Source organism: Coregonus lavaretus (assembly GCF_964263955.1).
Source record: "Coregonus lavaretus genome assembly, chromosome: 10".
Classification (NCBI taxonomy): Eukaryota; Metazoa; Chordata; class Actinopteri; order Salmoniformes; family Salmonidae; genus Coregonus; species Coregonus lavaretus.
Genome location: NC_139997.1, coordinates 56,807,016 through 56,927,326, shown reverse-complemented (window position 1 = coordinate 56,927,326; position 120,311 = coordinate 56,807,016). Strand labels below are relative to the sequence as shown.

General features: G+C 42.3%; 2 protein-coding genes and 1 long non-coding RNA gene across 4 annotated transcripts; 1 reads left to right on the top strand and 2 right to left on the bottom strand.

Annotated features, from left to right (window-relative positions):
* Nucleotides 1–20,724: 20,724 nt before the first annotated feature.
* LOC311136561 (eukaryotic translation initiation factor 4E-binding protein 3-like) lies at nucleotides 20,725–26,375 on the bottom strand. The gene is made up of 3 exons (XM_084170744.1): nucleotides 26,033–26,375; nucleotides 22,421–22,582; nucleotides 20,725–21,505 (listed from the first exon to the last, which is right to left on the bottom strand). The coding sequence occupies exons 1-3, from the start codon at nucleotides 26,163–26,165 to the stop codon at nucleotides 21,474–21,476; spliced, it is 327 nt and encodes a 108-aa protein (XP_084026870.1). The 5' UTR covers nucleotides 26,166–26,375; the 3' UTR covers nucleotides 20,725–21,473.
* Nucleotides 26,376–27,238: 863 nt separating this feature from the next.
* LOC311136526 (ankyrin repeat and KH domain-containing protein 1-like) lies at nucleotides 27,239–110,935 on the bottom strand. 2 transcript variants are annotated; one of them, XM_084170689.1, is made up of 34 exons: nucleotides 110,504–110,935; nucleotides 70,172–70,325; nucleotides 67,471–67,627; nucleotides 66,859–67,006; nucleotides 64,644–64,791; nucleotides 64,290–64,523; nucleotides 64,044–64,138; nucleotides 63,693–63,930; nucleotides 62,875–63,066; nucleotides 62,600–62,709; nucleotides 62,236–62,323; nucleotides 61,922–62,049; nucleotides 61,544–61,687; nucleotides 61,287–61,389; nucleotides 60,212–61,102; nucleotides 59,417–59,544; nucleotides 59,189–59,300; nucleotides 58,880–59,025; nucleotides 58,347–58,489; nucleotides 54,141–54,354; nucleotides 53,818–53,993; nucleotides 53,554–53,716; nucleotides 53,202–53,297; nucleotides 52,956–53,072; nucleotides 33,897–34,062; nucleotides 32,502–33,018; nucleotides 32,111–32,263; nucleotides 31,739–31,888; nucleotides 30,006–31,615; nucleotides 29,064–29,237; nucleotides 28,565–28,819; nucleotides 28,186–28,391; nucleotides 27,910–28,074; nucleotides 27,239–27,812 (listed from the first exon to the last, which is right to left on the bottom strand). In XM_084170689.1, the coding sequence occupies exons 1-34, from the start codon at nucleotides 110,768–110,770 to the stop codon at nucleotides 27,753–27,755; spliced, it is 7,848 nt and encodes a 2,615-aa protein (XP_084026815.1). In that variant the 5' UTR covers nucleotides 110,771–110,935; the 3' UTR covers nucleotides 27,239–27,752. The 2 variants fall into 2 exon arrangements, with proteins under 2 accessions (XP_084026815.1, XP_084026814.1); XM_084170688.1 differs by having other exon boundaries at nucleotides 59,417–59,547; nucleotides 66,859–67,021; nucleotides 110,504–110,851.
* Nucleotides 37,313–47,409, top strand: LOC311136528. The gene is made up of 2 exons (XR_014613872.1): nucleotides 37,313–46,012; nucleotides 46,105–47,409. It is a non-coding gene; the product is annotated as an uncharacterized lncRNA (long non-coding RNA).
* Nucleotides 110,936–120,311: the final 9,376 nt, after the last annotated feature.

Below are 120,311 nucleotides of genomic sequence, written 5' to 3'. Positions count from 1 at the left end.
CCATCTAAATGTTAGCTGTTAAAATCAGATCCAACAATAATATCAAGGGGCTAGAAATCCAGGACTTAAAAACAAAAAGGTGTCATTGTATGCTGATGATTTATGTTTTATTTTAAATCCACAATTTGGATCCCTCCACAGCCTCATAGAGGATCTAGAAAAATTTTCGAACCTCTCTGCATTACAACCAAATATTACGTATTGGATCACTACAAAAATACAACTTCTACATTACCATGTAGTTTACCAATAAAGTGGTCTGACGGTGAGGTGGACATATTCTGTATTCATATCCCGAAAGAAAATCACTACAATACATTTTTATAGAAAGTTAGCAAAAATTGATAAGATCTTGCTACCATGGAAAGGAATATACTTGTCTATTTGTGGAAAAATCAGCCTGATTAACTCTTTAGTTATATCCCAGTTTATCTACAGTGGCTTGCGAAAGTATTCACCCCCCTTGGCATTTTTCCTATTTTGTTGCCTTAAAACCTGGAATTAAAATTGATTTTTTGTTTGTATCATTTGTATCATCATCAGTTTGTATCATTTGATTTACACAACATTCCTACCACTTTGAAGATACAAAATATTTTTCATTGTGAAACAAACAAGAAATAAGACAAAAAACTTGAGCGTGCATAACTATTCACCCTCCCAAAGTCAATATTTTGTAGAGCCACCTTTTGCAGCAATTACAGCTGCAAGTCTCTTGGGGTATGTCTCTATAAGCTTGGCACATCTAGCCACTGGGATTTTGCCCATTCTTCAAGGCAAAACTGCTCCAGCTCCTTCAAGTTGGATGGGTTCCGCTGGTGTACATCAAATCTTTAAGTCATACCACAGATTCTCAATTGGATTGAGGTCTGGGCTTTGATTAGGCCATTCCAAGACATTTAAATGTTTCCCCTTAAACCACTCAAGTGTTGCTTTAGCAGTATGCTTAGGGTCATTGTCCTGCTGGAAGGTGAACCTCCGTCCCAGTCTCAAATCTCTGGAAGACTGAAACAGGTTTCCCTCAAGAATTTCCCTGTATTTAGCGCCATCCATCATCCCTTCAATTCTGACCAGTTTCCCAGTCCCTGCCGATGAAAAACATCCCCACAGCATGATGCTGCCACCACCATGCTTCACTGTGGGGATGGTGTTCTCGGGGTGATGAGAGGTGTTGGGTTTGCGCCAGACATAGAGTTTTCCTTGATGGCCAAAAAGCTACATTTTTGTCTCATCTGACCAGAGTACCTTCTTGCATATGTTTGGGGAGTCTCCCACATGGCTTTTGGCGAACACCAAATGTGTTTGCTTATTTTTTTCTTTTTAGCAATGGCTTTTTTCTGGCCACTCTTCCGTAAAGCCCAGCTCTGTGGAGTGTACGGCTTAAAGTGCTCCTATGGACAGATACTCCAATCTCCGCTGTGGAGCTTTGCAGCTCCTTCAGGGTTATCTTTGGTCTCTTTGTTGCCTCTCTGATTAATGCCCTCCTTGCCTAGTCCATGAGTTTTGGTGGGCGGCCCTCTCATGGCAGGTTTGTTGTGGTGCCATATTCTTTCAATTTTTTTATAATGGATTTAATGGTGCTCCGTGGGATGTTCAAAGTTTTGGATATTTTTTTTATAACCCAACCCTGATCTGTACTTCTCCACAACTTTGTCCCTGACCTGTTTGGAGAGCTCCTTGGTCTTCATGGTGCCGCTTGCTTGGTGGTGCCCCTTGCTTAGTGGTCTTGCAGACTCTGGGGCCTTTCAGAACAGGTGTATATATATACACTGAGATCATGTGACAGATCATGTGACACTTAGAATGCACACAGGTGGACTTTCTTTATCTAATTATGTGACTTCTGAAGGTAATTGGTTGCACCAGATCTTATTTAGGGGCTTCATAGCAAAAGGGGTGAATACATATGCACGCACCACTTTTCCGTTATTTATTTTTTAGAATCTTTTGAAATAAGTTATTTTCTTCATTTCCCTTCACCAATTTGGACTATTTTGTGTATGTCCATTGCATGAAATCCAAATAAAAATCTATTTTAAATTACAGGTTGTAATGCAACAAAATAGGAAAAATGCCAAGGGGGATGAATACTTTGCAAGGCACTGTAGGTTCAGAACTTTTGTGAAACAGCACAGTTGAAAAATATATGGAAAATAGAAATCAAAACGGGATGGTCTTCAGAGATAGATGGGAAGGGTTGAGGGTAGCTGAAGGTTGGGACTGAAAACAAACAAAAGATAAGTAATGTAAAATATACTGTGTCCGTAAAATGTATATAGTATGTATAAGCTGGAAGTAGAAGCATAAGTGTTGTTGTCCATTAGTTTACTCCAATTAGGGGAGGGGTGGTAGGGTTAGGGGAAAATAATAATACAAATATATATACAGTGGGCTCCAAAATTACTGGCACCCCTGACTGGCAATGCACAAACAATACTTTAAAAAATATAAACAATATAATTATAGAGAAACTCAAAATATTAACATGTGAAAAATACTGTACTATATTAATGTTCCAATGGAACCTACCAAAATAATTTATTGATTGATTTTTAATTAAATGTCCTCCAAATCAAGGTTTCACAATTAATGGCACCCTTAAAGATTATTGTAAATAACATCTACCAAAATTAAACCAGGAATTAAATTCCCCTTATTTAAGTTTATCTAAGTCTTAAGGAACTATATTGAGCCATTACATCATGTCCTGTTTCTCTAGGGTATACAAATGAGGTAACACGCATGCAAAATCCCTTTGTCATCCAACACCATGAAGAAAACAAAAGAACTGGCAGTTCAAAAGAATGGTCGTAGACCTTCATAAATCTGGTAATGGCTACAAGAAGATCCACAAACAATTGAATATACCACTGAGCACTGTCAGGGAAATTATTTAAAAAATTACAAAGATATGGAACAGTTGAAAACCTCACGGGTAGAGGACGCAAATGCATTTTGCCCCCCAGGATAGGGAGGAGGATGGTGAGAGAAGCAACAAAATCCCCAAGAATCACTGTGAAATAATTGCAGGCCTTGGTGGCGTCTTGGGGTCACCAGGTTTCAGAAAACACCATCAGACGCCACCTCCACAACCACAGACTCTTTGGAAGGGTTGCCAGAAGAAAGCCCTTTCTGACACCAAGACACAGATGCAAGCGCTTGGAGTTTGCCAAACGTCATTTAAATTATGACTGGAAGAAGGTGCTCTGGTCAGATGAGACCAAAATGGAACGTTGGTCAGATACAGCATCGGCATGTTTGGCGTCGAAACAGAGATGCATACAAGGAGAGGCACCTCATACCCACGGTGAAATATGGTGGTGGGTCAGTGATGTTTTGGGGCTGTTTTAATTCCAGAGGTCCAGGGGCACTGGTTAAGATTGATGGCATAATGAATTCCACCAAGTCTCATGCAATTTTGGCTGACAATCTGGTTGCCTCTGCCAGAAGGCTGGGACTTGGCCATAGGTGGGCTTTCCAACAAGACAATGACCCAAAACATACCTCAAGATCCACACAGAAATGGTTGTGTGACAACAAAATCAATGTTCTGCCATGGCCATCTCAGTCGCCGGACCTCAATCCAATCGGAAATCTGTGGGCTTAGTTGAAGAGGGCAGTTGATAAGCGCAAACCCAACAATGTGAAGGATCTTGAAAGGATCTGAATAGAAAAAGGGTCCAAAATCCCTCCAAATGTGTTCCTTAACCTTATCAAACATTACAGGAAAAGACTCCATGCTGTTATCCTTGCCAGAGGTGGTTGCACAAAGTACTAAATGAGGAGTGCCAATAATTATGAAACCTTGATTTTGGTGACATTTATTTTGTATTAAATAATTGTATGAATTTTGGTTGGTTCCATTGAAACATTAATAAATAACAGTATTTCTCACATGTTGGATTTTTAAGTTTCTCTATAATTATATTGTTTCTATTTTTAAAGTATTGTTTGTGCATTGCCAGTCAGGGGAGCCAGTAATTCTGGAACCCACAGCCCTCTGTAGCTCAGTTGGTAGAGCATTGGGCTTGCAACACCAGGGTTGTGGGTTCATTTCCCACAGGGGGCCAGTATGGACTCACTAACTGTAAGTCGCTCTGGATAAGAGCATCTGCTAAATGACTAAAATGTAAATGAAAAAATTAGTAAAGCTCGCCGGCTCTGGAGCAGTGGAAACGCGTTCTCAGGAGTGATGAATCACGCTTCCCCATCTGGTAGTCCGACGGTCGAATCTGGGTTTGGCGGATGCCAGGGGTACGTACCTGCCCCAATGCATAGTGCCAACGGTAAAGTTTGGTGGAGGAGGAATAATGGTCTGGGGATGTTTTTCATGGTTCGGGCTAGGCCCCTTAGTTCCACTGAAGGGAAATCTTAACACTACAGCATACAATGACATTCTAGACGATTCTGTGCTTCCAACTTTGTGGCAACAGTTTGGGGAAGGCCCTTTCCTGTTTCAGCATGACAATGCCCCTGTGCACAAAGCGAGGTCCATACAGAAATGGTTTGTCGAGATCGGTGTGGAAGAACTTGACTGGCCTGCACAGAGCCCTGGCCTCAACCCCATCGAACACCTTTGGGATGAATTGGAACGCAGACTGCGAGCCAGGCCTAATCGCCCAACATCAGTGCCCGACCTCACTATTGCTCATGTGGCTGAATGGAAGCAAGTCCTCGTAGCAATGTTCCAACATCTAGTGGAAAGCCTTCCCAGAAGAGTGGAGGCTGTTATAGCAGCAAAGGGGGGATCAACTCCATTTTAATGCCCATGACTTTGGAATGAGATGTTCGACGAGCAGATGTCCACATACTTTTGGTTATGTAGTTTACTTTCCCCAAAACCTTCTCAATTAAATGTTAACTGCAAAGTAGGCTCACCTGGCAGAAGTATATCATTTGTGTCTATTATTTGTTATTTGCAAACTTCGCCATGAAATGAGCAGCAGCAGTACAGAACCATCGCTAGACAGTCACATTATATGGCACATTCCTCACTTGCTAGATGTGCAATTAAAGGGCCAGATGCGCAATTATTAAAAAGATTTTACTGTAATTCCCCTTTAGTTGCGCAGACCAGCAGACTTGAGGCGTGAGCTAAACGTTGCAAATGCTTGCATTTCAGAAAGACCAGAAAACGTGAGACGTTAGTCCACACGTTTGAAATGGAGAAACTCTAAAACTCTCAACCTCTACAAGAGGGGAAGAAGACAATGCACATTTCAGTCTGCAGCTGGCATGTATAGTCGTCTAGAGAACTTTCACTAAAGACACGAAGTGGGAAGGACAATCCCTCTCCGACAACCGCTGGTACATCTGAAGTATCCATTCTAACCACCACTACAACCAGAAACTCTACCAAGGACATTGAAATCTCTGGCGGGCAAACCAGAGTCCTACATCATCAACTCAACTATCGAGGACAGCAACACGTAAATACATGTTGCATTTCTAATCCGAATGATTGATTATTAGGGTGCATAAGTATTATGATTACTGTGAGCGTCGTTTCCAAAGTAACTACGATAGTTTGAATCTGTCTCTCCATTCCATTCTGACCCCTCCACTATCCAAGCATTCATGCTAATGTTAGTCCAATCCACTAGGGACGTGTTTTCATTGTATTACGTTAGTAATCAATAACCTATGTGTTTGTATTGTGTTATTTAGTTAGTTAGTAAGTCAATAATTAAGCCAAAATGTGTATTGCTGATTCATCAATAAGGTTAGGGTTCTTTCAGGTTCAAGGATTATGCGACGTTCAGAATGAGACTGATAAGAGGTAATTATTGAATAAGTGACTTATCGATATATAACATATATATAATCTAAGAGTTTAATTCGGGAGATTGTAACTCGTTAAACAACTTATTCCGTGGTGCCCCAAATTCCTAATGAGTTGATTGTTACATGATTAATTTTAATCGAGTGACAATTAAACATAGGTGATTCGATGAATAACAGTCATCCATTAAAAAGTAAGTCACATCACGACATAAGGAATTTGAAATTATTTATACTTGTACTTTTACTTTTGATACTTAAGTATATTTTAGCAATTACATTTACATTTAATACTTAAGTATATTTAAAACCAAATACTTTTAGACTTTTACTCAAGTAGGATTTTACTGGGTGACTTTCACTTTTACTTGAGTCATTTTCTATTAAGGCATCTTTACTTTTACTCAAGTATGACAATTGGGTACTTTTTCCACCACTGTACACAACATGTTGTATGCCAAAGCAGTGAAAAGAGTGGTAGAGGAAGATGGGTACAGGGTGAGGGATACTGAGAGGATTCCTGTGAGTAGGCAGAAACCAAGAGAGAGTGATGGGAAGAATATGTGCTTCAGTAAGGTGGGCTTTTTAGTATTCATAGCCATGGTTGTCAATTGTACTGCAGAAATGGATCGTAAGACACAGAAAATAGAGGTGCTGGTGGCAGCGGCTGAGAAGTACATGGGATTGTGAGGATTTACTGCAGAACAGTTGAAGGGGGTGTTGAGTGGCAGCTGGGTTCTCAGTACATTGCGCAGACAGGAATAAAGAACTCTCCGGGAAGAAGAAAGGCGTGGTGTATGTTTCATTATTAACTACTCATGGTGTGATTGTGAAAACGTACAGAAACAAGTCCTTTTGTTCACCTGACCTAGAATACCTCACAATCAAATGCCAACCGTATTACCTCCCAAGAAAATTCTCTTCAGTTATAGTCACAGGCGTGTATACAGTGAGGGAAGAAAGCATTTGATCCCCTGTTGATTTTGTACGTTTGCCCACTGACAAAGACATGATCAGTCTATAATTTTAATGGTAGGTTTATTTGAACAGTGAGAGACAGAATAACAACAACAAAATCCAGAAAAACGCATGTCAAAAATGTTATAAATTGATTTGCATTTTAATGAGGGAAATAAGTATTTGACCCCTCTGCAAAACATGACTTAGTACTTGGTGGCAAAACCCTTGTTGGCAATCACAGAGGTCAGACTTGTAGTTGGCCACCAGGTTTGCACACATCTCAGGAGGGATTTTGTCCCACTCCTCTTTGCAGATCTTCTCCAAGTCATTAAGGTTTCAAGGCTGACGTTTGGCAACTCGAACCTTCAGCTCCCTCCACAGATTTTCTATGGGATTAAGGTCTGGAGACTGGCTAGGCCACTACAGGACCTTAATGTGCTTCTTCTTGAGCCACTCCTTTGTTGCCTTGGCTGTGTGTTTTGGGTCATTGTCATGCTGGAATACCCATCCACGACCCATTTTCAATGCCCTGGCTGAGGGAAGGAGGTTCTCACCCAAGATTTGACAGTACATGGCCCTGTCCATCGTCCCTTTGATGCAGTGAAGTTGTCCTGTCCCCTTAGCAGAAAAACACCCCCAAAGCATAATGTTTCCACCTCCATGTTTGACGGTGGGGATGGTGTTCTTGGGGTCATAGGCAGCATTCCTCCTCCTCCAAACACGGCGAGTTGAGTTGATGCCAAAGAGCTCCATTTTGGTCTCATCTGACCACAACACTTTCACCCAGTTCTCCTCTGAATCATTCAGATGTTCATTGGCAAACTTCAGACGGGCCTGTATATGTGCTTTCTTGAGCAGGGGGACCTTGCGGGCGCTGCAGGATTTCAGTCCTTCATGGCGCAGTGTGTTATCAATTGTTTTCTTGGTGACTATAGTCCCAGCTGACTTGAGATCATTGACAAGATCCTCCCGTGTAGTTCTGGGCTGATTCCTCACCGTTCTCATGATCATTGCAACTCTACGAGGTGAGATCTTGCATGGAGCCCCAGGCCGAGGGAAATTGACAGGTCTTTTGTGTTTCTTCCATTTGCGAATAATCGCACCAACTGTTGTCACCTTCTCACCAAGCTGCTTGGCGATGGTCTTGTAGCCCATTCCAGCCTTGTGTAGGTCTACAATCTTGTCCCTGACATCCTTGGAGAGCTCTTTGGTCTTGGCCATGGTGGAGAGTTTGGAATCTGATTGATTGATTGCTTCTGTGGACAGGTGTCTTTTATACAGGTAACAACTCCCTTTAAGAGTGTACTCCTAATCTCAGCTCGTTACCTGTATAAAAGACACCTGGGAGCCAGAAATCTTTCTGATTGAGAGGGGGTCAAATACTTATTTCCCTCATTAAAATGCAAATCAATTTATAACATTTTTGACAAGCGTTTTTCTGGATTTTTTTATTGTTATTCTGTCTCTCACTGTTCAAATAAACCTACCATAAAAATTATAGACAGATCATTTCTTTGTCAGTGGGCAAACGTACAAAATCAGCAGGGGATCAAATACTTTTTTCCCTCTGTATTCCCCCTCAAGCCGATACCACGACAGCCCTCAAGGAACTACACTGGACTTTGCGCAAACTGGAAACCACATATCCTGAGGCCGCATTTATTGTAGCTGGGGATTTGAACAAAGCAAATTTGAGGAAAACGCTACCGAAGTTCTATCAACACATTTACTGTAGTACTCGCGCTGCTAAAACGTTGGTCTGTAGTAGAATTAGATAGGGTTAAATAGTGGAATGGGATGGGATTTTTTAGAGGGCTAATAGTTGGCAGGGCAATTTTCTCTTTCCTTTTTCTCAATTTGTATTACCGTATCAAGAATTTAATGTAGGTAGGCAGTGAATGGCCTCACACACCAGTACAATAAATAGGTGGTGGTGTATGCAACTGAAAGTTGATCCTTCAACCAAATCCTAAAGAAGAAGAAGCTGGCGAGTTCAAATACTAAACATAACGTGCTAAATTCAGCAAATCAGCAAGTGGTGAGGAGGAGCCTACTATTCAGTGGAGTGGGTGTGTGGTCCAAGTCTGGGTTTAAGGGTCTCTTTTCCAAGCTTAAAAGGATAAATATTCAACATTGGCCATGCTGTCAATCCAGCATGACTTCTGCTGCGTTCAAAACAACTGGAAACTCAAAACTGGGAAATCTCAGACTTCAGTGAGTTCAAGACAACTGGGAACTCTGAAAGAAACGAGCGCCGACAGGGAAAATACGTTTTGAACGGTTATCCAACTCGGAATTTCAAGTCGGGAACACGGGCCTCTTTCTAGAACTCCGACCTGAAGATCACTGACATCATTATTCAACCTTGTTTTTTTCCCAGTTGTCTTGAAAGCACCATAAATCCAGAGAATGCCAGACTTTGATGACAAAGTTTGGTTTAAAATATTTGCCCACGAAGCACTGCCGCGCCACCTTCCTGTTCAAGTGAGCACAGCACAACAAGGGGAGTCCCAAAATGTATTGTATGCTGCTGCTTAAGTGATGCAATATGCCAGGGAGATATGTATACTGTAGCTAAGAAAGTAATACTAAGTGTATGTTGTATAGTAAGCTGTTAGTAGCCCATGTGCCTCACCCTAATAATTTGGTCCCTTTCCCCCTCATAACTTAGCCTACTGTTCAATGTTGGTGGTGCACATGTAGCCTATAGCCTGTTTTAGAGAAATGTCATCATCGAATATTGTAAGAACTTTCATTGTCTGCTTATATGCCCCCTTTATTTATCCTACAGTTCTGACTTGGTTTACAGCGAGAATATTGTAAGAACGGCACATGTTCTGAATTCTGTCGCTGTACATTTCAAAAGTGCTGAACAAATAGTTATATTGACTACTTCCGTTCTAGCTCACTCATTAATGTCTTAAACGAAATGACGGATTGCCTCTTATCCGCTCATCGTCCCCTTATGCCATAGTTTGTACATCTCAATTGTCAGTAGAAACCACATTTGTTTAAGCAAGTCAGCCATATCAGCAGTTTTTATTTAAAGGCAGTAAATGAGGCTGAATGAACTGTTTCGCTGCCAGAAAAGGCGCCGCTGGTGTAGCAGTGGTAAGGATTCTCCATGGTGCTGAAAAGAAAGCTCTGCTGTTGGGACAGCTTTATGTAGACCCTAATAGTTTGTGGGTACTGTTTGTCACCATTATAGGGCAATGAATGTATTGTTTAGGGTTGTGTTGTGTAGTGGCTTTGCTGGCATGCATCTAAAACATGGTTTTTTGCCCCACCAAGATTGACATGCTTAAAATCGCCACTGCATTATACGAACATTATACAAAACAATATAGAAAGATCCCCAAAAATAGAATAAATAAATCCAGAGAGACACATAAAGTATATTATGCATTAGACAAGTTGCATTGACAAATACTGTAGACACTTCATTGATAATTTGGTATTTACATATTTTTAAATCAATTAGAAAAATATTGAAAATATTTTTTTGACTCATGAACTTCTTTTTATGGATGAAACATTTTCCCAATAAAATGAACAAATTCACAATGTATTGGCAGTCACTGTGGGTGCATGTATAATAACAAAATAATATAAAATGTAGTAATGCTTATAAGTTTACCCATTTTATCACTAATATATTTTCATACCTGTCCAAAATATTTCACTAAGCAAACAATCACAAAATAAATGCTCTAGTCTCATTTTCCAATTCACAAAAGCTACAGTGGTGTGAAAAAGTGTTTGCCCCCTTCCTGATTTGTTATTTGTTTGCATGTTTGTCACACTTAAATGTTTCAGATCAAACACATTTAAATATTAGTCAAAGATATCACAAGGAAACACAAAATGCAGTTTTGAAATGAAGGTTGTTATTATTAAGGGAAAACTAAATCCAAACCTACATGGCCCTGTGTGAAAAAGTGTTTGCCCCCCCTTTATAAGACAACTCAACTGTGGTTTATCACACCTGAGTTCAATTCCTCTAGCCACACCCAGGCCTGATTACTGCCACACCTGTTCTCAATCAAGGAATCACTTAAATAGGACGTGCCTGACAAAGTGAAGTAGACCAACAGATCCTCAAAAGCTAGACATCATGCAGAGATCCAAAGAAATTCAGGAACAAATGAGAAAGAAAGTAATTGAGATCCATCAGTCTGGAAAAGGTTATAAAGCCATTTCTAAAGCTTTGGGACTCCAGCGAACCACAGTGAGAGCCATTATCCACAAATGGCGAAAACATGGAACAGTGGTGAATCTTCCCAGGAGTGGCCGGCCGACCAAAATTACCCCAAGAGCGCAGCGACGACTCATCCAAGAGGTCACAAAATACCACACAACAACATCCAAAGAGCTGCAGGCCTCACTTGCCTCAGTTAAGGTCAGTGTTCATGACTCCACCATAAGAAAGAGACTGGGCAAAAATGGCCTGCATGGCAGAGTTCCAAAACAAACAACTGCTGAGCAAAAATAACATTAAGGCTCGTCTCATTTTTGCCAGAAAACATCTTGATGATCCCCAAGACCTTTGGGAAAATACTCTGTGGACTGACGAGACAAAACTTTTTGGAAGGTGTGTGTGTCCCATTACATCTGGCGTAAAAGTAACACCGCATTTCAGAAAAGGAACATCATACCAACAGTAAAATATGGTGGTGGTAGTGTGATGGTCTGGGCCTGTTTTGCTGCTTCAGGACCTGGAAGACTTGCTGTGATAAATGGAACCATGAATTCTGCTGTCTACCAAAAAACCCTGAAGGAGAATGTCCGGCCATCTGTTCGTGACCTCAAGCTGAAGCGAACTTGGGTTCTGCAGCAGGACAATGATCCAAAACACACCAGCAAGTCCACCTCTGAATGGCTGAAGAAAAACAAAATGAAGACTTTGGAGTGGCCTAGTCAAAGTCCTGACCTGAATCCTATTGAGATGCTGTGGCATGACCTTAAAGGCAGTTCATGCTCGAAAACCCTCCAATGTGGCTGAATTACAACAATTCTGCAAAGATGAGTGGGCCAAAATTCCTCCACAGTGCTGTAAAAGACTCATTGCAAGTTATCGCAAATGCTTGATTGCAGTTGTTGCTGCTAAGGGTGGCCCAACCAGTTATTAGGTTGTAGGGGGCAATCACTTTTTCACACAGGGCCATGTGGGTTTGGATTTTGTTTTCCCTTAATAATAACAACCTTCATTTCAAAACTGCATTTTGTGTTTACTTGTGTTATCTTTGACTAATATTTAAATTTGTTTGATCTGAAACATTTAAGTGTGACAAACATGCAAACAAATACGAAATCAGGAAGGGGGCAAACACATTTTCACACATTAATTTTTTATTAGAAATAAGACTATTACAAGGATAACATCTGTGAAGGATCTTTTAAGAGACTTAATTTACTTTAGTTATAAAATATTTATGTGGATTAGTCCACGCATGCTGCCATTTCACATCAAATGAAGATTGAAAAATTGCAGCAGGGTTAAAATTCCTGTTAATAATTTATCTGACACAGTTGTTGTTACATTTCCAATCTAATACACTGCTCCAAAAAATAAAGTGAACACTTAAACAACACAATGTAACTCCAAGTCAATCACACTTCTGTGAAATCAAACTGTCCACTTAGGAAGCAACACTGATTGACAATACATTTCACATGCTGTTGTGCAAATGGAATAGACAACAGGTGGAAATTATAGGCAATTAGCAAGACACCCCCAATAAAGGAGTGGTTTTGCAGTTGGTGACCACAGACCACTTCTCAGTTCCTATGCTTCCTGGCTGATGTTTTGGTCACTTTTGAATGCTGGCGGTGCTTTCACTCTAGTGGTAGCATGAGATGGAGTCTACAACCCACACAAGTGGCTCAGGTAGTGCAGCTCATCCAGTATGGCACATCAATGCGAGCTGTGGCAAGAAGGTTTGCTGTGTCTGTCAACGTAGTGTCCAGAGCATGGAGGCGCTACCAGGAGACAGGCCAGTACATTAGGAGACGTGGAGGAGGCCGTAGGAGGGCAACAACCCAGCAGCAGGACTGCTACCGCCGCCTTTGTGCAAGGAGGAGCAGGAGGAGCACTGCCAGAGCAAAAAATGACCTCCAGCAGGCCACAAATGTGCGTGTGTCTGCTAAAACGGTCAGAAACAGACTCCATGAGGGTGGTATGAGGCCCGACGTCCACAGGTGGGGGTTGTGTTTACAGCCCAACACCGTGCAGGATGTTTGGCATTTGCCAGAGAACACCAAGATTGGCAAATTCGCCACTGGCGCCCTGTGCTCTTCACAGATGAAAGCAGGTTCACACTGAGCACATGTGACAGACGTGACAGAGTCTGGAGACGCTGTGGATAACGTTCTGCTGCCTGCAACATCCTCCAGCATGACCGGTTTGGCGGTGGGTCAGTCATGGTGTGGGGTGGCATTTCTTTGGGGGGCCACACAGCCCTCCATGTGCTCGCCAGAGGTAGCCTGACTGCCATTAGGTACCGAGATGAGATCCTCAGACCCCTTGTGAGACCATATGCTGGTGCGGTTGGCCCTGGGTTCCTCCTAATGCAAGACAATGCTAGACCTCATGTGGCTGGAGTGTGTCAGCAGTTCCTGCAAGAGGAAGGCATTGATGCTATGGACTGGCCCGCCCGTTCCCCAGACCTGAATCCAATTGAGCACATCTGGGACATCATGTCTCGCTCCATCCACCAACGCCACGTTGCACCACAGACTGTCCAGGAGTTGGCGGATGCTTTAGTCCAGGTCTGGGAGGAGATCCCTCAGGAGACCATCCGCCACCTCATCAGGAGCATGCCCAGGCGTTGTAGGGAGGTCATACAGGCACGTGGAGGCCACACACACTACTGAGCCTCATTTTGACTTGTTTTAAGGACATTACATCAAAGTTGGATCAGCCTGTAGTGTGGTTTTCCACTTTAATTTTGAGGGTGACTCCAAATCCAGACCTCCATGGGTTGATAAATTTGATTTCCATTGATAATTTTTGTGTGATTTTGTTGTCAGCACATTCAACTATGTAAAGAAAAAAAGTATTTAATAAGATTATTTCATTCATTCAGATCTAGGATGTGTTATTTTAGTGTTCCCTTTATTTTTTTGAGCAGTGTATATTGATGCCATTAATTTCTACACTATTCACCACTATTACAACCCTAACTAGCTGGGATAGCAAGCTAGCAGTAGCCCTACAGGACGCTGCGCAGCTATAGGGCTAGCTAGCAGGTGCATTTCACACATTTGTAGCAAAACTAACCTAGCTAAAATCATTGCACTAGTTAGCTAGCTAGCTACCGTCGTTAGCTAGCTAATTACTCCATCTAAACGTGAATTGATTCTGAAGTGGCGATTTTAGCATGTCAATCTTGGTGGGGCAAACAAAAAAATATATGTTTTTGATGCATGCCAGCAAAGCCACTACACAACACTAAATAATACATGAATTGCACTATAACGGTGACAAACAGTACCCACAAACTTTTAGGGCCTACATAAAGCTGTCCCAACAGCAGAGTCCCAAAACCTTACCACTGCTACACCTAGCTATCAGCAGAGCCTTGTCTGGCAGCGAAACAGTTCATTCAGCCTCATTTACTGCCTTTAAAAAAAACATAGCTGATATGGCTGACTTGCTTAAACAAATGTGGTTTCTACTGACAATTGAGATGTACAAACTATGGCATAAGGGGACGACGAGCGGATAAGAGGCAATCCGTAATTTCGATTAAGACATTAATGAGAGAGCTAGGATGGACGTAGTCAATATAACTATTTGTTCAGCATAGGATAAGTAAAGGGAGCATATAAGCAGACAATGAAAGCTCTTTCACTATTCGATGATTACATTCCACTAAAACAGGTTATAGGCTACATGTGCACCACCATGTCAGAACAGTAGGCGAAATTAAGAGTGGAAAATACACATGGGCTACTAACAACTTACTACACAACATACACTTAGTATTACTTTCTTAGCTACAGTATACATATCTCCCTGGCATATTACATCATTTATGCAGCAGCATACAATACATTTTTGGACTCAACTTGTTGTGCTGTGCTCATTTGAACAGGAAGGTGGAACGGCGGTCCTTCGTGGGCAAACTTTGTCATCAAATCTAGGAGACAGAACGTGTCTCCTTCCTGAGTGGTATGACAGCTGCCTGGTCCCATGGTGTTTATACTTGCGCACTATTGTTTGTACAGATGAACATGGTACCTTCAGGTGTTTGGAAATTGCTCCAAAGGACCAGACTTGTGGAGGTCTACCATTTTTTTTCTGAGGTCTTGGCTGATTTCTTTTGATTTTCCCATGATGTCAAGCAAAGAGGCACTGAGTTTGAAGGTAAACCTTGAAATACATCCACAGGTACACCTCCAATTGACTCAACTGATGTCAATTAGCCTATCAGAAGCTTCTAAAGCCATTACATCATTTTCTGGAATTTTCCAAGCTGTTTAAAGGCACAGTCAATTTAGTGTATGTAAACTTCGGAGCCACTGGAATTGTGATACAGTGAATTATAAGTGAAATAATCTGTCTGTAAACAATTGTTGGAAAAATTACTTGTGTTATGCACAAAGTAGATGTCCTAACCGACTTGCCAAAACTATAGTTTGCTAACAAGAAATTTGTGGAGTGGTTGAAAAACAAGTTTTAATGACTCCAACCTAAGTGTATGTAAACTTCTGACTTCAACTGTATATATTTATTTTTTAGCTAAAAATGTGGGGCTCATAACAGGTGGGGCTCTGCCTGTTAAATACTAAAGAATATTGGACAGAAATGAACTATGCAAGGCTAGGGAAAAGGTCAAGCTAGAAACCACTCAATTTAGGAACAGATTACCAATTCATTGGCAGAAAGGTTAATGTAGTAGTTTTGAAGGGACATCCTGTTGTTTCAATGTTGTCAGTCACTTAAAACATGAAGTTGTTAAGAGTTGCGTTACATTTCACATCAGCCATGTGCATTGCAGACGTGGACATTTCAGAGGAAAATAACAAAGGGGGGTAAGCAATGCCCTGTAGTTACATTTGGTATTTTGGCATGCTTAATTTCTCAGAACTGGACAGGAGTGAGTTTGTTTGTATGGCAGCAATCCTCTCACTCCTCCTCCTGTAATGAATAGGCCAAAACTGCTTCCCCACTGGGGTGAGTCAAGGGGAAGACTGAGTGACAGGGTTTTACACTCATGGTCAGCAGAAACCCAGTGAACCTACCGGTAGCGTATTGGATGTTGTTTCTTAGGGCTCTATTTTAACAAACCTAGCGCAATGGTCAATCTAAGTGCTGGCGGTAGCGCTCTAGGTAAGGGAAAGGTGGACACCTAGTCAGTTGTACAACTGAATGCATTCAACTTAAATGTGTCTTCCGCATTTAAGGTATGGGGGTCTTTTTTACGGTCTTTTATGTATTGCCTTGGAATCAACTCCAATTCCATTGTTAGTCCATTATAGTTTGTTAAACAGCTTACATAATTATATTTTTTTTATGTCGACCTATCCCATCTTTACTAAATATGTTAACTTGAACCTGTTTGCAGTCCACATTGTTCTAATTAATTGCCTTTAGAGTGACCACATGTCCTGGATTGTGCGGGACAGTTACGCATTTTTCCCCTTTGTCCCGCAACAAAACAATCATGTCCAGCATTTTATCAACAAATTCAAGCACCACTAATTTAGAAAAAAGGTTGTGAAAATATATATATCATAATGATGTGGTAGCCTAAGCTTACTGGTGACGTTAAACACTTTTCGAATCTTTGTTGAGATCTGGTATTCTGCGCTGCGCAAATTGAGACGTAGGCCAATGTCATAGGCCTATTGTCAACCAATCATATTTCTCAAATTCTTTCGGCCTAAATTCCAACTAAACTTGAAGAGGACAGTAGGCTTAACTACTTACAAAAAGTGTGCTTCTGGTGAAGAGCTACAAAAGTAAGTAAATAGCCATATAAGACTGAAAGATAAAGGTAATTTTGTCAAACTTGTGGGGCTCTCCATGCTCATTAGTTGCTGCTACTTCACTCAATCCCGTTTTAAAAGACTCCCTAACTGTTTTACATTCCCTGAGACCAACCAGAAATGTTTACTTGGCCAAATATTCCCCTATTTTGCCACACATGTGGTCTCTCGTTTCTGCATCACCACATTTTGCATGAGGCAAAAAGAGTGAGCTAGGTGCGCTTCAATTGCTTGTTCGGAGCAGCAGACAGCAGTGGTCCGGAGCATCGCCCCCCTTGTTTAGTAAGCTAAAGTTAGATCAAATCTGAGTCAATAATTAATGAGTATTCTACTAGTGGGGTTCGGTGCCGTTTAAGATGAGGGAAGAAATATTTTTTTATGAGCATGGCCTCATTTCTATTTCAGCATATTGGATGACTGTCATTCATACTCCATTCACCTAGCTCAATGTAACATCGATAGGTTTAGGCTACTACATGATAGTCAAATTTTCCCTATACCCATCATGAAGTTACTACAACCTAGCCTATGAATGAAAGTTTGCAAGTACGCTAGGTGCACAGGTGAGAGAAATTTGAGTAATCAAGGTGACATACATTGGCACATTCAATACCGCCTTACACACTCTTGCCTGCATCTGGCTGATCTAGGGAGTAATCATTAGTCCAACAGTTGCAAACAAGAGTTTCTATAGGACAAATTCAGGTATGTTTATCCACGTTTCGTTCCGTTTGCTTCTGTTTAAAAAACATTTTAACAATCTGCGGAATGAATACACCCCTTATCACACACAAACACAGTTCACTTTCATAGCAGCCACATAGTACATACAATACAGCACAATCCCTTTGATTGTTGTATAATTTCTTATCGCATCTACGCGCTCTCCTCCTCTCACCTTCATATTATAACCGCTACATCGTTGTCACCATATTATAATGTCATAGTCAACATTGCTACTAGAACTAACGCGTTAGTAAACCTGCTACAATTATGCAGTAGCAGTTACACTGGCGGGTCCCGGTGGCAATAAATTAATAAAACCAAAAGCTTACCTTGACTTTGAAGAGTTCCAGTGTTGGATAGCCATAGCCAGCTAGCTAACATAGCATCCCTCTCTGTTTGAGATGTGTTTGAGTAGGCTAAACTAGCTAGCTGCATTTGCTAGCTAAGTAAGTGAAAGTGAAAAAAATATATGTATATAGCTAGCTCTCTAAGAAATTAATTTGTTTGAAACTGTTCAACTATTGTCTTTCTCTCTCTTTGAGTAAACTACTCAACACATGTTATGCACTGCAGTTCTAGCTAGCTGTAGGTTATGCTTTCAGTACTAGATTCATTCTCTGATCCTTTGATTGGGTGGACAACATGTCAGTTCATGCTGCAAGAGCTCTGATAGGTTGGAGGATTTCCTCCGGAAGTTGTCATAATTACTGTGTAAGTCTATGGAAGGGGGTGAGAACCACGAGCCTCCTAAGTTTGATATTGAAGTCAATGTACCCAGAGGAGGGGGGGGGGGTGCTGGCTTTGTGAGCGGCGGTGTGGGGGAACGGATGATCTCCGCATGTGTAGTTCCCACCGTGAAGCATGGAGGAGGTGGTGTGATAGTACTTGCTGGTGACACTGTCTGTGATTTATTTAGAATTCAAGGCACACTTAACCAGCATGGCTACCACAGCATTCTGCAGCGATACACCATCCCATCTGGTTTGGGCTTAGTGGGACTATTATTTGTTTTTCAACAGGACAATGACCCAACAAACCTCCAGGCTGTGTAAGGGCTATTTGACCAAGGAGAGGGATGGAGTGCTGCATCAGATGACCTTGCCTTCACAATCCCCCGACCTCAACCCAATTGAGATGGTTTGGGATGTGTTGGACTGCAGAGTGAAGGAAAAGCAGCCAACGTGTGCTCAGCATATGTGGGAACTCATTTGAGACTGTTGGAAAAGCATTCCTCATGAAGCTGGTTGAGAGAATGCCAAGAGTGTGCAAAGCTGTCATCAAGGCAAAGGGTGGCTACTTTGAAGAATCCCAAATAAAATATATTTTGATTTGTTTAACACTTTTTTTGTTACATGATTCCATGTGTTATTTCATAGTTTTGATATCTTCACTATTATTCTACAATGTAGAAAATAGTAAAAAATAAAGAAAAACCCTTGAATGAGTAGGTGTCCAAACTTTTGACTGGTACTGTATACAAATATAGTGAGGGAAAAAAGTATTTGATCCCCTGCTGATTTTGTACGTTTGCCCACTGACAAAGAAAATATCTGTCTATAATTTTAATGGTAGGTTTATTTGAACAGTGAGAGACAGAATAACAACAACAAAATCCAGAAAAACGCATGTCAAAAATGTTATAAATTGATTTGCATTTTAATGAGGGAAATAAGTATTTGACCCACTCTCAATCAGATTGATTTCTGGCTCCCAAGTATCTTTTATACAGGTAATGAGCTGAGATTAGGAGCACACTCTTAAAGGGAGTGCTCCTTATCTCAGTTTGTTACCTGTATAAAAGACACCTGTCCACAGAAGCAATCAATCAATCAGATTCCAAACTCTCCACCATGGCCAAGACCAAAGAGCTCTCCAAGGATATCAGGGTCAAGATTGTAGACCTACACAAGGCTGGAATGGGCTACAAGACCATCGCCAAGCAGCTTGGTGAGAAGGTTTCAACAGTTGGTGCGATTATTCGCAAATGGAAGAAACACAAAATAACTGTCAATCTCCTTCGGCCTGGGGCTCCATGCAAGATCTCACCTCGTGGAGTTGCAATGATCATGAGAACGGTGAGGAATCAGCCCAGAACTACACGGGAGGATCTTGTCAATGATCTCAAGGCAGCTGGGACCATAGTCACCAAGAAAACAATTGGTAACACACTACGCCGTGAAGGACTGAAATCCTGCAGCGCCCGCAAGGTCCCCCTGTTCAAGAAAGCACATATACAGGCCCGTCTGAAGTTTGCCAATGAACATCTGAATGATTCAGAGGAGAACTAGTTGAAAGTGTTGTGGTCAGATGAGACCAAAATCGAGCTCTTTGGCATTAACTCAACTCACCGTGTTTGGAGGAGGAGGAATGCTGCCTATGACCCCAAGAACACCATCCCCACCGTCAAACATGGAGGTGGAAACATTATGCTTTGGGGGTGTTTTTCTGCAAAGGGGACAGGACAACTTCACCGCATCAAAGTGACGATGGACGGGGCCACGTACAGTCAAATCTTGGGCGAGAACCTCCTTCCCTCAGCCAGGGCATTGAAAATGGGTTGTGGATGGGTATTCCAGCATGACTATGACCCAAAACACACGGCCAAGGCAACAAAGGAGTGGCTCAAAAAGAAGCACATTAAGGTCCTGGAGTGGCCTAGCCAGTCTCCAGACCTTAATCCCATAGAAAATCTGTGGCGGGAGCTGAAGGTTCGGGTTGCCAAACGTCAGCCTCGAAACCTTAATGACTTGGAGAAGATCTGCAAAGAGGAGTGGGACAAAATCCCTCCTGAGATGTGTGCAAACCTGGTGGCCAACTACAAGAAACATCTGACCTCTGTGATTGCCAACAAGGGTTTTGCCACCAAGTACTAAGTCATGTTTTGCAGAGGGGTCAAATACTTATTTCCCTCAATAAAATGCAAATCAATTTATAACATTTTTGACATAAGTTTTTCTGGATTTTGTTGTTGTTATTCTGTCTCTCACTGTTCAAATAAACCTACCATTAAAATGATAGACTGATCATGTCTTTGTCAGTGGGCAAACGTACAAAATCAGCAGGGGACCAAATACTTTTTTCCCTCACTGTATATATTTGTTTTATTGTTGGACAGCAAAAATCAGCTGCATGTGATTTAAATTTGAAAATATGGTCCAAAGTATTCCCACCCATAATATAGAGATATGTGTTCGTATACAAATGTAAGCAAGGTTTGAAATAATTACGTTTTGGTGAAATATTAGATCGTTTTGGGCTTCTTGCGGTCAATTTGCAGTCTTCAAATAATTTGTAATTATGTTCCTGCTGTCTGACCATCCGCTCAAGACCAAAATCGGCCCGCAGCGGAATCTAGTTGATGATCCCTGTTCTAGACTAATACTCTATACATTGGCAATGAGTTAATTCAAACCACACCACATAAACACCACCCTTCTCGGCCTATTGCCATGTATTTTCAAACAATTCAATTATTTATTTTTAAATACACAAAGCACCCTTTATAACTTTTTTCCTTTCATTCAGTTTTCTTTCATTTATTTTCTCTGCAGCTGAACAGCACACACTGTCAAAGAGCCCAGAGATTAACTGAAATAATCTCTGGATCACCTCATAATCGGCTGCCAACCCACATATCACATATAAAAATGCAACATGAAAATATTTGTTCCCACGAAAAAAATCTAATTATACATTAATTAATCCTGTAAAAACATAAAGTACCAAGTGTACAGAATAAAAAGTATATCAAGATAAAAGCAGCAGAACAATCTGTGTTACCCTCCTTGGCACAGCTAGCAGACTGACTGCAGCCACCCTTACAAAATGTACCCAGAGTTCTTCCTCTAGCCTCAGAGATCAACTCTGAGCATTTAACGGTTCTTGAGTCATCCACCAGGATTAAACAGAAGGGAATATAAAGTGAGCGTTCTGTCCGCTGACCAGTAGAAAGACCACCCAGTGGTCTGAACGGAATACAATTTCTCCAACAGAGCTGGTTTGGATGAGTAGGTTCAGATGTCAATTACAAACTGGGCATCATCAGCTGTAGGGACAGAAGAGAGAACACAAGTCAGCTTTGTGGACATATCCTTTCCTGAATTTCCAAGAAGCTATGCACACTGATAGAGCCCTTTCTGGCACGTGCAACCTAAATGGGGTGGTCACAAGATATGCAGCACAAGGCTTGGCCAGCAGCTTGACAGATTTTTGTTTGCTTTTCTCATGGAGCGGTTCACCTTGAAACTTGGCCTAGTGCTGGTACAAAAAAGTCAAAACACACATAAACTGACTGGTTTGCACACTAGGTGAGAGTCTGGCCATTTGCCACCTCATACACACTGCACTGATGACAATAGGCCTATGTACCTTCCTTATCTGAAATAAAGTACTTATTAACATCCGCCTGAACCAAGCCACCTGTCCCCTCATATTTATTTGTGAAATTTAAGGAGACAGAAAAATTAGGCAAGTTAGGGAGGAGAGACATCAGAACATCATCTGAATACACGATAGAGTAAATCTAGTGACAGGGACTGAATGACAAGAAGATACTGTATTTTTATCTTAGGATATAAACAAATGCACCGTGAAACAAATGTATAGTTCTCCTAGACACATTTCAGACATAAGCAACTGCTTTCTGTTTCCCTTCACTGTGAACTATTACGACGGAATGAGTGCAATTACTTAATTAACTGTCCTTGCACCGCTTCTAAGAACAAAACAAGTTAAAACCTGTTCCAAGTTTTTCTTAGAGGAGCCCTGAAAAGGTGTTATTTTGAGTTGCTCAGTAGGTGCGCACCTGCACACAAAAGCACATACGGTATCTGTTACAAAGCCATGTGGGAGATGAGTCCACACGGCTTTGGGAGAGCAGGTGACCAAAAGGCCTGGCTGGGGCAAGAGGCTAGTGGGTCTCATAGGATATTCAGTACTCACTGTTAGTATAAGGGCTTACCTGAGACGTCTTTGTTCTCCTCCATCTCCTTCAGCTTGCCCAGAGGGTGCAGGGCCGGCACCGTGACCCCTGGGATATGGGGGAGGCAGCATGGGGGGGTGCGCGCGATCGGTGAATTCCGACACTCCAGCAGGACCTTTCTGTCATAGATGATCCTGGTTCCTGTAATGATAACAAAGGGCTTAAAGTGTCTCTCAGAGAGAAAACACAGACAGTAGTACCAGTCATGAGGTGCAGCAGTGTGTCTAGATCATGAGGTATTCTTGTGCACAATAGTTATCCAATGGACTATTAGTGCAGGCTACATAGAAAAATAGGAGGTCTTTACTTTCAATCCTGTACTTTTCCCATTTTGCACTCACTGTATCTGGTCATAAAAGGCAGGGAAAACATGTTATGCAACTCAACTCCTGAGACTGCAGTGTGTCCTGAACAGAAGGGGTAGACTAGGGAGGGGGGGTCCAAAGGCTGGAGTTCTGCACCTACACTACAAAGATCCCCTCAGTGATTCCAAGTATAAGCGCTCACAATTATCTGATCCTGATCATGCACTACTAGGCAACTATCAGAGAACCTGCTGATCCGACATATTTCATATACTGTACTGATAACAGAAGCATAATACAAATCACACCTATGTACCTGTTGTCATACAGTTATTCATTACTCTCTGGATCTCAATCCCCTCAGTTTTCCCTGAAAGGCTGCTGATTTATCCTCCTCACACACATAGCTTCCAATTGGCTCATTCATCCCTCTTCCTCTCCCCTGTAACTAATCCCCAGGTCGTAGCTGTAAATGAGAATGTGTTCTCAGTCAACTCACCTGGTAAAATAAGGGTTAAACGTACACTCCCACAGATCTTGACAGATAATTTAATCTGTAATTGATTGATCCAAACAATAAACGGATGCAGCTAAAATTATGGAAACAGGTCAAAGTGCATTTAATGCAATAGGAATGTAAGTACTGTACATAAGTTCGTAAAAACAAAATGGCACAAAAGCGGCACAGAGCTCCTGATGTCTATCTTTAGGTACTGGTGCTTTATTCTCCAAACTAGTAGCTACAGTACAATCCAAGGCATAGTGTGTTTTTCAATATCAGAGGCATCATGCCCTCAGATTTGTCCTGTTTAAAAAAAATAAAAATAAAAAATGTTGGTTTCCCTGTAATACTACTAGCCACCGAGCAACTTTATGAAGTTGGCTTTTGCTAGCACAGATTGGTTACCAATCTCCCAACCTCATACAGTGAGGGAAAAAAGTATTTGATCCCCTGCTGATTTTGTACGTTTGCCCACTGACAAAGACATGATCAGTCTATAATTTTAATGGTAGGTTTATTTGAACAGTGAGAGACAGAATAACAACAAAAAAATCCAGAAAAACGCATGTCAAAAATGTTATAAATTGATTTGCATTTTAATGAGGGAAATAAGTATTTGACCCCTCTGCAAAACATGACTTAGTACTTGGTGGCAAAACCCTTGTTGGCAATCACAGAGGTCAGACGTTTCTTCTAGTTGGCCACCAGGTTTGCACAAATCTCAGGAGGGATTTTGTCCCACTCCTCTTTGCAGATCTTCTCCAAGTCATTAAGGTTTCGAGCCTGATGTTTGGCAACTCGAACCTTCAGCTCCCTCCACTGAATTTCTATGGGATTAAGGTCTGGAGACTGGCTAGGCCACTCCAGGACCTAAATGTGCTTCTTCTTGAGCCACTCCTTTGTTGCCTTGGCCGTGTGTTTTGGGTCATTGTCATGCTGGAATACCCATCCACGACCCATTTTCAATGCCCTGGCTGAGGGGAAGGAGGTTCTCACCCAAGATTTGACGGTACATGGTCCCGTCCATCGTCCCTTTGATGCGGTGAAGTTGTCCTGTCCCCTTAGCAGAAAAACACCCCCAAAGCATAATGTTTCCACCTCCATGTTTGACGGTGGGGATGGTGTTCTTGGGGTCATAGGCAGCATTCCTCCTCCTCCAAACACGGCGAGTTGAGTTGATGCCAAATTTTGGTCTCATCTGACCACAACACTTTCACCCAGTTCTCTGAATCATTCAAACGGCCCTGTATATGTGCTTTCTTGAGCAGGGGGACCTTGCGGGCGCTGCAGGATTTCAGTCCTTCACGGCGTAGTGTGTTACCAATTGTTTTCTTGGTGACTATGGTCCCAGCTGCCTTGAGATCTTTGACAAGATCCTCCCGTGTAGTTCTGGGCTGATTCCTCACCGTTCTCATGATCATTGCAACTCCACGAGGTGAGATCTTGCATGGAGCCCCAGGCCGAGGGAGATTGACAGTTATTTTGTGTTTCTTCCATTTGCGAATAATCGCACCAACTGATCATTTTTTTGTCAGTGGGCAAACGTACAAAATCAGCAGGGGATCAAATACTTTTTTCCCCTCACTGTAACTATACTGAACAAAAATATAAAATGCAACATTTTCAAAGATTTTACTGAGTTACAGTTCATTTAAGGAAGTCAGTCAATTGAAATAAATTCATTAGGCCCTAATCTATGGATTTCACATGACTGGGCAGGGGTGCAGCCATGGGTGGGCCTTGGAGGGCATAGGCCCATCCACTGGGGAGCCAGGCCCAGCCAATCAGAATGAGTTTTCCTCCACAAAATGGCTTCATTACAGACAGAAATACTCCTCAGAATTCCCCCCACCCCCTCTCAAACAATCCTGCAGGTGAAGAAGCCAGATGTGGAGGTCCTGGGCTGGCGTGATTACACGTGGTCTGTGGTTGTGAGGCCAGTAAAACAACATTGGAGGCAGCTTATGGTAGAGAAATGAAGATTAAATTCTCTGGCAACAGCTCTGGTGGACATTCCTGCAGTCAGCATGCCAATTGCACCCTCCCTCAAAATTTGAGACATCTGTGGCATTGTGTTGTGTGACAAAACTGCACATTTTAATGTGGCCTTTTATTGTCCCCAGCACAAGGTGCACCTGTGTAATGACCATGCTGTTTTATCAGCTTCTTGATATGCCACACCTGTCAGGTGGATAGATTATCTTAGCTAAGGATAAATGCTCACTAACAGGGATGTTAACTAATTTGTGCACAAAATGAGAGAAATAACCTTGTGCATATGGAACATTTCTGGGATTTTTTATTTCAGCTCATGAAACATGGGACCAACACTTTTCATGTTGCGTTTATATTTTTGTTCAGTGTAGCTATCAAGTTAGAGTAGCTAGCTTGTCTAACCATCTTAGCTGGCATGCCTGCTGGCAAGGTTGGTAGACTTTAGAAAAGCAGGCAATAACTAAATGTACTGAATAAGACTCACATTCCTTTCAATCTTCTACCCAGATTTTAGCAGAGAAGCATTATTATTTTTTTTTTTAATAGAACCACCAATCAGGAGGATACAGACAGCTCAAGAGGTATGCTTAGATATGCAGAAAGACATTGACATAGAATTAAGCATATGCTTATGACTCTAGATAAAGTCGTTTCAGGTGTTTGAAAAATGAAAAAGCCCCCCTCCCAGCCATCCTCACCTACTTTGTGCCCCCTCAGATTGTGGTGCATGACGCCCCTGTTCAAAATGCCAAGTAGTTGGCAGAATTCCGTTATTTTTGCATAACTTACCTCCAGGCGTCGTGGAGAACAGGGTGCCTCCGGGCGTCTGACTGTAGGGCAGCTGAGACCAGTCTTTCGACTGCTCAACGCGACTGGGAATAGGGCAGTTAAGGCCTACGCTGTTGTTACAGTTAGAAGACATTGCAGAAAGTGGATGAATAAACAAATAAGTTATATAATAAGGAAAAGTTTCAAAAACAAAGCCTCGGCAAATTATTGCTGATCGATGTCAACTCTGGCCTGTAGTCTACTAATGCTGCACCAACTCTAAAGTTTGTCTGGAAACACGGGACCGCAGGGAGACACACACCACCTCAAGACTGACATACTCAGTGTTCTCTGAGAGCCACGTGCAGGTGTTTATGAAGAAGTTGCTGATGGGAGGCGTGGTTTAGTTTCGGGCGTCGCAATCACACCTCACTACGTTATGATAGAACTGCGCAAAAAGAAATTTTACAGCTCACAATAACATTGTTGACTCAGTATGAACTGAAATGAACCAAGTCCCATGATTTAACGGGGCAGGCAGACCGGTTAGATATGTGTACAATGTAAATGAGGACTAGGACATAGCAGGACAGAACGTTCGCATCTAAACCTGACGCAATAGCCCCTCCCCCCAAATTGCTTGATGTCCCCTATTTATTTGTCTATGTGATGTCGTGACAATGTTATTCAGTGTTATATCATCCACGAATGCTTTATTTTCTCAGATTGCGTGACAGTGGTCTCTCATTAAATGTCATTCCCAGTCAATCTTGGTTGTTTAAAAAAAATACAAGTTACTCAAACATCTTCAGCCTTACTGGTTTACAATCACAATGAGTACATGCAATTCAAAATCAAGGCAGATGAGCCATAATCCATTTAAACAGGATAACGAGATACTGTAGTAATCTGTCAAAACATACTGAGCTTTTGGGTTTTATCTGGGGAGACAAGTTATTGCTGGTGGGGATCTATTGAATGTAAAATAATTGTCAGACTGCAGTCTCTGGTGGAAACTTCTCGAGGCATGCAAGACGATAAATAGCACCCCCTGCCAGAACATTCAGTCAGTGAGTGATGACATCATCATGAGTAAACATGACAGAAACCTACTACTTAAATAGAGAAGACAGAACAAGGGCACTTCAAATCAACAAGTGTATGGAGAATCATGAGGTGTATGATGTCATGAGGTTAATACAATATGAATAAAAGGCAAAAAAAAGGTACAGTTCCATATTTTTTTATTGAATATTAAGGTAAATATTTCACATTAATACAGGCTACATAAAGTAGAGCCACTATACGACATGAAATGTACTCTCATTTGAACCCTTTTTAGTATGTAAACAATTATACATGTATTTACCACTCTAAAAGGTCTGATTTATCTCTATGTTTTCACTTAGTTATTGGGCTGAGTATAAATAGCGTACAGTCCTGTAGAGCCCTGCAGACCAAGAATAATTCATGTGGGGCTTTTAAAGTCAAAATAATGGCTATACTACGCAGAGAATGGATCCTGTTGAACAGGCAAATCGGTTTGTTCATAGACATTGGTAAACACGTTACAGCCCACACAGTCTTTTTAGTTAGGCACATCAAAATGGTGTCCAACCATCCAATTCCTCCTTTCTGGACACTCCCTAGGTTAATATCGTTGAATATTATGTAATTATCTGGTTCTCTTAAACGTGTATGCGTCTTGTTACTGGTCCTATGCTTTGATGGCCGCATGTGTTTAGTTGACATGATTCAGGTGCACATTCCCAACGTGCGGGGCCCAAGTCCAAGGCCAGATCTGAAACGACACGTTTTCATCACTTAGCTATAAAACCACAACAGTGAGGAATGAGTAATGGTGAAAATAAGTGAAGAATGTTTATGGGAGTGCTTACCTGCTGTGGGTCTGAGTTATCTGCAGAGTTGGAGACCACCTTCAAGACAGGGTTCCAGGCTGGGTCAGCGTTATGGAGCCCGTTGTACACGGGGCCCCCGGGGGCCTCTCCCATAGGAGGGTGGGGAGGAATCATCGTCCCGCCATACATTGACATTGGCAAACCCTCGAAAGGACAATGAGAGAGAAGTGGTAAACATTTTGTTTTTGTGATAGATGTCATTGGATCACTTGGACCAGGAGATCTTTGCATCAACTATTTAGCGTTGTCCGTTACCTTTGGGAAGTCCATAAAGTTGGTGTGCATGGGCTGATTGAAGGTGTTGGAGGGGTTCACGATGCCAGTGTCATCCCGCTCCATGGCCTGGTGCTGGGAGAAAGCACTCTGCTCCTGCATCTGCTGGTGCATCACGTGACCGCCCATCAGTGGCTGAGACCAGCCCGACATCGCCTCTGAAGGTGGAGGGTAAGAGGAGGGGAGGACTGAGATTTTGGATCGTGTGAGAGTTAAAAGTCATGTTAAAAACATTTACACAGAAGACATTCACAATATATTTCAAAGCCTTATAATAAACATCTTAAAACACTTTTAAGTTATCAGTTCTACAACTATCCATTGCACACTAACCCCATCCACCTTTCCCCTGAACACTCACCAGAAGCACTGCCCACTCCAAAGGACCAGATGCCCCCTTGTCCGACAGGCGGCGTGTAGCTGGTGGTGAGCATGGCGTGGTTGACGGAGCCCGTCTGGCGGATACGTGCCAGGCGCTCAGTGCCAATGGGAGGGGGCACCTTGCGGTCTTGCTGGCTATTGCTGCTGGGCTTAGCCTGGATCAGAGCTGGGGTCACCATGGACGCACAGAGGGTAGACGAGACCCCAGACGACACAGAGGGCACTGGGGACTCACCTGAGGAAGGGGCAAAGGCTTGGCTTGTTAACTTTCCAAATGCTAGATTATTCAAATACTTAGGATAAAATAAGATTAAATCATTTTATTTGGCTACATTTACTTTCATTATTTTCCAAGTGACTGTGTCTGTGTCCCACCATGACAGTAGACATTGAAGCGAATGTACTTTGTTTACAAAGGGGAACCACAGTACATCTATGAAGGAGCGGCCCAGTTCCCTCTCCCTGTGTTGTGTTCTTACAGGAGGTGGAGGCGCTCCAGGGGTGAGGGGAGAAGTGCTGGCGGCTGAAGGAGGGCGTGCCCACCGGGGCTGGACCCTGCAGGTACACTGGACTGCAAGAGATACTGGTGGCGAAGCTGGTCAGAGCAGCAGACGAAGAGATGGAGTTTCCCGACGGGTCCATTGGGTGCATTCCTGAAACAAAGAGTTCAACTGACCTGGTTAAATTATGTAGGCACAAACCACTGTAATAAACGGAACTAGTCTGTCTATATACAGGTAACTGCCAAAATAAAGGAAGCAGTTGAGTAACTAAATTAGGGTTCTGGCGGCTCTTATGGTGCATTTTCCTTGCATGGGTTTGGTCCACTTAAAGGGCAAGGTAAACGCCAATAAATACACAGCCATTCTGAGGGATCAACTTCAACCTATGGTGAAGCATTTCTATCCTGATGGGAGTGGTCTCTTCCAGGATGACAATGCCCCCATCCACAGGGCACAAGTGGTCACTGAATGGTTTTTATGAGCATGAAAACTATGTAAACCTTATGCCATGGCCGTCTCAGTGACCAGATCTCAACCCAATTGAAGACTAATGGGAGAGTGGGGGCTGAGACAGTGTTTTCCCCCACCATCAACAAAAAAAACTAATTATGGAATTTATTGTGGACGAATGGTGTCGCATCCCTCCAATACTTGTAGAATCTATGCCAGGGCGCATTGAAGCTGTTCTGGTGGCTAGTGGTGGCCAACGCCCTATTACGACACTTTAATGTAAGTGTTTCCTTTATTTTGGCAGTTCCTGTGTGTGTGTGTGTGTATATATATATATATATATATATATATGATGAGTACTACTTTGTGGAATCAGTCGATTTTTTGTTTCTATGGTATTGTCTTGGAGTTGGGCTACATGGAGTTATATCTGTGTGTGGTGGAGTCTCTATGGTCCTTGTTGCTTACCGATGGGACTGGTGACAATCCTCTGGGTGTCACAGCGGTACCCTGGTGCCTTGGAGCCATCAGGAGGGGGCATCACGTTCTCCATCTGTCCCATGCCCCCCATATAGGCCGGCGGAGCGGTGTAGGGCTGCTCAGGAGGGGTCCGGGCAGGCAGGTGACATGCTCCCCACACCTGGTTGTTGCCCACCTGGTTGCTGTCGAACATGCTGCTGAAATGGTTGAAGAGGGCAGTGGGGCCGTAGTTGGGGGGCAGCTGCTGGGCCTTGCCCCCGTGGATGTGCATCTGGGAGCCGTTCATCATGCCCATGTTGGAGGACATCTGCTGCTGCATGGAGGGGGGTGCCATGCCATGGTTGGCATGCTGCTGCTGCTGTTTCTGATGTTGCTCCTGGGATGCTCCAGAGGGTACAAATACAGACTGGTGCTCCTGTGGAGATGCCCCAGCTGCCATGGGGTAGAACTGGGCCGAGGGCTGCTTGCGTGAGGGAGCAGGCGGTGCGTAGTGAGGTAAGGTGCTGCTGGTGTGTGTGACCGTGCTGCCCCCTGCTGGTGCAGAGCGAGACGTGGGCAGGAGGGAGCCGGGAGGTTGGGCGGCCGGGAGGCTGGGCTCTGTGCTGGAGGAGAAGGGGAGGGGCAGCTGCTGCTGTCGGCTATCTGGCTGCTGGGAGGGCAGTGGTGGTGGAGCTGTGGGAGCTGTGAAGTGCATGGAGCCGGTGGAGTTGGAGCCTTCAGATGCTCCACCTTGGACAGGTGCCGCTGTGTCTGGAGGGGACTTCTCTTTACCAGGCGTGGCGCTGCCAGCAGGCTCTGGCTTGGAAACCGGCAGCTGCTGTGCAGGCGGGGCGATGGACGAAGCAGGGGAGGGTGGGGTAGAGGGAGTGGTGTGAGGTGCTGCGGCCACCTGCGTAGCGGGCGCACCACTCATGGTCGAGGTGACCGCTGCCATGCTGGCTGTCTTTGGTTCGCCAGAAAAGAGCTGCTTCCTGGCGGAGGAGGGCATGGGGGTGCCAGAGGGTGCAGAGCTGGGGGGCGAGGCGGTGGCTGCATGGCCTGCTATTGAGGCAGGGGCTGTGTACTCTGGATGGACAGCGGAGGCAGGCAAGGGCCGGGGAGCAGTGGTCCCGTTGTGCTTGGGAGAGCTGTTAGTGCTGCCGGGGCTGACGGGACGCACCGGGAACGGGCCCCAGGTGTTGGGAGACGGAGAGAAGGTGCCACCGAACTGTGCCATAGGCAGGCGCGGGTGTCGGATGTGGTGCATGGTCTGGGCGGCCAGCAGGGCCAGGTGGGGGTTGGCGTACGCCAGAGGAAGTGAAACGAAGGGGGGCCTCACTCCGGGAGACAGGTTCTTCCCCATCTTCCCTCCCTGTTGAGAGACTGAGGACGACTGGAAGGACACAGCGGACGACGGCAACACTGATGACAGGCCCTTGGAGCCGGCCGCTGTAGTGTTGGTGGCCCCTGTGGAGGTGGTGTAGGTGGAGCCCATCTTGGTGCTGGTGCCAGGGGCGCGGATGTGGTTTCTGGGGATCAGGTCCTCCAGCTCCTTGGCTGGGTCCTGGATCAGGGAGCTGATCAGCTGCACGGCGTGTCGAGTCGACTCTGTGCCACCTCTGAAAGACCAGAGGGAAAGGAAGAAAAGCAGGTGAGTGTCAAGACAGTAAAAATGACTATAATATGAAATGATATACTGACAGACTGTTCTGTGAAAGCAGTAGACAGTGGGCTGGTCTAACCTGATGGTGATCATCCTCTCTCCATTCTTGTCCTTCTGTTTGTCTACGTCGATGTGAGCACCGGTCACATCCTGAATGGCAGTGATATTACAGCCACCTCTGCCCATGATCCGAGACACCACAGAGGCAGGCACCGACAGCTTCTTAGACCTGACAAAACACACATAAGCAATTCGATTAATATATGTGTCATATGGCTTTACATAACACAACTATGTAGTAGATACCAGTGGCTGTTGACTGTAAATTCCAAACTAAAGCTAGGGAGATGTTAAACAGGGACATACTGTACTCCTACTACTGTCTTTATGGGTAAAAGTAACAGCAGTAGCCATTGTTTGATTTGAGGCACATTTCTGTGAGCCAACCCACCTTCGCACCACCTCCTTCCAACCTTCTTCTCTCTTCTGGCCCCTCTTGGGGCTGGTGAGGTTCATCTTGCTGATGGGCGAGGTGACTGGCAATGAAATGGTTCTGAACGAGGGAAGGGAGCTGGGCGTCAAGTCGTTTACGTAGTCATGGATTCTGAGAAGAAAGAATACAGACTAATAAACTTAAGAGAACCCTGCGGTGTACCTAAAACAATTCAGATGGAAGAATCCTGCATGTGTTTTTCTACATTTTGCACTAAAGCCAGAGAAAACACAAACTACCAAATATTCTATTTTTACCACTAAAGCAGTATACTAGTTAAAGGACTAACAAAAGCTTCAACTTTTAGTTTGGATACACATCAGTTGAGCAAAAAAGATGAGCCACTTACTTCTGGTGTGGTTTGGAGATGGACACAGTGACCTTGTCATCTCGGGAGCTGTGCAGCGAGGTGCACTGCCTCTTCTCAGGGACCGGCTGGGGCTGCTGGCTCACCACCGAAGGAGCAGACGATGAAGAGCAGGAGGATGAGGAAGACGAAGAGGGCAGGTCCGGTAGGTAGTTGAGCTCCAGGCTCTTTCCTCCGCTGCTGCTCTCGCTGTTGCAGTCGGTGCTGTCCAGGTTGTCCGAGTCGCTTCCACCCGGCACCCCGCCACCCCTGGGCTCCCCGTGGATCTTGTTTTTGTCAGCCTTCTGGTGAGCCAGCGCCACCTGGGGGTCCTGCAGGATGATGGGCTCGCTGGGGGAGTCCTTGGTCTTGTTCTTCTTGTTCTTGCGGTTGGTGCTGGGCGTGGTCGTCACGTTGGCTCGTTTCTTGCCGAAGGCGTTGGTGAAGGTGCTGGAGGTGGCAGAGATGCCAATGGTGGTGGTGGTGGTAGCGCTGGGAGGGTCAATGGGGATATCCCCGTCTACATAGACCATGAGACAAGGAAGGAAAAGGTTATTTACCCTTATTTAACAATTGTAAATTAACTTAAATTATTTTTAAACGCACTTAAGAAAGATGCTGGATGGCTTTGTCTCAGTTGAGATTTACACTGAACAAAAATATAAACGCAACATGTAAAGTGTTGGTACCATGTTTCATGAGCTGAAATAAAATATTGGCAGGCTGGCTGCAGGAATGTCCATCAGAGCTGTTGCCAGAGAACTGAATGTTCATTTCTATACCATAAGCCGCCTCCAACGTCGTTTTAGAGAATTTGGCAGTACGTCCAACCGGCCTCACAACCGCAGACCACATGTATGGCGTGTGGGCAAGCAGTTTTCTAATGTCAACGTTGTGAACAGAGTGCCCCATGGTGGAGTTAGGGTATGGGCTACGGACAACGAACACAATTGTATTTTATTGATGGCAATTTGAATGCACAGAAATACCCTGTGACGAAATCATGAGGCCCATTTTTTTTAAAGGTATCTGTGATCAGACGCATATTTGTATTCCCAGTCATGTGAAATCCATTGATTAGGGCCTAATGAATTTATTTCAATTGACTGGTTTCCTCATATGAACTGAAACTCAGTAAAATCGTTGAAATTGTTGCATGTTGCGTTTATATTTGTGTTCAGTATATTCTTCTTTCAGTTAAGAACATCATAGGGAAATAATAAAATGTGTAGCTTGTTTAATTGTGACTTCAATATCACTTCAGTCACGCAGACAGACAGCGACAGATATAGTTTATCTAGTAAAAAGGTCATCTTAAACAGCAATTCAATGCTGATATCAGTATCTGGATTACGCTATTAGAGGCTGTAAAGGTTGAGCTGGTAAAAAGGTTCTCACCCTCGGAGGAGTCTTGGTCCTGGTCCTGTAACTCCAGGTCCTCCTCCTTTACTTTGACCTCTTCCTCCTCCAGCTTCCTCTTCTGCTCTTCCTTCTTCTTCTTGCGTTTCTCCTTACGCTTCTCACGCTTAGCAGCCAGGGCTTGCTTCTTACTCTCCTCCCTGGACTATAAGCAAAAACAGATGATTACAATATCTACAAAGACCTGTAAATCCATACAGATAAATGAGCAGAAGGTTTTTTCTGTGTCCCAAATGACACCCTATTCCCTATTTAGTGTACTACTTTTGACCAGGGCACATAAGTAGTGGGTCATTCTACAGAAGTGGTGCAAATCGGGGTTGGAAAAAATATATATATTTGTATCCAATTTTTCCCAAACCTTCAGCATGCATGTCTTCAACATATGTCAGGTAGACATCCAGTGCCTTCAGAAAGTATTCATACCACTTGACTTATTACACATTGTTGTGATACAGCCGGAATTCAAAATGGATTAAATATATCTCTCACCTATCTACACACAATATCCCATAATGACAAAGTGAAAACATGTTTTTAGACATTGTTGCACATTTATTGAAAATGAAATACAGAAATCTCATTTACATAACTATTCACACCCGAGTTAATACTTTGTAGAAGCACCTTTGGCAGCAATTACAGCAGTGAGTCTTTCTGGGTAAGTCTCTAAGAGCTCTCCACACCTGGATTGTGCAACGTTTGCCAATTATTATTTTCAAAATTCTTCAAGCTCGGTTAAATTGGTTGTTGATCATTGCTAGACAGGTCTTGCCATAGCTTTTCAAGTAAATTTAAGTCAAAACTGTAACTCGGCCACTCAGGAACATTAATTGTCTTCTTGGTAAGCAACTACAGTGTAGATTTGGCATTGTGCTTTAGGTTATTGTCCTGCTGAAAGGTGAATTAATCTCCCAGTGTCTGGTGGAAAGCAGACAACCAGGTTTTCCTCTAGGATTTTGCCTGTGCTTAGCTCCATTCCGTGTTTTTTGTAAATCCAAAAAATCCCCCCAGTCCTTAACCATTACAAGCATACCCATAACATGATGCAGCCACCACAATGCTTGAAAATATGGAGAGTGGTACTCATTAAATGTGTATTATCGGATATGCCCCAAACATAACACTTATAAAGATAATTGCTTTGCTAAATTTTTTGCAGTATTACTTTAGTGCCTTGTTGTAAACAGGATACATGTTTTGTAATATTATTATTCTGTACAGGCATTCTTCTTTTCACTCTGTCAATTAGGTTAGTATTGTGGAGTAACTACAATGTTGATCCATCCTCAGTTATCTCCCATCACAGCCATTAAACTCTGTAACTATTTTAAAGTCACCATTGGCCTCATGGTGAAATCCTTGAGCGGTTTCCTTCCTCTACGGCAACTGAGATAGGAAGGACGCCTGTATCTTTGTAGTGACTGGGTGTATTGACACATCATCCAAAGTGTAATGAATAACTTCACCATGCTCAAAGGGATACTCAATGTCTGCTTTTTTTGTTTTTCATCTACCAATAGGTGCCCTTCTTTGCGAGGCATTGGAAAAACGTCCCTGGTCTTTGTGGTTGAATCTGTGTTTAAAATTCCCTGCTCGACTGAGGGACCTTACAGATAATTGTATGTGTGGGGTACAGAGATGAGATAGTCATTACAAAAACATGTTAAACACTATTATTGCAAACAGAGTGAGTCCATGCAACTAATTGTGACTTGTTAAGCACATTTTTACTCCTGAACTTATTTAGGCTTGCCAAAACAAAGGGGTTGAATAATTATTGACTCAAGACATTTCACCTTTTCATTTTTTATTAAATTTGTATTAAAGAAAAGTACAAAAATTAAATAAATAAAAATCCACTTTGACATTATGGAGTATTATGATTCAATTTAATCCATTTTAAATTCAGGCTGTAACACAACAAAATGTGGAAAAAATCATGTGGAACGCTTGTGATGGGACGTCTTATGTAGTGCCACCATCATGCGCAACATGAGTGTCATGCGCATACAAAACATACATTTTTAAAGGCTTTCACAAAAAACTTTCCCAATTAAATGTTGACTGCAAAGAAAGCATACCTGGCAGAATGATATGATGGTTTGTGTCAATCGGGTGTTCATTCATTTTGCAAAATCTCCCATCACATGTCTAGTAGCCTACCAAAACACCCTAGCCAAACAACAGTCAATTGCAAGGTGGCAGTTTAATTAAAGGGGAAGAACTACAGCAATTCGGTGGTCTACTGATGTGGTTTAAGCATTGTTGTGAATATAGAACATCTATAGTTTTTCTATAAAAAGTGTGATTGAGGGAAATCCTGAAAAAAATCTGAACATTTTCTAAATCTGCAGTTTTCCATATGCCTACTTGTTATCCTTTATTTATGATTCATCTATATTATAATATTATTATTTTACATAGCCTGCCAGAATACACTGTTAGACAGTTTTAAAATACACTTTAATGGATTTGATTGGATTTTGTGTGTCGTATTTACAATAAAATTTTATTGGGAATTTTACAGCTTCAAAGTTCAAAGTTGCATAATGAACCAAAAAAAGCCGCCATACATGCTACTCATAAGATGCAATAAGGTAGATGAACAAATCCCATCCTCAATGAAAATAAAAAGTGGAACCACAAAGCCAAGTTGGAGAACCAGCATGAAGACTAAAGACCCTAAAAGATATGATTAAATATTAAACAAAGGACAAAACTACAGTCGTGGTCAAAAGTATTGGTCTTCACAAAGTTCGCTGCTTCAGTGTTTTGAGATATTTTTGTCAGATGTTACTATGGTATACTGAAGTATAATTACAAACATTCCATAAGTGTCAAAGGCTTTTATTGACAATTACATTAAGTTTATGCAAAGAGTCAATATTTGCAGTGTTGACCCTTCTTTTTCAAGACCTCTGCAATCCGCCCTGGCATGCTGTCAATTAACTTCTGGGCCACATCCTGACTGATGGCAGCCCATTCTTGCATAATCAATGCTTGGAGTTGTGGGTTTTTGTTTGTCCACCCGCCACTTGAGGATTAATGGGATTAAGGTCTGGGGATTTCCTGGCCATTGACCCAAAATGTCAATGTTCTGTTCCCCGAGTCCTTTATGGCAAGGTGCTCCATCATGCCGGAAAAGGCATTGGTCGTCACCAAACTGTTCTTGGATGGTTGGGAGAAGTTGCTCTCGGAGGATGTGTTAGTACCATTCTTTATTCATGGCTGTGTTCTTAGGCAAAATTGTGAGTGAGCCCACTCCCTGAGCCCCACACATGAATGGTCTCAGGATGCTTTACTGTTGGCATGACACAGGACTGATGGTAGCGCTCACCTTGTCTTCTCCGGACAAGGTGTTTTCCGGATGCCCCAAACAATCGGAAAGGGGATTCATCAGAGAAAATGACTTTACCCCAGTCCTCAGCAGTCCAATCCCTGTACCTTTTGCAGAATATCAGTCTGTCCCTGATGTTTTTACTGGAGAGAAGTGGCTTCCTCGCTGCCCTTCTTGACACCAGGCCATCCTCCAAAAGGCTTCGCCTCACTGTGCATGCAGATGCACTCACACCTGCCTGCTGCCATTCCTGAGCAAGCTCTGCACTGGTGGTGCCCCGATCCCGCAGCTGAATCAACTTTAGGAGACGGTTTTTAGTTTTTTGGGGATTAAGTTCATTTTCATGGCAAAGAGGGACTTCGCAATTAATTGCAATTCATCTGATCACTCTTCATGACATTCTGGAGTATATCATCAAAACTGAGGCAGCAGACTTTGTGAAAATTAGTATTTGTGTCATTCTCAAAACTTTTGACCACGACTGTACAAAACATATAGACATGACATGTCCCTTGCTATTAGTATGGTAAAAAAGAGGAACATTTCAAGCAAAGGGGGAGAAGGGCAGCAGCGGAAAAATGCCAGTGCTTCCCAGAATGCGGAAATTGAGAGCAAAGCGGAGAGAGGAAGCCCAGAGCAACCAAATATGAGTCAAGAAAACACTTACAAGAACAGAATTATAGAAAAAGAAAGAACGCAAAGCTAGCTTTAAAAAAAACGTGAACAGAGAGCAGCTAGGTCAAAAGAGGAGCATGAAAGAAAAAGAAAAAAGATGGGAAAAACATTGTCAGGACTAAGAAAAGGCAAAGCAGAATGAAAAGGCAAAGCAGGTGAAAGCACAACAAGAGAAATTGGAGGCAAAGATAATTCATTTCAAGGAACTAGAGGATAAATTAGAACAGAGAAAGCAACTTGACCATTCTAAAAGAGCCTTGCAGACAGCAGTGCTAGATGTAAGGTTTCCATCTGCCAGAAGGAAGAACTTTCAAAGGGCTAAAGCCTATATGCCAAAACAGGCAGCACAGTATGTCACTACTACCATGGACCTCATTGACAAGGCCTCACCGAGGAAGGCAGCCATTTTCCGTCAGAAGATTAGAACAACAGAGGGGAAGTTGGAAGTAGCAGTTGTTGAAGAATTAGCGAAAGGCCTATCAAAAGTCCAGACAATCTGCAAAGCATTCCTAGTCGATCGGCAAACATTTCTGTAAAAATATGAACGATAAGCCTTGAGTTCCTAATTTATTTTCTTTGTCTCGCGCTGTTCGTGGTAGGTGCACCCGATTCAGCTGCCCTGCGCGATGGGTAAGCGACGTGTTCCCATTTTGAACCATTTCATTTGTCTGGAGGTACAGCGTTCCCGGGGAGAGCAAATCAAGTGCACTATAGGCCTACCACTGGCCAATCAGATGGCTCAGATTACCGTGTCTGCAGGCGTAAAAGAAAGCTACAGCAAAGTTGATACTGAGATTTCTAAACTTTTAAAACCATGACTAGAGAGAGACTGTCAACGAATACAGCAAAGAACTGCTGTTTTTATGAGTGAGTTCATGTTTAAGTTTATTATTAGCGGCTTGGGTCTTTTTTTTTATATTAAGGAATAATGTTTAACTTTCTCTGGTCATAGGAGTAACATGAATTTGTGCATGAAGCAGAAAATGCAGTGCAACGTGAGTTTTGCCATCAGCTGGAAGACTGTGCCACTTTTTGTCCAGAGTCAGCACAGGAAAGGGAGAGTGGAGAGATGTTGAGAGGCGGATCTTCAGTCTGCTGCCCTCTCCCTCCACTAAGACTGACCATCAGATGCAGGCTCCATCAGCCCAGTAAAATAAAAAAAGCAAATTATAGAAATGTATGCTCACTCAGCTGTGTCTCAAGTAGGGCTCTACCCGACCCAAAAATAATCTTGGTAGACCGAAAGTCGTCTGTTCTTTCGACCAATCGATTGGTTGAAAAATGTAAACGTGTATTTTTCCATATACAGACACACCCCCATGTGTTTTAATAAAATCAACTATATGCATTGAGCTTGTCTGATGCGTAAAGCTTACAGTTTGATGAAATAAGACAAATGCCTCACGAGGGCGCCAGAGATCTAGATAATCAGAAGAAAAAACCTTAACCTGACCCAACTATTCTCCTCCCGCTCCTGCTGGCTTTCGCAGATTCTGCCATTACTCTCCGGAAGTTGACAGTAATAGGCTACACGAGGAGTTGGCAACCTTTATCATGTGGAATGCCAATTTATCTTACAATTTCTACTGATCTGCGTGCCAGTTATGGTTTTCATATGCACATTTTCGTGAAACAGTTTCATTTAATTTATAATAACGTCTTCATATCTCAAAATCATTGTCATGTGGTTAATCAAAATTATATCCAAATCTAAATGAAAATCATATAAAACATAAAAAGTAACGTCTATTGCCATTGCCAACTATGTAAAAATAACCTACATAAAGCAAACAAATAAAAACATTGCAGCCTGCAGGTAGAAAATAATTCCTGATAAAAATAAATATCCTATAAATCACATTGGCTACACGCATGGCATGTCTGCAACGAACTTGACACATTGTATTAACTATTAACTGGGTCCGACCCAAAGCTTGCGCTAGCGAACTTACAACATTGTATAAAATATTCTGGCCCCTCAGAGTTTCCTGTGCCAGTGAGATCGGGACAGACACAGCTGTAGGCTATTTGCGCAAAGGATAAGAAGCAGTGCTTGACTTGGGCAGGAGGTCACCGGAGCTGAGTACCGGCACCTCAAATGTTCTACTGCTTGAGCTCCTGTTCCACTTATAGAATATTAGCTCAAAAGTATTGGGGAGCTCCTGCACCTAAATATAAACAGTACCAGCACCCAAAATGAGTACCGGAACCTATTTCAGTCCAAGTCAAGCACTGATAAGAAGTAGTCAGGTAGACCTATTTTATGACGTTTTCATTGGATCAGAGCATGACATTTTTCCCTTTCACACTGAGTGGTTATCGGAAAGGGAGAGCGCTGGAAAGATTTTTCAAATACATTGAGTAACTACTGTAATTCTCAATGTAGGGCTGACCTCATTTAGTCGATTGTTTGGTTGACAGATTTCTTTAGTCGAGCAGTAGCAAAAATATAATATATATGTATATATATATATATCACGGTGTAGAAGACACCTGTCTGATTCGCGCCGAGTGAACTGATCCATCGTGGAGGCCGTGAGGATGGCACAGTCCATCAGTCTAAGACGTGCTCCTGAAATTGTATATGGTTATATTACATAAATGGTGCAACACTAATAAAAATTATATTATTTTATAACAAATGCGCTTTCTCCAGCGTTGGATAGCAGTTGCTGTCCACGGTTCTGAAATACATCAGTGCACTGTTGAATTGCCACCTTTTCCTAGACCATGTTGCTATGTGCATAATAGCAGAGTTAACCAGCATATTGGTGTTGAGCAGCAGAATGAGGAGAAAACAGCCCTTGCCTTATTGTCTAAGAAAAGTGAGGAGAGGAAACCAACTTAATTAGGTCTATAATCGATAGCCTAACTGTTAAATGTGCCTGGCTTTATAAATCAACAACATATCTACAGAAATAAGACAGATCCTGCTTCTGTTGCCTGTTTGAGTGTTTGTTTAATAGCCTACTGATTCTGTGAGCACCAAGCCTCACGCAACATGTCAAGTAAACAATTTAACAAATTCTACAGTTTTTAATCTTTGCTTTGCTGTAATAAAGGCTTTACTTAGTGTTTACACTGTTCCAAATTGTCGGAAAATTTATATTTATAATAATAATGCTAATTTTTCTTGATCTCCTTATTGTTATAATAATAATAATAATACTAATAATAAGTAACATCATTATCATTAGTAGGCTTAGTATAGCAGCCTTGTATAACCACCATCATCCTGTAGGCCTAAGAGCACATCCTGTTTAGTCTTAATACCGTAACTTACTTAGGCCTAAATTTCAATACTTCTATAGGCTACTGTATCAATCAAACATTAATTTGTTAATGTTACCACACAGCAAACAAGTCATCCATGATTTAAAAATGCAATCAAGCATTTTAGTTTAAAAATAAAGCCAGCCTTGAATAATTAGCTTAAACAATAAATAAACCGTTCCATTTCAGAAATTGCATTCACTAATGAATGTGACTGTTCTTAGTCTTTGCTGTAATAAAGGCTTAACCAAAAAACATTACAACAGACTCTCTGGTATGCTTATACTTTATTTAGTGTTGTTTACATTGTTCCAAACGGTCAGAAATTATATTGTTATCTATACAGCACCTGTTTGGCACACATAATATGCACTCAGCGCTTGCTCCTTACCTTCTTTTTCTTGATCTCCATTTATTCCACACATCTGACTTTCCCTTTACCTCCTGAGCAATGTGTAAATATTCCCCCGTTTCGAGTTTATTTGTCACGTATTCTGCATCCATTTGTTATAACCAATTTATTGATGTGATTATGATATGCTATAGGCACAGCCTGCCTGCTCATTAGGCAGGATTAGGTGGCCGCCTAAGGCGGCAGATTGACAACCTCCCATAATTCTGCCCAAAAACAATGACAATTTCTCTCAACCAGTGGCATATGGGCTTTTTAGGTGAGTGCTGATGCAGCACTTTGATAAGCAGTGCCCACTTTGTCAAAGTTGCAAAATATTTTGCTTGTCCATTCCCAGTGAGCCTCTCCAGGGTGCTGTTAAGAGACGCATCTCTGCAGCGCTCCAACATTGTCAAAAAAAGTATCTAACATAAATCATGTAGCAGATATAGGATATGGTAGAAAGAGTATGTGGCCTTTTCTGAAGCCTACAGGCTGGAAATAAAATGTATGACAATGTAATGAGATGGACACTTTTTACATCATGCAGGTTTCTCTGAACAAATAGCCTAACCTAATTGGCGCTCAATCAAATAAAAAATTAGCTGTCATGTTATCAAAGGAACATATCTTAAAAACAGGAGCAGAAGTAAAATAAAATAACAGTAGGGAGGCTATATATACAGGGGGGTACCAGTGCAGAGTCAACGTGCGGGGGCACCGGCTAGTTGAGGTAGTTGAGGTAATATGTACATGTGGGTAGAGTTAAAGTGACTATGCATAAATAATTAACAGAGTAGCTGCAGCGTAAAAAGATGGGGTGGGGGGGCAGTGCAAATAGTCCGGGTAGCCATGATGGCTTGGGGATAGAAGCTGTTGAGAAGTCTTTTGGACCTAGACTTGGCACTCCGGTACCGCTTGCCGTGCGGTAGCAGGGAGAACAGTCTATGACTAGGGTGGCTTGAGTCTTTGACAATTTTGAGGGCCTTCCTCTGACACCGCCTGGTATAGAGGTCCTGGATGGCAGGAAGCTTGGCCCCAGTGATGTACTGGGCCGTACGCACTACCCTCTGTAGTGCCTTGCGGTCGGAGGCCGAGCAGTTGCCATACCAGGCGGTGATGCAACCAGTCAGGATGCTCTCAATGATGTAGCTGTATTTGAATCTGAATTTTTTGAGGATCTGAGGACCCATGCCAAATCTTTTCAGTCTCCTGAGGGGGAATAGGCTTTGTCGTGCCCTCTTCACAACTGTCTTGGTTTGTTTGGACCATGATAGTTTGTTGGTGATGTGGACACCAAGGAACTTGAAGCTCTCAACCTGTTACACTACAGCCCCATCGATGAGAATGGGGGTGTGCTCAGTCCTCTTTTTTTCCCAGCAATTGGCCAGAAACAAATAACTTTCTTCTGAAACTCGTCAGTCTATCCTTGTTCTGAGAAATGAAGGCTATTCCATGCGAGAAATTGCAAAGAAACTGAAGATCTCGTACAACGCTGTGTACTACTCCCTTCACAGAACAGCGCAAACCGGCTCTAACCAGAATAAAAAGAGGAGTGGGAGGCCCCGGTGCAGAACTGAGCAAGAGGACAAATACATTAGTGTCTAGTTTGAGAAACAGATGCCTCACAGGTCCTCAACTGGCAGCTTCATGAAATAGTACCCGCAAAACACCAGTCTCAACATTAACAGTGAAGAGGCGACTCCGGGATGCTGACCTAGGCAGACTTCTTCAAGTGCAGTCGCATAAACCATCAATCGCTGTGATGAAACTGGCTCTAAAGAGGACCGCCACAGGAAAGGAAGACCCAGAGTTACCTCTGCTGCAGAGGATGAGTTCATTAGAGTTAACTGCACCTCAGATTGCAGCCCAAATAAATGCTTCACAGAGTTCAATTAACAGACACATCTCAACATCAACTGTTCAGAGGACACTGTATGAATCAGGCCTTCATGGTCGAATTGCTGCAAAGAAACCACTACTGAAGGACACCAATAAGAAGAAGAGACTTGCTTGGGCCAAGAAACACAAGCAATGGACATTAGACCGGTGGAAATCTGTTCTTTGGTATGATGAGTCCAAATTTGAGATTTTTGGTTCCAACCGCCTTGTCTTTGTGCGATGCAGAGTAGGTGAACAGATGATCTCAGCATGTGTGGTTCCCACCATGAAGCATGGAGGAGGTGGTGTGATGGTGCTTTGCTGGTGACACTGTCGGTGATATATTTAGAATTAAAGGCACACTTAACCAGCATGGCTACCACAGCATTCTGCAGCGCTTAGTGGGACTATAATTTGTTTTTCAACAGGACAACACACCTCCAGGCTGCGTAAGGGCTATTTGACCAAGGAGAGTGATGGGGTGCTGTATCAGATGACCTGGCCTCCACAATCCCCCGACCTCAACCCAATTGAGATGGTTTGGGATGAGTTGGACTGCAGAGTGAAGGAAAATCAGCCAACAAGTGCTCAGCATATGTGGGAACTCCTATCAAGAATGTTGGAAAAGCATTCCTCATGTAGCTGGTTTAGAGAATGCCAAGAGTGTGCAAAGCTGTCATCATGGCAAAGGGTGGCTACTTTGAAGAAACTCAAATATAAAATATATTTTGATTTGTTTAACACTTTCTTTGGTTACTACATGATTCCATCTGTGTTATTTCATAGTTTTGATGTCCACTACTATTCTACAATGTAGACATTTACTGGTGTGATTATATAGCCTACCTCAAATGTTGAAATATAATTTTAAAAAACGGTTTGAAAAGAACAACAATGCAGTTGCAGGGCAATTCAAGCAAAACCAATATGCGGTAATGTTTTGGGCCTATAGCCTAATGCACAAACCTCATTACTACAGTACTGTTTTTAATAGGTTAATGTTGCATAGGCTTATGTTTTTTAAGACATGTAAAAAAAATATATCTGAAAGGTAGATTTCGGCTTGGATTTTGACTCAGAAAGTGATCAACTCAAAAAAAGGGTGGTGACCAGTGACAGATTACCTCACAACCTACAGTCTCAGCAATGGAAAAATTATATGAGGCAGTCTCTCACAAAGTGCCAGATAAGAAAAGGGTGAGCAAGAAGACTGGGAAGACAGTCAGATTTCTAGATTGTTCCATGCTCGGCTGTACCAAGAATTTCTCAAAGCCAACCCTGGTAACTCAATAGGAGCTGCTATGTTTTACAGCTTAAGAACAAGAACCATTAAACCACAGAAAAGTCCTACACTTGTGGGTTGCTTGCCTCTCCAAATACTGTGAAAATATTGAACAGAAATTACAGACAGTGAATGGCCACTTGGTGAGCAAATATTCACCAACCATAAAAGGTGTGCATGCATTCAGCAGTGTCACTATGTGTGAGAAACCTACAGGGAATGATTTCCACCATCCTAAATGTCAAACGGCAGTACAAGGATTGGTGTCCATAGACTAGATCAATTTATTGCCCCCCTCCTCAAAAAAAAGGACACTGACGTAGAGTGGAAAAGGTGGGAGATTGTCAGCCAAAAAGTAGAGAACACCATAAAAAAGCAATCATTGGTCTGTAAGTGTGAATCTATGAAGATGCTTACTGATGAAGAAGATGCTCAAGCTTTTTCAGAACACTTGTTTATCAAGGACTGGCAGAACCAAAAGTGAAAGCCAACCTCCCAGAACACACAGCATTGGGCATCCTGGACTTTGCAGAGAACTAAACTTGCAGGTACCAGCATGAGGCCCAGGGGGCTTACTGGACCCAAGAGAGTGTTACACTGCACCCCTTGGTAATGTACTACAAATGTGGGAAATGCCCAATGACCATCACAGAAAGTTGTATAATGATATCAGATGACCTCAAGCATGACTACAATGCGGTCAATGCATTTCAAACTGCAGCTATTGATCACCTGAAAAACCAAAGAAATCTGAAGCGCAACAAGTTACACAGATACTGACGGCTGAGGTGCACAATACAAATGTTAGCTATACTGTGTCTGATTTTGGTTTCTCCATACAACACAACTATTCTGGCTCCAGACAGGGTAAAGGTGCCAGTGATGGGGAAAGTGCAGTAATCAAGAGCCATGCAACCACAGCAGTGAAGGTTGGTCGAGCCCTGACCAGAAACGCAAAGTAGCTCTAACAACTACAGCAGGGACAATCTGACAAAGGAAGCATCTCCAGATACCTGTACCCATTACCTCCGTACCATGTTCTTCATTCCCAGTGAGGACACTGAAAGAAACAGAAGTCACCGTAGTCTGAAGCAAGTGCCTGGCAGCATGAAGTTGCATTGGATCCAAACAACAGGGTAGTGGCAACCAGAAACCTCAGCTGCTTCTGTTATTCTTGTCTCCATGGGATTGGAGTCTGTGAAAATTGATTATATGTTGAGCAACGGAGAGAGGTAAACTTCATAGTCTTCGTGGTAAGTAACACATTGCTCACATTATGTAAATATTGTTTGATATTAAATGACTTATTTCAATAACCTCATGTTATTCTTTGTTTCCATACCAGAACTTTGAAAGAGATGCCAAAGACCAGATGAACCAGAGACCAGATGAACCAGAGACCAGATGGATGACAGCATCACACTGGGTGCTGGAGGAGTATTGATGGTAGCGGTGATAAAGAGATCTAATAAAGTCATAAATCCAGAGAACATGCTGTAAGTGAAAATAGGGTATACAGCGTAAGAGGGTATATATACAGCGTAAGAGGGTTTATATACAGCGTAAGAGGGTATATATACAGCGTAAGAGGGTATATATACAGCGTAAGAGGGTATATATACAGCGTAAGAGGGTATATATACAGCGTAAGAGGGTATATATACAGCGTAAGAGGGTTTATATACAGCGTAAGAGGGTTTATATACAGCGTAAGAGGGTTTATATACAGCATAAGAGGGTATATATACAGCATAAGAGGGTATATATACAGCGTAAGAGGGTATATATACAGCGTAAGAGGGTAAATATACAGCGTAAGAGGGTATATATACAGCGTAAGAGGGTATATACAGCGTAAGAGGGTATATACAGTGTAACACACTGCTTGAAGAGTTTACTGATTATATGAATCTCATTGATTATTATTGGTTATTATTATCAACAATGATTTTCTTGACAGAACCCATTGTATTATATTATTGTATTATATTATTATATCAACTATTTTTTTTAAATACAGAAACGTTGTTTATCTTTTTCATTCTTCAGGAATGTTTAGCATGGCTATAAATGATAGAGAAGTTGACTAAAGTACAAACAGACCTGGCTACTAGGCATGACAAAGAAACATGTGGTGTCCATGTTTCATGTGACATTTTTAATGACATGTAGATGTTTTGTTGTTGTTAGGTGGAGTTATGGTCTCATTGGGCATATCTAGACTTTTATCCCTGTAACTATACATGTAAAGCTGCAAGAAAATCATATTGAAATGTATATCAAACCATTTTGAAATGTTTACCCTGATGTCACACCATTGCCCCTTTATTTATAGAAAGGTCCATATATACTACTCACACACTTTGTTCGTATTGCATATTTGAAATATTCACCTGAATTCCTTACCACCCCACTCAATTTGACACTACTGAAACATAGTGAAAAAGTAGCAATAAAAGGGAGAACCATGCAAAGTAGTGATCATTTTGATTAACCTTCTATTACAGATACATTTTTGAAATGTTAGTTGCATACCAAATAAACAAAATAGTAATTTAGAGAAATATAATCTCTATTGTTCTCTGTAAAATGTTCTGTTGATTGTATGAATCTGAAACTTGTTGATTGATTGAATTACTCATACATCCAATTATGTTGTTAAATGTTTATCACTTTACCCATCTTTATTTTGGCAAAATAACAGGTGTCTCTGTGTCAAGTGTCAGAGATAAATGGAGGACTCTAGATGGATATTACTTGTTTTAGTATAGACAATGCCCTTGAGGGCCTCCACCATGTAAAATGTGTCAACTGGGTGGGGATTCGTATGGGTTGGGAGTGAGCCGCCAATGATCAGAGCCTTGTCTTCAAATTAGGTTGCCTATGCTTTGTAAACCAAAATTCTAAGGTAATATCCAGGAGCCAAGACCGAGAGCCAAAGACTAAGAGAGACAAAAGTGGTCCCTGAAAATTGCATACTGCATCCCATATGTGCACCACGTCATTGCTCTCTCTCTCCCTCTTCTGTGTGCATCATGTGCATCTTGCTAGCTGACACTCATTTGGCGAGGGGCTGAAGCTCATTGGTTGAACTCAAATTGCTAGGGGGCTGCACAGCTCCCAGAAAAACAGTTGCTTTTAAACTGGGGATTTTGTGGCTAATTGAGGTAAAACAGCAATTCTGCATCGATTATGTATGTATGAACTACACATTGAAACATCCAACCCAAAACGGGAGATAAAAAAAAAAAAAAAAAAAAAAAAAAGACTTAGTAGTCGCCAAAGTTCCAGAGCAGGTCTTTAAAGACTGTAATTTATGTGGTCTTGAGTAGGGCTGTGGCGGTCACGAAATTTCGTCAGCCGGTGATTGTCAAGCAAATAACTGTCGGTCTCACGGTAATTGACCGTTAATTAACATAAACACATTTAGCATCTCCTGGCTTCCAAACATAGCCTACAAGCCATTTAAAAAAGTATAATAAATCCATGTAATATAGCCTACACCTTCACAATAAATCCATTATTTATTTTAGACAGGATTAAAGAAGCATGATATGAAGAAAATGTAGTCTATTTCAGAAGAAAATAATAGCATACTCTGACTTGTCCTTATTTTAGGTCCTGATGTGGCGGCTGTGGCTATGCCAAATGGCTGTGAGCTACACTAGTTCATTTAGCAGACAAGATTTGCTTATAATTCCGTGGCATTATTTTATAGTATGAAGAACACAATTGAACAAAGCTGAATAAAATATAAATATTTTCTCCAAATTATTTCAGGGAGTGCGCACATGCAGCTATTCTGTGTTGAGCGGTTAACAAAGAAATAGGTACTCCTATATGCTTAATTTAGCGTTATTAATGTAACTTTAGTTGTTCTACAAACCTTGGGCTATATGTTTTGATTTTTTATGATGATTTGAAAAAAGTCATTTGAAAGGCATGAGCTTTGCTTAGATTTTTGCGCAGGCTGTACACACGCCAATAGTCTCTCATTCACAATTTGACAAGCACTTGAAAAATGCCTCGAATTTCATGGCAGCATCCCCTTTGTGGCCGTAATGCAATTGCGCACGTCCTTATCCATTTCCGAGATGCATATTGAAGATGTTGGAAGAACTGTCCACATTTACTTTGTCAGCCAACAAGATGAGTAGGCCTAACGAACAGCAAAAGCACTAGCCTATGTCAATCTACTATCCCCCATAGTACAAAAGTCGACCTATTCTATTCTGTGCGACAAATAAATATTCCAAACATAGTCTGGGACAGTTGTGGGATGCGATAGATCCCAAATTAATACAACCACTAGCATCAAAAAAACTTTTTTTATGCAATGTGGCTGACGCAACAGATCAGAACATTTAGCTTAAAATGTTGATAAACTATTAGGCTATTTCTTCACATTATAAGCACAGCAATGCGCACATGGTAGTAGGCTATAAGCGCAAATGTTCCATTAGCGGAAAACACCATTATCAAAAGTGACCATAAAAAATGCAATTATGCATGCAATGCTTTTATTATAAAGGTGCATTTTTATGGTGAAAATTATCTTCCCCAAACTTCAAACTCACGCGGTGCTTATACATTGGGGAGAACAAGTATTTGATACACTGGCGATTTTGCAGGTTTTCCTACTTACAAAGCATGTAGAGGTCTGTAATTTTTATCATAGGTACACTTCAACTGTGAGAGACGGAATCTAAAACAAAAATCCAGGAAATCACATTGTATGATTTTTAAGTAATTAATTTGCATTTTATTGCATGACATAAGTATTTGATACATCAGAAAAGCAGAACTTCATTATTTGGTATAGAAACCTTTGTTTGCAATTACAGAGATCATACGTTTCCTGTAGGTCTTGACCAGGTTTGCACACACTGCAGCAGGGATTTTGGTCCACTCCTCCATACAGACCTTCTCCAGATCCTTCAGGTTTCGGGGCTGTCGCTGGGCAATACGGACTTTCAGCTCCCTCCAAAGATGTTCTATTGGGTTCAGGTCTGGAGACTGGCTAGGCCACTCCAGGACCTTGAGATGCTTCTTACGGAGCCACTCCTTAGTTGCCCTGGCTGTGTGTTCCGGGTCGTTGTCATGCTGGAAGACCCAGCTACGACCCATCTTCAATGCTCTTACTGAGGGAAGGAGGTTGTTGGCCAAGATCTCGCGATACATGGCCCTATCCATCCTCCCCTCAATACGGAGTAGTCGTCCTGTCCCCTTTGCAGAAAAGCATCCCCAAAGAATGATGTTTCCACCTCCATGCTTCACGGTTGGGATGGTGTTCTTGGGGTTGTACTCATCCTTCTTCTTCCTCCAAACACGGCGAGTGGAGTTTAGACCAAAAAGCTCTATTTTTGTCTCATCAGACCACATGACCTTCTCCCAGTCCTCCTCTGGATCATCCAGATGGTCATTGGCAAACTTCAGACGGGCCTGGACATGCGCTGGTTTGAGCAGGGGGACCTTGCGTGCGCTGCAGGATTTTAATCCATGACTATTACTAATGGTTTTCTTTGAGACTGTGGTCCCAGCTCTCTTCAGGTCATTGACCAGGTCCTGCCGTGTAGTTCTGGGCTGATCCCTCACCTTCCTCATGATGGAAGGTGATGCCCCACGAGGTGAGATCTTGCATGGAGCCCCAGACCGAGGGTGATTGACCGTCATCTTGAACTTCTTCTATTTTCTAATAATTGCGCCAACAGTTGTTGCCTTCTCACCAAGCTGCTTGCCTATTGTCCTGTAGCCCATCCCAGCCTTGCGCAGGTCTACAATTGTATCCCTGATGTCCTTACACAGCTCTCTGGTCTTGGCCATTGTGGAGAGGTTGGAGTCTGTTTGATTGAGTGTGTGGACAGTTGTCTTTTATACAGGTAACGAGTTCAAACAGGTGCAGTTAATACAGGTAATGAGTGGAGAACAGGAGGGCTTCTTAAAGAAAAACTAACAGGTCTGTGAGAGCCGGAATTCCTACTGGTTGGTAGGTGATCAAATACTTATGTCATGCAATAAAATGCAAATTAATTACTTAAAAATCATACAATGTGACTTTCTGGATTTTTGTTTTAGGTTCCATCTCTCACAGTTGAAGTGTACCTATGATAAAAATTACAGACCTCTACATGCTTTGTAAGCAGGAAAACCTGCAAAATCGGCAGTGTATCAAATACTTGTTCTCCCCACTGTATATGCCATTTAGGCTCTATACCCCTTGTAAAGCAGATTAATGTGCTTAATTTTAATAAGTTATTTGGCCACTTTAGTTGTGATACAAACCTTATTAAAACATAGGCCTATGGGCTAGGCTACATGAGGTGTGCAACTATGATTCGTAAAAATCGCAAATCAAAAAGGCATTGTTTCTTATGCTGGACATCATTCACAAGTGATAATATATCATTCACAAGAGATAGGCTAATATTGTCACCCATCAGACTATTCTTGATTAATCTTGTCTTTACATATACTAAATAATATATGTGTGACATTTGTTTTGATTTAGAATGCACCATTATCATGCACCTGTATCGAAACAGGGGCAGCGGGAAAAAATACATGTCATCCATGCACTTAAATAACGAATGGAGGATGCTTTTCCCCGTGGCTTAATATTAGGAAAGATGAGGAATAAATATAGCAGGCCTAGCCTATAGAAAGCTGATGGGATCCTCCTCTTTCTATTAGCGGCCATCACTCGGTTTTCTCCCGCAATTGCATAGCCTATAGAAATGTTGCGCAACATCAGTTCATGGGCTCTCATTAAGTATTTGATTAGATTTTCAAAAACATTTGCATTGATGTCAGGGTGATTAGAGGGACAATAGAGTGCTGAGTACCTGGCAGTTAGCAAGTTTGGTAGGCTTCTAATGACCAGCAGCAGCATCAGAGCTTGGAGAAGCCTAATTACCGTGACTAAACGGTCATGTGGAATTTCATGACTCGTGACCGCCGGTGTGGTGGTAATACGGTCACCGCAACAGCCCTAGTCTTGAGTCGAGTCCATGGGCCCTTTGTTCAAATGGTAAGAAACTCAAGTAGAGTAAACTTAAGTGCAATAGAGCACAGCACAGTAAAGCACAGCATCATTATAGATGTCTATGTTTTGGCCAAAATAGATCTTGGAGGGTTGGAGCCACCCTGCTGGTTATGCATCTCAATATTCTACACTTTTTCCTGAAATGTGCACTTGCCCACTGTCTACATGTTGGTCCTCTGTAGCCCAGTTGGTAGAGCCTGGCGCATGCAACTTTCAAATGGAGATAGCCTCAATGGCGCTGCCCGGCTGTCACAGACGCCATAATGGCACAGATACAAAGATGAGACCTCTACCTATCTCTATGGTGTCAATTGTTTCAGTTGTGACCGTATGGGTTTGGACAATTTTGACTTATTTTGGACTTTAAAGAATCCCCATAGCTAACATATGGCTGGCTATGTTTCATTTGGGCAGATGTACATCCAAGAAAACATATATTTCAATCTCAAAACCATACATTACACATTTCATGATATATTAGGATGTTTGGCAGTGACACTTCTTAAAAATACATGATACTTGCTCACTAATTTTCTCCAAAATGTTTGCAAACACACTACTCACCACGTGGCAATGCTGGAGAGGGGTGCAATCCCATCACCTGGTGATATTTGTAGGGGTGTGGCTTAAGGGACATTCATTCTACAGTCTTTTAATGTGTGTGTGTGTGTGTGTGTGTTTTGGCAGTGACATCAAAAGGCTGGACAGCATTTTTTTTTTTTTAAGGATGTTAAAAAATAAACAAAACTACTAATTAGATCAGTATCTTTCAATGTAATAATAGAACAACTCAATATGTTCTATTGAAATAGTGTTACAAAAAATACAAAAATGATCAATTGCTTTATTTTCAAACATTAAGTTTAGGAGTCATGGTTTGGGATAGCCACCTCAATAGAAATGTGTATAAACAATGATTTTGTACTATATTCATCTAACAATATGTTTGTTATTGCTTTGGATTGAATTAGAACATACTGTATGATGATGTAAATAAATGTCCTAAATTTGGAGACTTAACTGTTTAAAAATATATATTTTTCTGGAGTGGGACTACAATTTGCACCATTTCTGTATAATCACCCATATAGGGAATAGGGTGGCATTTGGGATGCAGAAGGTTTTGTTTGATAGAAAGGTCAAAGGTTACTCACCTTCTCCAAGTCCAGCTCCTTCAGCAGAATGCTGGCGTTCTTGTTGGCCTCCGCTGCCTGCTGATCTTTGGCTTTGACAATGGTCTCCATGCACTGATTACATTTCTTCAGCAAGTCCTAGGACGAGTACGAAACAAGCTTTACCATTGGACTTAGCCCACACTTTCAGAGCACCAAAGTGTTTTACCCATGTTTATCCCTTTTCTCATTTTCAATTAATTTGTTGCCTTGTCTGTTTTATCCTACCTTGTCTGCGATGGTGGCAATGTATCTCATGCACTCAATGTCCGAAGGGAACTGGTTGACCTCCTTCACCAGGTACTGCACCACCTTCACATGGCCCTATAAGACAGAGGTCAGAGGTCAACCTCCAGGGATTCTTATACACACACTTCCACTTTAACGCACCACCAGGGTCATTAGCTAAGTGCAGGAAAGGGGAGCATGTCCTAGAGTGCCAAAGGGTCAGATATCAGATATTCAACTATGAGTCAATATCAGAGCAAATTTACTTAAAGGAGCATGTCACACTAGTGTTTATCATAGTATAGTTTCATTTGTGTGGTGGTGGTGGTGGTTGTGGGGGCGGGTGTTGTACCTTGCGAAAGGCAGCCATGAGCGGTGTGATCTTGCGGTTGTCTGCTGCATCGACATCGGCCCCGGCCTGCACCAACAGCTGCACCACGTCAAAATGCCCACCGTTGGCTGCCAGCCACAGGGGCGTGTTCCCCTTCTTATTACGCACGTCGATGTGAGCACCTCTGAGGAGGAAGACGACAGGGTGGTTAGAAGAAAAAAAAGACTAGAAGAATGAAAATGTCTCAATCTCATATTGTAGGCAGAGGACTGTAACAGTAATTACCTGTTGATGAGGAGCTCACAGAACTTGTAGTGGCCCTTGTCTGCAGCAATGGTGAGCGCCGTGTCTCGGGAGGAGGGGACAGGTGGGGCGTTGACGTCAGCACTCTTGTCCAGCAGCACGCGTCCCACCTCAGCATAGCCACCCGACGCAGCCTCCATGAGGGGAGTCAGACCAGTCTAAGAGAGAATGTGTAATAAGTCAGTGACATACTCCACTAAACAGACACCACACTGTCTAACACCAAACCTCATTCCTAATGTCTTTGACTCTAGCTCACGTAACATGACGACATGTCAGGTTCAGCCGATGGCAGCTGCTCTCACCTTGGCACGGTGCTCCACGTTGGCCTTGCGGTCCAGCAGCAGACTGACCACCTCCGCCCGTCCCTGGAAGCAGGCCAGGGTCAGTGCCGTGTTGCGGTTGGTCTCGATCTGAGCATTGATGTCCGAGCCCATGTCCAGCAGTAGCTTGACCGCAGGGACGTGGCCGTTCATGGCCGCCAGCATAAGAGGAGAGATACCCAGCTTGCTCCCAGTCCTGAAGGAAACAGATACACAATGAGAGAGGAACAGACAGGGAGTGGGGAAAGCAAGGGATAAGGGCTGATTACACAAACAGTTCAAGTGGAACTGACAGCGTTTTAACTACTTTGCAGATATGAAACAAAATCATAATATCAGTCAAAAATATAAAAATTCCCAGTTTATGCATCAAAACCAACGTCATAAGAGGTTTTAAAAATAGGTTCTATTTGACAAAAAATTACATGACGTACATTAAGGCATTGTTGGCAGAACAGATGGATGCAGTTCAATGCATGATTCATATAATTCACCAATACATTTCTTGGTAGCCCAAAAAAAATCGCTATCTGGTTATAAATCACAACTGGCCTGGTACATTGTTTGCTGCCACAACCCATTCAGGATGCACCATTTCAGTTTCAATTACTGAATATTTTGAACAAAAACAGACGACTGTAACTAAGGCTGGGAATGTCTATACAGTCAAACTAGCAAGGGCATGATCACAAGTCAGCCATAACGTGGCTAATAGGCTAGCGCACGTGTCAAACACAAGGCCCGCAGGCCGAATAGGACACACAAGCAAGTATAAACGAGTCAACAGATGAGTCATCTACTTTATGAAATTACAGCCTGATACGCTCGCATCAGAGAATTAAACTTCAATTGCGCTGCTTTCGTGTGTCCCGTCTACAGCGTGCAGCAGAGGGAGAGTGTACAGACACATGCCACAGTCCTAGCTAGGCTACTAAAATGTTGCAGTCTGGCTTCGGTTTTTAAAACTTGACAATTAACACCCAAAAACTAAATCTGCTACAAAATGCCATGCAAGAGAAAAACATGTAGGCCTATTACAGCAACATTTGAGCAGGAGCCTAGGCTGGCTACTCAACTACAAAAGCTATAGTTTGAGTGCACCATACAGCAATGCTGCATTCAACCACACCAGTGATTCATGCAGTGCAAAAACCTATAGCTACATTTTTGTTATTTGGAGTTATTAAATATGTTTTGATTAGGGTTGCAACATATTATGCACATCTGCAAGCAGCAAAGGCTGGCCAAATAGTTATGTATTTTGTTTTAATATGTTAAAATGCTACAGTGGGGAGAACAAGTATTTGATACACTGCCGATTTTGCAGGTTTTCCTACTTAAAAAGCATGTAGATGTCTGTAATTTTTATCATAGGTACACTTCAACTGTGAGAGACGGAATCTAAAACAAAAATCCAGAAAATCACATTGTATGATTTTTAAGTAATTAATTTGCATTTTATTGCATGACATACGTATTTGATCACCTACCAACCAGTAAGAATTACGGCTCTCACAGACCTGTTAGTTTTTCTTTAAGAAGCCCTCCTGTTCTCCACTCATTACCTGTATTAACTGCACCTGTTTGAACTCGTTACCTGTATAAAAGACACCTGTACACACACTCAATCAAACAGACTCCAACCTCTCCACAATGGCCAAGACCAGAGAGCTGTGTAAGGACATCAGGGATAAAATTGTAGACCTGCACAAGGCTGGGATGGGCTACAGGACAATAGGCAAGCAGTTTGGTGAGAAGTCAACAACTGTTGGCGCAATTATTAGAAAATTGAAGAAGTTCAAGATGACGGTCAATCGCCCTCGGTCTGGGGCTCCATGCAAGATCTCACCTCATGGGGCATCAATGATCATGAGGAAGGTGAGGGATCAGCCCAGAACTACACGGCAGGACCTGGTCAATGACCTGAAGAGAGCTGGGACCACAGTCTCAAAGAAAACCATTAGTAACACACTATGCCGTCATGGATTAAAATCCTGCAGCGCACGCAAGGTCCCCCTGCTCAAACCAGTGCATGTCCAGGCCCATCTGAAGTTTGCCAATGACCATCTGGATGATCCAGAGGAGGAATGGGAGATGGTCATGTGGTCTGATGAGACAAAAATAGAGCTTTTTGGTCTAAACTCCACTCGCCGTGTTTGGAGGAAGAAGAAGGATGAGTACAACCCCAAGAACACCATCCCAACCGTGAAGCTTGGAGGTGGAAACATCATTCTTTGGGGATGCTTTTCTGCAAAGGGGACAGGACGACTGCACCGTATTGAGGGGAGGATGGATGGGGCCATGTATCGCGAGATCTTGGCCAACAACCTCCTTCCCTCAGTAAGAGCATTGAAGATGGGTCGTGGCTGGGTCTTCCAGCATGACAACGACCCGAAACAGACAGCCAGGGCAACTAAGGAGTGGCTCCGTAAGAAGCATCTCAAGGTCCTGGAGTGGCCTAGCCAGTCTCCAGACCTGAACCCAATAGAAAATCTTTGGAGGGAGCTGAAAGTCCGTATTGCCCAGCGACAGCCCCGAAACCTGAAGGATCTGGAGAAGGTCTGTATGGCGGAGTGGGCCAAAATCCCTGCTGCAGTGTGTGCAAACCTGGTCAAGACCTACAGGAAACGTATGATCTCTGTAATTGCAAACAAAGGTTTCTGTACCAAATATTAAGTTCTGCTTTTCTGATGTATCAAATACTTATGTCATGCAATAAAATGCAAATTAATTACTTAAAAATCATACAATGTGATTTTCTGGATTTTTGTTTTAGATTCCGTCTCTCACAGTTGAAGTGTACCTATGATAAAAATTACAGACATCTACATGCTTTTTAAGTAGGAAAACCTGCAAAATCGGCAGTGTATCAAATACTTGTTCTCCCCACTGTATATACAGCATCCTATGTACGTAAGTGGACATTATAAAAGGGCCATATTTTTTCTAATAAAACAATGGCTAGTTTGGGTCGTAGTTGCACGTTTCTTTTACAAAAACAAATAGGCTATGTCTGGCCCGCAAAATTTGTTGTGTTTTTTCTATATGGTCAGTGCGCTGATTGAGTTTGACGCCCCTGGGCTAGCGTATCTATTTATGTACCTATTTATTTAGCGGGTGAAAAACACTGCACCTAACGCTAGCTAGCTAGGTGCTAGGAGGATGTCATGTCATTGGAGGAGTGGGTGAGTGACCGACATTTTTCCCCGCATATAGATTTTCGCTTTTTTTGGCTACAAGCTAGAGATGCTGCAGGTGTCATTTGGTTAGCTAGCAAGAAATGTGAATCACTTTGGTAGCTAGCTAGCTATACTGAACTTGAACGACTTATCCACAGTTAGCATATCTCTTTGTTGTCAATCAAATGTTTTTGGCATTGATCAAAGATGTGGGCAGGCAAGTTCCCATTCAGTTGTCAAAACATGGGTTGGGACAAGCATGCAATGGCAGGCAAGCTGCAGAAGGACGAGCAGGCTACTATTCCCCATTGTTTATGAGTGCAATTTTGACAGACAACTAACTGAAAAAGTTTGAGAGGGTTTATCAAATGTTCCCTTGTTAGATTTGAGCTCATTTTGCTCTGGCTAGCATTAGTTGTTGATCTTGTTGTTGATGTGCATAGGCAACTGAGGGGGAGAGAGCCTACCTTTTCATGGTTGTTTGATAAATAGGATTGTGAAGTTCCAAAATATAAGACTCATGGTATTTACATATTTGCAGAAATCCATTCAGGTGTATTTTGTGGCTTTTGGCGAATGCATTCTAAAGATCTAAAGTCGCGCTATTGCTACAGCCTGTAAACACACAGTCCGGTTCAAAGTGAATGATGGCAGCCCGTGGGGCATATGGCTTATTTGCATATAGGCCTACTGTAGCTCTGATTGGCTATGGTGCACCGGCATAAGTAGATTGTGTCTATTAATTGTCCAAACGCACGGCCGCTTACAAATGCCTTACTATACGTCATTCCCAAACATTCTATGAATTTATAAAATCATGAAAATGACCATATCTAAGTGCTCGCTTGTCAGAAAATGTAAAAGAAAGGTGTCACATTCTTCCTGGGAGTGTATATCTTCCGATTTCATGTTGCTAAAATGCTGTACGTTCCATTTCAAGATTGGGATGAAGGCAGAGGTGCAGCCTGCACATGGAAACAAACTGTGGGGGATGGCTGGATGTGGATACCTGGAGTTGATTTCAGCGCCAGCGTTGAGGAGGATCTTGATGATGTTGACGTAGCCTCCTGAGGCGGCTAGGCTGAGAGGAGTGTAGTCTGAAACGTTACGGTGCTCCTTGTTGGCCCCGCGCAGCAGCAATAGCTCTACCACCTGGAAGGAATGGACCACAGGTTAGTCAATCCACAGAACACTTCTATTGTTTTTCTAAACGTAAGGAGTGTTAAACTGGTTCAGACAGCGAGTTGGTGTCTGTCTGGTTGTCCAGACTGTTGTTTCTCTATGGGGTGGATCAATCGGGCTGTCTATGGTCTGAGAGACGCCTGCTCTGATCACACTACTGAACACTTCTGAGCTTGATCTATCCATCAGCTCCCTTGTATTAGTTTAGCAACCAGCAGTTTGGGCCAGTTAAGAGCCCATAGTTCAGCCATTTTACTTGGTCTCTGATCCTATAACAAGTCACTAATGTGGTGTTAGGAGAAGAGTTTGTTTGTGATCCTATAAGAAGTCACTGATGTGGTGTTTAGTGCAGAGCAGCACCTCTTGTCTTCCTCCAGAGCAGGCCAGGGAGAGAGGTGTGTCTTTGGTTCTCTCTGACTGGGCTTCGATGTCCCCTCCTTTATCCAGCAGGATCTCCACCACACCAACATGACCCGCTGTAGCAGACAGGATCAGAGGGGTGAAACCTGGGGACAGAGAGAGACAGACACTTAGATTACTCTCAAACATCAACATACACAGATATGGACTCCCATTTCTACACACAAATTATCAAGTTTTCTGAAAATTTACACATTTAAAAAATAAAGCTACAACAAACATTTAAAAGACAAAGTATGGAGCGTGTACCCTTCTTATCCCGGTGCTCGATGTTAGCCCCGCGAGCGATGAGCACCGACACCAGCTCCTCATGGCCACCTGCACAGGCCAGCGTCAGAGCTGTGTCGTGATTGCTCTCCGTCTGAGAAGAGATAAAGTCAGCGTCATTTTCCTGATCAGAAACAAGACGTATTACTATTACCAGCTTAAGCAGTGTGTATTATCATTGTGCATTATTAGATAAGTGGTGTGACGTACGTGTGCGTCGATGTCCACAGAGGGGTAGAGGGGGAGCATGGACGGTGGGGACCATGCGTCGATTGGCGTCTGTGCTGTGGGTGTGGGCGAGGTTGTAGTGTTCAACACAGGCACTCTGCTGCTCACCGCTGCTGAGAGGGAGAGAGTTGTTAAAACCTCTTGAGCTGACAGCACTTTCGCACTGTTTCGCTACGGTGTGCATCACTCTAGCAAGAGGGCAATATTTTGAATAATGTTGTAGTGTTCCCCCTCAGAATACACTGCAACTGCCTCTGCAACGCTGCAAAGCGTTCCATTGGAAATGGATGTACTTCTGGTGTACCAAAACGCAATAACGCTATCGGTGTGATCGAGGCGTAAGCACTACCCACTTGAGGAAGCTGGGTGGTGCAGTCTCTTTAGATGGTGTTATGATGCAGCTGACCACCGAAGGGAGCCAAAACTACGTTTATTCAACAGAGGTGATTTAGAAGCTCTAGGGTTTTTTTTGTATTCTGACTTATAAAACAGTGGTAAATGAATAAAATAAGTAATATAAACATAATATCAGTAATTCAAGTGCCTGATTTCAAACACTGTAGTCTTAAGAGGTTTTAATAAGACAACTTACAAATTATAACCAAATCATATTACATTAGAATTGAAGGATCAAAACCATTTGTGAATTCTGTTGAAAATGTACTGAAACTGAAACTTGAGTATTAAGGATGGGGGATGGAACACTGTCACTATTTATAGTTATTAGAAGGCCTAAGGAAAGAAATGAACCAGTGTCTACAGTAACTGCTCACACACCTGCCATGATATCGTCCAGCGTGTCAGTGAGCGTCTGTGCGGGGGTGGCCACCATGAGTCCGTCAGGGGCCTGGGTGAGAACGCCCGGTCCCAGGCCTGTCAAATGCTGCCCCAGCATCTGCTGCTGACTCACCATCACCCTCTGCAGGTCAGGGCTGTCGAGGTAGTCTGCCGTGCTGAAGTCTGTGGATTGCTGGGTGGCCAGGGACTGGATGGGTACGAAGCTGGCCTGCAGGCCTTGGGTATGAGGAGGAGAGGGTGGCGGGGGCTGTTGGGCCTCTCTGTACAGGATGGTGTCCACCTGGGGCAGCTTGGCGTAGTCCACCTCTTCATCCTCCTCGTCCTCATCATCTTCATCATAGTCATCCTCCTGTTCCTCAGTAGCTGGGTGGGGCTGCCCATCGTGGTGGTGGTTGCCCTCCCCGTCCCCCTCGGTGTTGGAGCCCGGCTGTGCAGCCTGCATTGGCAGGGGGGTGCCGAGCTTCTCCACCCCTGCCGCCTGAACCGGCTGCCCCGGGTCGTCCTTCAGGCCTTTGGCCTCCAGGTACTCTTTGGTGAACTGCTGCTGCGTCTTGAACTGCAGCTGGCGCTCCACCTTCTGCAGCTCCTTGAGGATCTTCTTCTTCTTCTGTACCTGCTCCTCGCGGCTTTTCTTCAGCTCCTCGATCTTGTCTTTGGTGAGCGGCTCTCCCTGGATCAGCTCTAGAGACTGCAGCTGGGCCTTCTCTATGGCGGAAATCCTCTGGCCCAGCTCGTTCAGCTTGCCCTCCGTCTCCTCCACAATGCATTCCAGGGGCTGGTACGGGTGGAAGGGGGGCAGCTGGTCTGCATCTGGACTTCCTGCAGCGACGGGGCTACCCAGTAGGGGGCTCAGCCTCTGCTTGGAGCTGCCTGAGAACCACACAGGACAACACAACCAGTTAGCGACGAGGTTGTCCCATACAGTATTACAGTAATCATTACCTGTAACGCTTTGATGCCTTGTGCAGTCAACTGGTGTCTAGTGGTCTTCTTGGCCAGTGAATTAACAAAGTTAGACATGTATATACTGTTAACACACGTTGTATGAACTTACTTTTTGTGATGACAGGTGGAGGCGTTGTGATGTTGGAGGGGACCCTGTCTGGTTCTTGTGGTGGCACCACCATGGCCAGGGCTTGGAATGGAACTCGTGGAGCCTGTTTGGGTAAGGTAAGGTGTAAGATACTATGAAAGTATAATTTGGTTTCAACGTATAAAGGTGTATATGGTATCAATACAACGTCATCCAGACAAATAAACAAACATGTTTGTAGAAGTAGATGTTTGTCTATAGGCAAGTCAGCAGTCTACCTGAGCGGTGTCATGGGAGGTGGGTGTGAGCTGAGACAGGTCAGGCGTGGGGACCGACAGGATGTTGTTGGGGTAGTCGAGGAGGTAGGACACCACGATGGTGTGACCACCCTTAGCAGCTTCGATCAGCATGGTGGAGCCATCCTATGTGAAAAATGTACAAAACACACACATGTTACCATTAGTCTCAGGTTCTTGGGAGAAGTTACAATTTATCTCAAGACAATTGAAAAAGACAAAGAAACAATTGTGTTCATAGGCGTTACAGAAAGGTTTGTGTTTACAGGAGTCCATTATAATGCTTGCAGTGTGGCACTCTTAACATCAGATTTCTCTCCTGAGACCTTTCCGCCCAGGAGATTGGGACAGGTGACTCACCTTCAGTCTGTGTGTGGGGTCGGCCCCGTGGGCCAGCAGCAGCTCCACCACGGCCAAGTGGCCCCCAGCGCAGGCCAGAGACACCACTGTGTGATCGTTGTTGGCCGTCGCCCTGTTAACATTAGCACCTGGTGGAGGGAGGGAGACAAAGGACAGGGTCAATCTGAGCCCACTTGAAAACAGTAGCAACGCCATGATGTGTTAAGATGAATGTATCATTGTGTCTGTCTGATGAGCAATGTGTCTGTGGCTCAAGTTAAACTATGTCAGATGTCTGGTGTGTGGTGTTATACAGAGAGGAGGCAGAGGCACACCTTTGCTGATTAGGAACTGTACAGTACACAGGTGTCCCGCTCTGGCTGCTTTCATCAGAGGGGTCCTGCCCCCCTCCGATTCATGTTCCTGCAAGACAAACAGAAAGACAGAAGTGAGTAAAGAGGGCACAAAGAAACACATGAGCCTATTCAAGCGGCAATGTATACAGCACTTAAACAGCACCCAGGCTATATCCCGAATGGCACCTGATTCCCTATAAAGGGAATATCTTGGGGTGCCATTCGGGAAGCACTCCCCCATTTATGTAAACGTGTGAACAACTCATGCAAAAAGGCTATGTATTGACATGAACTGTTTCTCCCATCGATGAAGGCAGGCCAGAGGGTCGGGGAGAGGTCTCACCAGGTCAGCCCCCGTCTGCAGCAGCACGTCAGCCACGTCTGTGTGTCCGTTCTCACAGGCGTACGTCAGCGCCGTGTCTCCCGTCGCCGTGGTGGCGTGGACATTTGCTCCTTAGGACAAGAGCACAGGTGTCAAATTACACACTGAGGGTTGTGTGTGAGATCAGGATAACAAAGACACATTTGAGGAAATTTTTGTTTTAGAGATAGCCAAGTCAATTTCAATAATGTTTGAATTCAGGTTGGTAGAGTCCTGATAGGAGAGGTTCTGCTCACCTGCAGCCAGCAGGTATTTGACCAGCTCCAGGTGTCCCTCCTGTGCAGCCTCCATGAGAGGCGTGGAGCAGCCCAGCTCGATGTCGGCCCCGGCCTTGATGAGGAAGTCAGCCACCTCCAGGAAGCCACCACAGCAGGCGAGTGTCAGGGCCGTCTCCTGGGTCTCCTCTGTCTGAGCATTGATGTTGGCACCTGCAGACACCAGAGACAATATAGACAACAGAGGGACGAGGATCAATCAGATGATTTGGCTGGGAACAAATCGTCGCAGTTCTTGACACTCAAACCGGTGCGCCTGGCACCTACTACCATACCCTGTTCAAAGGCACTTAAATCTTGTCTTGCCCATTCACCCTCTGAATGGCACACATACACAATCCATGTTGCAAATGTCTCAATGCTTAAAAATCATTCTTTAACCTGTCTCTTCCCCTTCATCTACACTGATTGAAATAGATTTAACAAGTGACATCAATAAGGGACCATAGCTTTCACCTGGATTCACCTGGTCAGTCTCATGGAAAAAATAATACTACAGCAACAGGATTTAAACGTTTAGTCCATAATGTTGCTTGATCTGTGTTTAGGCTATTAGCTGGCCAAAAGTAGGATACCTGAAAGTGCAATACTGTTAATATAACTGTGTTAGTGTGGGTTTTCAGTGGATTTATGGAAATCACAAAGCTCATCTGCATTTCCTGCGGTGCAGGAAAATTATCAGCAACAAAAAGTGATCAAATAAAGATCCTACATCTGTAGTAGGGAAAATCTCTAAACAGAAGCCTGTTTAATTCAAACAGAGAGAGAGAAGTCCGTACCTTGTGCCAAAAGCAACGCTACCATCTCCTCGTGGCCCTCTCGTGCAGCCTCCATGAGTGGAGTGTATCCCTCATCGTTAACCTCCTCCAGGTTGGCGCCCCTCTCGATCAGCAGGGCAGCTAGCTCTACATGTCCCCCACAGGCCGCCAGCGTCAGCGGAGACTCAAACGAGTCAGCGGGCATGTTGACCTGCGCCCCGCTGTCCAACAGCAGACGCGCCACCTCCACATGCCCGTCCTGAAGAGGGGCAGAGACAACAGGGTTCACCATCGTGCACAGGCATACCGCATCTTGTTCAATTTAATAGTGCTGAACAACCAAAATGTGTTCATGTGTATGTGTGTATTCACCATACAAGCCTCCATGAGCGCTGTGTGCATCTCATCTGTCTTGTGCTCTTGGTCGGCCCCAGCCTCTAACAAGAAGCGCACCATGTCCAGGTGCCCTGTGGGGACAAGAGGAACAGCTCTGGGTGCTTCTTCCCTACAATTACAATTACTGCTTAACATTCATTATTAACTTCAGTCACGGATATCTAGATGAAGACGCCCGATCTCTCTGATGCACGGACAAGGGGTTCATTGTCCAGGACGTACCTTTATAGCAGGCCAGCGTAAGTGCACTTTCCTTGAACTCGTTGGAGTGCGTGTTGATTCCAGCCCCGTACTCCAGGAGCACCCGGGCCACCTCCACGTGTCCCGCGCTGGCCGCCTCCATCAGAGGGGTGTGTCCGTTCTCATTGTGGTCCTCGATGTTGGCGCCCTCCTTCAGCAGCACCTTCACCACGTCCAGGAAGCCGCCCGCACACGCATACGTCAGCGCTGTGTTACCTGACAAGAACAAGGACAGAGTGTTAGTGTTTGTGGACATTCATAGCAGATCTATATAAATGCATGTGGTGGGAAAGTATGAGACTGTGTCTGGATTGAGCGAATGTGACGTGTGTTTACCTGTGGAGGACTGTGCGTTGACGTCAGCCCCATGTACCAGGAGCAGTTTGACTATGTCTACGTAGCCTCCGCTGGCTGCTGCCATGAGGGGCGTGATGTCGCCCTTGATGCCCCGATCTTCAACGTTAGCGTGCATGGCCAGCAAGACCTGCAGGATGACAGACAACATCAGTGCTTGCAACAGATACAACCACAAAGCCCCAGGTTGGCAGTAGAACATTTGATTTATCTGTTATCATCTGTTCTTTCGACCAATCGATTGGTTGACATTTTAAAACGTGTAATTTTCCATATACAGTACCAGTCAAAAGTTTGGACACACCTACTCGTTCCAGGGATTTTCTTTATTTTTACTATTTTCTACATTGTAGAATAACAGTGAAGACATCAAAACTATGAATTAACACAGATGGAATCATGTTGTAACCAAATAAAGTGTTAAACAAATCAAAATATATTTTATATTTGAGATTCTTCAAAGTAGCCACCCTTTGCCATGATGACAGCTTTGCACACTCTTGGCATTCTCTCAACCAGCTTCATGAGGTAGTCACCTGGAATGCATTTCAATTAACAGGTGTGCCTTCTTAAAAGTTAATTTGTGGAATTGATTTCCTTCTTAATGCGTTTGAGCCAATCAGTTGTGTTGTGACAAGGTAGGGGTGGTATACAGAAGATAGCCCTTTTTGGCAAAAGACCAAGTCCATATTATGGCAAGAACAGCACAAATAAGCAAAGAGAAAGACAGTCCATCATTACTTTAAGACATGAATGTCAGTCAATACGGAACATTTCAAGAACTTTGAAAATGTCTTCAAGTGCAGTCGCAAAAACCATCAAGCGCTATGATGAAACTGGCTCTCATGAGGACCGCCACAGGAATGGAAGACTATGCTGCAGAGGATAAGTTCATTAGAGTTAACGGCACCTCAGATTGCAGCCTAAATAAATGCTTCAGAGTTCAAGTAACAGACACATCTCAACATCAACTGTTCAGAGGACACTGTATGAATCTGGCCTTCATGGTCGAATGGCTGCCAAGAAACCACTACTAAAGGACACCAATAAGATGAAGAGACTTGCTTGGGCCTTTGAAACACAAGCAATGGACATTAGACCGTGGAAATCTGTCCTTTGAGATTTTTGGTTCCAACCGCCGTGTCTTTATGAGACGCAGAGTAGGTGAATGGATGATGTCCGCATGTGTGGTTCCTACCGTGAAGCATGGAGGTGGTGGTGTGATGGTGCTTTGCTGGTGACACTGTGGGTGATTTACTTAGAATTCAAGGCACACTTAACCAGCATGGCTACCACAGCATGGCTACCACAGCATTCTGCAGCGATACGCCATCCCATCTGGTTTGCGCTTAGTGGGACAATCATTTGTTTTTCAACAGGACAATGACCCAACACACCTCCAGGCTGTGTAAGGGCTATTTGACCAAGAAGGAGAGTGATGGAGTGCTGCATCAGATGACCTGGCCTCCACAATCACTCCGACCCAAACCCAATTGAGATGGTTAGGGATGAGTTGGACCGCAGAGTGAAGGAAAAGCAAAAACTGCCAATAGCCTAATGACCAAACAATCGAACAGTCGAATAATTGGGGTCAGCCCAAATTTGAATATAACTGTATTGGATTACAGAACTAGATGGAACCATGGATTAAAAGCAAGGCAGGACAATGCTAGCAGTATAATGTGAGTAATTAAAAATGCAAAGATGAGAGAGTGTGTGTCAGAGGAGCCTGGTTTGATGTTGATGATAGTGTATTTTCTTGTATGCTGATTAAGCCAGATATTGTTGTTGTGGGGGATGCCAGAGGGAGGTGCCGATTCTGGAAGTGGGCTGCTCATTCGACTGTTACACCGGAGCAGGCTTTTGCAGACAAGCTCCTCAAATACCAGCCTCTCACATCATGCCTACACAACCTGGGATACAGATGCAGGTTGGTGGCACTGATATTTGGCAGTCTCAGCCACGTACATAGGCTTACTGTACATGGTCTCCAGATTGCAGGCCTGCCTAAGACCACAGCAAGGCAGCTGGGCTAGGTACTGCTGTTTCGGCAATTACGGCCAGCCTAGCCGTGTGGTGGAGAAGGTGCTTTTTGTTCCCATGAGTCTCCTTGTGTCAACATCCCTTGAAATTGTTGAGTCCTTTGTCATGTAATGTGATTAGTGGATTCAATAAAGTATGTGTGTGGGTACTCTACCTGTGCGAGTTCATAGTATCCGGCGGAGCAGGCGAGGCAAAGCAGACTCTCTCCCTCCTCTGTGTGTTCATTGACGCTCCGCCCCTCATCCAGCAGCTTCCTCACGGCATTGACATCCCCGTCCGAGCAAGCCTCCGCCAAGCTACGGCTGAAAATAACCAGACTGCTACAATTACTGGGACTGTGGCTGCACAGGCCAAATCAACACCAGGTCCGAAAATAAGGTTACAGAGTGCTGTCACAATTCACACCTTCTCATACTCACTGAAGTTTAAAACAAAAAGGCCTCACTCGGGGCAGAGCTGTACATGCATTTCATGAACTGCATTTGGCCCAATATGGCGCCTTAAAGAGTTTCAGTAAAACCGTATTAGTTTGATCGAATTTGTGAGAACAAGGCATCTTCTATGAATCATGTGAGCTATTCAGAGTATGAGCACAGTTATGTTATCATCATTGAAGGAATTGTCAGATGTTCATGAATAGGGGACAGGCTAACTTGAACAAAGCACAAAGGAAACGTCCTAGACAAGAACATCTTTCTACTGGTGTGAGAATATGGTGTGCTGCACCTGTGGGGTATGAGCCTACTAGAGCAGAAGAGATACATACTTGTCTGCCTGGCTGGCGTTGAGTGTGTTTTCGGCCCTCATGCGTGTGAGAGCGGCCGCAGCCTCATCCAGCGCACAGCTCACGGATGACGTCAAGCGGCGTAGCACCTCTGGATCGGCGAAGGCTTTACCATCGGCAGTGGACAGTTTACCAATGCCTTCATAGGCACAGGGCCGTGCATCGAGGGTCACCAGCATTCACAGCACAGCCGCAGTGACCACAAAACGCATCCACGGTTAGTGCCAGGCCAAATAAAACACACAAGAAACAGACATAGGTCAGCCCATGTTCCAACCACGCAACATGTTCAAAGAGACGGTGCAAAGAGAACACATTTTGTCTATATTATCAAGTGTTGAACAGTGTTGAGGAAACATAATATCACCGTTTTTAAACCTAGAGGCGCAACATCGGGAGACTTGCGGGAACGCTCGCGAAAACAAACAAAGCAGATCAGGCCGGGGGTTGGGGTTATAGAAGTCAATGAGAGAAGTCAAGAATTCTTCCTTAGTTGTTAATTTTCTCAATCTAAAGGCACAACCTAGATTAAAGCCAATGTCTTAAGTATTTGAACATGTTATTACTCCAACCTTGTGAAAATGACAAACTGACCTTTTCATTCTGGTCAAAAACAACTTTATATCGAAGGTGTGCCTTTGATTTGACGGCCTGCATATCTGCAGTTCAGAGTGAGATGACCGTTAGACCCAATGACGTGTTTCTGCGCATGAGCTTAGCTCGCCAACATCGTCATGACATCGCCTACAAGTGTGATCTGGGATTTCTATTGGAGAAGTCATTTCTGATAATCTGAACACATGACTAAGTATGTGCATAATATACACTGAATCAATGGAACAGAGCCTGGTGATCAGCCAACGTTGAGGCTTAGGAACAGAAGAATGAGCCCAATATTGCCTATGGTATGCAAAAACCACTGCACGTGCCACGTGGTTGGTCACACAGATGTGCAGCAGTTCAGACACGCACACCACACAGTACATAAATGTAATATGTATATACTGTATTCTATTCTACTGTATTTTAGTCTATGCCACTCTGACACTGCTCATCCTAACATTTATAATATTTTTAGATTGTGTGTATTGTTGTGAATTGTTGTTAGATATACTGCACTGTTGGAGCTAGGAACACAAGCAATTCACCACACCTGCAATAACATCTGCTAAACATGTGTATGTGACAAATAAAATTGTATTTTATTTCATTTTGATTTGAGAGGAACTGACAAAACACACAGGAACAAACAATCACTCAGACACATACACACAGTCACACACAAAACACACAAAAGATAGACGGGAGGCTGAAACACGTACGGAAACAACAGTCTGCTAAAGGCCAGTGCTGAGTCATGATGGGAGCTGTTGTTGCTGTATGGAAATCCATTGTTCATGTTAATCTCCCCCGTGGTGCCCCAGCGAGCCTAGCTACCTCCCATCTCATCTCATGGGCTGGGCAAGCCTGTACCAGCTCGCCATGCACTGACTGGATGGCTGGATGGCTGGCTGGCTGGCTGGCTGGCTGGGGCCCGGCATGTCTGCACACCACACCATCCATCGCTTCATGCACATCGAATCAGACCCATTACCTTCTTTAATTGTTTCAGAAAGCAATGACTGTGGCTCTATACAGACAGTCCCCAAGGTTAAGTGCTTTGATGGGCTGGTTCAGTTTAGCTCAACTGAGGCCAGAGAGAGAGTTGTGGCCTGTCGGATTATTCGCTTGTGATACTTAGCCTGTGAGCACCCTGCAGTCAACTTTACTGATCACTGTAATTGATCATAACATTTTGAGTTTTTTCCCCCCCATAGACTGTCCAACACGGTGAACTACAGAAACCAAAAAACAACCGGAAGTAAAAATAAAACGCAGGGGTGCAGTGTAGCAGAGATTTGAGCATCTATTTTGAGCACTAGCGTTAGTTATGTAGGTATTTCTCCCTGGCAGTGTGCCAACTCTACACACCTACAGGGTCATGTCCCAACACAGTGGAAGGAACAGAAACATGAACACCAGACACAGGCCTGCTAACATCAGAAAGTATTTTTATGTACTAACTAAATTGCAGCAACATTTTAGGCTTAAATTGATACTATATTGGGCAGAGATTCAAGCAGGTTTCAGCATTCAAACAATCAAAAAAGACCTGCAGTCCTATTCAATAATGAGAATATGACTGGGCAGCCTTACCATGTAACATTGTTGTAATTTAACATGATTTCAAATTCATAGTGGGCATGGCAGTAAGCCAAATATGGGCAGGTCTGAAAACAGGGGCATTCATAAAACTAGGTGAAGGGGTCCGATTATGGTGCTACTAAACAAGGGTTTCCGTTAACAAAATGTGGCACCGGACAACGTGACCGGAAGGATTTTAATTTGCTGGCCATTTGAGAAATGTACCGGACCCATATGCATTGGGTGTGTAACCCATTACGGCGTCCAACCACACGGCCCAATTTAATTCCACTACATTTTGAAAATGAACCTATAGACCGATAAGCATGACTGTCAAACGTATTTACATCGGCAGATATTTCCATCAATTAATAAAAAGCATTATTTTGCAAAGGGATTTTTTTTTCTCCCGGTCAATTTGGCCGGCAACAGTTTTATTTAAAATCGGCTTTTCTTTTTGGGGGGCCAAAAGTCATCAATTACCCTGTACTATACATACCGGCTGCTTCTAACAGAGCCTCCAGTCTGGCTTGTGTTTCTGGGTCCACTGTTCTGAGGTCAGCTCCTTCGGCAGCGCTGGACAGGAGCAGCTCCGACGCAGTCTTTAGCATGGGGTTGTCCAGGTCTTCCTGGTCTAATATGAAGGACTCCACCTAGAGACAAGGAGAAACACAAGAGATAGTCAAGACAGGACGCATTGCTGATGCTAATTTCACCCTATACAGTTGCTGGGAGAAACCCATCGCCTCAATTAAATAGTTTTTTATTACTACAATAGTGGTTCCTATCATACAGTACTGTAAATCTTATGACCACAGGAAATAAATAAAAAATACTTCTGCATATTCTGAGGAAGGTATGGGCAGGCCCATTTCATGATGACACAGGCAGGTATAGTCTAGTAATTGGCACGAGGGCACCAGTAAAAATAATCCCCAAGCTCCACCCCCTCAAGCACGTTGCCTGGAGACAGAGCTGCACAGTGCTTAGGACCTGAGCCTTGGTGGAATTACATTAACTGATCAGCGCGTTTCCCCTCCCCTCCCTGCGACCTTGACCTCCATATACCTGCCTTACGGCCGACAGGGCAGGACGTCCTGCACTGGACAGGACATCCAGCAGGCAGGCTCTGTCCATATGTCATTTCATGGTCTACAGGGGAGGGCGGAGCACAGCAGAGCAGAAGCGAGCCAATACATCCCAGCCATCACGGTCACCATCCAGGGACACAGCTGTGTGTTGGATCACGGGAATAGCAGTAGACTGAAAGCCGCTCATGAAGCACAATCTATTTACTAACACAAAACACAGACATACCCAATCGTACACTATCCTACAATGTTCTTTACAGACTGGACAACCGACAACTCCATAGCTGCATGATATCAACAAACGTCACTGGCGCAAAGGGACCAGAAAAGCAGAGGCTCTGCCAAAAGAACTGACCCAATGAACGGAACCGAGTCTGAGGGAGGGTATGGTCAGCAACTCTCCATTTCCATTTTTCTTTCACGAAAGTCTCTTTCAGAGAAAAATGATCAAACTGGTGAATATAATTGAAACCATACTGGGGTATATCTCACTGCCGAAGCTGTGGCACGGATGGAATTGTGGTGCTCTGTGCTTCAGCTCAGGGAAGCATCTGTCTCAGGGGTGTGTCTGAACAAGAGTACAAGACAAGAGGCCACGTCCAAAAAAGTGACTCATTACCTCGTCCATGCACGTCTGTCTGCGCGAGTGTGTGACAGAGACACTAATCAGGGAGAATTATCTTATATTACACTTAGTCTGCAAGGAAATTGAGGGTAATGGGTGCTGGTGAGGGGAAACTCAATCATAGGATGCTTAGTTAAATAGAAGACAATTAATTGTCAAGAAACATGACATCATTGCTGCCAACAATCTGGCAAGTTTCCTTGGTCAAATCCCTCTTCTGCCAAAATATCCTGCACTTCTGAGAACTGCTCTCAGCCGGAGCACAATGAGGAAAAACAATGACATTCCACCACTAAACTCATGTTAGCTAAAGTTATTAATTACAATCATTTCCAAGATGTAAGAATAGTGAAAAAAGGTCTAAATGTTGACGTCATGCCCACACAATCAATCTATTGGGTAGACTGTTTTGCTAAATGCATAATGTTATGCTCTAGCATTAACCGGTACTTACTTATGCCATCTAATATCTGACATGCCACCATGTGAACCTTATAACAATGAAAACATCAACAAGTACAGTGCACTGTGGACAAGAAATGACCTGCGAGTCAGTGTCCACAAAAACATACACATAAATAACAAATGAGGGAATAACTTACGATAGCCTGAAGTGATAACCTACAGTTGTACACGGCACTAGTCCTTTCTGTAATTAAAAAAGTTTCCTGTCCAATAGTTGTCGACCCCTGACCCTCAGCCACACACTGACTTTACAGTACAGCGCTGAGCTGCAACAGTACTCAAAGTAAGAGTAAGTAGCCTTGCACGAGCGGTGGCTTTTGCGACCCGGAGCAGCTCATAGGAGCAGGAGCCTGACAAGAGCAGTAGCGGAGGTCAGTAGTTTTGGTCAGTTTCTGTAGCGCGAGTCAGCTTGATGTACAAGTACACCCCCTGGACAGGACAATAGTCTATCGCAGGGCCTTACCTCCAATCTATCTTGTTAATGCTGAGTGCCAAGCAGAGACGCATAGGGTCCCATTTTTATAGTCTTTGGTATGACTCGGCCAGGGATCGAAATCCCAACCTTCAAATATCAGGGTGGACACTAACCAGAAGGCCACTGACACGGTCCAGTACTCGAAGCTTCAATGCAAATGTGTGTACATGTGGGTCTACATTTTGGGAGCGTTAACTAACATTCACAGGGAATGAAAGACTAGAACATCCTGTGGTCAAGGAACCTTGAATTAACCCACTCAATGTGAAACAAACATCCTGTTCTCCAGTAACAACATCTGCCTTTACCCTCCAACACAAACCTCCAATGTGACTCTGTAAAATCATGAGTTCTTATTATAATTATTTTTACATAGATATTTGTATGGCAGGGTAAATGCTGGCTTTTGGCAGATTTTTTTTTAAAGCCGATAAATAACATTGCCGACCCCCCCCCCCCCAAAAAAAATGCATTAAATAATAATTAAATTGCAAAATAATGCTTTTTTATTAATTGATGGAAATACCAGTCGATGTGCTCCAACTTCAAGGGGAAATAAACTTCACAGGCTAATAAATCGTCAAGCTGCTTGGAAATTACTCACGCATAAGACGCAAGGTCCTCATAAGGGACTTCAGCTAAGTGTACCCCTACTGGGCAGAAGTTTTCTTCATGGCGTACAAGACACCTGGTGATTCGTGCCTGTCGTGGCCGTGGGGATGGCACAGTCCATCACTCTAAGACGTGCTACTAAAATTGTATGTAAGAAAAATGGTGCAACACTAATAGAAATTATATTATTTAATAACAAATGCGCTTTCTCCCGCGTTGGATAGTGGTCGCTGTCCGTTGTCCTGAAACATCAGTGCGTAGTTCAAGTGGCCCTTTTCCTACATTTTTTACATTTTAGTCATTTAGCAGACGCTCTTCTTCAGAGCGACTTACAGTTAATGAGTGCATACATTTTTCATAGCGGCCCCCCGTGGGAATCGAACCCACATCCCTGCCGTTGCAAGTGCCATGCTCTACCAACTGAGCTACAGGAGGCCACATTAGACCATGTTGCTATAATAGCAAAGTTAAGCAGCATATTATGCTACTGCTATTCGCTGTTTATTATCTATGCATAGTCACTTTACCTCTACCTACATGTACAGTTGAAGTCGCTAGTTTACATACACTTAGGTTGGAGTTTTTAAAACTCTTATCAACCACTCCACAAATTTCTTGTTAACAAACTATAGTTTTGGCAAGTCAGTTAGGACATCTACTTTGTGCATGACACAAGTAATTTTTCCAACAATTGTTTACAGACAGATTATTTCACTTATAATTGACTGTATCACAATTCCAGTGGGTCAGAAGTTTACATACACTAAGTTGACTGTGCCTTTAAACAGCTTGGAAAATTCCAGAAAATTATGTCATGGCTTTAGAAGCTTCATAGGCTAATTGTCCCGTGTAGCTCAGTTGGTAGAGCATGGCGCTTGCAACGCCAGGGTTGTGGGTTCGATTCCCACGGGGGGCCAGTATGAAAATGTATGCACTCACTAACTGTAAGTCGCTCTGGATAAGAGCGTCTGCTAAATGACTAAAATATAAAAATGTAATTGACATAATTTGAGTCAATTGGAGGTGTACCTGTGGATTTATTTCAAGGCCTACCTTCAAACTCAGTGCCTCTTTGCTTGACATCATGAGAAAATCAAAAGAAATCAGCCAAGACCTCAGAAAAAATATAGCAGACCTCCACAAATCTGGTTCATCCTTGGGAGCAATGGGAGAAAAAGGGGGTGCTTGCAAGCCAAAGAACACCATCCCAACCGTGAAGCACGGTGGTGGCAGCATCATGCTGTGGGGGTGCTTTGCTGCAGGAGGGACTGGTGCACTTCACAAAATAGATGGCATCATGAGGAAGGAAAATTATGTGGATGTATTGAAGCAACATCTCAAGACATCAGTCAGGAAGTTAAAGCTTGGTCGCAAATGGGTCTTCCAAATGGACAATGACCCCAAGCATACTTCCAAAGTTGTGGCAAAATAGCTTAAGGACAACAAAGTCAAGGTATTGGAGTGGCCATCACAAAGCCCTGACCTCAATCCTATAGAACATTTGTGGGCAGAACTGAAAAGGTGTGTGTGAACATGGAGGCCTAATAACCTGACTCAGTTACACCAGCTCTATCAGGAGGAATGGGCCAAAATTCACACAACTTATTGTGGGATGCTTGTGGGAGGCTACCCGAAACGTTTGACCCATGTTATAGAATTGAAAGGCAATGCTACCAAATACTAAGTGAGTACATGTAAACTTCTGACCCACTGGGATTGTGATGAAATACATAAAAGCTGAAATAAATCATTCTCTCTACTATTATTCTGACATTTCACATTCTTAAAATAAAAGTGGTGATCCTAACTGACCTAGGACAGGGAATTTTTACTAGGACTAAATGTCAGGAATTGTGAAAAACTGAGTTTAAATGTATTTGGCTAAGGTGTATGTAAACTTCCGACTTCAACTGTACATATTACCTGGACTAACCTGTACCCTCGCACATAGACTCGGTATCGGTACCCCCTGTATATAGCATCGTTATTGTTCTTTTATTTAGTTACTTTTTATTTTTTTTAATGGTTAAGGGCTTGTAAGTAAGCATTTCACGGTAAGGTCTGAACCTGCTGTATTCGTGTAATGTGACAAATAACATTTGATTTGATTTATTGGTGTTGAGAACAATGTGGTGGCGCCAGCAGCAGAGTTAGGAGATGAGAAACAGCCCTTGCCTTAATTGTCTAAGAAAAGTGAGGAGAGAGGAAAACAACTTAATTAGGTCTATAGTCAATAGCCTAACTGTTAAATGTGCCTGGCTTTATAAAAATCATCATCATACAGTATATCTACAGAAATAAGACAGATCCTGCTTCTGTTGCCGGTTTGAGTGTTTGTTTAATAGCCTACTGATTCCGGGAGCACCAAGCCTCACGCAACCACAACATGTCGGATAAACAATTTCACAAATTCGTAAGTTTTTAATCTTTGCTACGCTGTAATAAAGGCTTTACACTTTTTTCGTTAGAACGGCCTCTCTGGAATTATTTATAATTGATTTAGTGTTACTGTTCCAAATGGTTCATTTATTTTTATTTATAATAATAACCCTCCTTTTTCTTGATCTCCTTATTGTTATCATTCCTACTATTATGATCATTAGAATAATAAGTAATGTATTTATCATTAGTAGGCTTAGTATAGCAGCCTTGTATAACCACCATCGACCTGTAGGCCTAAGAGCACATCCTGTTTAGTCTTAATACCATAACTTACTTAGGCCTATATTTCAATACTTACAGTTCATTCAGTATTCAGACCCCTTGACTTTTTCCACATTTTCTTACGTGACAGCCTTATTCTAAAATGGATTAAATAAAATAAAAATCCTCAATCTACACACAATACCCCATAATGACAAAGTGACAACATGTTGTTAGAAATTATAGCATACTTATATATAACAAAAAAAGTATTTAAAAAACAATGTATTTACATAAGTATTCAGACCCATGTTTCTGAGACTCAAAATTGAGTTCATGTGCATCCTGCTTCCATTGATCATCCTTGAGATGTTTCTACAAATTGATTGGAGTCCACCTGTGGTAAATTCAATTGATTGAACAAGATTTGGTTAGGCACACACCTGTCTATATAAGGTCCCACAGTTGACAGTGCATGTCAGAGCAAAAACCAAGCCATGAGGTGGAAGGAATTGTCCGTAGAGACAGGATGGTGTCGAGGCACAGATCTGGGGAAGGGTACCAAAAGATGTCTGCAGCATTGAAGGTCCCCAAGAACACAGTGGCCTCCATCATTCTTAAATGCAAGAAGTTTGGAACCACGAAGACTCTTCCTAGAGCTAGCCGCCCGGCCAAACTGAGCAATCGGGGGAGAAGGGCCTTGGTCAGGGAGGTGACGAGAACCCGATGGTCACTCTGACAGAGCTCCAGAGTTCCTCTGGAGATGGGAGAACCTGCAGCATTCCACCAATCAGGCCTTAATGGTAGAGTGGCCAGACGGAACCCCCTCCTCAGTAAAAGGAACATGACAGCCCGCTTGGAGTTTGCCAAAAGGCACCTAAAGGACTCTCAGACCACGAGAAACACAGCACGAATGCTAAGAGTCACGTCTGGAGGAAAACTGGCAGTGAAGCATGGTGGTGGCAGCATCATGCTGTGGGCATGTTTTTCAGTGGCAGGGACTGGGAGACTAGTCAGGATCGAGGGAAAGATGAACGGAGCAAAGTACAGAGAGATCCTTGATGAAAACCTGCTCCAGAGCGCTCAGGACCTCAGACTGGGGCGAAGGTTTACCTTCCAACAGGACAACGACCCCAAGCACACAGCCAAGACAACACAGGAGTGATTTCGGGACAAGTCTCTGAATGTCCTTGAGTGGCCCAGCCAGAGTCCGGACTTGAACCCGATCAAACGTCTCTGGAGAGACCTGAAAATAGCTGTGCAGCGACGCTCCCCATCCAACCTGACAGATCTTGAGAGGATCTGCAGAGAAGAATGGGAGAAACTCCCCAAATACAGGTGTAACAAGTTTGTAGCGTCATACCCAAGAAGACTCGAGGCTGTAATTACTGCCAAAAGGTGCTTCAACAAAGTAATGAGTAAAGGGTCTGAATACTTCAATGTAATATTTCAGCTTTTTTATTTTTTATAGATTTGCAAAAATGTATACAAACCTGTTTTTGCTTTGTCGTTATGGGTTATTGTGTGTAGATTGATGAGGGGAAAAAAACGATTTAATCAATTTTAGAGTAAGGCTGTAACATAACCAAATGTGGAAAAAGTCAAGGGGTCTGAATACTTTCCGAATGCACTGTATATGGAAAAATCCATGTTTTAACATTTTGACTAATCGATTGAGTCGAAAGAACACACGACTTTTGGTCGACTAAGATATTTTTTTTGTCGGGGCCCAATTATATACTAATATTATATTTTTAAGTTGTTTTATTACTGTCTAGGGACTTGTTCTTCTAGGCAAAATGTTTTTTTTAAATGATATTCATTCATTATTTATAGCAGGGATGAACACGTAACGGGCAATGTTTTTTTGATTTTCAATAAAACCTGTCAAGTTGGTATAAGAACATTGTTCTACTTTATTTTATGACAACTTTACAGGCTAATTTATATTATGTTAAGATGAATTACAATTATCTAAATGCCCTAATGGGTTGCACACCCAATAAATATGGATGTCCGGTAAATTTCTCAAATGTCCGGTAAATTAAAATCTTGCCGGTCACTTTCCTAACGGAAACTCTGCTGTATGGGTTGGGTTATTAATAAGGTGTCATCATGTCGTCTATAGTGCATTTGACTTGAAATCCAAAATCAATATCAAATCACTAGCCTAATTCACGCAACATGCCGTAGTACTTCTAAAGACAACACCGGTGTAAAAGTACAATACAAAATTACCAGTACATGGCAATATGCAAGATAAGCCACAACTACATCTGTGTACAACTGTCACTATTTTATTTATTTAACCTTATTTAAGTATGTAAGTCAGTTAAGAACAAATTCTTATTTACAATGACGGCCTACCCCGGCCAAACCCGGACGACGCTGGGACAATTGTGCACCACCCTATGGGACTCCCAATCATGGCTGGATTGTGATACAGCCTGGAATCGAACCAGGGTCTGTGGTGACGCCTCTAGCACTGAGATGCAGTGCCTTAGACCGCAGCACCACTCGGCAGCCCAAAAATTAGTGGGGCCTGAATGACAAGCAGTGCAGTAGGCCATTCTTGGACCTTAGGCTATATTTTAACTGTAGCATAATGTAATTACAAACATGCAGTGGTAAAATCTACAGATCAATCCCAATGTCAAGTTTGATCAATCTTTGAAAGGGGAAGTGAGAGTTGGATGATTGTGGACCTCCTGGATTTCACCAAGTCTTATTCACCTGATTACAGCCATCATGGCTAATTCCCCTCCCAGATGACACAAGACCCTGCCCAACTTCACAACCACCAAATGTATTTCACCAAGAGCTGTTCACGAATGCATACTCTTCCTGTTCTTCTGTTGAGAACATTTTGGAATGAACGTCACATATCGAAAGTAGAGTATAAGTACATTCTTTGTGCATTATGAAACCCTATAAGCAACTGTAATGTGTTAACTCATTCTTCTGACTAATAAATAGCTTGTGTGGAACCAGTTAAGATCTATAAAAGGCAATACATACACCTGCAGACAGAGGGGGAGGAATCACATGCAGCTCAGGGAAACAGCAACCTCTGTGTCGGATTGTTTGTGTGTGTGTGTGTATGTTTAACAGGGTTTCTGTTAGGAAAATGTGGCGGCGGACAACATGAACGGGAAGTAGGGTTGGGCGGTATCCAGATTTCTATACCTTCATACCATGCCTGTGCCATCCTCGGATATACCGTATTGCCGGTAGTGCACACCAGGGGCGCTATTATTATTATTTTTTTTAAGTAAAAAAAGCCCCAAAAAACTTCACTTACCAGAATGCTAAAAAAATTCTAACAAGTACTAGGGAATTCTCATAGCGGATTACTAGGTAAATGCTAAATACGCATGTGAACATTTACTACTAGGACAGACAACCCAGCTCAAAGTTATGCAAGTATCTCAACACGCAGTTTGCAGCACACACAAAACAAATATTAGGCAGCAGGGATCTTAATCCAGGAGGGGATTGTCTCTGCTGCTGTTACCAAGAAGCTTGATCTTGCAAGCTAACATTAGCCACTTAGCTAACATTAGCAATTAGCAGAAACCAACTAAAGAGAACGTATTTGGCACATCTTAGATAGTTAACTTAATAGTTACAAGATATATAGCTGGCAAACATTTTTGTGAATTTTATACAAGTGTAACTTGATTACCTCACTTAAGCTGCGCTGCAGGAGTGACTCACCTCATGAAGCTCCCATTTTGCTCATTGTTCTTTGTAAACAAAACACACGTGACGTCTCAAACTGCTGTTTTGGGAAACTACATTACATTTACATTTTAGTCATTTAGCAGACGCTCTTATCCAGAACGACTTGCAGGAGCAATAAGGGTTAAGTGCCTTGCTCAAGGGCACCGACAGATTTTTCACCTAGTCAGCTCGGGGATTAAACTAGTAAAGGTGATATAGAAATTAAAATATATACAGGTTAAAAAATTATGACTAAATGTTCCACCCTTAAATATAGTTGTGAAATGTCCTTGTTTTAAGTATGATTAGTACTTTCTTAGTAGTGACTAATTATTATACTCTGAAACTGTGTGAGATGTGTTAGAATCTACTACCTGGTAATGTGTGAGTGTAGGACCAGTAAAGATTATGACATTGTGCTACTATTTAGCAATGTGAGTAAGAGTTAGACCAGACAACAAAGGACAAGGAGAACTGTCTACAGACAACTGAGAAACTAAGATAGAGGCCTCCCAAGTTAGGGAGGAGAGAAACTGTTAGGCTTTTTAAGGAGTATGCAGGATATTGTGAGGACGGCGATAACTAAGGAATGCGTGTGTGTGTGTGTGTATGTATGTATGTATGTATGTATGTATGTGTGTGTGTGTATGCGTGTGTGTGTGTGTGTGTGTGTACTGATGGTCAGGAGAGCAGTTTTAAAGTGGAAAACTACACTCTGAAAATGTGATGGCAGAATTCTCAATGAATAAAATCTCTGACTATGCAGACCGAGACTCTGTCCGTTTCTTAAATCCAAAAGACTTACAACCTTTTGGGAGACACACAGAGACACTGAAATAGTTTGTTAAATAATTCACATTACAGCTTGGTCCTTCGAGCTCGGAATCCAATACCTGCCTCTGTCATTCCAGGTAACTCTGAAAACCGTAGACGGGCGAATGATACATTCGTAAATAGAAAGTCCTGCCCTTTGACATTAAGGGTTAAGACAGGCCAGAGGACACCTGATTAATGACAGAGACGGTGACGGAATCCAAACCTACATTGAATCTCGGCTGCAAGGATAAGGTCAGTAGACTTTATTCATTATTTGGTGAAATTGATTTGAGAACTTGCTAAAATATTGACTGAGGGTAACGTAAAATTTAAAGTAGCAAATTGATCAATGCGTAGCCATTTTAAGGTAGCCAATTTAAGGTTGTAGCCGGTAGCCGATTTAAGGTTGTAGCCAATTTAAGGTTGGTGGGTCCGTAACGATTCACGGTAATAGGCCAATTACCAAAAGAAACTACCCTGTATTCAGAGAACCTGTAGTAGATTATAGAACAGTAATGTTCAACAAATAATCTGGGATAAAGAAATACAGGGAGGGGTGTACACCAGAAGGAATTAAAATAGCATGTGTGAGAAATAGAATATTAGTAAAGTCAAAAGTCACAAACAACTGTAGATTTTGCCGTAACTCTATTCGTTTCATGAAACTGGAGCCTTGCAAACTCCGGGTTAACGATGGTGTTAACCAATAATCATGTAAGGTTGTATACGTGTGAGAACTAATATTTGCTCAAAAGTCACATCTATGAATAATTCCAAGTGGTTGTATAGAAAAGAGGGAGAACCCATTCCTGTTGTATGAGACTGTCAGGAATTATCAAGATTACATTGTGGGGATGAATTCCTCCGTAGAGTAAGAGATCATTCTGGGGGACTAGTACCTATACAGGAAGGGGTGATTCCAATTGTTGTGTGAAACTGTTTTGAATAACTTGTTATATAGAAGAGGTGGCTAAGGGATTTTTAACAGTACCAACCATGGGAGGCAAATCCTCACAAGAGGTCCCAGAATTTACTGGGGATGAGAAATACATGGAAATTAGAGACAAACGAAATGTGTATTATTTACCTAATTGGAAAAACAAAACAAAATGGCTTTACTGGGCAACTTGATGTAATTAAACTGGAATCCATGATTAAACAAATGCATGTAAATTGTGGTAATGATCTAAAGAAACAGAAAAGAGAGAAACAGGAGGATTCAGAGCTAAGCTCAGGAGGAAGTCAGTATGAGTCAAGAGATGAGAGAGTAGGAGGGGCGCCAGTACCCACTGATAGCCTTACCTAATCTATTGGCAGGGAATGAAGGGGCCCAAGCAAGCTTAGATGTATACAGTAATAATAATAATAATAATAATAATAATAATAATAATAATAAGCCATTTAGCAGACAGGCCATGAACACAGAGGACGTAGCCAGAGCGGTAGAAGGAATGACCACCCCAAAACAGGAATAGTAAGGTTTGGGCTGCCGTTAGAGGGCAGTGGGTTTCAGGGGATGCCCAGAGGGCACTTTTGCCATGGGCCGATGACGGAGAGTATGTTGGGAAAATAACTGAATTGTGTAATAGCCTCAGAGAACATTACCATCGTCATGCAGACTTCTTTAAAGTACATGAGTGTAAACAAGAGGATAGTGATACTGTCAGCCAGTACTTAGAGTAAAATATGTGTTTAACGCAAACAGTGGCATACCCGAACCAGACCAGAGACAGGGGAATGATACGCCCTACCATCAGCAATTAAAAATATAGCGTTCCTCAGTGGAATGAGACCAGAGATAAGCAGGACCATTAAAAATACTTTGATAGGGTGGAGAAAAGCACAGCAAAACATATTGAGGTTTAAAAAGTATGCAGTTTACCAAGAGCAGATTGGGAGAGAGAAAGAGGAGTAAGAGAGACCTTAAGGGAGTGCCATCTCTCGGAGAGATAGTGAGGCCAGAACAAAGGAGCAGTGTCCTGAAAAAAAAATTCAGTTCTGCTGGGAGTATATTTGATGATGGGGATTTGTGTTGAATGAGAGGCTAGAGACTTCATAAAATAATAATTGGAATAATAATTATATATTAACTTGCTCACCCAAACGTAGACATACGTCATGGGGTGAGACATAATTCATATAATATTGTACAAAGCCAATTTAGGGTTTCCATTAAGGAACGTCAATCACTACATCGGATATTAATACTATGGAGATAAATTCAATATATGCTGGTCAACTACGGCATGTGTTTGGTGTTATTTGTAGCCTACTTAGAAAGGACAGTTACCTATATCTGATGTATTCTAAACAATGACAGATTGGGGGTTTCATAAGAGGTGGCTATAATTTTAGTCGATAACAGAGGTAATTAGATTTGAGAAATGGTGAAAAGTAATGTTAGATGGAAAGTCAGCAATAGAGGATAGAGATTGTACAGGGTTTCCTGTGTGAAAAAAAAAGTAATAGAAATTGGGTGATGAGAAATGTTGAATTGCATTGTTTAAGCAAGAATGGCATTACATTCATGCTTTCTAGTTATGTGTATGCAAATATGTTATTCGTTTTTGGTGGTGTGTGGATAGAATTTACTAATGCCAGGATTTAGTAAACGAAGCAGAGAGATGTAGTGAGAGCAGTGGAAGGGATACCCCACCCTAAGACGGGGGTACACCAGTTCAGAAGAGATATGGAAGGGCTGACCGCCAGCTTTAAGCTGAATACAGTGGAACTAGAGAGGGCAGTCAGACAGATAGTGTTAAAGGACTGGGTGGCAGTGAGAGGAAACTGGGTTCCCGGAGATGGGAATGTGCCGGTTCTAGAGTGGGCAGAAGGAGGGGTTTATGGAGATAAATTGGCACAACTCTGTGATAATCGGAGAGAATATTATATCACAGACATGCCGACTTCTCCAAAGTCCATGAGTGTAAACATGGAGACAGTGAGACTATTAGTCAATACCTAGGAGAGAAGAGAGGTTATGGTAGCAAAGATAGACAAGAAGGAAACGGTAATAGTGGAGACAAGTGTGAGTGGAAGTGTTACAATTGTGACAAAACGGGACATTTTGCTAGAGAATGTGAGGAACCGTGTAGTTACTGTGCAAGGAAAGGGCACCAGTTAAGAAACTGTAGGCAGAAGGGGAAGAGAGAAATCAGGAGTCCTCATGACCTGGCTATTTTGGTTCATTGTTTTTTAATTGGGGTTTTCAAATAAAAAAACAACACACCTAGTATGATGTTTATAAAGCCTTGTTATTTTGATTTTAGGGGGTTTTCAACAGGTCAAAGGTGGTAAGTCTTAAAGGAGCACACAGTGAATTTTATGAAGTTTTTCTGTTTTTACTGAGTTTAGGGTATACATGATTTCTTATGAGAATAAATGTAATGAGGACTTAATGAACACTTGGGATAAGTAACATTTATGAAATATTTAGAATGATGGTAATGCTTAGTATACTATGGGATGGAACAGTTCGTTGAATGATTTCAATTGCCTCTGAACTCTGTTTTGACTTTCTGGTGTTAATTGATCATCCACACTGGTAAATTCTAAAGGCATGAGAGGAGGACTTTAAGATAGTTTATTTTACCAAGTTGAGGGTCATTTATAGTACTGTGAAAAGTGTGAAGAAATTTATAATTTGGTAATAATATATATGATTCGAACCATAAAATAACAGAAGAGAGAGAGCTTTCCCTGAATGAGGAATACCTGTTGCTAGTAAATTGTACTAATCTTGGATTACTTTTACGGGATAGAAGTTGAGGTATTATCAAATGTTGTCAGCAGGGTTAAAACACTTCTCTGGTCCCAGTCAGCTGTCAAAAGAGGAAGTTTTGATAGATAGAGATCTACTTATAGATAACTACAGTAGGGCCCCAATTAAGGAAGTTCACAGATGGGTGAAGCAAGGCGCAGTAAATAAGGAAGGAATATGGGTCAAAGACAGCTTACCAATTCTCCCGAAATTACTGTTTAGATATGCTGCAATATTGACACACGGGCAGAGCCATGTGTCAACGGGAGGGATGGATGGTAGAGCAGATTAGACAACACTTTGTTGCATATGGGATTACTAATTATAAAAAATAAAAATAAAAACCTTTTGTTCAAGATGTGTTATCTGTGCTCAAAATAATCACCAGGGCAGACAAAGGGCACCTCAGGGTGAGTATCCTCCGGCTAAGTACCCCTTCCAGCAATTGGAAAATGATTTTATATAGAGTTATCACGGAGTGAAGGGAAGAAATTTAGAGTAACCCCAGATAAAGATGGGTTATCCCCCTTTGAGAAAGTGTTTGGAAGACCTTACAGAATGCCACAGTTGGCAGGACCAGAACAGGCAGACATAGAATTAGAGAATACACTAGCATAACACATGAGAAAACTGTTCGTTAACCATACCCGTATGTCTAAGAATTTGTGTCCTACAGGAGAATTAAAGGAGAAGGTGATTCATAGTATATAACCTGGAGACTGGGTGTGGATCCAATCGTTGAGGATAAAGGATTGAAAGCAGTCACGCTGGGAGGAACCATACCAAGTCCTATTGGTAACTGCCTTCGCTATAAGAATAGCTAAGAAAGCCACTTGGGTCCACGTTACCCACTGCAAAAAGGTAGGCCCACATACCAACACCGTTGTACACACACTGAGTTAAAGAGAAGAACTGAACCACTAGGGTTCAGGGGTAAACTCTGTTAATGAAGAAACCCTACCCCGACCTTTCATCACTGTGGGGTGTTTATAGAGGTGTGGGTATGGGGAAGTACCAGGCAGGTGGGTCAGGGACGGGATTGGGATGGCGGTTTTGGGGGACTCTGAGCTGCATCATCATGTTAACCATATTATGGATTAATCCAGGTCAACCTAAACAGGGAAATGATGCACTGATTCGATCTCATAGAAATACTGAAACCAAGAAAGACTATTGGGGGAATTATTATTTTAATAGTTAAAGTCAGTTTAGGACAAGATGGGGGATTCAAGATACCATTCGACTTCTCCCATGAAGAGATAGGAGGTTGGGGGGCTTTGGTAAGAAGGGGGCGTGTACAAGAAAGTTAGGTCCTAGAAGGTATGGAAATACATTTGCACTGGGGAACGGTCATGTCCTTGGGCAAGGGTGTTTAAACATACCTGGGGAACATACTATGAGAATGGAATGGACGCAGTACACCGATGGGGAATGAAACAAACCCATGATAAATGTAAAACGGAACTGGTGATAACGGTAAAGTCAATTATGCAAGATAACATAGCAAGGAACTATTGGGCCTGTGTTGATGATTTCGGGGCAGATATATGTTTGAGGCTAATTTTTCAGGAGAGAAATGAATCTTCCACCTCCGAGACAGATCAGCATGTAGATCCAATGTTATCACCAGAGGTACCAAAAAAACTAGTCTAATACCCCTTGGAAGGCCCTCAGAAGGAATCCTAAATAGCACTAAACCACCAAGGGTAGAATATTTCCTCTTGCAGGAAATGAATCAAGGAGAAGTAGAAGGAATTTCAAATGAGAACTTCTGGGTAAGGTGGATGAACTACACAGCTAGGGACTAATTGTTATTGTAATCAGGTAAGCCAACCCTTGTAACTGCACCTATGCCTCAGACCATGTTCTCTTGTGTGATAGATTTGGGATCAAACCAAACCTCACCTAATTGTTCTGATATTAAAATAACCACTCTTAAAAAGGATAATACTAAGGCACCCCAATTCACCATGAACCCCGGAGATTATCAATGTTATAGACACCAAAGTAATGCGAATCACAGATCAAATTGGAGAAGGGTTTACAACAACGTTTTTCTGGTGGGTTACAATTGATAAAAATGTTGACTAAATTAATTACATCTACAAAGGTTTGTTAATTAGACAAGGGATGCAGTGAAGAGAATCTCAGGCCAACTATCCGCCACCTCACTCATGACCTGCAGAATAGTTTAGTTCTCGAAATGCTTTTAGCAGAGAAGGGCGGATTTGCAAGATGGTGGGAGGTCATTGTTGTATGTTTATCCCCAACAATACAGCCCCAGATGGTACAGTAACTAGAACACTGGCAGGTCTCACTGCATTAATTAAAGAATGGGCTGAGAACTGGGGGGTGAACACATCAATGACTGGTTGGTTTGATCAAATGTTTGGTAAATGGAAAACTATTGTTGTAACTATTTTAGTCGCGGCAATCGTGTCTATGGGTATGCTTGTTCTTTGTGGATGTTGTCTTATTCCCTCTGTCCGAGGGTTGGTGAGCAAGGCGTTGGAGGATGCAGTTTCCCAACAGATGGTGAGATACAGCCCAATCCCGGACTCCGACCTAAGGAATGAAGAATATGACCCACCAGGCTTGGTGGAGGATGACGACGATTCAGATAGTTTGAGACTGGATGTTTTCCTAGAACTATAAATCTCTAGTTTAAAAGTAATTGTAATGATTTTCTGTGTATTATAGTGTGGATAATTTAGTCAAAGGGTGGATTGATATAGAAATTAAAATATATACAGGTTAAAAAATTATGACTAAATGTTCCACCCTTAAATATAGTTGTGAAATGTCCTTGTTTTAAGTATGATTAGTACTTTCTTAGTAGAGACTAATTATTATACTCTGAAACTGTGTGAGATGTGTTAGAATCTACTACCTGGTAATGTGTGAGTGTAGGACCAGTAAAGATTATGACATTGTGCTACTATTTAGCAATGTGAGTAAGAGTTAGACCAGACAACAAAGGACAAGGAGAACTGTCTACAGACAACTGAGAAACCAAGATAGAGGCCTCCCAATTTAGGGAGGAGAGAAACTGTTAGGCTTTTTAAGGAGTATGCAGGATATTGTGAGGACGGCGATAACTAAGGAATGCGTGTGTGTGTGTGTGTGTGTGTACTGATGGTCAGGAGAGCAGTTTTAAAGTGGAAAACTACAGCCCGCCTACAGAGAGGAGGGATTTTTTGTATGACATATGAGTATTAAAGATGGACTCTGAAATTGTGATGGCAGAATTCTCAATGAATAAAATCTCTGACTATGCAGATCGAGACTGTCCGTTTCTTAAATCCAAAAGACTTACAACCTTTTGGGAGACGCACAGAGACACTGAAATAGTTTGTTAAATAATTCACATAACAAAAGGTAAGCTTCATAATGAACAATTATCTAACGGGCGAAATGATGAACGCGATCTGCTTTGTCTATTACCTAGTGCACAAGTTGACTGCAGGTATTTATTTTAAAAGTACTCATATTCAAATTCCAAAAAACGTCACTTACCAGAATGCTAACAAAATGCTAAGAAGTACTAAAGGAACCCTCATGGAGGATGCAAACTAAATGCTAACGAGCGCGTCACCTAAACTATACAAGTAACTCAAAAATGCTACTCACAGTTTGCTGCACGCACAAAACGAATATTAGACAGCAAGGCTCTTGATCCAGGAGGGGATATTCTGCTGTTACCAAGCGAATGCTTGAGTTTGGAAGAAGCTAACCACTTAGCTAGATAGCTAACTAGGTACTAAATTAGCAAATCAAATGCACAACTGCAGAGCATTTAGCACATTTTAGACAGTTAAATTAAATCGTTAAGATATCTAGCTGGAAAACATTTAGTTGTGAATTCCATACTGTAATTAGATCCCCTGGCGCATGCTGCACAACAGTGAGAGTGACTCACAAGGCTCCGGTCTTGTCGTTGTGTGCTTGTAAACATTTACATAACATTTTAGTCATTTAGCAGACGCTCTTATCCAGAGCGACTTACAGTTAGTGAGTGCATACATTTTTTCATACTGGCCCCCCGTGGGAAACGAACCCATAACCCTGGCGTTGCAAGTGCCATGCTCTACCAACTGAGCTACACGGGGCCTAAATAAACACCACGTGACTGGGGACTCCTGTAAGCTACATAATAATATGACAGGTGAAATGAAGAACCCAATGTTCTTTATCTCCTAATGTATTGCACAAGTTGACTGCAGGTATTTACTTAAAAAGTAGCTACAAATATTCTAATTTATTAAAAAACTTCAAAATAAATAGTTTCAACGGTATTGAAAAACCATCCTGTGGCTTTTTACAAATAACCCGGTATACCGCCCAAGCCTACCAGGAAGATTTAAATTTACCGGCCATTTGAGAAATTTACCGAACCCATATGCTTTGGGTGCATAATAGGGCAGTGGTCCCTAACTCCAATTTGGCCTGCAGGTGGTTTTATTTGCCCCTCCCCCCAATATAAAAAAAATAATAATAATAATTTTAGAAATCTGTTCCCAAGTATTCCCATGCATAATAGAGAGACACGTGATCATATACAAATGTAAGCAAGGTTTGAAATGATTATGTTTTAGTCAAATATTATACCCGTTTGGGCTTCTTGTGGTCAATTTGCAGTCTACAAATTATTTGTAATTATGTTCAGGCCCTCCAACCATCCGCTCAAGAAAAAAACTGGCCTGCGGCTTTATCTAGTTGATGATCCCTGCATCCACCCACGGTGCTTAGATTGACAGAAATCACATTTAGATAATGGAAATGCATCTTAACAGAACATGCAACTCATTTAATGAAGCAGCCAATAAAACATTTTCAAACATTTGCCAAAATCCAATTTGCAGGAAAACACCATTCTAAACAGCGCACCTGATAGCAGTTCCATATGTGACAGAGATGAAAATATCTGTTAGAAACTTAGAGGGGGAACCTAAAGATGCAACAACTAGTACTGGATTGTGCCTTTGCCTTCTGGACAACGAAAGAAAGTTGATATTAAAACCAACAGAACAGGAGAGAAATGGCATAGCGGTCGGTCCAATAGTTACCCCGGTCTACACAGAAATAAATAAAATACTTCACCAGAAAGCATGACTTAGCCACAGTGGAATCGAGGATCATTAGCTTTTTTTAATTTATTTTTAATTTAAGAAGCTGTGGATTGTTTCAAATCACAAGCTCGTAGGCCTATGCTATTTGGGAAGCCCCCAATGTGGGCGTAGCAATAGGCCTAGCTGATTAGTGAGTTGCGGCTGTCAGTGAAAAGCACCTAAAAATGTTTAGATAATGTGTCTTTAGTATCATTTAAAACATTGAGACAAGGGGAGGTGTGTAGCAAAGATATAGGTGAGTCTCTCTCCAGAATGGCTCAGCTGTCTCTCGCCAATTCTTGCTCATTCATTGTGTGAATTGTTTCCCCTTAGATTATTTATTTGTATCAATTCCACATAACATGTCACCCGTAGTAAATGTACCATTAATCCCCGTCATTTGGTTACATACATTTCTGTTAATGCATGTATTAATTACAGTCATTATCCGTTCTCATTCTCGGAGTGGAAATGTTGTTTGCAGAGTTCACAACCTGTTACACTTGTGAGAAACAAGTTTTGGTTTATTTCATAACTATCATTTATGAGATGTCAATTTTTTTATTGTCTTTTGTTTGGAGTGCTCCATGTGAACATGTGTCTGGTTTCTCTATCCTAATCATGTTGAGTGAGCGCACGTGCCTGAGCACGCATAGAAGTACCTGGCCTGCTGCATGAAAATGTAGGAAAGTGTTTAACATCCATTGCAAACTATAGTTCCTCACAGTAAGCTATTGGAAAAATCTTTCCAACAATCCCCACCTCGATAATCACCAATCCTCAGTGTGAAAGAGAAATGGAAGTTACAGTGCCTTCAGAAAGTATTCACACCCCTTTACTTTTTCCACATTCTGCTGTGTTACAGCCTGAATTTAAACTGTATTAAACTGAGATTGTGTGTCACTGATCTACACACAATGCCCCATAATGTAAAAGTGGAATTTTGTTTGTAGAAAATGTTAGTAACAATTTATAAAAAAATTCAGCTGACATTTCTTGAGTCAATAAGTATTCAACCACTTTGTTATGGCAAGCCTAAATCAGTTAAGTTTAGGAGTAAGAATGTGCTTAACAAAATCACATAAGTTGCATGGACTCATTACGTGTTCAACAATAGCGGTTAACATGATTTTTTTAATGATTACCCAATCTCTGTACCCCACACATACAGATAATTGTAATGTCCCTCAACCGAGTAGTGAATTTCAAGCACAGACTCAACCACAAAGACCAGGGAGGGTTTTCAATACATAGAGTGGTAGATGTGTAAAGTCATTAATTAGGCTTTTGATGGTGAATCAATACACCCAGTCACTACAAAGATACAGGCGTCCATCCTAACTCAGTTGCCAGAGAGGAAGAAAATTGCTCAGGGATTTCACCATGAGGCCAACGGTGACTTTAAAACAATTAGAGTTGAATGGTTATGATAAGAGAAAACTGAGAACGGATCAACAACATTGTAGTTACCCACAATACTAACCAATACTAACCTAATTGACAGAGTGAAAAGAAGGAAGGCTGTACAGAATACAAATATTCCAAAACATGCATCCTGTTTGCAACAAGGCACTTAAGTAAGAATTCTGTCCTTAATAAAAAGCGTTATGTTTGGGGCAAATACAACACAACATCACCGAGTACCACTCTTCATATTTTCAAGCATGGTGGTGGCTGCATCATGTTATTGGTATGCTTTGCATCAGCAAGGACTAGGGAGTTTAGTATAAAAAGAAATAGAATACAGCTATAAGCACAGGCAAAGTCCTTGAGGAAAACCTGTTTCAGCCTGCTTTACAACAAATTCACCTAAAACAAGGCCAAATCTAAACTGGAGTTGCTTACCAAGATGGCACTGAATGTTCCTGAGTGGCCTAGTTACAGTTTTGACTTAAATTGGCTTGAAAATATCTCAATGATCAACAATCAACTTGTCAGAGCTTGAAGAATTAAAAGATGAATAAATGGGCAAAACGCTCTTAGAGACTTATCCAAAAAGACACACAACTGTAATCGCTGCCAAAGGTGCTTCTACAAATTATTGACTCAGGCCATCCACGGAAAGTTACAGGCAAGACGCCGGACTGAACACAGCGGTGCAGATCCCCTCAAATGTATCGACCAATATTACCAAAACAAACAACAACCAAACATGGCTGAGAGTAAATATGGAGAACCAATTTCCAAAAGAAAACGCGCATCCTCGACGGACACAGACAATTTATGCTTTTCACGACCCGGAATGGTAAGGGTGGAAACCGCCTTGCTGAAATCGATAAATGATAAACTGGGCATACTTGAACTAGTCAGTAAAGATATAGAGGAGGTGAAGGCGAGCTAAAAAGGTACAGTCAAAAATATGGAAATGGACATTAAAAGAACTTAAAAAGGAGAACATGTTTCTAAGAGAAGCCTTACTTGACATACAGACTAGATCTATGAGAGAAAATCTGGTACTTAGTGGTATCAAAGAAAAAGGCGAAAATCCTGAAATCGTGGTGAAATAATTATTTCTTATCAAATCAAAAGTTTTTTGCCACATGCGCCGAATACAACAGGTACCTTACAGTGAAATGCTTACTTTCAAGCTCTTAACCAACAATGCAGTTTTAAGAAAAATAAGTGTTAATCAAAAAAATAGATAAGTAAAAAATAATAATTAATTAAAGAGCAGCAGTAAAATAAAATAAAAGTAGGGAGGCTATATACAGGGGGTACCGGTACAGAGTCAATGTGCAGGGGCACAGGTTAGTCGAGGTAATACAGTGGGGGAAAAAAGTATTTAGTCAGCCACCAATTGTGCAAGTTCTCCCACTTAAAAAGATGAGAGAGGCCTGTAATTTTTATCATAGGTACACGTCAACTATGACAGACACATTGAGAAAATAAAATCCTGAAAATCACATTGTAGGATTTTTTATGAATTTATTTGCAAATTATGGTGGAAAATAAGTATTTGGTCACCTACAAACAAGCAAGATTTCTGGCTCTCACAGACCTGTAACTTCTTCTTTAAGAGGCTCCTCTGTCCTCCACTCGTTACCTGTATTAATGGCACCTGTTTTAACTTGTTATCAGTAAAAAAGACACCTGTCCACAACCTCAAACAGTCACACTCCAAACTCCACTATGGCCAAGACCAAAGAGCTGTCAAAGGACACCAGAAACAAAATTGTAGACCTGCACCAGGCTGGGAAGACTGAATCTGCAATAGGTAAGCAGCTTGGTTTGAAGAAATCAACTGTGGGAGCAATTATTAGGAAATGGAAGACATACAAGACCACTGATAATCTCCCTCGATCTGGGGCTCCACGCAAGATCTCACCCCGTGGGGTCAAAATGATCACAAGTATGGTGAGCAAAAATCCCAGAACCACACAGGGGGACCTAGTGAATGACCTGCAGAGAGCTGGGACCAAAGTAACAAAGCCTACCATCAGTAACACACTACGCCGCCAGGGACTCAAATCCTGCAGTGCAAGACGTGTCCCCCTGCTTAAGCCAGTACATGTCCAGGCCCGTCTGAAGTTTGCTAGAGTGCATTTGGATGATCCAGAAGAGGATTGGGAGAATGTCATATGGTCAGATGTTTGGAGGACAAAGAATGCTGAGTTGCATCCAAAGAACACCATACCTACTGTGAAGCATGGGGGTGGAAACATCATGCTTTGGGGCTGTTTTTCTGCAAAGGGACCAGGACGACTGATCCGTGTAAAGGAAAGAATGAATGGGGCCATGTATCATGAGATTTTGAGTGAAAACCTTCCATCAGCAAGGGCATTGAAGATGAAACGTGGCTGGGTCTTTCAGCATGACAATGATCCCAAACACACCGCCCGGGCAACGAAGGAGTGGCTTCGTAAGAAGCATTTCAAGGTTCCTGGAGTGGCCTAGCCAGTCTCCAGATCTCAACCCCATAGAAAATCTTTGGAGGGAGTTGAAAGTCTGTGTTGCCCAGCGACAGCCCCAAAACATCACTGCTCTAGAAGAGATCTGCATGGAGGAATGGGCCAAAATACCAGCAACAGTGTGTGAAGACTTACAGAAAACGTTTGACCTGTGTCATTGCCAACAAAGGGTATATAACAAAGTATTGAGAAACTTTTGATATTGACCAAATACTTATTTTCCACCATAATTTGCAAATGAATTCATTAAAAATCCTACAATGTGATTTTCTGGATTTTTTTTTCTCATTTTGTCTGTCATAGTTGACGTGTACCTATGATGAAAATTACAGGCCTCTCATCTTTTTAAGTGGGAGAACTTGCACAATTGGTGGCTGACTAAATACTTTTTTTCCCCACTGTATGTACAGTGGGGAGAACAAGTATTTGACAAAATCGGCAGTGTTTCCTACTTACAAAGCATGTAGAGGTCTGTAATTTGTATCATAGGTACACTTCAACTGTGAGAAACGGAATCTAAAACAAAAATCCAGAAAATCACATTGTATGATTTTTAAGTAATTAATTTGCATTTTATTGCAGGACATAAGTATTTGATACATCAGAAAAGCAGAACTTAATATTTGGTACAGAAACCTTTGTTTGCAATTACAAAGATCATACGTTTCCTGTAGGTCTTGACCAGGTTTGCACACACTGCAGCAGGGATTTTGGCCCACTCCTCCATACAGACCTTCTCCAGATCCTTCAGGTTTCGGGGCTGTCGCTGGGCAATACGACAGACTTTCAGCTCCTTCCAAATATTTTCTATTGGGTTCAGGTCTGGAGACTAGCTAGGCCACTCCAGGACCTTGAGATGCTTCTTACGGAACCACTCCTTAGTTGCCCGGGCTGTGTGTTTCAGGTCGTTGTCATGCTGGAAGACCCAGCCACGACTCATCTTCAATGCTCTTACTGAGGGAAGGAGGTTGTTGGCCAAGATCTCGCGATACATGGCCCCATCCATCCTCCCCTCAATACAGTGCAGTCGTCCTGTCCCCTTTGCAGAAAAGCATCCCCAAAGAATGATGTTTCCACCTCCATGCTTCACAGTTGGGATGGTGTTCTTGGGGTTGTACTCATCCTTCTTCTTCCTCCAAACACGGCGAGTGGAGTTTAGACCAAAAAGCTCTATTTTTGTCTCATCAGACCACATGACCTTCTCCCATTCCTCCTCTGGATCATCCAGATGGTCATTTGCAAACTTCAGATGGGCCTGGACATGCGCTGGCTTGAGCAGGGGGACCTTGCGTGCGCTGCAGGATTTTAATCCATGACTGCGTAGTGTGTTACTAATGGTTTTCTTTGAGACTGTGGTCCCAGCTCTCTTCAGGTCATTGACCAGGTCCTGCCGTGTAGTTCTGGTCTTATCCCTCACCTTCCTCATGATCATCAACATAGTCCCGTGTAGCTCAGTTGGTAGAGCATGGCGCTTGCAACGCCAGGGTTGTGGGTTCGATTCCCACAGGGGGCCAGTATGAAAATGTATGCACTCACTAACTGTAAGTCGCTCTGGATAAGAGCGTCTGCTAAATGACTAAAAAAAATACAAATAAAAAATAATTGATGCCCCACGAGGTGAGATCTTGCATGGAGCCCCAGACCTAGGGGGATTGACCGTCATCTTGAACTTCTTCCATTTTCTAATAATTGCGCCAACAGTTGTTGCCTTCTCACCAAGCTGCTTGCCTATTGTCCTGTAGCCCATCCCAGCCTTGTGCAGGTCTACAATTTTATCCCTGATGTCCTTACACAGCTCTCTGGTCTTGGCCATTGTGGAGAGGTTGGAGTCTGTTTGATTGAGTGTGCGGACAGGTGTCTTTTGTACAGGTAACGAGTTCAAACAGGTGCAGTTAATACAGGTAAAAACTAACAGGCCTGTGAGAGCCGGAATTCTTACTGGTTGGTAGGTGATCAAATACTTATGTCATGCAATAAAACGCAAATTAATTACTTAAAAATCATACAATGTGATTTTCTGGATTTTTGTTTTAGATTCCGTCTCTCACAGTTGAAGTGTACCTATGATAAAAATTACAGACCTCTACATGCTTTGTAAGCAGGAAAACCTGCAAAAATCGGCAGTGTATCAAATACTTGTTCTCCCCACTGTACATGTAGGTATAGTTAGAGTGACTATGCATAGATAATAAACAGAGAGTAGCAGCAGCATAAAAGGGGGGGGGGTGACAATTCCAATAGTCCAGGTAGCCATGATTAGCAGTCTTATGGCTTGGGGGTAGAAGCTGTTAAGAAGCATTTTGGCGCTCCGGTACCGCTTACAGTGCTACAGACCCAAGGCGATGTTGTCGACAAAATCCAACTTGAACGTGTACACCGTTTAGGACAGAGAAATGAGCGCCCAATTGTTACCAAATTTACATTCTTTAAAATATAAAATAATGGTTAAAAGCCTGGGTAAAAGACTCGCTGGCACGAAAACAGGCATGAATGATCAGTTCCCGAAGGAAATTGCAGAATGGCGCAAAGTTCTCTACCCACTCTTCAAGGTTAATAGATTAAAAGGGAAACGTGTAGCTCTCGTAGATGATAAACTGTATATTGATAACCAAATGTTCCAAGACACGAAGTCTACTCCATGGCTATTCTAAATATTACAAAGTTCCCAGAGTCGGCGAATAATGCAACACAATACTATCCATGGTAGGGATTGTAATAAAAAAAAACATAGGAAAACAATAAAATACAACAATTGATAAAGAAATAAACTACAACTATACCATTCAAGATAGGGAATGTCGTAAAATAATTAGTATTCAACTTTCTATTTATAGTATTTTATAAATAGATAAGAACGCATTAGAAGAAAGGATAATTAGCTAAAAAATGAATCTTCAAATATAAGGAACTAGAACAAAAAAGTACTCAGAATCAACATGGTAGGGATAAAAACACAGCAAACAGAGGACAAAGAAAGCACAGTATGTGGGTATGTGCGGGTGAATTGTGATGGAAGGTGGGGTTTGTGTTTGGAAAAGTGTGGCGTAAAGTGAGTGAAAAAGGAAAATGGTTGCGAATACCAGAGCCCACGCGTGTCTGAGAGCAGGGGTTGTGAAAAGAGCTTTCAATTTTGTGCAGATATGGGATATACATTAAAATAAATTATAAATATAGTTTAGTTTAGTTATTTATTGTCCTATCATGATGGAACGGTCCCCAACCCTATACACCCACCTGAGCGACCCATACACTAAGGAGAAGGCCATTTGTTTTTTCATCTCCAACAGCTAGGACTTGACATTGGTTAATCAAATTTCCCAATTTGGGCTCGGGGACAGAACAATTGTTGAACATCTGAGCTTGTAGTTGTTTGTGGGGGAAAGGGGTCGAGTGTGTATGAGTAAGTGTATGTATCCCACATCTGTTGCTATGGGGTCATGATTTTAGGGACAATATAAGATTAAGCACAATAATTGTTTGCTAAAATAATAATTGCTTGCCAAAAATGTAATCTTTGTAATGGCAATACTGGTTATAGGCAACAGTCCTTCGGGCCTCCCGAGTTGCGCAGCGGTCTAAGGTACTGCATAGCAGTGCTTGAGGCATCACTACAGACCCGGGTTCGATACCAGGCTGTGTCACAACCGTCCCATAGGGCGTCGCACAATTGCCCAGCGTCGTCCAAGTTAGGGGAGGGTTTGGCCGTGGGGGATTTACTTGGCTCATCGCGCTCTAGGGACTCCTTGTGGCGCGCCGGCGCCTGCAGGCTGACTTTGGTCGTCAGTAGAACAGCGTTTCCTCCGACACATTGGTGCAGCTGGCTTCCGAGTTAAGCGAGCTGGTGTTAAGAAGCATGGTTTGGCGGGTCATGTTTCTGAAGACGCATGACTCGACCTTCGCCTTGCAGCGATGAGACGAGATCGAAATTGGAGAAAAAGGGTGGTAAAATACAAAAATATATTAATAAATCATTCAAATGAACCATCCTTCGCATTAACTGCCTACATTACTAGGCATATTACTCGTGAAATGTGGAAATTAAGAAACGTAATAATTTATATATACAGTGCATTTTGAAAGTATTCAGACCCCTTGACTTTTTACACATTGTTATGACACAGCCTTATTCTAAAATTTATTAAATTGTATTCCCTCAATCTACACACAATACCCCATAATGAAAGAGCAAAAACAGGTTTAGACATTTATTTTTTTATAACACAGAAAAACCTTATTTACATAAGTATTCAGACAATTTGCTATGAGACTCAAAATTGAGCTAAGGTGCATCCAGTTTCCATTGATCATCCTTGAGATGTTTCTACAACTTGGAGTCCACCTGTGGTCCACCTGTCTATATAAGGTCCCACAGTTGACAGCGCATGTCAGAGCAAAAACCAAGCCATGAGGTTGAAGGAATTGTCCGCAGAGCTCCGAGACAGGATTGTGTCGAGGCACAGATCTGGGGAAGTGTACCAAAAGGTTTCTGCAGCATTGAAGGTCCCCAAGAACACAGTGGCCTCCATCATTCTAAAATGGAAGAAGTTTGGAACTACCAAGACTCTTCCTAGAGCTGGCCTCCTGGCAAAACTGAGCAATCGGGGGAGAAGGGCCTTGGTCAGGGAGGTGACCAAGAACCCGATGGTCACTCTGACAGAGCTCCAGAGTTCCTCTGTGGAGATGGGAGAACCTTCCAGAAGGACAACCATCTATGCAGCACTCCACCAATCAGGCCTTTATGGTAGAGTGGCCAGACGGAAGCCACTCCTCAGTAAAAGGCACATGACACCCGTTTGCCGTTTGGAGTTTGCCAAAAGGCACCTAAAGGACTCAGACCATGAGAAACAAGATTATCTGTTCTGATGAAACCAAGATTGAACTCTTTGGCCTGAATGCCAAGAGCCACATCTCGAGGAAACCTGGCAGTGAAGCATGGTGGTGGCAGCTTCACTGCTGTTTTTAAGCGGCAGGGACTGGGAGACATGGCAGGATCGAGGTAAAGATAAACGGAGCACAGTACAGAGAGATCCTTGATGAAAACCTGCTCCAGAGCGCTCAGGACCTCAGACTGGGACGAAGATTCACCTACCAACAGGACAACAACCCTAAGCACACAGACAAGTCAACGAATGGGTGGCTTCGGGAGAAGTCTCTGAATGTCCTTGAGTGGCCCAGCCAGAGCCAGAACCCGATCGAACATCTCTGGAGAAACTTGAAAATAGCTCTGCAGCGACGCTCCGCATCCAACCTGACAGAGATTGAGAGGATCTGCAGAGGAGAATGGGAGAAACTCCCCAAATACAGGTGAGTCAAGCTTGTAGCGTCATACCCAAGACTCAAGGCTGTAATCGCTGACTAAGGTGCTTCAAAGGGTCTGAATACTTACAGTGGGGGAAAAAAGTATTTAGTCAGCCACCAATTGTGCAAGTTCTCCCACTTAAAAAGATGAGAGGCCTGTAATTTCCATCATAGGTACACGTCAACTATGACAGACAAATTGAGAAAAAAAAATCCAGAAAATCACATTGTAGGATTTTTTATGAATTTATTTGCAAATTATGGTGGAAAATAAGTATTTGGTCACCTACAAACAAGCAAGATTTCTGGCTCTCACAGACCTGTAACTTCTTCTTTAAGAGGCTCCTCTGTCCTCCACTCGTTACCTGTATTAATGGCACCTGTTTTAACTTGTTATCAGTAAAAAAGACACCTGTCCACAACCTCAAACAGTCACACTCCAAACTCCACTATGGCCAAGACCAAAGAGCTGTCAAAGGACACCAGAAACAAAATTGTAGACCTGCACCAGGCTGGGAAGACAATCTGAAATAGGTAAGCAGCTTGGTTTGAAGAAATCAACTGTGGGAGCAATTATTAGGAAATGGAAGACATACAAGACCACTGATAATCTCCCTCGATCTGGGGCTCCACGCAAGATCTCACCCCGTGTGGTCAAAATGATCACAAGAACGGTGAGCAAAAATCCCAGAACCACATGGGGGGACCTAGTGAATGACCTGCAGAGAGCTGGGACCAAAGTAACAAAGCCTACCATCAGTAACACACTACGCCGCCAGGGACTTAAATCCTGCAGTGCCAGACGTGTCCCCCTGCTTAAGCCAGTACATGTCCAGGCCCGTCTGAAGTTTGCTAGAGTGCATTTGGATGATCCAGAAGAGGATTGGGAGAATGTCATATGGTCAGATGAAACCAAAATAGAACTTTTTGGTAAAAACTCAACTCGTCGTGTTTGGAGGACAAAGAATGCTGAGTTGCATCCAAAGAACACCATACCTACTGTGAAGCATGGAGGTGGAAACATCATGCTTTGGGGCTGTTTTTCTGCAAAGGGACCAGGACGACTGATCCGTGTAAAGGAAATAATGAATGGGGCCATGTATCGTGAGATTGAGTGAAAACCTCCTTCCATCAGCAAGGGCATTGAAGATGAAACGTGGCTGGGTCTTTCAGCATGACAATGATCCCAAATACACCGCCCGGGCAACGAAGGAGTGGCTTCGTAAGAAGCATTTCAAGGTCCTGGAGTGGCCTAGCCAGTCTCCAGATCTCAACCCCATAGAAAATCTTTGGAGGGAGTTGAAAGTCTGTGTTGCCCAGCCACAGCCTCAAAACATCACTGCTCTAGAGGAGATCTGCATGGAGGAATGGGCCAAAATACCAGCAACAGTGTGTGAAGACTTACAGAAAACGTTTGACCTGTGTCATTGCCAACAAAGGGTATATAACAAAGTATTGAGAAACTTTTGTTATTGACCAAATACTTATTTTCCACCATAATTTGCAAATAAATTCATTAAAAATCCTACAATGTGATTTTCTGGAAATGTTTTTCTAATTTTGTCTGTCATAGTTGACGTGTACCTATGATGAAAATTACAGGCCTCTCTCATCTTTTTAAGTGGGAGAACTTGTACAATTGGTGGCTGACTAAATACTTTTTTTCCCCACTGTATGTAAATGTGATAGTTTTTAAATTTGCAAATTTTATAAAAATTTGCAAACATTTCTAAAAACCTGTTTTTGCTTTGTCATCATGGGGTACTGTGTGTAGATTGATGAGGAAGAAAACCAATTTAATCAATTTTAGAATAAAGCTGTAACATAACAAAATGTGGAAAAAGAAAAAAGGGGTGCGAATGCATTGTATAAATGCCTGTAATATTTCAATTTTGGAGAATCTCTTATAAAATGGGTTGAAGTTAAGTTAGATGTAAAATAGTTAATAATGGCTACTTCTCAGAAAGCATTAATCTGTCAAGAGTAGTAAAACAAGATTGTCCACTATCGGCATATCTTTTTATTATGGTCATCGAAATGTTAGCTATTAAAATCGGATCCAACAATAATATCAAGGGGTTAGAAATCAAAGTGTCATTGTACGCTGATGATTCATGCTTTCTTTTAAATCCACAATTTGGATCCCTCCACAGCCTCAGAGGATCTACATACTTTTTCTAACCTCTCTGGATTACAAACAAATTATGATCAGTAAAATGGTCTGACGGTGATGTGGACATACTCGGTATACATAACCCGAAAGAAAGAAATGATCTTACAATACATTTTAATAGAAAGTTAGCAAAAATATACGATTTTGCTATCAGGGAAAGGAAAATACCTGTCTATTTGTGGAAAAATCACCCTGATTAACTCTTTAGTTTTATCCCAGATTACCTATTTGCTTATGGTCCTGTCTACACCTAGCAACATGTTTTTTTAATTATAATTATATTTTATTTGGAATGGCAAGCCAGACTAAATTAAACAGACCTATTTATATAATGAATATGAATTCGAAGGGCAGAAATGATTAAATATTAAAGCATTAGACTTCTCACTAAAGGAGTCAATCATACAAAGTTATATTTAAATCCGAACTGGTTCTCTAGCAGATTAGTAATATTGTCTCACCCAATGTTCAAGAATGGCCTTTTTCCCTTTATTCAGATTACAACCTCTCACTTTCAGTTATTTGAAAATGAAATATCCAAAATATCTCTATTTCTAAAACAAGCCATAGAAAGTTGGTTTCAATTTCAGTTTAATCCACCAGAAAAGACAGAACAAATAATACAACAAATATTGTGGTTAAACTCAAATATACTAATGTATTATTATTTTATTTTTTAATGAAAGGTATAACAAATAGGACTGGTGGAGTTGTCACACATGCAGTTGACAAAAATATGGAAATGTCTGCTCTACCTAAAATAACAACCAACTAATTGCAGCATTACCACAAAAATGGAAGGGGCAAGTGGAAGGGGGAAAGAGTAAGGAACTTGTCTGTCGGCCCTGCATTAAAGACCAAAATTGGTTAAAGAACATTGTCATAAATAATAAAGTATACCAGTTTCATTTAAGGACCAAAAAATTCATAGCTGTGCCATATAGATTGCAAAATAGTTGGGAAGAGATTTGCGATGTACTGATTCCATGGGAAATGGTTTATGAACTGATACGCAAAACAAAACCGTATTCAATTTTTCAATTTAAATTATACAAAATTCTTGAAACCAATAGAATGATATATATATATATATATACAGTGGGGAAAAAAAGTATTTAGTCAGCCACAAATTCTGCAAGTTCTCCCACTTAAAAAGATGAGAGAGGCCTGTAATTTTCATCATAGGTACACGTCAACTATGACAGACAAAATGAGGAAAAAAAATCCAGAAAATCACATTGTAGGATTTTTTATGAATTTATTTGCAAATTATGGTGGAAAATAAGTATTTGGTCAATAACGAAAGTTTCTCAATACTTTGTTATATACCCTTTGTTGGCAATGACACAGGTCAAACGTTTTCTGTAAGTCTTCACAAGGTTTTCACACACTGTTGCTGGTATTATGGCCCATTCCTCCATGCAGATCTCCTCTAGAGCAGTGATGTTTTGGGGCTGTCGCTGGGCAACACGGACTTTCAACTCCCTCCAATGATTTTCTATGGGGTTGAGATCTGGAGACTGGCTAGGCCACTCCAGGACCTTGAAATGCTTCTTACGAAGCCACTCCTTCGTTGCCCGGGCGGTGTGTTTGGGATCATTGTCATGCTGAAAGACCCAGCCACATTTCATCTTCAATGCCCTTGCTGATGGAAGGAGGTTTTCACTCAAAATCTCACGATACATGGCCCCATTCATTCTTTCCTTTACACGGATCAGTCGTCCTGGTCCCTTTGCAGAAAAACAGTCCCAAAGCATGATGTTTCCACCCCCATGCTTCACAGTAGGTAAGGTGTTCTTTGGATGCAACTCAGCATTCTTTGCCCTCCAAACACGACGAGTTGGGTTTTTACCAAAAAGTAATATTTTGGTTTCATCTGACCATATGACATTCTCCCAATCCTCTTTTGGATCATCCAAATGCACTCTAGCAAACTTCAGACGGGCCTGGACATGTACTGGCTTAAGCAGGGGAACACGTCTGGCACTGCATGATTTGAGTCCCTGGCGGCGTAGTGTGTTACTGATGGTAGGCTTTGTTACTTTGGTCCCAGCTCTCTGCAGGTCATTCACTAGGTCCCCCCGTGAGGTTCTGGGATTTTTGCTCACCGTTCTTGTGATCATTTTGACCCCACGGGGTGAGATCTTGCGTGGAGCCCCAGATCGAGGGAGATTATCAGTGGTTTTGTATGTCTTCCATTTCCTAATAATTGCTCCCACAGTTGATTTCTTCAAACCAAGCTGCTTACCTATTGCAGATTCAGTCTTCCCAGCCTGGTGCAGGTCTACAATTTAGTTTCTGGTGTCCTTTGACAGCTCTTTCGTCTTGGCTATAGTGGAGTTTGGAGTGTGACTGTTTGAGGTTGTGGACAGGTGTCTTTTATACTGATAACAAGTTCAAACAGGTGCCATTAATACAGGTAACGATTGGAGGACAGAGGAGCCTCTTAAAAAAGAAGTTACAGGTCTGTGAGAGCCAGAAATCTTGCTTGTTTGTAGGTGACCAAATACTTATTTTCCACCATCATTTGCAAATAAATTCATTAAAAATCCTACAATGTGATTTTCTGGATTTTTTTCCCTCAATTTGTCTGTCATAGTTGACATGTACCTATGATAAAAATTACAGGCCTCTCTCATCTTTTTAAGTGGGAGAACTTGCACAATTGGTGGCTGACTAAATACTTTTTTTCCCCACTGTATATATATATGGGGTATACCAACCATCCCAGCTCTGCAGATTTTGCTGCAAAGAGACAATCATTAGATCATTTGTTTTGGTACTGTCCATATGTAGCTCGTTTTTGGTCGCAGGTCCAGGAATGGTCAAAGAAGTGCAACATTTACCTGGAGCCAACTCTGCAGATAGCATTACTGGGTGATTTCAAAAGTCATAGTCAATCAATCAATAATATAACAATACTTTTAACAAAAATGTTTCTCTTTCATTTACAATCTGAAGAAACTATGAGAATAGAAAGGTTCAGAACTTTTGTGAAACATCACAGCACAGTTGAACAATATATGGCAAATATAAATAAAAAATGGATGGTGTTAAGAGATAGATGGGTGGGGTTGAGTAGAGCTGAAGGATGGGAATAAAAACAAACTAAAAGATAACTATTGTAAAATACATTGTGTCCATAAAATGTATATAGTATGTAAACTCAGCAAAAAAAATAAACATCCCCTTTTCAGGACCCTGTCTTTCAAAGATAATTCGTAAAATTCCAAATAACTTCACAGATCTTCATCGTAAAGGGTTTAAACACTCTTTCCCATGCTTGTTCAATGAACCATAAACAATTAATGAACATGCACCTGTGGAACGGTCGTTAAAACACTAACAGCTTACAGACTGTGGCAATTAAGGTCACAGTAATGAAACTTAGGACACTAAAAAGAGGCCTTTCTACTGCCTCTGAAAAACACCTAAAGAAAGATGCCCAGGGTCCCTGCTAATCTGCGTGAACGTGCCTTTGGCATGCTGCAAGGAGGCATGAGGACTGCAGATGTGGCCAATAAATGTCAATGTCCGTACTGTGAGACGCCTAAGGCAGCGCTACAGGGAGACAGGACGGACAGATGATCGTCCTCGCAGTGGAAGACCACGTATAACAACACCTGAACAGGATCGGTACATCCGAACATCACACCTGCGGGACAGGTACAGGATGGCAACAACAACTGCCCGAGTTACACCAGGAACACACAATCCCCCCCATCAGTGCTCAGACTGTCCGCAATAGGCTGAGAGAGGCTGGACTGAGGGGTTGTAGGCCTGTTTGTAAGGCAGGTCCTCACCAGACAGACATTCCCGGCAACAACGTCGCCTATGGCCACAAACCCACTGTCGCTGGACCGGCAAAAAGTGCTCTTCACTGACAAGTCGCGGTTTTGTCTCACCAGGGGTGATAGTCGGATTCGCGTTTATCGTCGAAGGAATGAGCGTTACACCGAGGCCTGTACTCTGGAGCGGGATCGATTTGGGATCGTCATGGTCTGGGGCGGTGTGTCACAGCATCATCGGACTGAGCTTGTCGTCATTGAAGGCAATCTCAACGCTGTGCGTTACAGGGAAGACATCCTCCTCCCTCATGTGGTACCCTTCCTGCAGGCTCATCCTGACATGACCCTCCAGCATGACAATGCCACCAGCCATACTGCTCGTTCTGTGCGTGATTTCCTGCAAGACAGGAATGTCAGTGTTCTGCCATGGCCAGCGAAGAGCCTGGATCTCAATACCATTGAGCACGTCTGGGACCTGTTGGATCGGAGGGTGAGGGCTAGGGCCATTCCCACCAGAAATGTCTGGGAACTTGCAGGTGCCTTGGTGGAAGAGTGGGGTAACATCTCACTGCAAGAACTGGCAAATCTGGTGCGGTCCATGAGGAGGAGATGCACTGCAGTACTTAATGCAGCTGGTGGCCACACCAGATACTGACTGTTACTTTTGATTTTGACCCCCCCTTTGTTCAGGGACACATTATTCCATTTCTGTTAGTCACATGTCTATGGAACTTGTTCAGTTTGTCTCAGTTGTTGAATCTTATGTTCATTCAAATATTTACACATGTTAAGTTTTCTGAAAATAAACACAGTTGACGTTTCTTTTTTTGTTGAGTTTATAAGCTGGAAGTAGAAGCCTAAGTGCTGTTGTCCATTAGTTTACTCCAATTAGGGGAGGGGTGGTAGGGTTAGGGGAAAATAATAAAGGAAAATATATTTAAAAGAGATATATACACTGTCCCAGTCAAAGGTTTGGACACACCTACTCATTCAAGTGTTTTCCTTTATTTTTACAATTTTTTACATTGTAGAATAATAGTGAAGACATCAAAACTATGAAATAACACATATGGAATCATGTAGTAACCAAAAAAAGTGTTAAACAAATCAACATATTTCATATTTGAGATTCTTCAAATAGCCACCCTTTGCGTTGATGACAGCTTTGCACACTCTTGGCATTTTCTCAACCAGCTTCACCTGGAATGCTTTTCCAACAGTCTTGAAGGAGTTCCCACATATGCTGAGCACTTGTTGGCTGCTTTTCCTTCACTCTGCCGTCCGACTCGTCCCAAACCATCTCAATTGGTTTGAGGTCGGGGGATTGTGGAGGCCAAGTCATCTGATGCAGCACTCCATCACTTTCCTTCTTGGTAAAATAGCCCTTACACAGCGTGAAGGTGTGTTGGGTCATTGTCCTGTTGAAAATCAAATGATAGTCCCACTAAGCCCAAACCAGATGAGATGGTGTATCGCTGCAGAATGCTGTGGTAGCCATGCTGGTTAAGTGTGCCTTGAATTCTAAATAAATCACAGAGAGTGTCACCAGCAAAGCACCCCCACACCATCACACCTCCTCCTCCATGCTTTACGGTGGGATATACACATGGGGAGATCATCCGTTCACCCACACCACGTCTCACAAAGACACAGCGGTAGGACACATTTCCACCGGTCTAATGTCCATTGCTTGCGTTTCTTGGCCCAAGCAGGTCTCTTCTTATTCGTGTCATTTTGTAGTGGTTTCTTTGCAGCAATTCAACCATGGAGGCCTGATTCACACAGTCCCCTCTGAACAGTTGATGTTGAGATGTGTCTGTTACTTGAACTCTGTGGCTGCAATTTCTGAGGCTGGTAACTCTAATGAACTTATCCTCTGCAGCAGAGGTAAGTCTGGGTCTTCCATTCCTGTGGTGGTCCTCATGAGAGCCAGTTTCATTATAGGGCTTTATGGTTTTTGCAACTGCACTTGAAGAAACTTTAAATGTTCTTGACATTTTCTGTATTGACTGTCCTTCATGTATTATAGTAATGATGGACTGTTGTTTCTCTTTGCTTATTTGAGCTGTTCTTGCCATAATATGGACTTGGTCTTTTACCAAATAGGGCCATCTTCTGTGTACCCCCCCCTCCCCCCTACCTTGTCACAACACAACTGATTTGGCTAAAATGCATTTAGAAGGAAATAAATTCCACAAATTAATTTGACTGGTAGTGTATATATTTAAGCAAAACAATATATGGGGGATTGGAAATTATGTAGACAATTACATTGATGGAAGCTACAATAAATCTGCACTATTAAAGCTGATCTACTCCCCCATAAAATAAATAAATAATAATATTGACTCAAGGGTGTGAATACTTATGTAAATGAGATATTTCTGTATCATTTTTAATACATTTTCAAACATTTCTCAAAACATGTTTTCACTTTGTCATTATGGGGTATTGTTTGTTGATGGGAAAATACATTTTGAATTCAGGCTGTAACAACAAAATGTGGAATAGGTCAAGGGGTATGAATACTTTCTGAAGGCACTGTACTGCTGCATTGGCCTATAGGCTATTTTACATTTTAGTCATTTAGCAGACACTCTTCTCCAGAGCGACTTACAGTTAGTGAGTGCATACACTCACTAACTGTAAGTTATTTTTTATACTGGCCCCCTGTGGGAATCGAACCCACAACCCTGGCGTTGCAAATGCCATGCTCTACCAACTGAGCTACATCCCTGCCGGCCATTCCCTCCCCTACCCTGGACCACGCTGGGCCAATTGTGCGCCGCCCCATGGGTCTCCTGGTCACGGCCTGCTACGACAGAGCCTGGATTCGAACCAGGATCTCTAGTGGCACAGCAAGCACTGCGATGCAGTGCCTTAGACCACTGCACCACTCGGGAGGTTCATGTGCCACCATCCCGGTGTATCAATGTGTCTATATGGAAGAGACTGGTGATCTCACATTAGTTGATTATTAGATTTTAATCATTTTGAGAAAACATTATTATTGAAATGAAACTTTTCCATGAAAGATATGCATATGAAAATCATAACTGGCACGCAGACCGGTAGAAATGGTAGGATAACTTGAAACTCACCGCCTATGAAGTCTTTATAAAATAATTGCCCCCATCTTTCCATGGTCGGATTTAGCCTATAGGCTACTTTGAAGCAAGGTAAGACATGCCTCATAATATGAAATAAAACATTCAGGTTTCAAACAATTAAGTATGGTTTCAAACTGCATACTGTCTCCAGCGAACATTGTAAAGTGGTGGGTAGGGCCTCCTGTAGCTCAGTTGGTAGGGCATGGCGCTTGCAACGCCAGGGTTGTGGGTTTGATTCCCACGGGGGGCCAGTATGAAAAATGTATGCACTCACTAACTGTAAGTCGCTCTGGATAAGAGCGTCTGCTAATTGACTAAAATGTAAATGTGATGTGCTTGATAGCCTGTTGCCTGCACTTGAATGGTGAATGGGAGGCTCACTTCAATTACCAGTTGAGAAATAAAAATAGTAGCTCTTTATTTGTGCACCAAAACTGTTTTGAACACATGATTGCATTTAGAATTGTTGCTCAATGAATGGGCTTATAAAATCACGTTTTACTCCCACAGCAACCAGTTGTGGAGCTACAGGAGGAATCCCTCTCAAAATAGGCTCTGTATGCTGTGCGCGTGCGATAGTTGTGTTGGATGAATAAGATAAAATGGTCACTAACGAAAATACACAGGCCAATATAATTCCACAAAATTATGCAAATTAAACTATAGTCCGATAAGCATGACGGTCAAATGTATTTCTGTCAACTGTTATTTCCATCAATGAATACAAAGCATTATTTTGCAATGGGATTTTTTTCATTTTGGCTGGCAACAGTTTTATTTAGTGGCTTTTCATTTTATTTTTTTGCTAAAAGTCAGCCATTGCCAGCTAACAGAAACCCTGATGTGTAACCTGTTCTGACATCACTTATTTTCATACATGTCCCCTGTAGCTCAGTTGGTAGAGCATGGTGCTTGCAATGCCAGGGTTGTGGGTTCGTTTCCCACAGGGGGCCTGTATGAAAATGTATGCACTCACTAACTGTAAGTCGCTCTGGATAAGAGTGTCTGCTAAATGACTAAAATGTAAATGTAATTATTGATAGAAACCCTTTAACAGCTGACAGAAAAATTTATTTCTCAAAAGTTTTCCTTGGCCAGAAGTCGACAAACCTGCATGAAATACCAAAATGAGGAAAACAAAAATGAGAAAAGTAATTTTGGATATAACGTGAGGTCCAAAATTATTTGGACAGTGACATTTTTTGTTATTTTGGCTCTGTACACCAGCACTGGATTAGAAATGATACAGTGACTGAGCAGGGTCCGACATTAATGATGGCCCGCTGGCCTGGGGCCAGTAAAACCATGTGTTGGGCCAGTGGATCTCATCTGTCACAATTCAATTTTAAAGAATAATGGTCTTCCATTGCTAAATTATATTACACAGCTTTTTAATACATACCATAGCCAAATGTAGCCTATTACTATCTGAATATATAGAGAGAAAGCAGGTAAACCTAGGCCCTGCATGACCCTAATGCATTTACAAACTACCCCATGTAGAAATTCTGTTTGGGCCAGTAGATTTTTGGCCAACTGGCCCGACTTAACATTGGACCCTGCTATGAGGTTAAAGTGCAGACTGTCAGCTTTAATTTGAGGGCATTCATATCAGGTGAACCTTTTAGAAATTACAGCACTTTTTGTACATAGTCCCCCCCCCATTATAGGGAACCAAAAGTATTTGGACAAATTAACTTATAGGCCTATGTATATTAAAGTAGTCAAATGTTTAGCTTTTGGTCCAATATTTCTAGCACGCAATGACTAGATAAAGCTTGTGATGCCAACCAAAACAACCAAAACAAACTTGTTGGATGCATTTGCTGTTTGTTTTGGTTGTGTTACAGATTATTTTGTGCCCAATAGAAGTGAATGGTAAATAATGTACTGTCATTTTGGAGTCACTTTCATCGTAAATAAGAATATATGTTTCTAAAATCTTCTACATTAAAGTGGATGCTACCATGATTACGCATAATCCTGAATTAATTGTGAATCATGATGAGTGAGAAAGTTAGAGGCAAAAAGATCATACCCCCAAGACATGCTTACTCCTCACATTAGCAATAATTGGAGAGGATAGCGTTTGATGTGCCCTTGAGCAAGGTTCTGACTAGAGGGAATACATCTACGACCAGAAGTGACTTTTTCGTAGCAGGTTAGGAAAACAGTTAGGGTTAGCTAAAATACTCTCCTAACCTGCTACGAAAAGACACTTCTGGTCATAGCTGTACTCCCTCTAGTCACAACCCTTGAGCAAGTAACTTAACCCTAATTGCTCCAGGGTCGCCGTTGATAATGGCTGACCCTGGCTGTGACCCCACTCTCCAAGGGTGTCTCATGAAGAGTTGGGATATGAAAAAAAACTTTTACAATTAACACATTACAAAACCCAAACAACCTGTCCACATGAAAATGGTTAGAGACCAGAATAGGTGTAGGAAATAATTTTCTAACTAAAATGTGACGTTTGATTTGATCACTGGGGCATTTCTAATCCCTGAAGTTACTGAATGATGTTGCATCATCACCACTCGAGTTAACATCTTGACTGACAGCTCAGCATCACGCTTGTAGCAAACATATCAGGCTGTGTTGCGTTTGGCAAGTGTACCGTCAACCCTGGCGAAGTACCTGTAGAAATCTATAAAACTGCGTGTTAAATCAGGAGGACTTGTTACTGTAACTATTTAGCGTGCTATTCTGAGAGGGCGAACGTGCCTAGCCAGCTAACGTTAGAACTAAATAGACAACTGGGGTGACAGTGAATAAGTGGATGTATGATTGCATGCCAGTTACTATATCTAACACGAGCTAGAAACACTTGTCTACACCTAACTGTTAAAAACAATTGGCCAGTTTGACATATATAGGTTAACAAACTTGTATCTAATCTTTGCTAACTACATTTCAATAATTAGTTAGCTAGCTAGCTAGCGGTTGATGGCGCTGTGTGTGTGCTGCCACAGTACTACGTTAGGCCTAGGTCGAAGCCTCCGCCAAAATATTGTTCATATCATGTCAAATTACAAAACATGTCGCTAGCTTGCTAGCCAATACTCTTCAAACTATCAGCCAAAATACAAGACATCTGACTGATACTATTTTAGTTGATAGAAGAAAGGAAGGAGGGTTCATGATATCGTCGAAAGAAACGGTATTTTCTTAGGGAACGTTGACTAACATGAATCTTCTTGTCCAGTTTCGCTGGTTAGCTAGCATGAGTGGCTTACCTCAGATACTTCATCGTCGCTGCCAGATCTGGGGCCGGAGGAAAGCACGGCGGCCGCAGCGAGTTTGAAATCAAGCCTGTCAGCTGCAGGCCCACCAGCCTCTCCAAACAAGCGGACTTTCTTTCCACCAACACCAATCCCTAGGCCCCCGAGTCTGGCTCCTGGTGTGGCTCCAAGCCCCATTCCAGGGGATCGCGGAGTCACCGAGTCAATCTCGTCCTCGAAGCCGTCCGTCAGCATTGCCGCCCCGGCTACTGCATCCTGCATACTTCCCTTAGTATTTTGTATTCTAATTAACGCAATATTGTCTTGAACTTTCTTTGGGGTTGTTGGTATTTTAGTAATTATATTTATACTTCAGAAAAACCCCGAAACTCTCCTGAAGCGAGAAGAGAATCTCTTTCCCCCTAGCCATTAACTTTCTAACAACCTAACTACTTTGCGCAAGTTGTTTCTTACCCCGCCTCTATTCAAAATCCATGCATATTATTGGTCAGGAAAATAGAATACCGACATATGGTTGGATATAATTGATGTTTGTCAGAGGAAAGCACGCGACGTCAAGGTAGGTTTACGAGAAGGCTTTGCGATTTAACGCCTTGAAACTGAATATTTAGAAGATGATTGGACCCTTGCACTGTTACGAAAAGTCCCACTTTCGTGATACGCCAATCTTTGCATGTATCAATAAAAAAGTGCACCGTGTTAGCAAATGTATTGCCCACAAACTTCTCAGGGGTACATAGCCAATTCAATATTAAGTGGTTACTTTGTTCCACTTTCATGTCAGTCACTGCTATCAATTAATGCATATGTCTGTCCACTGTTAACTCAAACTCTCTGAAGCATGACACTTTTAATAGGCCATAAAGGCAAGCCCTTTTCAAACGCCTCCGGTGAGGTTGGCATATGGGTTGCGGCTGAGGCTTGTGGGGCATGAAAAGATCAAACGGGATATTCCATATAACAGTCTTTCATGGAACCAATGTTGGTGACTGTAAGCATATGCAGAATGTGTCACAGGTATGCATTATCATCTGTGCTGGATGGGCACTATTGAGTATCCTCAGTCAAGCCACTCCCCCAAAAACACCAGTCAGTGCCATGGTTTCATGCTTTCCACTACTACAAACCCCTTTTCAATCATACTTGAGGCTGATATTTGTTTTCAAAGAGGGCAATATGAATAGCATTCACAATCATGTTTGACCATTTATTTCAGGAACAAATATGTAACTGCCATCAAACAACTTAATTGTAAGTAAGTGGTATATTTAATCACAGCAATGTTATTTCTCCATATTACACAAAAAAACGTAATGCAAAGGGAAACTCATGTATTGATCTAACCATTTTGAATAAAGTGACAGCCACCCCCTGCCTGAACTCATGCTCAATTGAGAATCTCCTTTGAAATAACATTTTAGTCAAGGACTAGCCTTAATCTGTCCAGCAAACCATGTGTTCACACCAGATTAACACGTGTATAAAATGTGTACGTGCCAAAATATAAATACGTACAAGTCTGTAAACTGACTACATTAAAAAGAAGCACACAGCATATCTTCCACATGGTCAATTTAAAATATACACACATTAAAATTTCACTAGGAATTCAGAAGATCTACACCCCTCCACCTAAATCTGGCAACCCTAAAATAAAATAAAATGGAAGTATACTGATTGTCATAAGCAGGTAAATAAATGTACAATCCCTGTTAATCTCTGGACATGCACATTATGGTGCCAATAGTCTGAATGACACAAGAGGACAAGTGAGCTGGTGTAGTCTAATGCAGAGGTCTCCATCTTCAGTCCTAAAGAGCTACTGTGGTATGCAGGCTTTTGTTCCACCCCAGAACTGATTGTCTTCAGTCTCTAGACCCTCAATATTGGAATCGGGTTTGCTAGTGCTGGGCTGGAATAAAAGCCTGCAAACCCAGTATAGCTCTCCAGGACCCAGGATTTAGATATATCCTTGCTGGAAGGCATAGGGGACCAGTGTTGTCTAAGGCAGTAAGGACCAGTGAGCTGGTGTAATCTTTACAGCATGGGAGGTGGTATAGGCTGTAAGGCATGAATGGCCAGTGAGCTGGTGCAGTCTGTAGCATAGGTATCATTTCCAGGTCACAATGTGCTGAGGAATTCTCTGACCTGTGTGGAGACATGGATAGAAAACATAATCACATGGTAAGCACTTAACAGAGGAAGAACTTATAGCATGTTGAAACATTTCAGACTTTAGGACAGCACCCCTGGCATTTTGGAATGACTTTTCATTACAACGGAGGGCAGAGGCGGTTTATTTACTCCCCAACGTAGTTTCGTCAGGGTGCCCGCATGTCGGCCTCTCTTACATTGTCTCTTCCTTTTCCGAGTCTCTGGGATTAGGGCCTGGTCCGGGGTGAACAGTATATGTCCTGTGCCGCCGCTCGTTGAAGTAGACATCTTCATCCAAATCGTGGTTAGTGATGGCTGTTCTGATGTCCAGAAGCTCTTTTCGGTCATAGGAAATGATGGCGGAAACATTATGTACCAAAAAAGTTAAAAAACACAAAATAGCAGAATTGGTATGGAGCCCGTAAAACGGCAGCTGTCCATTGCAGCGCCATTCCATTAGTTCCCACTCCTACAGTTGACCAATCACCGACGAAGAGGCATAGACTTCAGCTACCAAACTTAAACTTGCCTCAAGAAAAAATAAAATGTGCGCGAACAGCTGAAAAAACCCTGCCAAACACCAAAACGGCACGTCTCGACTGGATAGTATGCAACGGCCTTAAAACAGCACGTCGGGATTTTAGTCAGCTGTGATCCATATGTTCAGCTGAACACCCAAAAGGGGAACCGCTGTTAGTCACAAAATGTGACGATTAGGGTTGTGCAGTATACCTCATATACAGTCTCCCAGGGTATTTTGAAATACACTCTGTATGATTTTCCAATAACTTCAATATGTAAAAACAAAAAAATACATTTCAATGTGTACATTTTAAATAAATACCTGCAGTCAACTTGTGCACTAGGTAATAGATAAAGCAGATCGCGTCATCATTTTGCCTGTTAGATTATTTTTCATTATGAAGCTTACTAGTACTGCTTTCCAGAGTTGTGGACTCGAGTCAAATGACTTGGACTCGAGTCTTTCTCGAGTCACAAATTTGATGACTTGAGACTCGACTGGATAGAAAATAAAAAAACTTGCGACATGACTTGGAGCATCAAGACTCGGGAGTTGACTTTGACTTGAAACTGATGACTTGAAATTATCTGGCCAGGTTTTGTAATATTTTGTCACTCATTTTGTGGCACAGAGTCTAAGTGGATTAATCTACACGCAGACAGAGACAGTAGCCGCAGCATCGCCTTTGCAAAAAAAACTGCAACAGATTGGCTAGTGAAATGTACACTCAGCACTCTGATTGGACCAGCAAACTGTCAATCAACACAGGTCGGGTGAGCTAGCAAACAGATTGATGATTTGCTGTACAGGATCAGGTGCAGTGCAAACGTCAAATTGTCAGGAGAGAGTATTGCCATATTATACTAAACAAAAATATAAACGCAACACGTAAAGTGTTGGTCCCATGTTTCATGAGCTGAAATAAAAGATCCCAGAAATTTTCCATATGCACAAATCGCTTATTTATCTCAAATTTTGTGCACAAATTTGTTTACATCCCTGTTAGTGAGCATTTCTCATTTGCCAAGATAATCCATCCACCTGACAGGTGTGGCATATCAAGAAGCTGATTAAACAGCATGATCATTACACAGGTGCACCTTGTGCTGGGGACAATAAAAGGCCACTCTAAAATGTGCAGTTTTGTCACACAGCACAATGCCACAGATGTCTCAAGTTTTTTGGCATGCTGACTGCAGGAATGTCCACCAGAGCTGTTTACAGATAATTGAATGTTAATTTCTCTACCATAAGCCGCTTCAAACGTTGTTTTAGAGAATTTGGAAGTGCGTCCAACCAGCCTCACAACCGCAGACCACGTGTAACCACGCCAGCCCAGGACCTCCACATCTGGCTTCTTCTCCTGCGGGATCATCTGAGACCAGCCACCCGGACAGCTGATGAAACTGTGGGTTTGCACAACCGAAGAAGTTCTGCACAAACTTTCAGAAAGCATCTCAGGGAAGCTCATCTGCGTTCTCATCGTCCTCACCAGGGTCTTGACCTGACTGCAGTTTGGTGTCGTAACCGACTTCAGTGGGCAAATGCTCACCTTCGATGGCCACTGAAGAAGTGTGCTCTTCACGGATGAATCCCGGTTTCAACTGTAACGGGCAGATGGCGTTGTGTGGGCAAGCAGTTTGCTGATGTCAACGTTGTGAACAGAGTGCCCCATGGTGGTGTTGGGGTTATGGTATGTGCAGGCATAAGCTACGGACAACAAACAAAATTACATTTTATCTATGGCAATTTGAATGCACAGAGATACAGTGACTAGATCCAGAGGCCCATTGTCGTGCCATTCATCCGCTGCCATCACCTCATGTTTCAGCATGATAGCGCACGGCCCCATGTCGCAAGGATCTGTACAAAATTCCTGGAAGCTGAACATTTCCCAGTTCTTCCATGGCCTGCATACTCACCAGACATCTCATCCATTGAGCATGTTTGAGATGCTCTCGATCGACGTGTATGACAGCTTGTTCCAGTTCCCGCCAATTTCCAGTAACTTGGTGATCAAGAATATTAACTGTTTACTTTGCAAGCTCACCAGCAATGGGACAACAATTACTAGCATAGGTCTACTGGTGCTTTGGTATGTAACAATTGCTTGATATTGATCATCTACTCATGAAGCTTACATTTTGGAATTTTTTGTTAAAATCAAATATTACTGTGGCGAAGACGCACCATATGCCCTGCTCTTCACTTCTCCAAACTCCTGCCAGTGGAGAGAGCTTTTTTTAGCTTGTTGAAATATTTGCTGTTGCTTTCACACATTTAAATACATAGGCCCTATGTGGTAAATCTATATATTTCATCTTATAATACAATAATTGCTAGCATTTCATCATACCATTACCTTACTGTTTATTGCCAGTGGTGTAAAGTACTTAAGTAAACATACTTTAAAGTATTACTTAAGTAGTCTTTTTGGGGTATCTGTACTTGACTACTTTTACTTTTACTTCACTACATTACTAAAGAAAATAATGTACGTTTTACTCCATACATTGTCCCTGACACCCAAAAGTACTCGTTACATTTTGAATGCTTAGCAGGACAGAAAATTGTCCAATTCACACACTTATCAAGAGAACAACCCTCGTTGTTACTTTTACATTTGATACTTAAGTATATTTTAGCAACTACATTTACTTTTGATACTTAAGTAGGTTTAAAAAAAAAAAAACTTTTAGTCAAGTAGTATTTTACTGGGTGACTCACTTTTACTTGAGTGATTTTCTATTAAGGTATTTTTACTTTTACTCAAGTATGACAATTTGATACTTTTTCCACCACTATTGCAACGGGTAGATATTTCTGTTTCATGTTTGATAGGCCTACGATACATTTTCATTTTATTGCCAACCATTTCTTACCCTTCTGAACATTCGCAAGACTCATGAGGTAGAAGTTATGTTTATTTAATTAAATGTATAGATTCCTTTGTTCATATTTCCCGTTTATGTCGGAGTTCGGTGTTTCTGTCATTTTTGTTGTGCATAATAGGAGCGCGCGCTCCTAGTGCGCATAGAAATAGGCTACATGGCCTGCGTTCCACTGTGATGTGTGTGATAGAAGGAGTCAGGCACAGGAGAGTAATACGCATCCAAAGAGTTTTTCGTACATAAACAGTTGCGCAAGCATGCGACAACATCACTCAGGCACAGGGGAAAATACTACCCTGGCAACAACAAGGTAAGGGTAGCTCAACCGAGCTACACACAGCTCACTACAAACTATCACCCACACATATAAGGAAGCAGAGGGAACACTTATACAATGACTAATTGGGGATAAGGACCAGGTGTTTTTTTTGTTTTGTTTTTTCAATATATTTTTCCTTTTTTTTTTTTTTCGCCATATCTTTCCAACTGTGCTCCTCCACAAAAGCTCCCAACCTACAACCCATACACCCATTATGGACACAGTATGCTTACATTATTAGTTATCTTGTTATTATTTGTTGTTAGTTGTTATTAGTCCCATCCTTCAATTCCATTCAACACCTCCCATCTATCTCTTAACAACATCCATATAGGATTTCTATTTGCCATATATATTTCAACTGTACTGTGATGTTTTACAAAAGTTCTGAACCTTTCTATTCTCATTGTTTCTACAGATTGTGAATTGAAAATAAACATTTTTGCTATAAGTATTATTATATTATTGATCGATTGACTATGACTTTTCAGATCACCCAATAATGCTATCTGCAAAGTTAGCTCCAGGTAAATATTGCAATCCTTTAGCCATTCCTGGACCTGTGTCCAAAAACAAGCTACAAATGGACAGTACCAAAACAAATGATCTAATGATTCTGTCTCTTCACAGAAAAATCTGCAGAGCTGGGAAGATTGTATCCCCCATATAAATAACATTCTATTGGTAGCAAGAATGTTATATAATAATTTAAATTGAAAGATTCTAAATTTTGAATCCGGTGTCGTTTTGCGTATCAGTTCATAAACACTATGCCATGGGATCGGTAAGTCAAGGACCAGGTGTTTGTGATTAATTAGACAAGACACGTGGAGTGATGATAAATGGATCGGCAGCAGCTAGTAAGCCGGTGACGACGAACGCCGAAACCTGCCCGAACAAGGAGGGGAGGCAGCCTCGGCGGAAGTCGTGACATCCACTTGGAGTCAGAACGTTGAATAAGAGAAATGTATGCATAGTGTTGAAATATCATTAATAATCATTAAGTATTATTAAGACGAATGTACCAATTTAATAATGGATGTGGAAATGGCCTTTTACATTGTAGAACCAGTTTATTGGTTGTCATTGCCAATTGGGTAATTGTATGGTCCTGGGGGCCAAGTGCTTATTATGTAGGCCTACCTGTTTGAGCTCCTGTTAGAGATTCGATTTGGTTTCTCAGATAAGACAGGTTAAGCCTGATACAGAGGCTATTTCTTTTGGGCTATTGCCCCTGTATATTTGATAAATCTACTTGCATATTTTGTATGATACGGCGCTTTCACCATTGGATCACCAAGACCTGTAAATAAATCTACACTCTGAGCACGTCAACCTGCCTTGCCTTCTGCTGATTTCATGCCCTTACTGCTACAAGGTCCATATTTTACAATTACATAGGCTAATAAAATATTTTGTAGACTAAATAATGAAAAGGGCTGTCCTGTAGCCTCAACAAATAGACAAAGATTTGTAGTTTAACAAGTCATTGAATGTATAGATTTTTTTTTAAACTTGACTTAAGACTTTACTTGAAAACTTGTGACTCGACATGACATGGACTTGACTTGAGTCTTGACCCGTTCTACTTGGGACTCGACTTGAGACTCGGACTGGCTTGTGACTTGAATAATAGTGACTTGGTCCTACCTCTGCTTGTTTCCCAAAACAGCTGTTTGAGCCAGTCACGTGTGTTTGTTTACAAAGAAGCACAACTAGCAAAATGGGAGCTTTGCTGTGGCGATTTTAGCATGTAAATCTTGGTGGGGCAAACTCAAAAACATTTTTTAGATGCATGCCAGCAAAGCCACTACACAACACTAAACAATACATTAATTGCACTATAATGGTGACAACAAAACAAAAAACAACCCTCCCAATATTAACTGGAATTACATGGGTCTATTACTGAACTTTTTGTTGAAAACAAATATTTGAATGGGAAGCGACTTTCACTGGCAAACATGGTTACAAACCCAACAACATTATATAGTATCCCCTCCTTGTGAAGAAAAGAACATGAGCTAATTTATGCAGCAACATACAATACATTTTTGGACTCACCGTTGTTGTGCTGTACTCACTTGAATAGGAAGGTGGCACAGCGGTCCTTCTTGTGGGCAAATTTTGTCATCAAAGTTGCTTTCAAGACAACTGTGAACAAAAAAAAAAAAAAAGTAGAATCATGATCTAGAAAGAGGCCCGAGTTCCGAGTTAGATGACCATTCAAAACGTATTTTCACAATCGGAGCTAGTTTTTTTTTTCAAAGTTCCCAGTTGTCTTGAACTGAAGTCTGAGATTTCCCAGTTCCGAGTTTCCAGTTGTTTTGAACGGGGCAGAAGTCATGCTGGATTGACAGCATGGCCAATGTATTCAACCTTTTCTGGCCCATGGTGTTGAGAGTGAATGTTTATCCTTAAATGAGACCATTTCAGACAGACGTTTTAAATCCTTAAACCCAGACATGGACCACACACCCTCTCCACCGAATAGCAGGCAGGCTAAGCAAAATAGTGATTGCTTTGCAATGCTTACAGTTAGCCACTGATTCCTTCCAAACCACTCATTGTTGAATTTGCAATTCACGACTTGTAGTGTAATGTTTATGTCCAATGGCCGATGAGCACCGATACCTTTTTATCTATAATTTATCTTCATATGACAAGGATTGAAAAGGATTTGCCAATAGATTGTCGACGTGATTCATGATGATGACTGCTTGTCTAGCTTGCTAGCTAAGATTTTGAAAGTAACATGATCAGTCCAATCAAAGCTATGGTAGATATAACGTGATTTGACGTCATTCTATCTGTGGCCAATAACCTTGAGCCTTCTTGGATGGGTACTTCTAATGTAAATCTATGGCAGCACCCAAGGGGGCTTGAACTGCCTAGCTCTCCCTGTAGATTCTGCGGTGACATAGTGACCGAACACTAAGCCAATCACGGCGCAACTAAAGAAGATTACCAACGCCTACGCTTTGAATATTCTGCTGGCTGCCCCTCCACCACAGAAAGCACTGAGCTAGGCTGAAACACCTGCATTTTGGAGCTGCCTTACTCAAGAAAGAAACCATGTTTGTATGCGGCTGTTACTTGAACCTGTTTTTTTTTTTTTACATTGTTTGCAAACTGATATGTGACATGAATTATGTGAAATGAATTAGCTAAACAGGTGGGGCTCAAAACAGGTGGGGCTTAGCCACACCTGCTCTGAATAACTGGTCACCACTGGAGCTTTGTGAGGCGAGTCACTCCTGCTGCAGCGGAACTTAAGTGAGGTGATCAAGATACACTTGCATGAAATTCACTACTAATGTTTGCCAGCTATATATCTTATAACTATTAAGTTAACTATCTAAGATTTGCCAAATCAATTCTCTCCAGCTGGGTTTTGCTAAGTGGCTAACGTTAGCTTGCAAGATCAATCCTCTTGGAAACAGCAGCACAGACAATCCTCTCCTGGATGAAGAAACCTGCTGTCTAATATTTGTTTTGTGCATGCTGCAAACTGCGTTTTGAGATACTTGAATAACTTTATAAGCTGGGTTGTCTGTCTTAGTAGTAAGTGTTTGCATGCGCTCGTTAGCATTTACTTAGCATCCTCTATGGGGATTCCTTAGTACTTGTTTGCATTTTGTTAGCATTTGTAGTAAGTTACGTTTTTGGGGCTGTTTTTACATTTAAAAACAAAATAGCGCCCCTTGTGTGCACTACCGGTAATACCGTATATCCCGGGTTGGCACAGTCACAGTTTGAAGGTATGGAAATCTGGATACCGCCCAACCCCCAGTGGCGATGCCTTCAATTGTGTAGGCAACACCACGCACATTTACAAAATAAAAAACCCAAACGTCCCCTTGTCTGTCACGAATGTTGAATAAAATTATATTTCAACTTATTCTGCCGATTGTC

What these genes read in the sequence shown, in the direction of transcription:
- LOC311136561 (XM_084170744.1), bottom strand. Translation starts at nt 26,165, where the DNA reads ATGTCTTCTAACTGTAACAACAGCGTAGGCCTTAACTGCCCTATTCCC. An exon ending in GTTCTCCACGACGCCTGGAG is followed by an intron (nt 22,583 to 26,032) that starts GTAAGTTATGCA and finishes TTATCATTACAG; the next exon opens with GAACCAGGATCATCTATGAC. An exon ending in GGAGAACAAAGACGTCTCAG is followed by an intron (nt 21,506 to 22,420) that starts GTAAGCCCTTAT and finishes CTGTCCCTACAG; the next exon opens with CTGATGATGCCCAGTTTGTA.
- LOC311136526 (XM_084170688.1), bottom strand. Translation starts at nt 110,770, where the DNA reads ATGCAGGATGCAGTAGCCGGGGCGGCAATGCTGACGGACGGCTTCGAG. An exon ending in ACAGTTCCTAATCAGCAAAG is followed by an intron (nt 62,050 to 62,235) that starts GTGTGCCTCTGC and finishes TCCCTCCACCAG; the next exon opens with GTGCTAATGTTAACAGGGCG. An exon ending in ACTTTATGGACTTCCCAAAG is followed by an intron (nt 28,075 to 28,185) that starts GTAACGGACAAC and finishes TGTCCTTTCGAG; the next exon opens with GGTTTGCCAATGTCAATGTA.